The sequence below is a fragment of the Procambarus clarkii genome, chromosome 30 (assembly GCF_040958095.1).
Source record: "Procambarus clarkii isolate CNS0578487 chromosome 30, FALCON_Pclarkii_2.0, whole genome shotgun sequence".
Classification (NCBI taxonomy): Eukaryota; Metazoa; Arthropoda; class Malacostraca; order Decapoda; family Cambaridae; genus Procambarus; species Procambarus clarkii.
Genome location: NC_091179.1, coordinates 23,289,099 through 23,433,277, shown reverse-complemented (window position 1 = coordinate 23,433,277; position 144,179 = coordinate 23,289,099). Strand labels below are relative to the sequence as shown.

General features: G+C 45.3%; 5 protein-coding genes across 6 annotated transcripts in view; 3 read left to right on the top strand and 2 right to left on the bottom strand.

Moving 5' to 3' along the window:
* Positions 1 to 9, top strand: part of LOC138369951 (secreted effector protein PipB2-like) — a 726-nt gene extending 717 nt beyond the window's left edge. Inside the window, exon 1 of the mRNA XM_069333705.1 lies at positions 1 to 9. This exon is cut by the window's left edge and continues 717 nt beyond it. Coding sequence (XP_069189806.1) covers positions 1 to 9 — 9 coding nt within the window.
* Positions 1 to 38,755, top strand: part of LOC123748570 (uncharacterized) — a 94,916-nt gene extending 56,161 nt beyond the window's left edge. For both annotated transcript variants that reach the window (XM_069334035.1, XM_069334036.1), the window contains exons 2-3: positions 12,380 to 12,828; positions 37,802 to 38,755. In XM_069334035.1, the coding sequence (XP_069190136.1) occupies positions 12,556 to 12,828; positions 37,802 to 38,434 (906 nt within the window). In that variant the 5' untranslated portion in view covers positions 12,380 to 12,555 and the 3' untranslated portion in view covers positions 38,435 to 38,755. The remainder of the gene's footprint in view (positions 1 to 12,379; positions 12,829 to 37,801) is intronic.
* A 3,709-nt stretch (positions 38,756 to 42,464) lies between these two features.
* On the bottom strand, positions 42,465 to 53,921 carry LOC138369950 (uncharacterized). Its single transcript, XM_069333704.1, has 5 exons — positions 53,477 to 53,921; positions 53,252 to 53,365; positions 53,087 to 53,143; positions 52,710 to 52,903; positions 42,465 to 42,470 (listed from the first exon to the last, which is right to left on the bottom strand). The coding sequence occupies exons 1-5, from the start codon at positions 53,679 to 53,681 to the stop codon at positions 42,465 to 42,467; spliced, it is 576 nt and encodes a 191-aa protein (XP_069189805.1). The 5' UTR covers positions 53,682 to 53,921.
* Positions 53,922 to 65,909: 11,988 nt separating this feature from the next.
* Positions 65,910 to 119,584, top strand: LOC123765554 (uveal autoantigen with coiled-coil domains and ankyrin repeats). The gene is made up of 10 exons (XM_045754231.2): positions 65,910 to 67,244; positions 69,626 to 69,768; positions 74,814 to 74,994; positions 78,719 to 78,916; positions 80,329 to 83,169; positions 88,219 to 88,475; positions 88,678 to 90,691; positions 94,556 to 95,821; positions 98,757 to 98,914; positions 118,559 to 119,584. The coding sequence occupies exons 2-10, from the start codon at positions 69,629 to 69,631 to the stop codon at positions 118,701 to 118,703; spliced, it is 7,200 nt and encodes a 2,399-aa protein (XP_045610187.2). The 5' UTR covers positions 65,910 to 67,244; positions 69,626 to 69,628; the 3' UTR covers positions 118,704 to 119,584.
* Positions 119,585 to 138,279: 18,695 nt separating this feature from the next.
* LOC138370088 (peroxisomal membrane protein PEX13-like) overlaps positions 138,280 to 144,179 on the bottom strand; it is a 27,494-nt gene continuing 21,594 nt past the window's right edge. Inside the window, exon 7 of the mRNA XM_069334034.1 lies at positions 138,280 to 138,829. Coding sequence (XP_069190135.1) covers positions 138,474 to 138,829 — 356 coding nt within the window. The 3' untranslated portion in view covers positions 138,280 to 138,473. The remainder of the gene's footprint in view (positions 138,830 to 144,179) is intronic.

Here is a 144,179-nt window from a genome sequence, read left to right as displayed (position 1 = left end):
GTTGTTTGAGAGTGTGTCAGGACCCCGGGAGTGGGTTGACTCTCACTGTTGCTAGTGCTGCTGGTGGTGGTGTTGGTGGTGGCGGTGGCCCCTGGTGGTGCTGGTGGTGGCTCCTGGTGGTGCTGGTGGTGGCTCCTGGTGGTGGTGGTGCTACTGGTTGTAGGTGGGGGGTGATGGGGGTGAGTGTAGGGGGGTGATGGGGGTGTGTGTATGGGGGTGGGGAGAGCGGTACTGGACATGATACATGGTAGACACAGTCCAGCGTCCAGCATCATGAGTGTTGAAGATCCTGGTCATATCTGCTTAGTGTCTCACATGTCTTCTCCTCGAGTCATGTCTAAAATAAACAGCAATAACATGTAATACATTAATGGTCTTCCTTGCACACTCTTCACACTTATAGTATTCATATATGCCAAGTGTTCTTATAGGTAAATAATACTCACAAGAAAATATTAATTTATGCTTTTATTTAAAATGTATATCTTATATTAGTGAGGATTGAGTGTTCGTTCGGCCGTGACAGCTCTCGTTAGCCTTGTTAATGGTGCGTTAATGGGTAGTTGAGGTGGGCACGGCGTCCGTGACTCGGTGTTAGTGCCGTGTCTTGCGTGCCAGTGCCAGGTAGGGTGACAGGGAGGGGACAGGGAGGGGGAACTATCAGGGGAGGGATGTGCCAAGCCATTACGACTATATAGCACTTGGAAGGGGTCAGGATAAGGATTAGGGATGAGACGCCACCATAGATAATAATAGTCTAGTTTCTACGGTCTAGAACGTCTAGGGGGGGGGGGAGTTGAACATGTTTCGTGACGGGGGGAAGAGGGTGAACGTAGCATGTGAGAGATCAACAAAACTATCATCGTGACATGTTTTCTAGTTTAAACATCTATGAAGAGACGTGGCGCTGGCTGCCAGGGGCGCACGAGCTGACTGACCTTCCAGCTGACCCCTAAGAGGAAGTCAGTGGTGTGTGTGAGTGACGTAAACACTGCCAACTCCTCACACATCACGTCCGTCCACTTTTTGCTGCCAGCCTCCACCGTCACACGGGAGAGACCAGCACGCCATCCACTAGCTGCTCTCCGTGCCTGCTTCAGCCCGGGGGCTCGCGTCCCTTGCGTCAAGAACTAACTCTGGCTGTGTCAGTCGAGCGGGAGGCGGTGAACGCCTTCATCTTGGCGAGAAAGAAGCAGCTGAGGAGATGGCCAGGAGCACCGGTGGAAGGAGGCAGAGGTGTCATCCTTGCTGTGTGTTCCACAGGTGCGCACCGCGCCTCTCTCCCGTCCTCGGGGCCTATCCTTGTGTCCTTTCTCCCTCACGATTCTTCTTTCTCTAGTCTATTATTTCCATGTTAAACCGGAGATGTGGCAATGTGACTGCAGGAAACACGGAATTTGTTGACATCAATGCGCTAAATTTAGACATTGTATCATCCAGGAAGACCATATATGGAGCATACCTGGAGAGGGTTTCGAGAGTTGTTCTATTCCCCGAGCCCTGCCTGAGGCCAGGCTCGACTTATGATAGCTTGGTCCGGCACTTCTTGTAAGAACCTGTCCAAGTGCCTCTTGAAGACATCCACCTTTGTTCCGGCAAAATTTCTAATGCTTGCTGGGAGTGTGTTGACCAGCTGTGGACCTCTGATGTTCAGGCAGTGTTCTCTGATTGTGCCTATGGCACCTCTACTCAGTGAGTAGGTGTGAATAGTTCTATTCTGCATTTCCTTCCATATCTTTCGCTCCAGTATGTTAATATTCTACTGTGCTAATTTGGGACCTGGCCCTCCAGTACTTCCATGTATATATTATTTGATTCCTTTCTCGTCTCCTTTCCTGAAAGTACATTTTGAGAGCTTTGAGACGGTCCCAATCATTTAGATGTTTTATCGTGTCTATGCGTGCCATGTTGTCTGTATTCCCTCTAATTCAGAGATCTCTCCCACTCTGAAACGGAAAGTGAGTACCGAGCAATACTCAAGACAGGACAGCACCAGTGATTTAAACAATATTACCATTGCTGTGGGGTCTCTGGATTTGAACGTTTTCATAATCCATTCTATCATTTTCCTGGCCGCCGCCGCCGCTATATTTGCTCGGTTATGTTCACTAAATGTCAGGTCGTCAGACATCATAATTCCCAGATCCTTTACATTTTGCTTTCCTTCTATAAGTAGATCTGACTGCGTCCTGTACTCTGTGTCCTGTACTCTGTGTCCTGTACCCTGTGTCCTGTACCCTGTGTCCTGTACCCTGTGTCCTGTACCCTGTGTCCTGTACCCTGTGTCCTGTACCCTGTGTCCTGTACCCTGTGTCCTGTGTTTCGTTTAAGTTCCTCGTTTCCACCATACCTCAGTACCTGGAACTTATCACCGTTAAACATCATGTTGTTTTCAGTTTGTACCAGCTCTAGCTATAAATCCAACATTATGTTTGTAAACCAACTATATATGTACTTTTCCTGAATAAAAAATTATTATTATTACAGTATTTATTATAGTTGTCCAATCGAATATTTTATTTATATCTGCCTGTAGTTGTTCAGTGTCTTCTACAGTGGCAATTTTCATGCTGATTTTTGTTATCATCTGCCAAGGATGACACGAAGGGGTGTCTAGTGTTTAGTTAATATCAGGGATAAGAAGGAGAAATAGCAGAGGTACAAGGACTGCTGTGCCCTGGGGTTATCTTCTTGAGGTTATCTTGAGATGATTTCGGGGCCTAGCGTCCCCGCGGCCCGGTCCTCGACCTGGCCTTTTTGTTACACACCCCCAGGAAGCAGTCCGTAGCAGCTGTCTAACTCCCAGGTTACTATTTACTGCTAGGTGAATAGGTACATCAGGGTGAAAAAAGCTTTGGCCCTTTGTTTCCTCCTCCACCGGGGATCGAACCCGGACCCTCAGGACTACGAATCCCGAGCGCTGTCCACTCAGCTGTCAGGGCCCCCCTCAGATGTCAGTACCCCCCTGTACCCCCTCCCCCCCCCCCCCCCCCCACTCTTGGGGAACAGAGCTTTTCACTGCACTTGGGCTTGATCTTACTCGATTTACCGTCACTCTCTGCATGCTGTTTGACAGAAAGTTGAAAATCCAACACCCCACTTTACCCATTATTCCTATTGACCTCATTTTGTGTGCTATCACTCCATGGTCACATTTGTCGAACGCCTTTGCAAAGTCTGTGTATACAACATCTGCATTTTGCTTTTCCTCTAAGGCTTCTGTGATTTCGTCATAGTGGTTGAGTAACTGTGACAGACAGGATCTTCCCGCTCTAAATCCATGTTGTCCTGGGTTGTGTAGCTCATTATTTTCCATAAAACTGGAAATTTGATTCCTAATCACTCTTTAAAAAACTGTTATTATGTGTGATGTTAGTGCAACCGATCTATAATTTTTTGCCAAGGCTTTACTACCCACCTTGTGCAGAGGAGCTATATCTGTACATTTAAGTGCTGCTGGTATCTTCCCTGTATCCAGGCTCTTTCTCCATAGTACGCTGAGCGCTCGTGCTACTGGTACTTTACATTTCTTTATGAATATTGAATTCCATGAGACAGGACCAGGGGATGAGTGCATGGGCATGTTGTCAATTTCTGTTTCAAAGTCTTCTGAGTTTTTGTTAATATCTGCAGCATGGATGTCATTCATAAAGAAGCTGTCTGGATCCTTAACTTTAATGTTGTTAATGAGGGTGCTAAACATAGCCTCATACTGGCCTTTTAGAATTTAACTAATGTCTTTGTTGTCCTCTGTGTCCTCTCTGTGTCTCACGTCTATCATCATGTCGACGATAGAGCACATTCTAGTTACATATACGTTGATACATGCTTTTAAAACAACAGATTCCTTGAATTTCTTAATAATCTATATAAATAAAAATGGAAATGTTCGTTTGTTCAAAATCGCTAATCTCCGAATTTGAAATTTTCACACAATGTTCCATTCACATCCGAGCGGGTTTTATATACCTACTATATAGATGTCACGTCTGTGACGGAAAAAACACATGCTTCTTTTGAAAAACTGTGTTTTTCATGTGAGAGAAATATTCGAAACCTCTTTACCGATTGCTTTGAAATTTTGACACGACGTTGCATTCAAATAGGCGCGTGTTTTTATATACCTACTATATAGATACCACACCTGTGACAGGTAAAAACATGTTTTTTTTTAAACGGTGCTATCTGTTGCACGTAATATCAATACACACGCTATACTAAATATGTTACGAATTCCATTTCAATGTTTCCGATTGCATTGATAAATTGAATTTTCATAGATTTATTTATATTTATTTTCATTTTGATTTTATTATTTTGTGTGACATTGTGTTGGAATTGAGCTGTGTTGTTTACCATACCGTTCATTTCCTGAGTATAGTTTATTTGTTTAATTTTTCATAGTTTTTCGTTTCGTTTTTTAATTGTTTTTCTTATATCTCAGTGATGGGTGTCGGAAAATCCGACACCATTTAATAATCATACAGATAATAGCTGTATTACCAACAAGTTACCCATAGAAAACGTAACTTGTAGTGGAATTACCATCTAAAGAAAACGGGATATCATCACCACATACCATTATAATTCACCAGCTATTCTGCTGGGAATTATTCTTAAATACATTAGTCTTTGGACTTTACCATCATAAAAACATCTTATATAAATTAACTTAATTATCAATATTAAAGTAGAGTAAATGTGACCCTTCTATCACTTTCTGAAATCTGGACAAAGTAGGCCAGGCGTCAGGGAGGAAGGAGGCAGCCATTGTTGTGTCACCTCCGAGACGTGTGGAGCAAATTTAGCTCCTATCATATCTGGACAATGTCGGCCAGTAACGTCAATAGTATGGAGTGTTAAACAGCCATTGTTTATACGAGACCAGAGGCTCACACGGGAGCAAATTCGGCTCCTGTTAATTTTACTTGGACGTAGTGTTATGGAAACCAAAGGTACCATCTCCAACACGATGTCTACAATTCAAGTTAAGTGTTCTTTCCGAAACCCGTTTATCATTCATTTATGGCCATTAATGTCAGGATATAGGGTGACCCGGTTAGATCACGTGGAAGCCTCAAACTAAAGGTATTTAAGCCAGGTCTTCATGTTCCATGTACAGTTTTCTCTGAAATACTTGTCATATATAGGATTCTGGCTTCACAGCTAGCGCACTTTTGACAGGTCAAGACGAGGATGCAAGATTTTGTGCACCAGTTACTGGGTGATGGAAACTACCTCAAAGAGGATAATTTGGTGTCTACACCCTAGTTATACCTGGTGGACTAACCTGCTGTACTATAAGATAAGGAACCTCTTCAATGTATGTAGTTAATTTTGTAGTTTGATTGGCTGCATATATATATAAACTATTAAACCCCCCCTAATGTGTAGAGGATCGATTTGTGAGATTAAGAGATTATTGCAGAAATACAGTCCACTTATCATTATACAAATTGCTATCGAAGTATATAAATTAACGTAAATATAAATTCTATATAAATTCATATAAATTAAATAAATATAAATCTCACAGGTCGGTTCCCACATTATTTGGTCATCTTCGAACCGGATGACGGATTATTTGATCCTTTGAACCCACATTTGGTCATCTTAGTACCGGATGAACCAGTTAACCAGTGGATTCATTAAATAAACTAGTGCAGTGTGATTTAAACAAAGCCAGTCAAAGACAGCGGCGAAGCCTCGTGGGAGCTCAGGAGCCTCCCTCAGCCCAGATCAGCTTCGTCAGCGGTTTCATGCACACCCACAGATTTGGTGGAGTGTTATTCTGTGAAATGACAGCGCTAATATTGAAGCCAGCCAAATTAGTGACTGTGTCTTCGCGATATTGTTCACGGATTTCGTGGTGTTACATTTCGCGAGAGATTATCTACGAATTTTGTGGACTTTATTTCGCGAGGTCACTAATAATATTTAATACTTCTTGATAATATTAGAAGTTTCATAGAGGCTAATTAAGAGGCTATTATCAATAATTGTGTATATTATTTCTCCAAAATAGAGAATTATTTAATATATATTGCACTAGTGATCACAGTATAATATTTACTAATTGCCAACCCACAACAGGGTAGGATAAAACCATTGACTAGTTGAACTATTATCGTTCATCCTAGTCCCATTATTACCATAGTCAGTTGTACTATATTGAATAACCTAACACCATTAATGAATGGTCCAGACCCTATTTTGGGTGTAATTTTTATCAACTCGAGTTGAGTTGTATATATAATAATTTACTTATGATCATTACACCTTTGAGTGATTAATTAGTGTCTCTACCATCCTAGGGTGATATAGAAGAGCTAACCTAAAGGTACTTCCAGTGACACTGGTTTATCACTCAAATCATTAGTGTGGATGATTGTGTATATATATAATGTGTATTAATTTTAAGTGCTAACCTCTAGTAGAGGTAGGATTATTGCCTAGTGAGTGCAGAATTTACCCTAGGCTACCATCAGTGCTTGTTCAGTATTATGAGCAGCCCAAGTACAAGCCCCACAAGGCTTCTCCAACGAGCCAGTATGAATAATGCAGGGAGAATGAAAAGAACCCTTGCAGGTCTTAAAAGCCACTTAACAAGACAGATCAAGAAATGTGAAGATTTGTCACAACAATCTCAAGTTGATTATGCTGACCTGGAAAGCTATTATCAAGCAGCTGCAGGTAAATTTGAGCAAATCAAATGCCAAATGGCTGTCCTTGTGGGGACAGACTATTGTCATCGATTCATCGGTAGCCCTACTAAATATCAGGGTATAACCATGTTAAACTCTGCAGGAGGTAAATTACTCTCAGGCCCAGTATCAAGCCTGAGGAGACCTATGCCTGCAGATAAACAATACCAATAGAAATCTAAATTTGTCAGCTGATTATATTTCTCCAGTAGCATTATACTAAGGAGATTACAGCTGACTATAGTAACAGAGGTTGATGTTAGTATCATCATTTGAAGCTGAAGATGATTTCATGAGGCCTCAGTGGCAAATCAGTGAACAGTAGCCTAAAACAGCTACAAGTCACTGCGACCAATGTCACTGAACCCACTGCAGTCTCAGAACCATACTTTACTTTAATGATGAGCTATTCAATCTTCTGAATCAATTAACTAAATTAAACCCCAATAAATCTGATGACTGATTTGATACATTTATTATTTAATCAAGATGTATTCCATGGGCCTCAGTGTTTATATATCAGTGACCAGTTACCTGAAGAAACTTCAAGTTATATCTAATGTCACTGATCTCACTGCAGTCCCTGAATCATACTTGACTGTAGTACTTGATCACATCCAGTCTTCTGGGTTAAATAATATGTAATTAGGCTTGAATATTAGCCTTTCAAGAGTTGACAGGGAAATGAAATCGCATTAGACTTCTAACCCCTACAACTCTAGTACGGGACATCCGTCCTGTACGAACAGACACACAAATGTGTGATTACTAACTACTAACATCAAATTAATCTAATAATTCGAAGGAGGAGTATCGGTGTTCGTCTGTTCTAAATAGGACTTCGACCCGTGAGCAGCCCCCTGGGGAATTATGTCGGAAAATCCGACACCATTTAATAATCATACAGATAATAGCTGTATTACCAACAAGTTACCCATAGAAAACGTAACTTGTAGTGGAATTACCATCTAAAGAAAACGGGATATCATCACCACATACCATTATAATTCACCAGCTATTCTGCTGGGAATTATTCTTAAATACATTAGTCTTTGGACTTTACCATCATAAAAACATCTTATATAAATTAACTTAATTATCAATATTAAAGTAGAGTAAATGTGACCCTTCTATCACTTTCTGAAATCTGGACAAAGTAGGCCAGGCGTCAGGGAGGAAGGAGGCAGCCATTGTTGTGTCACCTCCGAGACGTGTGGAGCAAATTTAGCTCCTATCATATCTGGACAATGTCGGCCAGTAACGTCAATAGTATGGAGTGTTAAACAGCCATTGTTTATACGAGACCAGAGGCTCACACGGGAGCAAATTCGGCTCCTGTTAATTTTACTTGGACGTAGTGTTATGGAAACCAAAGGTACCATCTCCAACACGATGTCTACAATTCAAGTTAAGTGTTCTTTCCGAAACCCGTTTATCATTCATTTATGGCCATTAATGTCAGGATATAGGGTGATCCGGTTAGATCACGTGGAAGCCTCAAACTAAAGGTATTTAAGCCAGGTCTTCATGTTCCATGTACAGTTTTCTCTGAAATACTTGTCATATATAGGATTCTGGCTTCACAGCTAGCGCACTTTTGACAGGTCAAGACGAGGATGCAAGATTTTGTGCACCAGTTACTGGGTGATGGAAACTACCTCAAAGAGGATAATTTGGTGTCTACACCCTAGTTATACCTGGTGGACTAACCTGCTGTACTATAAGATAAGGAACCTCTTCAATGTATGTAGTTAATTTTGTAGTTTGATTGGCTGCATATATATATAAACTATTAAACCCCCCCTAATGTGTAGAGGATCGATTTGTGAGATTAAGAGATTATTGCAGAAATACAGTCCACTTATCATTATACAAATTGCTATCGAAGTATATAAATTAACGTAAATATAAATTCTATATAAATTCATATAAATTAAATAAATATAAATCTCACAGGTCGGTTCCCACAATGGGAAGACCAGATCATTTGATGTTCCCAATTTTCTGATGGGAACATCAGATCACTTGGGAATGCATCGGACGAGGGAGTTGGGAATGGTGGGGAGGACGAGGGGACGGTGTAGTGGGGAATGGTTGGGAGGACCAGAGGATGGGGGAGGGGGGAAATAGTGGGGGAGGACTGGAAGACCGGAAGAGGATTGCTGTAGCCTAGCCACACACACAGGCGTTGCTGAGCCACAGCAACGCGTGGCCGGGTACAACTAATTCAATAATAAAAATATATTTGCAGTAAAAAAAAAAATTATATAATACCAACGTACACAATGCATCTGTATTATACATTGTCACAGGAAGCTGCAGGTCAAAGACGTCACTATTAAAGAAGGATAGTAGGAAAACTATCTGGTCAGGCAAAACGTTGATTGGGTGAGGAATGTAGTTGCTGGGTGCACCTGTGGTTAAACTACCCCGAGCATTTCCTCTCTCCCAAATTGTCCGGTTTTGAGCATTTTCTCCTTTAACTGTCATACGATGTTTGTGTTAGCTTTTTTCCGTAAGGTTATCACCGTGTAAACATTGGTTATCATATTGCTGCCCCTTGGTTATCATATAGTTGTTGCTGCTCCTTGGTTATCATATAGCTGTTGCTGCGCCTTGGTTATCATATAGTTGTTGCTGCTCCTTGGTTATCATATAGCTGTTGCTGCCCCTTGGTTATCATATAGCTGTTGCTGCCCCTTGGTTATCATATAGTTGTTGCTGCTCCTTGGTTATCATATAGCTGTTGCTGCGCCTTGGTTATCATATAGTTGTTGCTGCTCCTTGGTTATCATATAGTTGTTGCTGCCCCTTGGTTATCATATAGCTGTTGCTGCCCCTTGGTTATCATATAGTTGTTGCTGCTCCTTGGTTATCATATAGTTGTTGCTGCGCCTTGATTATCATATAGTTGTTGCTGCTCCTTGGTTATCATATAGCTGTTGCTGCCCCTTGGTTATCATATAGCTGTTGCTGCCCCTTGGTAATCATATAGTTGTTGCTGCTCCTTGGTTATCATATAGCTGTTGCTGCGCCTTGGTTATCATATAGTTGTTGCTGCTCCTTGGTTATCATATAGTTGTTGCTGCCCCTTGGTTATCATATAGCTGTTGCTGCCCCTTGGTTATCATATAGTTGTTGCTGCTCCTTGGTAATCATATAGTTGTTGCTGCTCCTTGGTTATCATATAGCTGTTGCTGCTCCTTGGTTATCATATAGCTGTTGCTGCGCCTTGGTTATCATATAGCTGTTGCTGCCCCTTGGTTATCATATAGCTGTTGCTGCGCCTTGGTTATCATATAGCTGTAAACTCTTGCAGAAGTTGTGCTTACCTGTGTGTGTGTGTGTGTGTGTGTGTGTGTGTGTGTGTGTGTGTGTGTGTGTGTGTGTGTGTGTGTGTGTGTGTGTGTGTGTGTGCGTACTCACCTAGTTGTATTCACCTAGTTGTGCTTGCGGGGATTGAGCTCTGGCTCTTTGGGCCCGCCTCTCAACTGTCAATCAACTGATTTTTTTCCCCACATTTATCGTCTACAAACATCTACATATAAGACTCAAGTCGACAGGACAGGTCATGGTAGACAGGTACATGGTAGACAGGTCATGGTAGACAGGTACAGGTCATGGTAAACAGATCATGGTAGACAGGTACATGGTAGACAGGTCATGGTAGACAGGTACAGGTCATGGTAGACAGGTACAGGTCATGGTAGACAGGTCATGGTAGACAGGTCATGGTAAACAGATCATGGTAGACAGGTACAGGTCATGGTAGACAGGTACAGGTTATGGTAGACAGATCATGGTAGACAGGTCATGGTAAACAGATCATGGTAGACAGGTCATGGTAAACAGATCATGGTAGACAGGTACAGGTCATGGTAGACAGGTCATGTTAAACAGATCATGGTAGACAGGTACAGGTCATGGTAGACAGGTCATGGTAAACAGATCATGGTAGACAGGTACAGGTCATGGTAGACAGGTACAGGTCATGGTAGACAGATCATGGTATACAGGTCATGGTAGACAGGTCATGGTAAACAGATCATGGTAGACAGGTACATGGTAGACAGGTCATGGTAGACAGGTACAGGTCATGGTAGACAGGTACAGGTCATGGTAGACAGATCATGGTAGACAAGTCATGGTAGACAGGTCATGGTAAACAGATCATGGTAGACAGGTCATGGTAAACAGATCATGGTAGACAGGTCATGGTAAACAGATCATGGTAGACAGGTACAGGTCATGGTAGACAGGTCATGGTAGACAGGTCATGGTAGACAGGTACAGGTCATGGTAGACAGGTACAGGTCATGGTAGACAGATCATGGTATACAGGTCATGGTAGACAGGTCATGGTAAACAGATCATGATAGACAGGTACATGGTAGACAGGTCATGGTAGACAGGTACAGGTCATGGTTGACAGGTACAGGTCATGGTAGACAGATCATGGTATACAGGTCATGGTAGACAGGTCATGGTAAACAGATCATGGTAGACAGGTACATGGTAGACAGGTACAGGTCATGGTAGACAGATCATGGTAGATAGGTCATGGTAGACAGGTCATGGTAAACAGATCATGGTAGACAGGTACAGGTCATGGTAGACAGGTCATGGTAAACAGATCATGGTAGACAGGTACAGGTCATGGTAGACAGGTCATGGTAGACAGGTACAGGTCATGGTAGACAGGTACAGGTCATGGTAGACAGATCATGGTATACAGGTCATGGTAGACAGGTCATGGTAAACAGATCATGATAGACAGGTACATGGTAGACAGGTCATGGTAGACAGGTACAGGTCATGGTAGACAGGTCATGGTAAACAGATCATGGTTGACAGGTACATGGTAGACAGGTACAGGTCATGGTAGACAGGTACAGGTCATGGTAGACAGATCATGGTAGACAGGTCATGGTAGACAGGTCATGGTAAACAGATCATGGTAGACAGGTACAGGTCATGGTAAACAGATCATGGTAGACAGGTACAGGTCATGGTAGACAGGTCATGGTAGACAGGTACAGGTCATGGTAGACAGGTCATGGTAGACAGATCATGGTAGACAGATCATGGTAGACAGGTCATGGTAGACAGGTCATGGTAGACAGGTACAGGTCATGGTAGACAGATCATGGTAGACAGGTCATGGTAGACAGATCATGGTAGACAGGTCATGGTAGACAGGTACAGGTCATGGTAGACAGGTCATGGTAGACAGGTCATGGTAGACAGGTACGGGTCATGGTAGACAGGTACAGGTCATGGTAGACAGATCATGGTAGACAGGTCATGGTAGACAGGTACAGGTCATGGTAGACAGGTCATGGTAGACAGGTACAGGTCATGGTAGACAGGTCATGGTAGACAGGTACGGGTCATGGTAGACAGATCATGGTAGACAGGTCATGGTAGACAGAAACTTGCAGCATTCATGATACAAAAGTGAACATTCTTCAGGCGCCTCATCCCGAGTTCAACTCAACTGATCTCATGCATCATTACAAGTTACATTTAGTGTTACAATTCTCAATTCCTACAGCGCATTAAGTAGTGAAAGTGACACTTAAAAAATAAATTGGAGTCAAGTGAATACAATAAGTAGGATAAATGCCGCCATGTCAATGTCTTCCTACTAACTGCGCATGCGCTTCTCCCGCCAGGTGTGAGCTACGCTACCCGCCTGTGGCCAGTCGGTCTCGAAGCTTCACAGCGGAAGGACGTCATCACATGTTCTCTCGCTTCGCATGAATGGGAAGCGACCTGTAGACGCCAGGATCCCATAAAACCCCTCTCAGCACAGGGAGAATACTCCAGTGAGCCACTAAAGTGTTGGAGCATGGCAGGGGAGGCGGACACGAGGCTCCAGGAGAGCACAATGGAGGTGCCAGAGGGGATGCACCCCGCCTGCAAGTCTCGCCTGATGCGGTGGCGTGTGGTGGGGGCGGTGCTGGCCTTCCTGGTGGTGCTGGGCTGGGTCTTCATCATCGTGGTGCTCATCCTGAAGGAGAAGTGGCAGCTGGTGCTGGTGGCCTGGCTCCTCCTCTACTCGGCCGCCCACTTCTGCTACTGGTACTGCAAGCGCCATAGCCTCCTCACCCTCCATAGACAGGTAAACACGCCGTTCTCACTCCTCGCTCACCCACTCTCTTACAGGCCTCAGCGATGAGTCTCAGCACAGTTGTAATGTAAGGAAGTTTGTGTAGTAAAGCTGAGACGACGAGGGGAATATCATTCTGGGATTGTGTAGTAAAGCAGAGCCAAGTAGGTACTCCCTTGAAGCCCCGTTCTCTCATAATAGCGGGCTCTCAGCCTCCCCCTAGGGAATACTCCCCAGCAGCAGCAGACAGGTCCTGCTGTAATAGCGACACGTACACACAGCAGCAGCAGACAGGTCCTGCTGTAATAGCGACACGTACACACAGCAGCAGCAGACAGGTCCTGCTGTAATAGCGACACGTACACACAGCAGCAGCAGACAGGTCCTGCTGTAATAGCGACACGTACACACAGCAGCAGCAGACAGGTCCTGCTGTAATAGCGACACGTACACACAGCAGCAGCAGACAGGTCCTGTGCTAATAAGTTCAAGGACCAATTAATAGGAGTGAATCATCTGCTGTGGAGGCGAGTGGGACGTGCAGACTGTCAGGCAGGACTTGCTGGTGGCGGGGTCAGCGCCGCCCCGTGACTTCTGGCGCCGCCCCGTGACCTCTGGCGCCGCCCCGTGACCTCCGACGCCGACCCGTGACCTCCGACGCCGCCCCGTGACCTCTGGCGCCGCCCCGTGACCTCTGGCGCCGCCCCGTGACAACCCTCCAGGCGTCGCAGCGAGGATGATCTCACACATTTACGCTCTGGAAACTTTGAGCGTAATAATTACCCGACCAGATCATTCTCTCTATGCTTAGAGCATTTTGTTGCTAAATATACGCCCTTGGGTACATACGCCCTTGGTTATGTGTCCCCTACGGCAAATCTGTTAGGAAGGACGCGTTTCGTAGTTGTTGGGAATGAAATGCGTTGATCAGGTGGCTCTTAAGTCTGGCTGAAGACTTTCTTGTGGTCTATATGACAAGGACAGTCTTGGGGGACCAGATGAGAGACAAGGACAGTCTTTGGGGACCAGATGAGAGACAAGGACAGTCTTGGGGGACCAGATGAGAGACAAGGACAGTCTTGGGGGACCAGATGAGAGACAATGACAGTCTTGGGGGACCAGATGAGAGACAAGGACAGTCTTGGGGGACCAGATGAGAGACAAGGACAGTCTTTGGGGACCAGATGAGAGACAAGGACAGTCTTGGGGGACCAGATGAGAGACAAGGACAGTCTTGGGGGACCAGATGAGAGACAAGGACAGTCTTGGGGGACCAGATGAGAGACAAGGACAGTCTTGGGGGACCAGGCGAGAGACAAGGACAGTCTCGAGGGTCCGGATGAGAAACAAAGACACTCCCGGGGGCCCAGATGAGAAACAAAGACACTCGGGGGCCCAGATGAGAAACAAAGACACTCGGGGGCCCAGATGAGAAACAAAGACACTCGGGGGCCCAGATGAGAAACAAAAACACTCTCGGGGGCCCAGATGAGAAACAAAAACAGTCTCGGGGGCCCAGATGAGAAACAAAGACACTCTCGGGGGCCCAGATGAGAAACAAAGACACTCTCGGGGGCCCAGATGAGAAACAAAGACACTCTCGGAGGCCCAGATGAGAAACAAAGACAGTCTCGTGGGCCCAGATGAGAAACAAAGACAGTCTTGAGGGCCCAGATGAGAAACAAGGACACTCTGGGGCCCAGATGAGAAACAAAGACAGTCTCGGGGGCCCAGATGAGAAACAAAGACATTCTCGGGGGCCCAGATGAGAAACAAAGACACTCTCGGAGACCCAGATGAGAGACAAAGACAGTCTCTGGGGCCCAGATGAGAGACAAAGACATTCTCGGGGGCCCAGATGAGAAACAAAGACAGTCTCGGGGGCCCAGATGAGAGACAAAGACAGTCTCTGGGGCCCAGATGAGAAACAAAGACACTCCCGGGGGCCCAGATGAGAGACAAAGACAGTCTCTGGGGCCCAGATGAGAGACAAAGACAGTCTCTGGGGCCCAGATGAGAAAAAAAGACACTCCCGGGGGCCCAGATGAGAGACAAAGACAGTCTCTGGGGCCCAGATGAGAGACAAAGACAGTCTCGGGGGCCCAGATGAGAGACAAAGACAGTCTCGGGGGCCCAGATGAGAGACAAAGACAGTCTCTGGGGCCCAGATGAGAAACAAAGACACTCGGGGGCCCAGATGAGAAACAAAGACAGTCTCGGGGGCCCAGATGAGAAACAAAGACAGTCTCGAGGGCCCAGATGAGAAACAAAGACAGTCTCTGGGGCCCAGATGAGAGACCTTCAGTGTACAAGAAGTGCTCCAGTTAAAGGGTTTTTGCTCCTCGACAAATTATATGAGGACTGAACCACTTGTTGCTTCAACCGGTTATCCCAGACCTCTCCTGCTGGCTACACCCGGCCTCCACGCTGTTATCCTGGTGACCCGGCCTCCACGCTGTTATCCTCATGACCCGGCCTCCACGCTGTTATCCTGGTGACCCGGCCTCCACGCTGTTATCCTGGTGACCCGCCACTATCACTGTTATCCTCACGACCCGCCACTATCACTGTTATCCTCACGACCCGCCACCATCACTGTTATCCTCATGACCCGCCACCATCACTGTTATCCTCATGACCCGCCACTATGACTCGTTTTCCTGGTTAGTGTCGTGTGTGGGAGGGGGGGAGTGACCAGGGGGGGACTTCCTGCCACTTGCCAGGAACGTTTAGGTCCTCTACCCCCCCCCCCCCCGAACCCCCCCCTCACGTCCCCCTCGACCAATTCCGGTCCCTATCTCCCCTCCGTCGCGTCCATCCCTTTCCCCCCCCCCCTCTCTAACTACCAAGACCTGGAGACGACTGAGCAGTTCCTTGCACTAAGTAGTTCCATAAACAACTGGAAGTGACACACGTAGCTAATTAGTCTTCAGTATAACTGCATTAACAGCTACTTAACGGTAATTGCTAAGAAGAGCTTCGTAAGGTGACGAATGTTAATTAGGTAAAATACCCATTAACAACCGGGCGGAAGGGAAACAAAGTTGGTGAGGATAAATAGCTTTGAGGCGCCCTGACGTAAAGGCGTACACTAATGAGCTAAGGGGCTGGTTTAATGCAGTAATGGTCGAATGGGACGATTGGTCGGAAAATGTGTGTTATTCCTTGAAAGACAGTGACTATATTATGTCTGAGGCGTCGTAATTGGTGCCTATATGGAGGCAGAGCTGATGTCTACTACAATATCTAAGACAGTATCCACCTCCCTACACCTGGCCCAGTACATGGCCTCCAGTACTGCCAGCCTATAGGCAGTATAGTCCCTTTGGGTAGGGGCGTCCCCCGGGGTATGTGACCTCCCACTGGGTAGCTGCCTCGCTTGGGATAGACATAGAGGCAATAATGCCTCGACCCCTTGGGGAAGACACGGAAGAGAGGCCGCCTGGCTCCTACTCCTCACGTACAGGAGAACCAGTATACGGTCTGGCATGCGTAAGAACTCTTCCATTAATCGGCCAACAGGTTCGGTACAGGCCGGGTAAAAACTGGTGCGTGTTCCTCTGCGACCCGTGGCCGGCCTGCCGCCGCCAGGCTGGCCACAGTGTTGAGAGGTAAAAAATATAAGAAAATCTGAACTGTGTTCTTAGTACTGCGTATCTTGGCAAGTTAAGTGGCTCTTGGAGATGTTTCTGGGAGTGAGGCGGCCTTTGGACTCTTAGCTACTGTTGATGTACTTATCTAAGAGTGCTTGCGGGGGTTGAGCTTCGGCTCTTTGGTCCCGCCTCTCAATTGCCAATCTAGTGGTTGGTATGGGTGTTGATGGGGGGGGGGGGAGGGTAAGACAATCAAGATTCGTATACATAGGTACTTGCATGGATACATGTATGATATTCACGTCCATAATACATATGAATATGTACATAACAAAAATTAATGATAATTTAATCTCTCTCTCTCTCTCTCTCACACACACGCACACACACACACACACACACACACACACACACACCTAGGTGAGTACAGCATTACATACATTATCTCCTCCATGAACTTTGATGGAAACTTTGTTAATAGAGCCCAAGTTGGACACAGTAGGTGGGATGGTGATAATCACAGTAGGTCGCGTCACTGTACTTCAAGGTTAACTTACCACTTACATGATAATTAGCCTTCGCTTCGAGTTCTATGAAGAATCACTGCAAGAACATTTAAGCAGTCAGCTAGGCCTATAAGCCAATCTTGCCACTCAAGTTGCACTATAGGCATAATTTATTGAAGTGGCTCCGGAGAACATCATCTTCTTGAGGTTATCTTGAGATGATTCCGGGGCTTTTTAGTGTCCCCGCGGCCCGGTCCTCGACCAGGCCTCCACCCCCAGGAAGCAGCCCGTGACAGCTGACTAACACCCAGGTACCTATTTTACTGCTAGGTAACAGGGGCATAGGGTGAAAGAAACTCTGCCCATTGTTTCTCGCCGGCGCCTGGGATCGAACCCAGGACCACAGGATCACAAGCCCAGCGTGCTGTCCGCTCGGCCGACCGGTTCCCTGACAATAGAGTTTTCATAAGTTGTTCCTATCCCTGGAAACACAAACCGAAACTGTCTCTATTTTCCGCTTGTTACAACTTGTAATAAAGTTGTTACATCTTGGCTTACCGTGTTTATGACGTATTAAAACGTTGTTACAACTTGCTATATTGGTTGTTATAACTGGTTAGGAGGTGTTAAAACTTGTTCGAACGTTGTATCAACGTCGTTGTTTCGGTGTGTGTCTGGCGGGATATCATGATTTTTGTTATATGTCAGCAGTGTTTTATATAACTGTGAGAGCTCTACGTGTTTATTATTGTGGTGTGTGTGTGGGGGACGAGCTGTTGTGGTGGGGAGTGTGGGAGGGGGGGCTGCTTCAGTAGGGGAGGGGTGGGGTGGAGTGGGGGTGGGGGGCTGCTTCAGTAGGGGAGGGGTGGGGTGGAGTGGGGGTGGGGGGCTGCTTCAGTAGGGGAGGGGTGGGGTGGAGTGGGGGTGGGGGGCTGCTTCAGTAGGGGAGGGGTGGGGTGGACTGGGGGTGGGGGGCTGCTTCAGTAGGGGAGGGGTGGGGTGGACTGGGGGTGGGGGGCTGCTTCAGTAGGGGAGGGGTGGGGTGGAGTGGGGGTGGGGGGCTGCTTCAGTAGGGGAGGGGTGGGGTGGAGTGGGGGTGGGGGGCTGCTTCAGTAGGGGAGGGGTGGGGTGGACTGGGGGTGGGGGGCTGCTTCAGTAGGGGAGGGGTGGGGTGGACTGGGGGTGGGGGGCTGCTTCAGTAGGGGAGGGGTGGGGGTGGAGTGGGGGTGGGGGGGGCTGCTTCAGTAGGGGAGGGGTGGGGTGGAGTGGGGGTGGGGGGCTGCTTCAGTAGGGGAGGGGTGGGGTGGAGTGGGGGTGGGGGGCTGCTTCAGTAGGGGAGGGGTGGGGTGGAGTGGGGGTGGGGGGCTGCTTCAGTAGGGGAGGGGTGGGGTGGAGTGGGGGTGGGGGGCTGCTTCAGTAGGGGAGGGGTGGGGTGGACTGGGGGTGGGGGGCTGCTTCAGTAGGGGAGGGGTGGGGTGGACTGGGGGTGGGGGGCTGCTTCAGTAGGGGAGGGGTGGGGTGGAGTGGGGGTGGGGGGCTGCTTCAGTAGGGGAGGGGTGGGGTGGACTGGGGGTGGGGGGCTGCTTCAGTAGGGGAGGGGTGGGGTGGACTGGGGGTGGGGGGCTGCTTCAGTAGGGGAGGGGTGGGGTGGAGTGGGGGTGGGGGGCTGCTTCAGTAGGGGAGGGGTGGGGTGGACTGGGGGTGGGGGGCTGCTTCAGTAGGGGAGGGGTGGGGTGGACTGGGGGTGGGGGGCTGCTTCAGTAGGGGAGGGGTGGGGTGGAGTGGGGGTGGGGGGCTGCTTCAGTAGGGGAGGGGTGGGGTGGAGTGGGGGTGGGGGGCTGCTTCAGTAGGGGAGGGGTGGGGTGGAGTGGGGGTGGGGGGCTGCTTCAGTAGGGGAGGGGTGGGGTGGAGTGGGGGTGGGGGGCTGCTTCAGTAGGGGTGGGGTGGGGTGGAGTGGGGGTGGGGGGCTGCTTCAGTAGGGGAGGGGTGGGGTGGAGTGGGGGTGGGGGGCTGCTTCAGTAGGGGAGGGGTGGGGTGGAGTGGGGGTGGGGGGCTGCTTCAGTAGGGGAGGGGTGGGGTGGAGTGGGGGTGGGGGGCTGCTTCAGTAGGGGAGGGGTGGGGTGGAGTGGGGGTGGGGGGCTGCTTCAGTAGGGGAGGGGTGGGGTGGAGTGGGGGTGGGGGGCTGCTTCAGTAGGGGAGGGGTGGGGTGGAGTGGGGGTGGGGGGCTGCTTCAGTAGGGGTGGGGTGGGGTGGAGTGGGGGTGGGGGGCTGCTTCAGTAGGGGAGGGGTGGGGTGGAGTGGGGGTGGGGGGCTGCTTCAGTAGGGGAGGGGTGGGGTGGAGTGGGGGTGGGGGGCTGCTTCAGTAGGGGAGGGGTGGGGTGGAGTGGGGGTGGGGGTGGAGGACTTAATTCTTCACAGAAAGCTCACACATAAGAAAGAATATTGATTATTGCGACACTGAAAGTTATAACCTGATGATTGGGAGGCCGCCATCTTGGTGGGCAGCCAGGTGGTGGCAGCCAGGTGGTGGCAGCACCAGGTGGTGGCAGCACCAGGTGGTGGCAGCACCGGGTGGTGGCAGCACCAGGTGGGGGCAGCACCAGGTGGTGGCAGCACCAGGTGGTGGCAGCACCAGGTGGTGGCAGCACCAGGTGGTGGCAGCACCAGGTGGTGGCAGCACCGGGTGGTGGCAGCACCGGGTGGTGGCAGCACCGGGTGGTGGCAGCACCAGGTGGTGGCAGCACCAGGTGGTGGCAGCACCAGGTGGTGGCAGCACCAGGTGGGGGCAGCACCAGGTGGGGGCAGCACCGGGTGGTGGCAGCACCGGGTGGTGGCAGCACCGGGTGGTGGCAGCACCAGGTGGTGGCAGCACCAGGTGGTGGCAGCACCGGGTGGTGGCAGCACCAGGTGGTGGCAGCACCAGGTGGGGGCAGCACCAGGTGGTGGCAGCACCGGGTGGTGGCAGCACCAGGTGGTGGCAGCACCAGGTGGGGGCAGCACCGGGTGGTGGCAGCACCGGGTGGTGGCAGCACCGGGTGGTGGCAGCACCGGGTGGTGGCAGCACCGGGTGGTGGCAGCACCAGGTGGTGGCAGCACCAGGTGGTGGCAGCACCGGGTGGTGGCAGCACCAGGTGGGGGCAGCACCAGGTGGGGGCAGCACCAGGTGGTGGCAGCACCGGGTGGTGGCAGCACCAGGTGGTGGCAGCACCAGGTGGGGGCAGCACCGGGTGGTGGCAGCACCGGGTGGTGGCAGCACCGGGTGGTGGCAGCACCAGGTGGTGGCAGCACCAGGTGGTGGCAGCACCAGGTGGTGGCAGCACCAGGTGGTGGCAGCACCAGGTGGTGGCAGCACCGGGTGGTGGCAGCACCGGGTGGTGACAGCACCAGGTGGTGGCAGCACCGGGTGGTGGCAGCACCGGGTGGTGGCAGCACCGGGTGGTGGCAGCACCGGGTGGTGGCAGCACCGGGTGGTGGCAGCACCGGGTGGTGGCAGCACCGGGTGGTGGCAGCACCGGGTGGTGGCAGCACCGGGTGGTGGCAGCACCGGGTGGTTGCAGCACCAGGTGGTGGCAGCACCGGGTGGTGGCAGCACCGGGTGGTGGCAGCACCAGGTGGTGGCAGCACCAGGTGGTGGCAGCACCAGGTGGTGGCAGCACCGGGTGGTGGCAGCACCGGGTGGTGGCAGCACCGGGTGGGGGCAGCACCACCAACACCCACACCATTACCTAAACCACAGCAACAATAATACATATTACAAATTCCTTTATCCATCAGACCCCCAGTTGTCTTCCGCCTCTCACTATCACTCACCTGTTGCTCTACATTACCTCACCTGTACCTCACCTGCAGCACCTGTGCCTCATCTGGGCACCTCTACCATACCTGTGCCTCACCTGGGCACCTCTACCATACCTGTGCCTCACCTGGGCACCTTTACCATACCTGTGCCTCACCTGGGCACCTCTACCATACCTGTGCCTCACCTGGGCACCTCTACCATACCTGTGCCTCACCTGGGCACCTTTACCATACCTGTGCCTCACCTGGGCACCTCTACCATACCTGTGCCTCACCTGGGCACCTCTACCATACCTGTGCCTCACCTGGGCACCTCTACCATACCTGTGCCTCACCTGGGCACCTCTACCATACCTGTGCCTCACCTGGGCACCTTTACCATACCTGTGCCTCTCCTGGGCACCTCTACCATACCTGTGCCTCACCTGGGCACCTCTACCATACCTGTGCCTCTCCTGGGCACCTCTACCATACCTGTGCCTCACCTGGGCACCTCTACCATACCTGTGCCTCACCTGGGCACCTCTACCATACCTGTGCCTCACCTGGGCACCTCTACCATACCTGTGCCTCACCTGGGCACCTCAGCCGTCCAAGATGACCCAAGCGGTTAAGACCACTCCAAGTATCCTACCTGCCCTAGTTATCGGCCGTGACCTGGGTAGTATCCACACTCCCACCATCCCTGACACCTTTACCTCTCAGTTTCACTTTCGTCTTCCACGTGTCTCACCGTCTCTCCAGGAACACGGCCCGGGAGAGGAAAATGTTCAGGTCCGCGTTCAATCCCCGACCGTCAATAAGTGGTTGGGGTACTATTCCTTCCCCTTCGTCCTATCCCAAATCCTTATCCTGGCCCCTTCCACTTGCTATATAGTCGTAATGGCTTGGTGCTTTCCTCTTAAAATTCTATTCCCTTCGTCTCTTCAAGACATGTTAAACTCTAAACTTTATTTTAATCTATGAAACAGGTCAACATTTAGGCTTACGTAACACTTAAGTAACACTTAAGTAACACTTGATGTTTAAGAACATCAACAGTATCTGTGGGACAACTGATATATCTTTATATATAAATATCTCTATATATCTTTATATATAAATATCTCTATATATCTTTATATATAAATTACATTGTTAATCTTGTAAATATGTTAATTACGTTCAATTATCTTTAGTAATGAGTCACTCCACGCAGCCTCTTGTGCTCTTAATTATCTTAATTAATCTATCCCCAATCTGATATTTCATAATATTATATGTATTATATATTACTATATCTGTAAACTTAACTTGTGTACCAGTAAGCTTAACTTGTGTACCAGTAAGCTTAACTTGTGTACCAGTAAGCTTAACTTGTGTACCAGTAAGCTTAACTTGTGTACCAGTAAGCTTAACTTGTGTACCAGTAAGCTTAACTTGTGTACCAGTAAACTTAACTTGTGTACCAGTAAGCTTAACTTGTGTACCAGTAAGCTTGTGTACCAGTAAGCTTAACTTGTGTACCAGTAAGCTTGTGTACCAGTAAGCTTAACTTGTGTACCAGTAAGCTTGTGTACCAGTAAGCTTAACTTGTGTACCAGTAAGCTTGTGTACCAGTAAGCTTAACTTGTGTACCAGTAAGCTTAACTTGTGTACCAGTAAGCTTAACTTGTGTACCAGTAAGCTTAACTTGTGTACCAGTAAGCTTAACTTGTGTACCAGTAAGCTTAACTTGTGTACCAGTAAGCTTAACTTGTGTACCAGTAAGCTTAACTTGTGTACCAGTAAGCTTAACTTGTGTACCAGTAAGCTTAACTTGTGTACCAGTAAGCTTAACTTGTGTACCGGTAAGCTTAACTTGTGTACCAGTAAGCTTAACTTGTGTACCAGTAAGCTTAACTTGTGTACCAGTAAGCTTAACTTGTGTACCAGTAAGCTTAACTTGTGTACCAGTAAGCTTAACTTGTGTACCAGTAAGCTTAACTTGTGTACCAGTAAGCTTAACTTGTGTACCAGTAAGCTTAACTTGTGTACCAGTAAGTTTAACTTGTGTACCAGTAAGCTTAACTTGTGTACCAGTAAGCTTAACTTGTGTACCAGTAAGCTTAACTTGTGTACCAGTAAGCTTGTGTACCAGTAAGCTTAACTTGTGTACCAGTAAGCTTAACTTGTGTACCAGTAAACTTAACTTGTGAACTAGTACCTTACCTTGAGGTTACCTTGAGGTGTTTTCGGGGCTTAGCGTCCCCGCGGCCCGGTCTCTGACCAGGCCTCCTCGTTGCTGGACTGGTCAACCAGGCTGTGGGACGCGGCTGCTCGCAGCCTGACGTTTGAGTAACAGCCTGGTTGATCAGGTATACTTTGGAGGTGCTTATCCAGTTCTCCCTTGAACACTGTGAGGGGGTCGGCCAGTTATGCCCCTTATGTGTGGTGGAAGCGTGTTGAACAGTCTTCGACCTCTGATGTTGATAGAGTTCTCTCTCAGAGTTCCTGTTGCACCTCTGTTTTTCAACGGGGGTATTCTGCACATCCTGCCATGTCTTCTGGTCTCATGTGATGTTATTTCTGTGTGCAGGTTTGGGACCAGCCCCTCAATTATTTTCCACGTGTAAATTATTATGTATCTCTCCCGCCTGCACTCAAGAGAATACAGATTTAGGCTCTTTAGTCGGTCCCAATAGTTTAGATGTTTTACTGAGTGGATTCTAGCAGTAAAGGATCTCTGCACGCTCTCCAGGTCAGCAATTTCTCCAGCTTTGAAAGGTGCTGTCATTGTGCAGCAGTACTCCACTCTAGAGAGCACAAGCGTTTTGAAAAGTATCATCATCGGTATAGCATCTCTAGTGTGAAAAGTTCTTGTTATCCAACCTGTCATTTTTCTTGCAGTTGTGACGGCTACTTTATTGCGTTCTTTAAAGGTAAGATCTTTCGACATGAGTACACCCAGGTCCTTTACATTGCTTTTTCGTTCTATGTTATGATTTGCCTGAGTTTTGTACGTGGTTTCCGTTTTTATATTTTCATTTTTTCCGTAGCGCATGAGCTGGAACTTATCTTCGTTAAATACCGTATTATTTTCTGTAACCTATAGAAAGACCTGATTTTTTATCTGATTGGAGGTTTGCCGTGTCCTCTATGTTATCTACTCTCATAAAAATCCTAGTGTCATCTGCAAAGGATGATACAGTGCTATAGGTTGTGTTCTTGTCTATGTCCGATATGAGGATGAGAAAAAGTATTGGAGCAAGCACAGTACCCTGGGGGACTGTACTGGAACAAGCACAGTACCCTGGGGGACTGTACTGGAACAAGCACAGTACCCTGGGGGACTGTACTGGAGCAAGCACAGTACCCTGGGGGACTGTACTGGAACAAGCACAGTACCCTGGGGGACTGTACTGGAACAAGCACAGTACCCTGGGGGACTGTACTGGAACAAGCACAGTACCCTGGGGGACTGTACTGGAGCAAACACAGTACCCTGGGGGACTGTACTGGAACAAGCACAGTACCCTGGGGGACTGTACTGGAACAAGCACAGTACCCTGGGGGACTGTACTGGAACAAGCACAGTACCCTGGGGGACTGTACTGGAACAAGCACAGTACCCTGGGGGACTGTACTGGAGCAAGCACAGTACCCTGGGGGACTGTACTGGAACAAGCACAGTACCCTGGGGGACTGTACTGGAACAAGCACAGTACCCTGGGGGACTGTACTGGAACAAGCACAGTACCCTGGGGGACTGTACTGGAACAAGCACAGTACCCTGGGGGACTGTACTGGAGCAAGCACAGTACCCTGGGGGACTGTACTGGAGCAAGCACAGTACCCTGGGGGACTGAGCTCTTCACGGTTGATGGGCTGGATTTTATTTTGTTGACTATTACACATTGGGTTCTGTTAGTCAGGAAATTGTAGATCCATCTGCCTATTTTTCCGGTAATTCCTTTTGAACGCATTTTATGTGCAATAACACCATGGTCACATTTATCAAAAGCTTTTGCGAAATCTGTGTAAATTACATCAGCGTTTTGTTTGTCTTCCATAGCATCTAATGCCATGTCATAGTACTCACCTAATTGTGCTTGCGGGGGTTGAGCTTTGGCTCTTTGGTCCCGCCTCTCAACTGTCAATCAACTGGTGTACAGATTCCTGAGCCTACTGGGCTCTATCATATCTACATTTGAAACTGTGTATGGAGTCAGCCTCCACCACATCACTTCCTAGTGCATTCCATTTATTAACTACTCTGACACTGAAAAAATTCTTTCTAACGTCTCTGTGGCTCATCTGGGTACTACGTTTCCACCTGTGTCCCCTTGTTCGTGTCCCACCCGTGCTGAAGAGTTTGTCTTTGTCCACCCTGTCAATTCCCCTGAGAATTTTGTAGGTGGTTATCATGTCTCCCCTTACTCTTCTGTTTTCCAGGGATGTGAGGTTCAGCTCCTTTAGCCTTTCCTCGTAGCTCAATCCTCTCAGTTCCGGGACGAGCCTAGTGGCATACCGCTGAATCTTCTCTAACTTTGTCTTGTGTTTAACTAGGTATGGACTCCAGGCTGGAGCTGCATACTCCAGGATTGGTCTTACATAAGTGGTATACAGGGTTCTGAAAGATTCCTTACACAAGTTTCTGAAGGCAGTTCTTATGTTGGCCAGTCTAGCATATGCCGCTGATGATATTCTTTTGATGTGGGCCTCTGGGGACAGGTTCGGTGTGATATCAACCCCCAGATCCTTCTCTTTATTTGACTCTTGCAGGATTTCCCCTCCCAGATGATACCTTGTGTTCAGCCTCCTGCTCCCTTCGCCTAATTTCATCACCTTACACTTTCCCGAGTTGAACTTTAGCAGCCATTTTCTAGACCATTCCTCCAGTTTATCCAGGTCATCCTGTAGTCTCTGTCTATCTTCATCCGTCTTGATTCTTCTCATAATTTTTGCATCATCAGCAAACATAGAGAGGAATGAGTCTATACCCTCTGGAAGATCGTTCACATATATTAGAAACAGGATGGGTCCAAGTACTGAGCCCTGTGGGACTCCGCTGGTGACATCTCGCCACTCTGATGTCTCCCCCCTCACCGTTACTCGCTGTTTCCTGTTGCTTAAGTACTCCCTTATCCACTGGAGCACCTTCCCTTTTACTCCTGCCTGTTGCTCCAACTTTTTTAACAGCCTTTTATGGGGTACTGTGTCAAAGGCTTTTTGGCAATCCAGGAAAATGCAGTCGGCCCACCCTTCTCTTTCCTGCCTAATTTTCGTTGCCTGGTCATACAATTCTATTAAACCTGTGAGGCACGATTTACCATCTCTGAACCCATGTTGGTGGTGCGTTACAAAGTTATTTCCCTCCAGATGCTCTACAAGCCTTTTCCTCACGATCTTCTCCATCACCTTGCATGGTATACAAGTTAAGGAAACTGGCCTGTAATTCAGTGCCTCTTGCCTGTCACCCTTTTTGTATATTGGGACCACGTTAGCTGTCTTCCAACTTTCTGGTAAGTCTCCTGTTTCCAGTGACCTGTTATACACCATAGAGAGTGGCACACTTAGTGCTTCTGCACCTTCCTTTAGTATCCATGGTGAGATTCTATCAGGCCCAACAGCCTTTGTCACATCCAGCTCCAGCAGACACCTTTTGACCTCATCACTGGTGAGGTCAAATTCCTCCAAGGTTGCTTGGTTTGCCGCCTCCTCATTTAGTGCAGGGGCTTCTCCTTGTTCTATTGTGAAGACCTCCTGGAATCTCTTGTTGAGTTCTTCACACACCTCCTTGTCATTCTCTGTGTATCTGTTCTCCCCTTTCCGCAGCTTCATCACTTGTTCCTTCACTGCTGTTTTCCTCCTGATGTGGCTGTGGAGCAGCTTTGGTTGGGTCTTGGCTTTACTCGCGATGTCATTTTCAAACTGTCTCTCTGCTGCCCTCCTCACTCTGATGTACTCATTTCTGGCCCTCTGGTATCTCTCCCTGCTCTCTGGTGTTCTGTTATTTCTGTAGTTTCTCCATGTTCTTTTACTCAGTTGCTTTGCTACCTTACATTCCTGATTGAACCATGGGTTTTTCTGTTGTTTTTCGTTTTTCTCCTTTTGGACGGGGATAAACCTGTCTGCAGCTTCCTGGCACTTTTGGGTGACAAAATCCATCATGACCTGCACATTCTTGTCTCTAAGTTCTGCTTCCCATGGTATTCCCCTGAGGAAGTTCCTCATCTCGTCATATTTTCCTCTTCGGTAATTCAGTCTTTTCCCCTCCACTCCCATCCTTGGATAGGTTATCCCTACCTCCACCAAGTACTCAAAGGTCAGTACACTGTGGTCACTCATTCCTACGGGGGCTTCAACTTTGACTTCCCTTATTTCTGACTCATTCAGGGTGAATATCAAGTCGAGTCTAGCTGGTTCATCATTGCCTCTCACTCTTGTGGGTTCCTTGACATGCTGGCTCAGAAAGATCCTTATTGCCACTTCCAAGAGTTTAGCTCGCCACGTATCTGCACCACCATGTGGGTCCCCATTCTCCCAGTCTATCTTTCCATGGTTGAAATCACCCATGATTAAGAGTCTTGAGCCATTCCTGCAGGCAACTGAAGCTGCTCTCTCTATTATATTAATGGTTGCCATGTTGTTCCTATCAAGCTCCTGTCTAGGTCTTCTGTCATTTAGGGGAGGGTTGTAAATGACTGTCACTATTATCTTAGGTCCACCCATTGTTATAGTTCCTGTTATGTAATCTCTGAATCCGTCACAGCCCGGAATTTCCATCTCATCAAAACTCCAGTCCTTCCTTATCAGCAGGGCCACTCCTCCACCTCCTCTCCCTTCCCTCTCTTTCCTTACTATATAGTAGTCCTTTGGAAACACAGCATCTGTTATGACTCCTGACAATTTTGTTTCTGTTAGTCCTATTACATCAGGGTTTTCTTCTTGCACCCTTTCTGCCAGCTCACTTGCTTTATTGGTAATCCCATCAATGTTTGAGTACATTACCTTGAAGCTCACTTTCTTATATCCAATTTCACCCACACTCCCGACAAGTGTAGGAGGTTGTTGTATGGTCATTGCTACTTGGTGGTCCAGCAACCGCGACAGGCAAGAGCGCCCTGTTCTGAAACCATGTTGTCCGGGGTTATGGAGATGCTGTGATTCCATGTATTTTGTGATCTTACTTCTTAGCACTCTCTCAAAGATTTTTATGATGTGTGATGTTAGTGCTATACCAAAGCGTACACAACGAGACAGAGTAGTTAAGATAGTTCATTAACTATCCTCCTCTATTGGCCACGAATAGAACTACTGGAAAAAATGATATAGAAACCCTCTACAGTTTTTATGATTTATCAAAAATAGCGAGTTTTGTTAGTTATGAGAGACGGAGAGATATCATAAGTGTAGCTACAGAGAGTCAAATTATATCAGTGTGTGAGAGGCAGATAATTTTAGCTGCCTTAGAATGAAAGATAGATAGTTTTATCTTCCGGAGTGTGACGGTAAATAGCTTTAGCTTGCGTAAGAAACAGATGAAGTGAGCGATGGGCGTCATAATATTTACTCTGGTGTTCCCGGTAATGTTGTCAAGACGGTGACACGCGGTAGTGGTGTGGAGGCCAGAGGGCGTCTGAGGTGAACATTAGAGGCTAACTGGCACGGTGTAATAGTACCAGGAGAGAGAGTGTCGAGTGTCTGCTGCCTCTAGGTGCTGCCTCTAGGTACTGCCTCTAGGTACTGCCTCTAGGTACTGCCTCTAGGTACTGCCTCTAGGTACTGCCTCTAGGTACTGCCTCTAGGTGCTGCCTCTAGGTGCTGCCTCTAGGTGCTGCCTCTAGGTACTGCCTCTAGGTGCTGCCTCTAGGTACTGCCTCTAGGTGCTGCCTCTAGGTGCTGCCTCTAGGTGCTGCCTCTAGGTACTGCCTCTAGGTGCTGCCTCTAGGTGCTGCCTCTAGGTACTGCCTCTAGGTGCTGCCTCTAGGTGCTGCCTCTAGGTGCTGCCTCTAGGTACTGCCTCTAGGTACTGCCTCTAGGTGCTGCCTCTAGGTGCTGCCTCTAGGTACTGCCTCTAGGTACTGCCTCTAGGTGCTGCCTCTAGGTGCTGCCTCTAGGTGCTGCCTCTAGGTACTGCCTCTAGGTGCTGCCTCTAGGTGCTGCCTCTAGGTACTGCCTCTAGGTGCTGCCTCTAGGTACTGCCTCTAGGTACTGCCTCTAGGTGCTGCCTCTAGGTGCTGCCTCTAGGTACTGCCTCTAGGTGCTGCCTCTAGGTGCTGCCTCTAGGTGCTGCCTCTAGGTGCTGCCTCTAGGTACTGCCTCTAGGTACTGCCTCTAGGTACTGCCTCTAGGTACTGCCTCTAGGTGCTGCCTCTAGGTACTGCCTCTAGGTGCTGCCTCTAGGTGCTGCCTCTAGGTGCTGCCTCTAGGTGCTGCCTCTAGGTACTGCCTCTAGGTACTGCCTCTAGGTGCTGCCTCTAGGTACTGCCTCTAGGTGCTGCCTCTAGGTGCTGCCTCTAGGTGCTGCCTCTAGGTACTGCCTCTAGGTACTGCCTCTAGGTACTGCCTCTAGGTGCTGCCTCTAGGTGCTGCCTCTAGGTGCTGCCTCTAGGTACTGCCTCTAGGTACTGCCTCTGGTGTGTGTTACAAAGGAGAGGTGTGAGACTGATACAAAGTGGGGGAGAGTAACTGCGGGTTGCAGGCGATGAGTCACAATAACGTGGCTAAAGTATGTTGACCAGACCACACACTAGAAGGTGAAGGGACGACGACGTTTTGGTCCGTCCTGGACCATTCTCAAGTCGATTGTGAATGGTCTTGAGAATGACAATCGACTTGAGAATGGTCCAGGACGGACCGAAACGTCGTCGTCCCTTCACCTTCTAGTGTGTGGTCTGGTCAACTGCGGGTTGTTGTGCTTCGCTTGTTACCTAGGCCCCTCTCTCTCTCTCTCTCTCTCTCTCTCTCTCTCTCTCTCTCTCTCTCTCTCTCTCTCTCTCTCTCTCTCTCTCTCTCTCTCTCTCTCTCTCTCTCTCTCTCTCTCTCTCTCTCTCTCTCTCTCTCTCTCTCTCTCTCTCTCTCTCTCTCTCTCTCTCTCTCTCTCTCTCTCTCTCTCTCTCTCTCTCTCTCTCTCTCTCTCTCTCTCTCTCTCTCTCTCTCTCTCTCTCTCTCTCTCTCTCTCTCTCTCTCTCTCTCTCTCTCTCTCTCTCTCTCTCTCTCTCTCTCTCTCTCTCTCTCTCTCTCTCTCTCTCTCTCTCTCTCTCTCTCTCTCTCTCTCTCTCTCTCTCTCTCTCTCTCTCTCTCTCTCTCTCTCTCTCTCTCTCTCTCTCTCTCTCTCTCTCTCTCTCTCTCTCTCTCTCTCTCTCTCTCTCTCTCTCTCTCTCTCTCTCTCTCTCTCTCTCTCTCTCTCTCTCTCTCTCTCTCTCTCTCTCTCTCTCTCTCTCTCTCTCTCTCTCTCTCTCTCTCTCTCTCTCTCTCTCTCTCTCTCTCTCTCTCTCTCTCTCTCTCTCTCTCTCTCTCTCTCTCTCTCTCTCTCTCTCTCTCTCTCTCTCTCTCTCTCTCTCTCTCTCTCTCTCTCTCTCTCTCTCTCTCTCTCTCTCTCTCTCTCTCTCTCTCTCTCTCTCTCTCTCTCTCTCTCTCTCTCTCTCTCTCTCTCTCTCTCTCTCTCTCTCTCTCTCTCTCTCTCTCTCTCTCTCTCTCTCTCTCTCTCTCTCTCTCTCTCTCTCTCTCTCTCTCTCTCTCTCTCTCTCTCTCTCTCTCTCTCTCTCTCTCTCTCTCTCTCTCTCTCTCTCTCTCTCTCTCTCTCTCTTTCTCACACACACACTCCCCATCTCTCTCCCAGTTTGGCCACCTGGCGGCCACACTGGCCTCTGTGGCCCAACTCTCTCACTGACCTCCCAACACTTGACTCTATGCCAGAAACCTCTCTAACCAATCACACACGCCACTGAAGGAACACTGTGTACGACACAAACGAAAACTATTTAGTGGCATAGATGTGTCTGTAGATTCTCCACCACCTCGGTCCTCCACACAGGGCTTGTCTAGAACACAGACCCAGGTTGGGAAGGATGCAGATATATTAGTTTTCCTTTTATGTGTACAAGGCAGAAGCATGACAGGAGAGCGAGGAATGCATAAGACTCGTTTTCACCGTGGTGGAGCTGGGTTAATTATTTACCTGGCGGGGGCTAGGGGTTACTAGAGCACGGTCTATCACTCTTCGGCCTTCCGTATGTCAACACGTGTTAGTTGTCCTGGCGCTCGCTAGAGGGCCGTTGGGTCGCCCTGGTGTTTACAACCTCCTCACCACAGACTTGGACACGTTACAGGAGCTAGTTAGTGACATTAACGAGCCAGCTTACACACGAGTAACGAGCCATCTGACTTACACACGAGTAACGAGCCATCTGACTTACACACGAGTAACGAGCCAGCTGACTTACACACGAGTAACGAGCCAGCTGACTTACACACGAGTAACGAGCCATCTGACTTACACACGAGTAACGAGCCATCTGACTTACACACGAGTAACGAGCCAGCTTACACACGAGTAACAAGCCATCTGACTTACACACGAGTAACGAGCCATCTGACTTACACACGAGTAACGAGCCAGCTGACTTACACACGAGTAACGAGCCAGCTGACTTACACACGAGTAACGAGCCAGCTTACACACGAGTAACGAGCCATCTGACTTACACACGAGTAACGAGCCATCTGACTTACACACGAGTAACGAGCCATCAGACTTACACACGAGTAACGAGCCAGCTGACTTACACACGAGTAACGAGCCAGCTGACTTACACACGAGTAACGAGCCAGCTGACTTACACACGAGTAACGAGCCAGCTTACACACGAGTATCGCGCCAGCTGACTTACACACGAGTAACGAGCCAGCTTACACACGAGTAACGAGCCAGCTGACTTACACACGAGTAACGAGCCAGCTGACTTACACACGAGTAACGAGCCAGCTTACACACGAGTAACGAGCCAGCTTACACACGAGTAACGAGCCAGCTGACTTACACACGAGTAACGAGCCAGCTTACACACGAGTAACGAGCCAGCTGACTTACACACGAGTAACGAGCCAGCTTACACACGAGTAACGAGCCAGCTGACTTAAAGTGTGTGGTGGGAGAGCTTACTGACGCAATGACCATTACCAGAGGACAGGAAGCCTGTATTTGGGCTTACCGAGGCCCAGCTAGGCCAACTACTGACCTTCCCAGCACATCCCACAACAGTTGCCAAACTCCCGGGTATACCAATGTTTACTGCCGGGTGAGCAGCGGCATTAGGTGAAAGGAGACGTGACCAACCGTCAATATCCCGCCAAAACTGGTTAGTATATATTTCCTACAAGAATAGCCTGCGTGGGAGTGTGTGTGGGATTGTGTAGGAGTCGCAATACGCATCATTGCATGTTGCCTGACTGCACTAACAAGCTGTTTGGTCTGTTTTTCTCCCCCAGCGATGGAGGACCTCCAACCAGCCCCTGTCCCCCTGTCCCCTGCCCCGGGGCAAGGGGCAAGGGGGGGGGGGCTGAGGAGGGCCCCCCTGGTTCGTACAACCCCCCCCCCCCCCCTCCTTCAAGCTGAATAAACTATTTTAATAAACAGTTGCACATCGATTGCAATCCTCGCTTGGCACTGTCATTTTGGCGGCAAAAACAATGAGACCAAAACGAAAACAACAATTTAACATATTCTAGGCCTAATTTAACATATTCTAGGCCTAATTTAACATATTCTAGGCTTGATTTAGCGTATCCTAGGCCTGATTTAGCGTATCCTAGGCCTGATTTAGCGTAGCCTAGGCCTGATTTAGCGTATCCTAGGCCTGATTTAGCGTATCCTGGGCCTGATTTAGCGCATTCTAGGCCTAAATTAGCGTATCCTAGGGTAAATTAGCGTATCCTAGGCCGGATTTAGCTTATTCTAGGCCTAAATTAGCGTATCCTAGGCCTGAATTAGCGTATCCTAGGCCTGATTTAGCGTATCCTAGGCCTGAATTAGCGTATCCTAGGCCTGATTTAGCGTATCCTAGGCCTGATTTAGCGTATCCTAGGCCTGATTTAGCGTATCCTAGGCCTGATTTAGCGTATCCTAGGCCTGATTTAGCGTATCCTAGGCCTGATTTAGCGTATCCTAGGCCTGATTTAGCGTATCCTAGGCCTGATTTAGCGTATGATAGGCCTGAATTAGCGTATCCTTGGCCGGATTTAGCGTATGATGGGCCTGATTTACCGTATGATAGGCCTAAAGTAGTCAATATAAGGACATTAACAGGCGCCAAGAACATGTTGATTGTTTTTTTGTCAATTTCATGTGTGTTGTTGTTGTTCATGTTTGTGTTTACTGTTGAAGCTGTCAACAGTACATAACCCTTGACCGTTATCTGTGTGTGGCTACATGCTGGACGCTGTACACATAAACCTTATATAAAATAAAACAGTATTACATCATATATACAAATGAACACGAGACTAGGCTAGTGAACACACACACACACACAACTAGGTGAATACACACACGCACGCGCGCGCGCGCGCACACACACACACACACACACACACACACACACACACACACACACACACACACACACACACACACACACACACACACGCGCGCGCGCACGCGGCTCACCAACGTCAACACAAGAGGCCTCAACACAGGACATGCTCTCCTCACCCTTAGGGCTATAAACCCTAAGGGTGAAAACCGCCTACCCGCCGGCACCTTGACATTACACGAGTTCAGAATACAGTTGAACAATTGTTTTTTAATTAAAAATGCATGGGCTGGACCTCTGACAAGCCGCCGGCTTCCTACCCTCGCCAGGTAAATTCAGGAACTTTAAGTTAATGTTTTGAAATTTAAGTCTTTAACAGGAGACACGTTACAGAGGAAGCTGCAACTGAGAGGAGGAATGATAGACATTTACATACCACAGTCTATCACAGATGTAGATGATAACTACACCGAGAACAATGCAGAAGATGCACAGTGACCTTAATGCAGGTGTTAACACATCAACATCTACAAGACGTTGACACGTCAACATCTGCAAGACGTTGACACGTCAACATCTACAAGACGTTGACACATCAACATCTGCAAGACGTTGACACGTCAACATCTGCAAGACGTTCACACGTCAACATCTACAAGACGTTGACACGTCAACATCTACAAGACATTGACACATCAACATCTGCAAGACGTTGACACGTCAACATCTACAAGACGTTGACACGTCAACATCTACAAGACGTTGACACATCAACATCTGCAAGACGTTGACACATCAACATCTGCAAGACGTTGACACGTCAACATCTACAAGACGTTGACACATCAACATCTGCAAGACGTTGACACATCAACATCTGCAAGACGTTCACACGTCAACATCTGCAAGACGTTCACACGTCAACATCTGCAAGACGTTGACACGTCAACATCTACAAGACATTGACACATCAACATCTGCAAGACGTTCACACGTCAACATCTGCAAGACGTTGACACGTCAACATCTACAAGACATTGACACATCAACATCTGCAAGACGTTCACACGTCAACATCTGCAAGACGTTCACACGTCAACATCTGCAAGACGTTGACACGTCAACATCTACAAGACATTGACACATCAACATCTGCAAGACGTTCACACGTCAACATCTGCAAGACGTTGACACGTCAACATCTACAAGACATTGACACATCAACATCTGCAAGACGTTCACACGTCAACATCTACAAGACGTTGACACGTCAACATCTGCAAGACGTTGACACGTCAACATCTACAAGACGTTGACACGTCAACATCTACAAGACATTGACACATCAACATCTGCAAGACGTTCACACGTCAACATCTGCAAGACGTTGACACGTCAACATCTACAAGACATTGACACATCAACATCTGCAAGACGTTCACACGTCAACATCTGCAAGACGTTCACACGTCAACATCTGCAAGACGTTGACACGTCAACATCTACAAGACATTGACACATCAACATCTGCAAAACGTTCACACGTCAACATCTACAAGACGTTGACACGTCAACATCTGCAAGACGTTCACACGTCAACATCTACAAGACGTTGACACGTCAACATCTGCAAGACGTTCACACGTCAACATCTACAAGACGTTGACACGTCAACATCTGCAAGATGCTGCAAGATGTGAACCAACCACGAGGGCATTATCAGGGAAAGCGCCAAGCCATTACGACTATATAGCACTGGAAAGAGAGTCAGGATAAGGATTTGGGATGGGACGGGGGAAAAGGAATAATGCCCAATCACGTATGGACGGTCGGGGATTGAACGCCGACCTGCATGAAGGGATGAAGGGAGCAGTAAAAGAACAGAAGTACACTTTACACCAGGCTTGAACACCCCACGTGCATGGGAAATAGGCTTACTGGTTCCAGAAGATGAGAGGACATGTCAACATTGTACAGGAAGGCCCGACACACCACTGGAACATTACCTTAACACAGCGCACAGTTACAAACCCGAAACACTGTGAGACTTAACAACACAGAAGTGGATCATATCCGGGGTGGATCTAACTGAAGCCATCATACGAGTCATAAATACTCATCCACCGCCTGGGACACAGCGCCTAGAGTAGGGCGGCCAGAGGCTTAGGGCCCACACAGGTACATTCCCGCCAAAAGTACAGTTGTGTTATCAGCAGTGATTGTAACAACCACGCTAGCAGCGCGACAAGCACAATACGCGGGATTAGTAGCCTGTAGGAGCAAGATTGGTAGAATATTAAGATTAATCCCCTATAGTAGCAAAATTAGCCAGATTAATAGCAGTAGCAAGAGTAGTAGTAGCAGTACTAGGTTTAGTAGCCTATTAGCAGCATCAGTAACAAGACTTACGATGCTAGCAGCGGTAGTGAACGAGAGACAAGAGTAGTGGAAGCAGTGATAGACGCAACAGCTGTAGTGGAAGCAGTAAAGATAGCAGCAGCAGCAGCAGCAGCAGCAGGGAGATTATAGCACTCCTTACATATATAATGTATTTTTTGTTACTTACGTTTATGATAATTATAATAAAATATTGACCGGGGTATATAGGTATAATAGTAATAATAGTTATATTTATCATAACTCCACTCCCAGGGGCCGCGAGGCTTCAACTAGGGTAAAATAATGTTATAATATAGCAAAAGAAGATATCCAATAACAAAACTTTTATAATACAATAAATAGCATTGTGGAATGCAAGCACAGCCATATTCCACATTAATAATAATAATAATAATAATAATAATAATAATAATAATAATATCTTGAGTTAATAAATAGCAGGACGGATCAATATGTTTAGCAAGATGTGTGGAAGTATGAGGAGGAGGCGGAGAGGTACTGGAGAAAAGCATTTTTTTTTTCTACCACAGACGTGGCCAGACATTTACAATGCTAACCAGCATATATACATTTTCTTCTGTCCTCCATGGACAGGGTTAGAGAAGTGTTAAACATATAGTTCAAGGGTTTATTGAACACTCAACCACAGAAGGTGATTCGGTGCTTTTAAAATGCTAAGCTAACTTACATACGTAAATACATAGATACACAGATTTACGTATGCCCTACATAAAGTGTTCGATGTGTCTTTTACATAGTGTCATTAATGTACATTCACAAAGGTGAAATGTAATTCTGATCAGCTTCCATATATACTTTATACCCATACATATACATACACACACACACATATACATATATACACACACACACATGCATTCACATACATTTGTCTCATTTACTCTGACAGGGTGAGATAGCTGATAAAGAAACTAGTGTGCAATTAAGCACTTAATCACTGAAGGTGATGAAGGTGCTTTTACAAGCTCAGGTTATATAGTTACATCATATATATACATTGTATGATTGATATATTACATGGTCAATCTTGGATACAAGTCCAATATATCATCAAGTGTTCCAGTACTCATATAGTAATTACAGAGTTCAGCATACCTTAGTCCAGGAGGGCGAAAGTCAGTCAGTATGGGACATTCTACAATATTATGTTCAAGAGAGTGCATGTTTTCTCTTTCACAAAGTTGACACATTGTGTACTCGACATTTGGGTTTTGAGAAAGCTGCCAGATACGTCTATATCCCAGGCGTATTCTGGCCACTATAACATCACATTGCCGGGTTCTTGTTCTATTAGTCCCATATGTGAATGTTTCCTCACGATATCTATCATAATATTTAATGCTACAACTTTCAGGTCTTTGTGAATTTGTTAGGTCGGTGAGATCTTCAGTAGATATTTCTTTAAGTATTCTCTTTGTCACTGCTAATGAAACACCCATATCAATTTCTACCACTGGTTTTCTGCAGGCTGTCTTAGCAAGCATATCAACAGTGTCATGCCTTGAGATGCCAACATGTGATGGTATCCATAGGAATTTAATCTCAAATCTGTTTTCTTTGGCAGCTAAAACATTCAATCGAATATCACTGACTATTTTCTGGGTGTCACTACTATGTGCGTTCAATGCCAGAAGTGCACTCTGCGAGTCACAGTATATAAGTCCACTGCCTTTGTCTTTTAAAAATTCAGTGGCAAGGTATATGCCTGCAAGTTCGGTTTGAGTTGTACTTGATCATAGATCATTGCTTCTAGATTATACCTTGACATAATCCTCAAAGTATGCTACAATGTACCTGTGGATAACCCTTAAATTTACTTTAATGTACTTACTAATCCTGACAAATTTCTAATACAATTTTTTTTATACTCTTACAATGCATTTATTTTCTTCCTTACAATGTACCTGTAAACATTGTTGTAATTTTGCTAGAAATGACCTTCTTAAAATTCTGTTAGATTAAGGACCTGCTCAAAACGCTGTGTGTACTAGTGGCTTTACAAGAGTGTAAAGCTTCAATACTCTGTACTCTCATAATGCCAATGTACCTTCCTGTATATAAATAAATAAATAAGTAAAGCAGGAATGTTATCAGTAGTGACTCTGAGAGTAATAATAAATTATGCAAATGGTGTACACAAGTGTCTGAACAATGTTGTCTTGTGTTGCAGATCCGCCTGCGAGTGCTGGCCCACATCCGGCCCGCCGAGGCCGGAGAGAAGCTCGACGATTGTCCGCCTACTTACGACGAAGTGATGAAGACGGAGGCTCCTCCCCCGGCCTACTTCACCGTCGTCACGGAGACCGTCAAGCTCGCCACACTGACGTCGGCGATGTCCTCGGTCACTCCCCCGGTCTACGTGACCTCCGTCAGCAGCCAGCTGCAGCAGGCCGTGGGCGCAGCGGCACGGGAGTACCTACAGTGTCCCCCGGCGTACCAGAGCCCCAGGCACTTCCGGAGAATCACGCCAAGAATACTGCCCACCGTGCACGAGGCCCGGCTGCCCACTGACACTGCCGTCACTGCCACTGCCGCAGCCACGGCCGCCGTCACCGCTGCGGCAGCTCTTGCCGCAGTCTCTCACATAGGGGGTGTTGCGGATTCGGAAACGCTAGAGGACCCCATCAGAGGCCCCATCGTCAGGCACCTCCGGTCGACGACGATAGCCACAATGGAAGTCTCGTCATCTGAAGAGGTCTCCTCTGGGCCCTCGACCTCCTCTCCGTCAGTAACAAGAAACGTCAAAGATCAAATTTGTGAAATTGATCATCAAACGCCATCTTCTGTCCAAAATTGTCCCTAATTGTTTGTATAACAAATTATTAATGTTTAATATAATGTTGCGGGTGTTGACCAATGTACAAATTTGATGTAGATTGCGACTATGTACAAACATGTGCCCTATTCATTACTACGTAGTCACCAGCTCAATGGCAATCTTGTTACCATGTATTATTAAGTATATTTTTATAAGAGAGAATATATGTGCCTGTGACTTCTTACTCAGTGTGAAAAGTTAAGCCAATATTCCAGTGTGATATTCGTATTGATAAGTATGTTATATGTTTTACATACTAAGCACATATTTGTTACCATAATATATATATATATGAAAAATTAAAAACATTGTCTTATTAACCGCAAAAATAACTCGATTATTTTAGAATAAATGGAAGGACCTTTGACAAGCCGCGGGCTTACTGTGCTCATCGAAGATACTAGGGAGATATTGACCGTCATGTAAATTCAGGGATAATTACCCAATGTAACATGTCCCAACCCTGGTGTATGACAGCATGTCCCAACCCTGGTGAATGACAGCATGTCCCAACCCTGGTGAATGACAGCATGTCCCAACCCTGGTGAATGACAGCATGAGCCAACACTGGTGTATGACAGCATGTCCCAACCCTGGTGTATGACAGCATGTCCCAACCCTGGTGTATGACAGCATGTCCCAACACTGGTGAATGACAGCATGTCCCAACCCTGGTGTATGACAGCATGTCCCAACCCTGGTGTATGACAGCATGTCCCAACCCTGGTGTATGACAACATGTCCCAACCCTGGTGTATGACAGCATGTCCCAACCCTGGTGTATGACAGCATGTCCCAACCCTGGTGTATGACAGCATGTCCCAACACTGGTGAATGACAGCATGTCCCAACCCTGGTGTATGACAGCATGTCCCAACCCTGGTGTATGACAGCATGTCCCAACCCTGGTGTATGACAGCATGTCCCAACACTGGTGAATGACAGCATGTCCCAACCCTGGTGTATGACAGCATGTCCCAACCCTGGTGTATGACAGCATGTCCCAACACTGGTGAATGACAGCATGTCCCAACCCTGGTGTATGACAGCATGTCCCAACCCTGGTGTATGACAACATGTCCCAACCCTGGTGTATGACAACATGTCCCAACCCTGGTGTATGACAACATGTCCCAACACTGGTGAATAACAGCATGTCCCAACACTGGTGAATGACAGCATGTCCCAACACTGGTGAATGACAGCATGTCCCAACACTGGTGAATGACCACATGTCCCAACACTGGTGAAAGACCACATGACCCAACACTGGTGAATGACAGCATGTCCCAACCCTGGTGAAAGACCACATGACCCAACACTGGTGAATGACAGCATGTCCCAACACTGGTGAATGACAGCATGTCCCAACACTGGTGAATGACAGCATGTCCCAACACTGGTGAATGACAGCATGTCCCAACACTGGTGAATGACAGCATGTCCCAACACTGGTGAATGACAGCATGTCCCAACACTGGTGAATGACCACATGTCCCAACACTGGTGAATGACAGCATGACCCAACACTGGTGAATGACAGCATGTCCCAACACTGGTGAATGACAGCATGTCCCAACTGGTGAATGACAGCATGTCCCAACACTGGTGAATGACCACATGTCCCAACACTGGTGAATGACAGCATGTCCCAACACTGGTGAAAGACCACATGACCCAACACTGGTGAATGACAGCATGTCCCAACACTGGTGAATGACCACATGACCCAACACTGGTGAATGACAGCATGTCCCAGCACTGGTGAATGACCACATGACCCAACACTAGTGAATGACAGCATGTCCCAACACTGGTGAATGACAGCATGTCCCAACACTGGTGAATGACAGCATGTCCCAACACTGGTGAATGACCACATGACCCAACACTGGTGAATGACAGCATGTCCCAACACTGGTGAATGACAGCATGTCCCAACACTGGTGAATGACCACATGACCCAACACTGGTGAATGACAGCATGTCCCAACACTGGTGAATGACCACATGACCCAACACTGGTGAATGACAGCATGTCCCAACACTGGTGAATGACAGCATGTCCCAACACTGGTGAATGACAGCATGTCCCAACACTGGTGAATGACCACATGACCCAACACTGGTGAATGACAGCATGTCCCAACACTGGTGAATGACAGCATGTCCCAACACTGGTGAATGACCACATGACCCAACACTGGTGAATGACAGCATGTCCCAACACTGGTGAATGACCACATGACCCAACACTGGTGAATGACAGCATGTCCCAACACTGGTGAATGACAGCATGTCCCAACACTGGTGAATGACAGCATGTCCCAACACTGGTGAATGACAGCATGTCCCAACACTGGTGAATGACAGCATGACCCAACACTGGTGAATGACAGCATGTCCCAACACTGGTGAATGACAGCATGTCCCAACACTGGTGAATGACAGCATGTCCCAACACTGGTGAAAGACCACATGACCCAACACTGGTGAATGACAGCATGTCCCAACACTGGTGAATGACAGCATGTCCCAACACTGGTGAATGACAGCATGACCCAACACTGGTGAATGACAGCATGTCCCAACACTGGTGAATGACCACATGACCCAACACTGGTGAATGACAGCATGTCCCAAGACTGGTGAAAGACCACATGACCCAACATTGGTGAATGACAGCATGTCCCAACACTGGTGAATGACAGCATGTTCCAACACTGGTGAATGACCACATGTCCCAACACTGGTGAATGACCACATGTCCCAACACTGGTGTATGACAGCATGTCCCAACACTGGTGAATGACAGCATGTCCCAACCCTGGTGAATGACAGCATGTCCCAACACTGGTGAATGACCACATGACCCAACACTGGTGAATGACAGCATGTCCCAACACTGGTGAATGACCACATGACCCAACACTGGTGAATGACAGCATGTCCCAACACTGGTGAATGACAGCATGTCCCAACACTGGTGAATGACAGCATGTCCCAACACTGGTGAATGACCACATGACCCAACACTGGTGTATGACAGCATGTCCCAAGTAGTAGGGATGACATGCCACAGAACATTTTTTTTTTCTGGGAAAAAAAGTGCCTGTGCGCCCCAAGGGTTTCAGGTAAATTTAGAAAATCGTGTATAGCACTTGGGGGTTTTCAGGTAAATTTTGTCAGTCGCAGATTTTAGAAGTAAGGATTTCTTATGAGAAAAATAATTTCCGAGACTTAGAAGTTTGTTAAAGCCTTATGGGAGAAATTCAAATAACGTGTGTAGCACTTTAGGGCTTCCAGGAGAACTCTACGGACATATTTTACATGTTTTCAACTTACAAAATCGTCTATGTAAGCCTTAGTTATTCATATAAATTTAGAAAAATCACCTGTGTAAGTCAGGGTTTTCAAGTCTCGTACATCACACCCCCTCCCTCCCCCCCTTGACTCGCAATCTGTCGCCTCACCTGTATTTACTTTAGACGTCAGCCAGCCAGCCAGCCAGTCGGCTCTTAATCTTATCTTATCTTATCGTAATATCTGGACCGTCCCTCCTCTCTCTCTCTCTCTCTCTCCCTCCTCTCTCTCTCTCCTCTTCATATTATTCCCTCTTCCTTTTTTCTGACATACTAATATTTTATTCCCTTTTCATTAACAGTCAGTTTTATACAAATCAACCGAAAGCATCTCAATGTAACCTTTAATACTGAAAACTGCCTCAGAGACTATCTAAGCTGGCCCCAGCTACCTGCCCCAGGCTATCTGCCCGAGGCAATCATCACCTGATTACCTGCCCAGACATCTACCAGTCATTGTCGGCGTTCGCCACCGTAATAATTTATATATATATACATTAAGCGTTAATAAAACTTATTTATTTATTTATTTATAATTTATTTAGTCATCTAATTCATAGTTTACACAATTTATAATAAACAACTCATTTAGCCCGAAGTTCTAAGAAGCTCGCTCCTCAATCCGCTTGTATAATATCCGTCCTATTCACTCTTCATCTCTGTAATAAAGAATAACAGTTTCAGATAGCGTTTACACATGTACAATATTTATCATACACATAAAACCTCAAAACAAATGTACTCACCATTTTCCATTAGATAATTTGTTATAGCCTCATTCAGCCAGTCGTCTCCAAGCACATTTTCCAACAAATATCGCTCTTATCATAACACAGCGTTTCATAGCAGCTCGGCATATTTTTAAATAAAGCATAAGATAGCCTCATTACGTTCCTATCATTCTGCATATATTCTCCATAAGTAAAACTAGTTTCAAATAGCTTTATTGCAGTTTTTAGATCCTTGTTTGAAAGATGGTAACAGAAAAACATCGCATATAGCCCGCATACGTAAGTATTTAAACTCTGAAGTCTCTCTGTAAACGTGTATACATCACAGTCTTTATAATAATTTAAAAACTCCGAAATGTATGGCGAATACACATTTATTCCATATGAATCGAGTATAACTATTTTCCGTTTAGATTTATATACAGCAATCCAGTGACCCATTACTTCCTTAGAGTCTCTTCCTAAGGTATTTATTATAAACATAATCGGCCTGTCCCGTATTTGCTTCATTATTCTATATATATCCGTCGCTAAATAGCATCCAATATATTTAGCTTTACTACCTTTCATATCGTTCAATGCCGTATTAATTTGTTTGCAGTTCATGCTCTTGTATCACACACAACTCGCCTATCGGAATAAATTCTCAATACTCCCGTTGTAATTCCGAATAAAATAATAACTTTATTTGATTTCGCTGGAACAGCAAATTCTAATGTAATTCTCAGGTTGCCCGAAGCCTCTATAGGAAGGGTATCTCTCAATTCCTCAGGCGTTAGTCTAAATGCCAGTAATGTTCTTCCTTTTATAAAAGAATTATATGTCAAGGTATTACAAGCATTAAAGCCTACTGTATTTTGAGTCTCGTAGTATAGTTTCGAACATTTATTCGGGAACTTGCAAGTTATATTAAATAAGTTTGTCCCATCACGTGTAATATATACATTAGATAAATCGCAGTGATCGAAATAAAGTGGATTAAGTGTATACGCTCCTGATATTGCTTCCATATCCATCATCATAATAAATAATTTATCTGGGATAATGCTCCCCCATGGCTGGTCAATACTTAATCTCTGCTGCCCATTACCGAGAATGAACGTCTTATGGAGTGTCTTATCAAACGTATATGTAACTGGTGTATTTTGTTCAGCCAGAGCTCTATTAATAGCCTCCAATCCAGATGCAAATGGAGTTATCCGATCAATCCACATTCTAGCTAGTTTTATGTTAAACTTATATCCAGATTCAATACTGTTTATAACCCACTGATCACTGTTAAGTTCTAATCTCAAACGAATATCAATTCCATCCAAAAGATATTCGCTCAAAGTTGTAATGTCCAATAGCAGTTTAAAGCAGCAATTTACTCCCTCAGTTTTTAACTTTACAAATCTAGATTTAAGGTCTTCTGAGGCATTCTTAAAATAATCTACATCATATTTTTCAGGGAAAACATCATTATAGAAATACGTCAGTTCTTTAAATCTTTCAGCTTTACATTCAGAAAGTGTCGTCATTAGCTTTACATATGATAAATATGAAAATAGTGAATTAGTTTCCACCACTTGCTCATTTAAATAAACAGTTACAGCTTTAAACATTGTCTGGGACAAGCCATTGACTATTGATGCATTTTTAATATCCGCTAAAGCCGTAATTCCGTCAGGTCCCGTTAATTCAACCATCAGTTCTAGCGTCAAGCTCGAAAGATCAATAAATTGGCCCTTAACTCCCGGGATACGGAATTCAATATAAGAGTCTTTAAATTTATTGTTAATACTTGAATTCACAGGTAAAATATCCTGTGTCTGTCTTGAAAATATCGTACTTTCAACCATTCTATGAGGACTAACTTTAGGAAAGCCATCGCTTATAGCAGCTGTATAATTTTCTAAAGGAACTTGCAATGCTGCACTAGGAGCATTTACACTCATCATGTCTGCGTCTAGCATACAACTAGTACTGTTTTTATGAAAACACGTCTTTATATCTATCCATTTTCTTTATATAGGCAGGTCTTTTCGTTTTTCTTTTCGTTATTCGGCCACCTGCTAACAATTTAGGACCTATACTTTTCAATGTTTCCATACCGCGTTTTCTAAATGAATCTTTCAAAGTACCTTGACCAGCATTTATATCCTGCAAAACATTCTGTCCCATTGTCAATGCAGCTGGCATGATAGTTTTTAATAGGAAAGGAGTTGCTCTACGAGCTAGACCAGTTAAGAAACTTAATATTCCACCTCCTCTTAAATGTCTTCTATCAAAAACAGTAATATCGCCCAGTGCTCCACCTCTCTTCCCTCGAGGAGCGATAAATCGCCCTACCTCGTCAACAGACAGCGGTACAAACCCGACCCTCATGTTTAAACAGGCCAAGAGAGAATGATAAACTCCATCTACTCATGCCATTATATATCAACGGGTCTAATATGTAATACTGCAATCGTACATCCATCCTTTTCAAAATATACAGGCTCCCCATCTTGGTCTGTTAATCTAATACTGATGCCATCAATATTAGTCGTATTTAAAGGTTTATATAATTTCCTGTGTGTTACATTACTTTGAAACGAAACAACATCCAAGATATTTACAATCTGATTACCAAACATGGTGGGCTGCACCTTATCACAATATACACACAAGAAATCTATACGGCCTCCTGGCCTAGGATGATAATAGCAAGTATCTTGTACAAATAACCTGTTATTAGGTGGCTTATTCATAATAAAAATATCATAGGCTTTACCTACTTCAGCTCCAATAACTTTACATATATTTCGACCGAAAGATAAAGAAATTCTAACAACTAATTTTCCATCCTTTGTAATAAATAATTTTAACAACTTCTCACGAAATGCTGCATTAAACTTAATTCGATTAATACTCGAATCATATTTCATATAAACGTCCCCGTTATCTGGGAAATTATAATTAAGTACGGGTCCTATAAAACTCAGTGAACCTTTTGAAAATATAGTAGAAATTTCTCTATTTAAAATAGTCGTTAGCTCTATGCAATTATCACTGGCTAAAATATCAGACTTTAAAGTGAAAGATGTATTCACCGTACTCAAATCAGATAAACTTTTATTAGACACTAGAAGTTGAACTGAAATAAAACTTTCCGGGTCATTCCTCCTAACAGCGAAATAAGATGGAGGCAGGAATATATTCTTCAGGCACACTTCATAAGCTTTATTCGGGTCTAAAGGCAGCTGATTATGTAATCTATTTTCAAAAGCATTGGGAGCATTGTTTTTAAATACATCAGTATCAGAGTTACTCGCTGCATATATAACGTAACTATCCATCCTGTAGACTAATAGTAAATGATAAAAATAAACAGAAACTCACCTTAATATGATATCCAGGTAGACTCTCCTTCATCTACAGCCTTGATCTTCCTCTTCAAACTTGGAGGAGAAAACACTTGATTTTTCGCATCTACATTTCTAAATAAATTCTTAGGTGTAGATGTCAAAGAGTAGAACAACTTTGCAATTGGCAGTTTATCTTCTGGGAATAACAATTTCGGAGTGCACATCCTGCCTATAACGTCATCAACAATATTGAGCCCAGTAACTGGCGATGTAATGTTCCCTTCCTCATCCCACTTTACAAGTCCAGTTGTATTAAAATAATTTAACAAGGAGACAGCAAAATCATAATCCTTAAGCTTTAATCTTAAGTCTATCAAGTGTTGTATAACAGGATTTGTTCTCACTGTCATCGTAGGCTTCTCAACACTTACTGCCGTAGGCTTCTGTTGATCAATAGCTTTTCGTGGTACAAGATAGAATTCTTTCATTATTCCTTATTAAATAGCCTTGAAATGAAATTTATAGCTATGGGAAGTAAAATGCCCAATAAATTACCTCCTCTTTTACTTGTTAATATGTCTTTCTTGAGTGAAATAGCTTTATTCTTACAGGCTAATGTATGGAGTAGAGCTCTATATTTAGAAAGTCTCTTTAAAATAGGCTTCCCAACTTCAATTTTATTTTTTAAGAAATTATTAAATATTTCTGATAAGCAAAGTATATGTTCCTTTTTAAGAGTCTTAATTAACTTTTTCCTAGAATTATAACCTAATCTAGCTAATAGTTCAATAAATCCACGATACTTGCTAACTAAGGGCTGCTTCTTCATAGTTTCTTCACGTCATCTGAATTCACCCACTGATCAAATGAACTGTCGTAACCGACGTATCTAACTTTATATAAAGTAGTATTACCAACTTTACGTTTACTTATAATTCTCTCAATTTCAAATGTATCTGACAAGTAGGTGGGAGTCAACTCCTCTCTATAAAATCCGCCTTCTATAACTCTATTATTTAAGTCCTTTAGATAATATAAAGGCACGGGTTGTTTAGTATCAATTTGAGCAATTGTAAATATTTCCTTCGTGTTCTGTTGATGAAAACCTCTTTTGAACTTTGAAATACGATTAGATAAGGCAAGCCGTACTGTATCTCCTACAGACAGATGATTACTGATGCGTGGCTTAGTCTGCTGCTCTCCTTTATACATGAGCTTAAATTGCCTAGTCACATCTTGAGACGAAGATAAAGCATGTACATCAATAGGTATTTTCCCCTTTAATCCTCTATGTGGTGTTCTATTATACGTTTTAACCATATCAGGTAAAACATTTATATAGGTTAAGGTGTTATAAGCCGTTAAATATTTATATATCTTAGTTTTCAATGTTCTTATAAATCTCTCTGCAATGCTGGCTTTAGTTTCCTGAGAAAATACACTGTACAGATCAATGTTTTTACTGTCTAACAATCGTTTCATATATTTATTATAGAATTCACCGCCCTTATCAGTGTTAAGCTTCCTTACACCTTTTGATGAAGGTAAATCCAGAACAGCTTTCATGGCTTCACTTACACTCTGACCTGATTTAGTGGATAGTGGAACTACATGTGCAAACCTTGAAAATATATCAACACAAACTAATAAATATTTAATATCATTGTTGTGCTTAGCTAACAATGTCATATCAGCCAAGTCACTGGTAAAGAAAGCTTTTGGTCTAGGTGCTAAGATACGTCTTCGTTTAAATTTACGTTTTTTTAATAGATGTAAGGTATAAGCATTAGACGTTTTTAAATAGTCTTTCACATCTTTTATAGTTATTTCAGGGATTGTTTTCTTTGCAGCCTTATACAATTTTAAAACGCCACCAAACCCACCTATGGACTTGGGGTCATTGTATATCTTATTAAGAGCTTGTGTAATGTTCACCATTGATACACTATTTCATATGGGGGTTCATTTACAATATTTCCCCTAAATATTATGGATTCAGGTGTTTTAACGCCCAAGTCAACAAGTAAATACCCATACTGTCGAGAAATCACTTTCTTATATATATCTAAAAATTTCTTGGCATCTTGTTTTCCGAATATTTGTCTGCCTAATGTTTCTATCTGGGACAAGTCTCTTGATTTAAGCAGAATAAAATGAGAAGCATTTAAACTTATAGATCTAGAAAATTTCCCACTGAAAAATATATTTTGGGTTATAAAAATAACAGAGATGTTCTCATGCCGTCCTTTAGTAAATATATCACTTACTATTTTAGAGTTTGTAGATTCAACATACAAGTCATCATAAACAACTAATATATGAGATGTATCCTCTGGATCACGATCGTCTAAAGGGTTTACAATTTCAGAGTAAAAAGATATCTTATGATTAAAGAGTGGATTAGTTCTCAACTCTTTATACCCGCTTCCACAGATAATTATTTTTGCAAAGTTCTGCTGATATTTCTCTATCATTTTAGCACATAAATAGCTCTTCCCACCATTTGAAAATCCAGCAATAATAATTCTTGACGGTTCACTAAATATATTCAACTGGGATTCAGTAATAACTTTTTTCTGCCCTTCCATGTTGCTAGGATTCAATAGACTAACTACAAATATATAATGAAAGGAGTATTTAAACAAAATCTACATTCGAGTTTTATTTAAACATAACCAATAAAATCATAGTCATAACATATCCAATACAGTAATAAAATCTTAGAATATACATTATCATAGCCAATAAAATCATAGTCATAACATATCCAATACAGTAACAAATCATAGAATATATATTATCATAGGCATTAAATCATAGTCATTTCATATCAAATACAGTAATAAAATCATAGAATATACAATATCACAGCCAATAAAATCATAGTCATTTCATATCCAATACAGTAATAAAATCATAGAATATACAATATCATAGGCATTAAATCATAGTCATAACATATCCAATACAGTAATAAATCTTAGTCATTTTCATATCCAATACAGTAACAAATCTTAGTCATTTTCATATCAAATACAGTAACAAATCTTAGTCATTTTCATATCAAATACAGTAACAAATCATAGCCAATACAATATCATAGACATTTGAATATAGTTATAGATAATACATAGACAATACAGTAACAGACTTAGTTGTTGTTAGGGAATAATTGCTGAGCGACTCTATCCCGCTTTTCCCAAAGATTAAAAATTGGGAACAATTGACGTCTTGGTTGGGGATTATCTACAATTACTGGATCCCCTACCTGCGCCTCTTCCTCTACCTGTACCTCTTCCTGTACCTCTTCCTCTACCTGTACCTGTACCTCACGCTCTGGAATGTCTGGGTGACCGTAAGCTAATGACTCTGTGGGACTAATGAGGTACCTCTTGTCATCAAAAGCTGACAGGCCGCGCTTAGTTGTTTTACACGTGCATATCTGTCCATTAACATTACGAATAGATCGGGATACAAAATTAAAAGTTGTATTTGTCTCTAATGTGTTCTGAAAAGATGCATGTGTTATTTTCTTTTGTTGGTGATAAGGAATCCCTTTACATTTACATAAATGTTCATTATCAAGGGTTAGGAGAGAGTAAGTTTTAGGCTTGAGTGCAATTAATTCAGTTATGATTTTCTGCTTTACTTCTGACTTGAGGAGTCCTAGTTCACCTTTGCGAGTAGCAGAATACATGGGATGATCTTTGTCGAAATTACTGAAATCCATATAATCTACTAGAGGAGCTTTTGTCATTTCTTGGAAAGCATCTTTACAGGTCAGAGTAAATATAAATGAGTCTGTATCCGTATAAATTAGTCTAGCTCTCTCCCCATAATGGGCTTTAACTACATTATACCAGAACTCGTATAAACGCCTCTTGGCTATCTGCAAGATCTGATATCCCATGTAAGAAGGAGTGGTAACTTTAAGGATGTCTTTCATTACTGTACAGAGAACCCTATCTTGACCTAAAGAGACAGCTCGTTTATACAAAGGGTTTCTTGCATGAGTTAAGAATGAATGTTTTGTCGTTACTAGATGGTGAGTATTAGCATATCTAGATATATTTGTCATTGATTTCCCGTACAGACTGTTACTTATGAGTTTAAAAGCTTTTCCTTTAACTTTACAGGTGGTATTGGCTCGTTCTCGAATGTTGGTTGAAATAAAATCTTTTAAATAGGGAGCCTGATTAAATTCATAGATTGTTTTTACTCGTTCAACTTCTAGTCCAAGTTTTAATAGCAATTGCAGGAAATCAAGGCTTACTAAGTAGTCGTTTTGGGGCAAGTGGGATGCAATTAACTTTGTATTTTTAGGTGGGAGCTTACGTTTTTCATCATTAAGGGTTTTCTTACTGTACTCTGACAAAAACTCCTCAGTTATATTAGTATGAGACAGTACAAGGGGCAGATCATCAGTATACCTGGCTACCTCGGGAGATACATGTTTTGTATCGCATAAAATCCAATAGCCTTTGTCTTGATTACAGGGGATATGTTGTAACCCTTGCCCTAATAAGGTATCCCGCTCAAGGTTAGTTAATTGTCTAATCCCTCCCTGGGGAAGTACCTCAGCCATGCATGCTGCATATAAGCTGTTAAAGTCGAGGTACAAAATGTGAGTATCGTCATCAGAGCTAGGGTTAGATGTAGTGTGCTCGTTAACAGCCTGTGTAAATTGTCTAATGGAAGATGTGAACCCTCCTCTAAGATTCCTTCTCAACAAATCATATATATTCTGATCATACACATAGTCAAGTACAACTTTCGATTTAAATAGGAAAGCGTCCCAAGCGTAACTAGGAAGTGATACATAGAAAACAATATCTAGTTCATAAATTTCTTTCAGTGATGTTCGCCAAAGTGTAAATATATCAACTAGCATTCCCACGTCAACTTTTAAATATAACATGAGGTAATCCTTGATGTTTGTACAGTTCCCTAAATTAAATACTTTAAGAGCATTGTTATAATCTTCTTCAGAGAGTGGAGAGTCATGTAAAACATTGTAAAACTTATCTCGCGAAGGGAGCTGAGGTTCATCTAACACGTCCATGGAAGAAATATAATCATAACATAGGCTTTGTTTACCTTTAATTAACAGAGCTTTAGCTTCATCGGATACGCCATTTAGTATGTGTTCAGTGTACTTGGTAGCTTTCTTACCGGCAACGTGCTCGCTTGCTAAGGTTCCTAATGACCCATTAAGGAGAGCTAGGCTATCTAGGAATTTAAGTTTACCTATGATGACTTGCATAAATTTTAATCCTTCCTTGGTTAGAATTTCTACATCGCGGTGAGGATTTTTGGACAGTTCTTTAAGTATAATTCCCAGATCATATGCAGCATTATGGGAAAATGTGGTTAAGTATCTACGAGAATTTTTACATTGTAAATTGCAACGAGCACAATAAGCACCTAAGTAATTATTTTCCTGAATAGCATGATTATGATGTCTATGTTTATCTTTCTTATCCTTGAAAGTTTGATGACACAATTGACACGTATTTTGGTTTTGAAACATTCTTTCCTGTTCTCTAGACAAGTTCTTAGGGAAGTTGGGGAGTTGAGCATGAATAGCTTTCCATGAGGCTTCTAGCTTGGTAATAAAATGATTGACCGCGTCTGGGCCTACGTATGAATACGTTTCTACGACATTGAATTCCCTGTCTAAAATCATGTAAGCATAAGCAATTGCTTTATGCTTACATTCCACCATGCCTCTAGGATTTTGACGGTCTAATAGACATTCAAAATCGTAATAGGCGGTGTGAGTTGGGCTATAGGTCCTACCGTAATTTTTAAAACTGATTTTATCACTAGGATTATAGAACGAAAATACTTGGGATACAGTGCATGACTCTTCGTGAGCCTGAATTTCATCTAAGGGAGCATGCAAAAGGCAAATTTTACAGAATTTATGAGTGTCAGGAATCCTTCCGTAGTTATGGTTAATATTCTTTACAAATTTATCAAAATCCTTGATCAAACAGAGATGCTTGCCTTCTAATAACAACAAAGGGACTTTATCGGCGTACTTTTCCTGGCTTTTCCTAGCTAAACTAAGATAGTATCTGTTACTTTCATGAGTTACTGTATAAATATAAATAGAAATTTTGTTAAGCTTCTCTATTTTCTTAAGATTATCAAATGATACGGGGAATCTGATTTCATCTGCCCATACTACGAATCTTCTACACCATCGAAGGCTTTTGTAATGTTGTCTAACGTTATTCATAGTCCTGCCCAATGCTAAGTTTTTATACGCGGCAATGCACTGTAACAAACACTCATCTCCTTCACTTTCAGGATTAAATACTGATTCTTTACCCTTTAATTTTGCAGGATATGGTACGTAAGATCCAAGGTGCATAGGGTGGCGAATATACGAAAAATTAATGGCAAAGCCTGACATGGAATGAATTCCTACACTTGAGGATTGGACATTTTTTAGACATTCGTCAATTTTAGCAGACATTTCGTCAACCCATGAATTTACAAGAACTTCCACCTCTTCCTGCGTAACAGTCTGAGTTTCGCCTCTAATTGAAAATACTTCGTCTAATATTTCATATTGATTGTCGGCATGATTAAGTTTTTGCAAAATTAGGCTTACATCCGGGTAAATGTGAAATGAGGGAGGGAATTCTTCCTGTATTTGTCTGAACTGATTGTCTATATATTCTATAAAAAATTCCCTATACCTATTTATATAAATGCTGGGGTCGGCGTCTAAATGACCGGGAATGGAGAAAGAATGCCTCGAGAATGCTCCTTCGAAATGGTTAATGACTTCTAACACTCGTGGAACAACGTTATCTAAGTTAAGTACCTCTGGGGAATCTGGAGCGTTGACTTCTTCATCTGATATGTCATGAACAGGGGGTTGATTGTCTTCTTCTTCTTCATCTGAAGATGCCTGCTGGTTGCCGTCTGGTGCATCTTCTTCTAGCTCCTGGGACAGCTGGGGTTGACTGCGTACAGGTGTGCTCCACTCAGAGGGTTGGGTTGAATCCGGGGGAGATTCTGTAATATAATATTAGCAATGAATAAACATTAAGAGGAAAACACATTTGAAAACAATAAGAGGATTTGAAAACCTTAATAGGAAAATATCGTGTAAATAAGAGGAATTATTATTAAGAGGAAAAACAAAAAGTTTAAATAAGAGGAAAAACTGAATTACAGATAAATAATAATATTACTTACGAGCTGGGATGTTGATTCCACCAAGTATGAGATTCTCTTGATCACGAATAGGAACTCCTGTAATGGAAATATTTTTCTGTATGAGTACTTATTACTTGTTTATACACTTGATAAATATACAATTATTAACTTTAAAAAATTATGAAAATTATTGTGAAAACGTACGGTTATTTATGATGCGACGGCGTTTGGGTGGAGGTTCAATGACGTTTCTGGCTTCGGTGGGAGGTTCCCGGTTAACGGAGAAACGACAGTATGGGCAGGAAGTAGAACCATGAACTGAAATGAAAATAATATATATAAATTGACTGTCTGTATGTATGTATGTGTGTTTCGGATATATATTTTCTTTGAAAGTTTATTGAAAGTGCGAGAAAAAGAGGTACTTACGATTTGCACAATAGAGTTGCCCACAGCTGGTACAGGTTACGTCAAAATGTCCAGGCGGTGTAGGCCCATTGCATCCTATACAGTATAGTCTGCATTCTTGAAGAGCGTTGATGGACATTTCACCGAGGCATGTTAAACATCGTGTTTGACACACATGAACGATTTCGTTGTTGATAGGAGACAGGCACAGAGGACACACTGACATGATGATATGACTAGGCTAGGGGAACCTTGTGAACAGGATGAAGATTGATTGTAGACTGAAAGTGTAGGCCTCTGAGACTTTGGCGATCTGAGGGGGCCCCTGAATGAGCGTAATAACGATAGTGTGCCCCTGAGTGAGCGTTTGGCTGTTTTATTAATAGCGAGAATGATTGGCGAATACTGGGGATAAACTCTTTTATTATAAATTGTGTAAACTATGAATTAGATGACTAAATAAATTGTAAATAAATAAATAAGTTTTATTAACGCTTAATGTATATATATATATAAATTATTACGGTGGCGAACGCCGACAATGACTGGTAGATGTCTGGGGCAGGTAATCAGGTGATGATGGCCTCGGGCAGATAGCCTGGGGCAGGTAGCTGGGGCCAGCTTAGATAGTCTCTGAGGCAGTTTTCAGTATTAAAGGTTACATTGAGATGCTTTCGGTTGATTTGTATAAAACTGACTGTTAATGAAAAGGGAATAAAATATTAGTATGTCAGAAAATAGGAAGAGGGAATAATATGAAGAGGAGAGAGAGAGAGGAGGGAGAGAGAGAGAGAGAGAGAGAGAGAGAGAGGAGGGACGGTCCAGATATTACGGATAAGATAAGATAAGATTAAGAGCCGACTGGCTGGCTGGCTGGCTGACGTCTAAAGTAAATACAGGTGAGGCGACAGATTGCGAGTCAAGGGGGGGAGGGAGGGGGTGTGATGTACGAGACTTGAAAACCCTGACTTACACAGGTGATTTTTCTAAATTTATATGAATAACTAAGGCTTACATAGACGATTTTGTAAGTTGAAAACATGTAAAATATGTCCGTAGAGTTCTCCTGGAAGCCCTAAAGTGCTACACACGTTATTTGAATTTCTCCCATAAGGCTTTAACAAACTTCTAAGTCTCGGAAATTATTTTTCTCATAAGAAATCCTTACTTCTAAAATCTGCGACTGACAAAATTTACCTGAAAACCCCCAAGTGCTATACACGATTTTCTAAATTTACCTGAAACCCTTGGGGCGCACAGGCACTTTTTTTCCCAGAAAAAAAAATGTTCTGTGGCATGTCATCCCTACTACTGTCCCAACCCTGGTGAATGACAGCATGTCCCAACCCTGGTGAATGACAGCATGTCCCAACACTGGTGAATGACCACATGACCCAACACTGGTGAATGACAGCATGTCCCAACACTGGTGAATGACAGCATGTCCCAACACTGGTGAATTACCACATGACCCAACACTGGTGAATTACAGCATGTCCCAACCCTGGTGAATGACAGCATGTCCCAACACTGGTGAATGACCACATGACCCAACACTGGTGAATGACAGCATGTCCCAACACTGGTGAACGACAGCATGTCCCAACACTGGTGAATGACAGCATGACCCAACACTGGTGAATGACCACATGACCCAACACTGGTGAATGACCACATGACCCAACACTGGTGAATGACCGCATGACCCAACACTGGTGAATGACAACATGACCCAACACTGGTGAATGACCACATGACCCAACACTGGTGAATGACCACATGACCCAACACTGGTGAATGACAGCATGACCCAACACTGGTGAATGACAACATGTCCCAACACTGGTGAATGACAGCATGTCCCAACACTAGTGAATGACCACATGACCCAACACTGGTGAATGACCACATGACCCAACACTGGTGAATGACCACATGACCCAACACTGGTGAATGACCACATGACCCAACACTGGTGAATGACAAAATGTCCCAACACTGGTGAATGACCACATGACCCAACACTGGTGAATGACAGCATGTCCCAACCCTGGTGAATGACAGCATGTCCCAACACTGGTGAATGACCACATGACCCAACACTGGTGAATGACAGCATGTCCCAACACTGGTGAACGACAGCATGTCCCAACACTGGTGAATGACAGCATGTCCCAACACTGGTGAATGACCACATGACCCAACACTGGTGAATGACAGCATGACCCAACACTGGTGAATGACCACATGACCCAACACTGGTGAATGACAGCATGTCCCAACACTGGTGAATGACAGCATGTCCCAACACTGGTGAATGACAGCATGTCCCAACACTGGTGAATGACAGCATGTCCCAACACTGGTGAATGACAGCATGTCCCAACACTGGTGAATGACAGCATGACCCAACACTGGTGAATGACCACATGACCCAACACTGGTGAATGACCACATGACCCAACACTGGTGAATGACCACATGACCCAACACTGGTGAATGACAACATGACCCAACACTGGTGAATGACCACATGACCCAACACTGGTGAATGACCACATGACCCAACACTGGTGAATGACAGCATGTCCCAACACTGGTGAATGACAACATGTCCCAACACTGGTGAATGACAGCATGTCCCAACACTGGTGAATGACCACATGACCCAACACTGGTGAATGACAACATGTCCCAACACTGGTGAATGACAGCATGTCCCAACACTAGTGAATGACCACATGACCCAACACTGGTGAATGACCACATGGCCCAACACTGGTGAATGACCACATGACCCAACACTGGTGAATGACCACATGACCCAACACTGGTGAATGACAAAATGTCCCAACACTGGTGAATGACAACATGTCCCAACACTGGTGAATGACAACATGTCCCAACACTGGTGAATGACAGCATGTCCCAACACTGGTGAATGACAGCATGTCCCAACCCCGGTGAATGACAACATGTCCCAACACTGGTGAATGACCACATGACCCAACACTGGTGAATGACCACATGACCCAACACTGGTGAATGACAACATGTCCCAACACTGGTGAATGACAGCATGTCCCAACACTGGTGAATGACAGCATGTTCCAACACTGGTGAATGACAGCATGTCCCAACACTGGTGTATGACAGCATGTCCCAACACTGGTGAATTACAGCATGTCCCAACACTGGTGAATGACAGCATGTCCCAACCCCGGTGAATGACAACACATCCCAGCCAGTTGTAGGTCTGCTGACCTGACAGCTCTCACATTGCAAGTTTCCCAGAATTGTTACCGTGACGACGTTTTGTGTGACAGTGTTGCTGTGCGTGATGACTGTGTAGTGTACACTACTACAGTGGGAGAGGAAAATAAAGTGGAAGAGGAAAATAAAGTGGAAGAGGAAAATGAAGTGGAAGAGGAAAATAAAGAAGGCAAAATTACCGGACAATGTCTATGTTCTGGATAGAGCAAGGAGGTGAGATCGCCAGAGCATGCAATGCTGTATGCTATATGTCAACAATGGAGGCATAGACAGCATGGCACTGCAGTGTCTTGTTAAGCATAATATGGGTTATTATTGCAATAACGTTATTCAAGTTATTGCACGTCATCTTCTGTTTGCCAGGGACAGTTAGCTACGCCTTCTCTGGGATGCCAAGGTCTGGTATATGTAGACGGCACCTTTAGGGTGGTCGGGAGACCGTTCACGCAGCTACATATCCACGCGTTCCTCCGCTCAGGGGATCATGTGAAACAAGTACCATTAATGTTTGCCTGTTTGCGGTAAGTAAGTAATTATCAAAAGAAGGCACCAAACCGGGAAGGCTATGTAGCACCATCAAATGTGCGGGATAATCAGAGGGCGCTAAATATCACCAAGGATGCCAATACGAGAACAGAAACGCATAAGGCGAACAATATCAAAAGTATCCGAGTCACCAAGAATACTATTGAGGGACAGGTGACCGCGAGAGGCGGTCGGAAAGCAAGACACACGCTCGTCCTGGAAGTCAGGACATTCAAGAAGGACATGCACGACTGTAAGAGGGACAATGCAATTAAGACAATAAGGAGAAGGACAGCGCTCCATCAAGTGACCATGAGTTAAGCGAGTATGGCCAATACGCAACCTCGCCAGAGCCGTTTCCCATCGCCGGTTACAGTGGAAGGAGGACGGCCACGAGGAAACACAACATTTAAGAGTACGTAGTTTATTATCAGTAACAGACGACCAAGAAGCCTTGCAACGGGTAAGGACGGAGGAATGGATAACCGGGTAAAAGTCGGAATAAGGAATACCTTTACGAGAGATGGGACAAGAGTGGACAGCTTCCTTGGCGGCAGCATCCACACGCTCATTTAAAGAGACACCAATATGGCTGGGAACCCAACAAAACTCAACCGACTTAAATTTACTGTGAACAAGAAACAGCCAATGCTGGATCTTGACAACTACTGGATGAACCGGATTAAAGGACCCGAGAGCCATGAGGGCACTACGAGAGTCAACAACAACTACAAAGGAAGACTGACAACGAGAAAGCAGGAGACGAAGAGCATAGAGAATAGCATAAAGCTCCGCTGTAAAGATGCTAGTCTCCGGAGGCAAGCGACACATATAAGTGCGATCAGGAAAAACAACAGAGTAGCCAACACCGTCCGCTGACTTAGACCCATCGGTGAAGATGGAAACGGAGCGGGAGTGAGAAGAAAAGTGCTCAAGGAAAAGGCATTTTAGAACCGTAGGAGGGGTAAAAGCCTTAGTGATGCGGGTCAAGGATGTACAAAACCGCGGAAGGGGGGACTATCCACGGGGGCAAAGAGGGAACAACACGAGGAGAAACATTAGAAATACGAACGGAAAGAGAATCCTGTAGGCGAGATAACCGGACAGAAAGATTGAGGTGGTGAAGAGGAACAGGAACCGCAGGAGGGGTAAAAGTTAAAGCACGACAGAGGCGAGAGGAAGGATGTTGTAAGGACCGCGCAAGATAGCGAAGACAGTAGCGATCACGGCGGTCCTGGAGAGACAGAAAGCCAGTGTCAACATACAAGCTAAGGACGGGAGTCGAACGAAAAGCACCAGAGTTGAGGCGCAACCCAGTATGGTGCAAAGCATCAAGACGGCGAAGAGTAGAAGGAGAAGCAGACGAGTAAGCAGAGCAACCATAATCGAGCTTAGACAGGACGAGAGAGGAATGTAAAGCAAGGAGAGTGCGCCTATCCGCTCCCCAAGAAGTATGGGACAATACCCGAAGGAGGGTAAGGGCCTTAGAGCACTCAACACAAGTCTTAGTAGAAGAGAACATGAAGCCATGATCGGTGGCCCAAGACGACACGGCATCAATTGCAAGTTGAAGCCGGCGCTGAAGGAGAGGCGAATCATCACCCTGACAACAAAGGGTAAGATCATCGACATAGAGAGCGGAGAAGACACCTGAAGGAAGAGAGGAAAGAAGACCATTGAGGGCAACCAGAAAAAGAGTAGGCTCAGAACACTACCCTGGGGCACACCTTCGTATTGCTGAAAAGAGGGAGAGAGAGCGGTACCAAGGCGCACCCGAAAGGAACGACGAGAGAGGAAGCTGCGGAGAAAGAGAGGGAGATGACCACGAAAGCCAAAAGAATGAAGCTGGGATAGAATATGATATCGCCAAGTGGTGTCGTAAGCCTTTTCCAGGTCAAAAAGGACGGCAACAACGGAGGTCTTCGCAGCAAAAGCAGTACGAATATAGACCTCCAAGTTCACCAGGACATCTGTCGTGCTGCGGCACTTGCGGAAACCAAATTGAGAAGGGGAGAGGTGGCGATAGTGTTCCAGGAACCACATCAGACGAACGTTAACCATACGTTCAAAGAGTTTGCAGACACAACTTGTGAGGGCAATAGGGCGAATGTCCTTAGGGGAAGTACCCAGAGACCCCGGTTTGCGAACAGGGAGGACAACGACATCGAGCCAGTCCTCAGGGACTGACGACGACTCCCAGATCCGATTATACAGACTCAGTAAATACTGAGACGTGCACGGAGGGAGATGGCGAAGCATCTCATAATGAATACCATCGGAGCCCGCCACCGTAGAACCGCAGAGGGCCAACGAAGTTCTGTTGTAGAATGCTATTAGGACAATATCCAACTCTGGCCCCAGAAATCACTCGGTACCTACTCAAATCTCTGAATATGTTAGATATTAAGTCACTGCACATTCTCCCATGTGTATTATACATATATAAAACGCTGAACTGTAATGCCAATCCTGACCTCAAATGCTTCATTGAAGATTGTAACAGAACCCATGAGCACCACACCAGAAATAAATACAGTTTTGATATTCCAAGAGTGCGACTTAACCAAACTAGAAATGCTCTACAAATCAAGGGACCCAGAATGTGGAATGACCTTCCCAACCATGTTAAAGACTGTACCTCTCTCAACCAGTTTAAGGTAAAAACGAAGCACTACCTAATAAATTCCCTGTAACCTACCTTACCCCTATATTGTCAACCCATGTCTGTATTCTTAAACAACGTTGTCTGTCGACCTAATTATATTTGTGCTGCTTTTTCAGCCATGTTTCCCCCCTTTTTATTTATATTTTTAATTGTTCTCAACACATTTTATACTTTAAACTCAATTAGTATTAAGTTTTAGTCTTTAATGTTTTTCCTGCCCGAAACGCTTTGCGTAATAGTGGCTGTAGGCATTGTATGTACTAGCTCTATCTATAAATCTATCAAATTTTGTAAAATCTCTTTTATGTATGTACCTTACCTGAATAAACATTTATTTATTTATTTTATTTATTAAGTTCAGAGAGAGAGAGAAGGTATCGTTATAGGGAAGTCGAAGACGAGTTCAGAAATCTAAAGGACGAGACTCAAGGACAGGTTTACGAAGAAGGAAAGATTGGGGAAGATGAAGACCAGAGCTAACAGAAGAAAAGTGGGAACCCACTGTTTGCGGTAGTGTACCCATACAACTTCCAAGGTCACAGAAATTATCGTTTTCTGTTTCCGTTCCTACAAACCATTCTCTTTGAAAATTTAAAGCATAAACTGTTGTATTATGTTATTTTGTGCGCGCATCATTATTATATTTATTTATCTTTCATACACAAGAGTTCTTACATTCTTGTACAGCTACTAGCACGTATGGAGTTTCGGGCAATTATTTGTAATATGTAATAATTTATGAAGTGCTTATTATAATTTTCTGAGAAGCGCCAAGATTTCTCATGAGATTTTACGTTCGACAGGATTGAACTCTTTATTTATTTATTTATTTATTTATTTATTTATTTATGTATATAGAAGAAGGTACATTGAGCTTATGAGAGTACATAGCACTGAGGTTTTTACATTCTTGTAAAGCCACTAACTCGCATAGCGTTTCTGGCAGGTCCTTAATGTAACAGAGTCCCATCTTGAGAACACGACTCAAGATGACGTCGTGACGACACGACTCTGGCCCTCCTCCAATTTTGTCAGCTGCTCCTTGAGCCCACAGCTGCTCCTTGAGCCCACAGCTGCTTCTTGAGCCCACAGCTGCTCCTTGAGCCCACAGCTGCTCCTTGAGCCCACAGCTGCTCCTTGAGTCCACAGCTGCTCCTTGAGCCCACAGCTGCTCCTTGAGCCCACAGCTGCTCCTTGAGCCCACAGCTGCTCCTTGAGCCCACAGCTACCCACAGCTGTTCCTTGAGCCCACAGCTGTTCCTTGAGCCCACAGCTGCTCCTTGAGCCCACAGCTGTTCCTTGAGCCCACAGCTGCTCCTTGAGCCCACAGCTGCTCCTTAAGCCCACAGCTACCCACAGCTGCTCCTTGAGGCCACAGCTACCCACAGCTGCTCTTTGAGCCCACAGCTGCTCCTTGAGCCCATAGCTGCCCACAGCTGCTCCTTGAGCCCACAGCTACCCACAGCTGCTCCTTGAACCCACAGCTGCTCCTTGAGCCCACAGCTGTTCCTTGAGCCCACAGCTGCTCTTTGACCCACAGCTGCTCCTTGAGCCCACAGCTACTCACAGCTGTTCCTTGAGTCCACAGCTGTTCCTTGAGCCCACAGCTACCTACAGCTGTTCCTTGAGCCCACAGCTGCTCCTTGAGCCCACAGCTGCTCCTTGAGCCCACAGCTGCTCCTTGAGCCCACAGCTACCCACAGCTGCTCCTTGAGCCCACAGCTGCTCCTTGAGCCCACAGCTTCCCACAGCTGCTCCATGAGCCCACAGCTACTCCTTGAGCCCACAGCTGCTCTTTGAGCCCACAGCTGCTCCATGAGCCCACAGCTACTCCTTGAGCCCACAGCTGCTCCATGAGCCCACAGCTGCTCCATGAGACCACAGCTGCTCCATGAGCCCACAGCTGCTCCATGAGCCCACAGCTGCTCCATGAGACCACAGCTGCTCCATGAGCCCACAGCTACTCCTTGAGCCCACAGCTGCTCTTTGAGCCCACAGCTGCTCCATGCCCACAGCTACTCCTTGAGCCCACAGCTGCTCCGTGAGCCCACAGCTGCTCCATGAGACCACAGCTGCTCCATGAGCCCACAGCTACCCACAAATGATGTAGCACCCCCAGAAGGCAGCCAAGTACACAGTGACCCAAATGTGATTGAAACAAACGACGAGACCAACCCATAATATCCTATTTTGACCTCACTAGTATTGTTCTCTGAAGGAAGTGTGTTCCTGACGTTCATTGCTGTCACCTCGACGAGTCTTCCCCATTTTCCCCAATTCAATAATACTCAGGATATAAATTCATTAGCTAACCTCTTCCTCTCCAAAACTCTAAGCCTCTACAACCTTCATTGCCCCCTTCTTACCAAGCAAGTAACTGACAAAAGATTAAACAATCCATGGCTCACAAGTGGCATTCTTAACTCAATCAACAAGAAACATGAATATGAAAAGAAACTTAGGATTGGCCTAGTTTCAAAGGAAGTAGCTAAAAGGTACTCATCAATGCTTACCAGTATCATAAGAAAGGCAAAACTTGCATATTATGTGAATAGATTCAATGAAGCAAAAGGCAACATGAAAAGCACTTGGAAAACAATCTCTAGTATCCTTGGAACTAAACAACACTCACATAACCAAATAAAACTCTACAAGGATGGGTATACACCGTCAACTGATTTAGAAATGGCAAATGAATTTAATAGCTTCTTTTCATCGGTTGGTGCTAATCTTGCCAGTAAAATCCCACAGACTCAGACACATATCAACACATATCTCTCAGGCAGCTATCCAAACTCTCTTCTCCTTTCACCAATCAGCCCGGCAGATGTTGTGTCCATCATACACTCTCTAAAAACCAAGGCAGGGAACACCAGTGAAATTCCGTCCATTGTGTACAAGAGCGCCTCCCATGCCCTTGTCCCACCCATAGCCCTACTGTTCAACAAATCTATAGAGTGTCATACCTTCCCTGATATCCTTAAAAAAGCAAGAGTAACGCCAGTTCATAAAGGAGGCAATCCGGCGGACATAAACAATTATAGACCAATATCAAATCTACCCATTCTATCAAAAATATTTGAAAAAATTATCTACAAACAGCTCTATTCCTACCTCGTAAAATTCGACATACTCAGCCCCTGCCAGTTTGGCTTCCGGTCCCAAAAGAGCACCAGTGATGCAATTATTAGTCTCCTTGACGTAATCTACTCAGCTCTTGACAAAAATGAGTTTCCGATTGGACTCTTCATTGATTTAAGAAAAGCCTTTGATACTGTTAATCACAACTACCTTTTACTTAAACTCCAGCATTATGGAATCCGAGGCCTTGCCCTTGACTACATCCGATCCTATCTTAGTGACAGACACCAATGTGTAACCATCAATGATACAACCTCTTCCACTCTACCAATAACCGTTGGAGTGCCACAGGGCAGCATCTTAGGACCTCTTCTATTTCTTATATATATCAATGATCTGCCTAATGTCTCTAATATTCTTAAACCTATATTATTTGCTGATGATACTACCCTCATCTATTCAGACCCCAACCCACATACACTAAATAATGTTGTGAATAATGAATTAAAAAAGTCCACTTATGGATGTCAACTAACAAACTAACACTAAACATAGGAAAGACCTACTACATCTTATTTGGAAGAAAATCATCGAATGCAATTCAGCTACAGATAGACAACATTAACATCAGTAATAAAAATAATAAAGTAAAGTAATAAAAAATGATGGCAAGTTTCTTGGCCTATTCCTAGATAAGAGACTCAACTTCAGCACCCACATTCAACACATAACTAAGAAAGTCTCTAAAACAGTTGGTATACTCTCTAAAATAAGATATTATGTTGCTAACTCTGCTCTCCTCTCACTGTATTATGCACTAATCTACCCCTATCTTAATTATGGTATCTGTGCATGGGGGTCTACCACTGCAAACCACCTTGAGCCCATCATCACCCAGCAAAAATCTGCTATCAGAATAATAACAAACTCTGCTTTCAGACAACACTCAGCTCCCTTGTTTAAATTCCTAAACTTGCTAAATATTAACTCCCTCCACACATTCTCTTCTGTCAACTACATTTACAAAACCCTGTTCTTAAAAGCAAACCATACTCTGAAACTCAGATGTAATGGGACCCATTATCACCACACCAGAAATAAATATCTCTTTGATATCCCCAGGGTCGAATTTAATCTGTGTAAACACTCTATGCAAATTAAGGGACCTAGTCTATGGAACTCACTCCCTAGTGAATTGAAAAGCTGTCAAACTTTTGCCTCATTTAAAAACAAACCAAAAAGTACTTAATTTCATCTTCGTAGTTTCCTACACTGAGCTTTAAATTTGCTCTGTATCTAGTGTTACCCAATCTCCCAATCTTTATGTACTGAATCCAAACAACTTTATCATTGTGTTCATTGCTGTCTTCATTTATGTGCTAGCCATAAGCTGTATTGTGCCTGCTAAGTTTTGTTAAACTACCATTCAAGCTGTCATTGCAATCATTCTGAGCTACCTATGTGCTTTAATATACCTACAATTTTTCTCTCATCTTTTATTTTTTTTCTTGGTTTGTAACTGTTATCATTTTTATAAATTTTGCAAGTATTTACCTACTTATAAGTTTCTTAGATTAAGGACCTGCCCAATTCAATTTCTTTATTATTCACCCCACACCCATCCCGTGGGCGGTGGTGTAAAGGATTACAGAGGCACATAATCGGTTCAGGAACTGAACCCTCTAGTTCGTTTAGCTAAGCAAATAACAATCTTTCGACGCTAGTTACAAAATTATTAATGTTATATATACATGTACACATACTCATCCATACATGTACATATACATATATACATACACATACATATTTAATCTCCCACTCAAATACACTCATCAATAATCTTTTGTGTCACAAATGATCAACAAGAGGCTCACAACAGTCACTATACAAGGCACTTTACATCTATAGTGAGTCACACAGTTACTAGTCTTGCTGCACACCCACCCAACTGGGCGGCAGCTTTACAGTCATATGCATGCATTACCTACAGTAAGCAAATTTTGGATACTTCGCTAAGATTTCGGGCAGCACATCATTATAAATGAAGTACTTACACATTTCTTGGACACTATTGATGGTGTTATCTCTAAATTCCGCAATTTTTTCACATTCCATTATATAATGACGCAAAGTATGCGAATAGTTCTGCTGACAGAGTTTACATTTAGTCAAATCTACATCAACAGATGTTACAAATTCCCAGAGGTACTTGTAGCCGAGCCTAAGCCTAGCAGTGGTAACATCTAGAAGTCTGCTAACATTATTGGATGACCCATAGACGTGCGGTTCTTCATGCATAATAGAATGATGATAGATGGAGTAACTGGTGTGAATTTCACTTTGCCTCAAGTCTCCGAAATTTAGTTGATGTTCCTGGGATATTGCTGACCTCAGGCTGCTCAAAGGCAGTCCAAGTTGGTAATCAATTCCCTCTTTACGAGCAAAAGTCTTGGCTAGCTCATCAGTTCTCTCATGCATTCGGAGACCAATATGATAAGGAATCTACAGGAGACAAACTCTGACTCCATCATTGATTATTTCAGTATATCTGTGTCTAGCTTCAGAGATAAGCACGTCACAGTTATGCCTTGGGGAGCTAAGGGCAGTCAAGGATGACAAGGAGTCACTTACAATTAGCGTGTCAACTTTGGATTCATATACGCGCTCTAGTGCAAGGATTATGGCAACCAATTCTGCTTGAAGAGTGGAGGCCCAGTTACTTAGACGCGCTTCACCCGAAACGCTGCGCGTACTAGTGGCTTTACAAGAATGTAATTACTATGCTATGCATCCTCACAATCCCAATGTACCTTCTTGTATATAAATAAATAAATAAATAAATAAATAAATAAATAAATAATAATAATGAGGCCCGTTTTCTATGGGCAGAGAGCAGGGAGAACTTGTGATAACCGCTTAACGTTGGGTTGTTGTCAACACCTGCCCCACGATCGTCGTCGCCCCTAAATCAACACAATAGTGTCTCTTGTAGCACTATGACGGCAGCTTGGTGTTCACGGACCTACTGTATGATGTCATTAAGTCTACTGCGAACTCCATTGCAGTTCCAGTGTAGTATCTCTGGATGACTTTTTGCGTTTTAGTGTGGGGCCGAGTTCTTGGTAGGGAGCGGTCTGGTGCTTTGTTCCCCTGAGGGACTCCTGCGGCTCCCTGATCATCTGCCCCTGAGGGACTCCTGGGGCTCCCTGATCATCTGCCCCTGAGGGACTCCTGGGGCTCCCTGATCATCTGCCCCTGAGGGACTCCTGGGGCTCCCTGATCATCTGCCCCTGAGGGACTCCTGGGGCTCCCTGATCATCTGCCCCTGAGGGACTCCTGGGGCTCCCTGATCATCTGCCCCTGAGGGACTCCTGGGGCTCCCTGATCATCTGCCCCTGAGGGACTCCTGGGGCTCCCTGATCATCTGCCCCTGAGGGACTCCTGGGGCTCCCTGATCATCTGCCCCTGAGGGACTCCTGGGGCTCCCTGACCATCTGCCCCTGAGGGACTCCTGGGGCTCCCTGACCATCTGCCCCTGAGGGACTCCTGGGGCTCCCTGATCATCTGCCCCTGAGGGACTCCTGGGGCTCCCTGATCATCTGCCCCTGAGGGACTCCTGGGGCTCCCTGATCATCTGCCCCTGAGGGACTCCTGGGGCTCCCTGATCATCTGCCCCTGAGGGACTCCTGGGGCTCCCTGATCATCTGCCCCTGAGGGACTCCTGGGGCTCCCTGATCATCTGCCCCTGAGGGACTCCTGGGGCTCCCTGATCATCTGCCCCTGAGGGACTCCTGGGGCTCCCTGATCATCTGCCCCTGAGGGACTCCTGGGGCTCCCTGATCATCTGCCCCTTCGTCTGCTTATTGGCGGCCAGGCTCATTAGTTTCCGCCCACAGGCAACAATAATTTCCTGATTTACCTAAGAGACACTAGTGGCCTCGATGAGAACAGGAAGCTGGCGGCTTGTCGAAGATCCCCCTTGCCTTGCCTTGATGATCTTTTCCAGCTAGATTTTGAGACAACACAGTTTTGACATTTACGGCTTTGGCAGGTAGGAGGTTCCATGGATTTATAACCCTGTGGGTGAAAAAACATCTCTATCATTAAGCCTTCCATCATTAGGCTTCGCGATTAATGCTTCAAGGGTACACCGGGGCACATCCGATCCCTGGATAGTCGTCACCCCAAACTCAACGACAACAACATACCCATCCTACAGGGGGTAGTGGACCCCATACACATTGTGTGAGTATTTTTTTAACTGTTAATAGTATTATCTTGTGGTTTTAATGTGGGTTAAGGTCGTTTTGGACATGAGACAATTCAACGAAGCTGGTTGTCTGTTTGTTAATACACATGAGACCAGGAGGCATGGCAGGATGTGCAGAATACCCCCATTGAAAGCAGAGGTGCAACAGGTACTCTGAGAGAGAACTCTATCAATATCAGAGGACATGAGTCCTCTGAACCTCTAGAATAGAACCAGTGAAGAACAGAGGTGCCATAGGCACAATCAGAGAACACTGTATAAACATCAGAGGTCCGCGGTTGTTCAACGTCCTCCCAGCAAGCAAGAACTCCCAGAACCCCATCAACCAGGTAACCAGGTATCAACTAATACAACAACTGTACCCCCCTATTAGACTATTTTACAGGAACTTCTTTTTGACAGCTCATAAAACTGAGGAAAGGGCCCTGAAAAATTATTATTGATAGGAACGTTATCCCTATAGACAAAAATCAGAAAATACATTTGACGATTTACTATAAATCCAAAAAAACGGCCAACCTACTCGTGAAAAACTCTCCAGACACAAAGCAGAATGCCTTGAAGGAAACCAACATCATCTATGCCTTTAAATGCCCACTTGGGGACTGTAAGCCCCAAAGAACTCACTATATAGGCAAGACAACAACTTGGGAACTTGGGCCCCGGTAGGCCCAAGTTCTATAGGTCTCAAGCCGAACAAGTGGATAGAACTCCCCTAAAAGAAACAAGCAAATGATCACGATGTCACACGTTGTCTGCGTAGCTCCCCCCCCTCCCCAGAAGGGGGAAGGAGTAGCCCCAGATCCTTCATGCTGGCTATTCACCCACAGTTCTTAGGCTGGATGTCAAAGCACACGAAAAACCACCGACCGGAGGGAGGGAGGGAAGGATGCCAGGGAGCCTCTGGGTCTCGCCCAGAAAATGGTATTTCATTACATTCAATGCTGGTTTTCTGGGGGGAGCCCCTTCGGCTCCCCAGAGCTAACTACCCACAGAGGAAAGAATAGGGACTTACCCGGGAGGCGGTTGCTGCTCACTCCTCAACTCGAAGTCGAGACAACTGGCTGCAACCGCCGACCCAAAGCGACACAGGCCCGATGAAGCCCAGGGACATTCACTAGGTAAGGAGCAGCCAGGACCCTGTTCAACCGCCAAAAACCCCATGCCCGAATGTCAGCCCAGTACATGTTGCCAAAGACGGCAGCAAGAGCGGCGAACTTGCGAACGTCATGGGCTGCGGACAATTCTGCGGACGACCTGGGAGACCCACACCCGCAAACAGGGAAGAAGGGAAACTGGATCAACCCACAGCGCGTCCCCGGACATCGAAGCCATGGCGCACAAATAATGGCGAAGAGCCGCAACCGGACACAAAACATGATGCACCCTCAGCTGAACGAACCAAGCATCGACCACTCAGAGACCCCTCCGGAAACCAGCACACTCATTCTTCGCCAGAAAAGGAGGAGACGGCTGCAAACAAACAAAACCATGACGAAGACCGAAGGAGCAGAAACCCCTGCGCCGGAGAAGAGCATGAAGCTCACCAACCCGACCCCCAGAGGCAAATGCCAACAGAAAAAGTGCATTGGAGAAACAATCCTGAACCAAAGGGGCCACAACAAATCGAGGAGAAGAAAGATAAGAGAGCACTCTGTCCAATGACCAGGATGGCTCAGGCGGCGCATGAGCAGGCCGGAGGTTAAACAAAGCCCGAGATGGCTTGCGAAACGGTGCAGAAGTAACCGTTCATTACATTCAACGCTGTTTTTTTTAACTGCAGTAATGTCTTGGATTTCCCAAAATGTTTTGCATAGCAGTAACTTTGTATTTGTGTAACCCCTGTACTTACAATTGTCCCATCATCTTATATCCGCTGTACAATTGTATTTTCCCTCTCGTTACAAAGCATTTTCAGTGGTGTTTCTTTGGATATAATATATACTGTACAGTAAATCATTTGATACTTAATGCACACATTTCAGAATTAAGGAAATTACAACATTTTGGTCCATCATGGACCATTATCAAGTTAATTTGAAACATTGTCATTTCCTTTATTTTCAGATGTGTGGATTGTGTGTGTAATTTTCAGCCACGTTATTTTGACTTACTGTCTGGCTACATTATCATCTTGTGAGGCCTGGTTATTGTAGTCAAAATTTTACATACCCAAATATTTTGTTAAATTTATTGCACTATTCAAAATTCAAAATTCTAATTTTTATTCAGGTAAAAGTACATACATAGACAAAGAGTTACAAACATAATGTTGGATTTATAAATAGAGCTAGTACATTTAAATTCTTTTTTTGTGAAGCAGTTTTTAATTTTCTCTTGATATTTACATGCAAAGAATATGAAGAAGCTGAAACGCGTATTTGGCTCTGTGACAAATCTTGCGAGTGGGCGCAATGATGACCAGTCAACACCAGGCAATCCAGGATCCAGTGTTGCCAACACTTTCAGAAGCACATCTACCTCACCCCATAGATCTGGGTAAGATGCAATACTGTAACATTCCTTAGCAACAAAAATAGTCTATCACTATCTGAAAGGGATCAGAGGTCCACTATACAGTATTTACAGTATTAAGGATGAAAACCAACTTTTACGTTTTTGTGTAAAGATTTGAAATACGCCATCTTTTGCACTCTCCTGAGTGCATTATCAAGGTCTGAGTATATGGGTAGGATGAGACTGATAATGCACTCAACACAGTGCGAACTTGGGGGCCTTGGCCTCCGTTGGACCCCGCCTGGATTTTCCATACTTCTGTGCGGGGCTTACTGTTGCAAGAAGTGGGGCTTCCTCCCCCCCCCCACACTGCATATGATTTGGACTTGGGTTCTTGGGTTCTGCTCCTCCCCGGGTTCGGTTCCGTGTCCCTGCTGATTCTTTGGTTCCATCTTTCCGGAGGATTTTGACTTCCCGCATCTCGCCGCCTGAGGTGCGGTCAGCCATTGCAGCTTACCTCCTGCGTGACCCAGAGTATGCCTCCATAATGGATCCTTCTTCGTTCAGGTTTGGATGTTCATGTCCTTACTGGGTGCATTATGAGGTTCGGGGGTCATCCTGGCTTGCAGACTGCCCCTTGTTTTCATTGGATGCTTGGGGCACGTTCTGTCAGACCCGCACATTTGAGTGGTGCGAGGCGTTGACGGTGGTCTAGGTTTACCTGGGGGCAATTTTGCGCATCTTAATGAGTGCCTTTTCGCTCCTGCCCTTTTGCTGGGTATTGGTGCGGTTCAGCTTCATGTGCAGGTTCCTTCCCTGTCAGCTGTGCTTGTGGCTGAGGACTTGCGTACTCGTGGCTTTTTGCCTTCGGTTCTGCATTTCTTTTCCCTCCTGGAGCTGTCTTCAGATTGGCTTGCAGAGGATGTGGAGGCGCTTGGGGCCGTTCCTGAGTCTGACGCCTTGGTCTCGGCTGCTCGTGCGTCATCTGCTCTTTTGAAGCTGTTTGCACCGATCCTGCGAGAGGCGTTGCTGCAGTTTTTCGCTGCGCGTTTTGCATGTCGACAGGCTGTTCTAGCTTCCTCCTTGGAATCTGCTTGGGCTCTGGTTCTTAGGTTGTCTTCCCCTTTTTGTCCTCTGCTTTTTGAGGCCTCTGCAGTTGATCGTTATATTCAGGAGGCTTCTTCCACTTGCCATGCTATGTCTGAGTTGTTGGTTCTCCGGGGGAACCGGGGGATTCCTTCCTGGCAGGGTCGTGCCAGAGCTCACGGTTCCTTTCGTCGGGGTCGACCACAGGTGTCAGGTTCGGTGCCGGTGCCGCCTGCGGTCCCGACTGTACCTGCTCTGCGCGCAGGTCGGGTTCTCGTAGGGGGCAGCGGCCCTTTCGCGATTTGCCCCATTGACGGGGCAGTGAGGAGGAGGCTTGCTCTATTCGCTCACTCCTGGTCTCACTATTTGTGGGCTTTTCAGTTCGTTTCTCTTGGCCTGCGGTGGCGTTGGGTGGCTCCTCCTCCTTTGGGGGGTTTGGGGCTGACAGGGCAAGCTTCCTCTCCTGCGCTCTGTCGGGTCATCTTGGAATGGGTGCGCTTGGGCGTGGTCGAAACGACGACGTCTCTCAGGTGGGTTTCTCGCCTGTTTCTAGTTCCGAAGTGGAACTGTGCGGACCTGCCACATTCTAGACTGATCTGAATGTGGCAGGTCCGCACTAGATCTGACATTCTAGACTTGCCCCGTCTGAACTCTTCGGTTTCTTGCCTCTCGTTTTGGATGACTACTCTGTCCCAGGTCCGGCTTCTGTTGGAGCTGGGCGCTTGGATAGTGTCCTGGACGTCAAGGACGCGTATTGGCACATCCCTATTCATCCGGGGTTCCGGGACTGGCTCGGTTTTGTTGTGGGGAGTTACCTCTTTCGTTGTCTCCCGTTCGGGTTGATTTTGGCACCTCAAGTATTCACACTCCTTCCCCTGGTAGTGGTGGCCCGTCTGTGTCTGTTAGGTGTTCGGGTGTTGGCTTACCTCGACGACTGGCTGGTTTGGGCTCTCAGTCGGTCCGCATGTCTGCTCGCCAGGGATTTGGTGCTTTCCCAGCTTTTGGTGCTTGTTTCTGGGGTTTCTTGTTTCCCATGTCACCCGGCGGTTGCTCGAGGGTCTGTGCGGGAGCCTGAACTTTGCGATGTTGTTCTACCTGCCGGGTCGGGTTTGGCTTTGTCAGCTGTTCTGGTTCCTTCGGGAATGCCCCTTCCGACTCTCTCGCGATCGCTGGGTTCGACCCCCGGGGGCCTTGTTTCAGCTGCTGTGTCGCCAGTTTCCTCTTCGGGTTTTTCGGGGTTCTGTGCCTTGGCGCCCACCCGAGCCTTCGCTCAACGTGTTCATAGATGCATTGTTTCTCGGCTGGGGCTTTGTGACCAGTGCTCACCAGGCCGGCCAGGGGCGGTGGGGTCCGTTTTTCCGTCGGGCCCACAGCACGGTGCGGGAGTTCGCGGCAGTGTGGTTTGCGCTTTGGAGGGTTCAGGTCACTCGCAGATCGCTGATCCGACTCCATTCGGACTGCTTCCCGATGGTTCATTGCCTAAACCGAGGGGGATCGATACGGTCCTTGACTCTTTGGGGTTGATCGCTTCGGGTGACTCGTCTGCTGAGTTCTCGGGGTTTGGCTTTCCTGGCGGTTCACGTCCGGAGGGTGTCCAACGTCCAGGCAGATGGCCTGTCCTAGTTCGTTTCCATGTCCACTGAATGGACGGTCAACGCCGATTCATTCAGTTGGCTCTGCTAGTCGTTCGGGCGGTGGACCTCTTCGCTTCGGCGTGGTCGAGGCGTCTTACGGTATATGTGGCGCCCTTCCCCAACTGCGAGGCTGTCGGAATCGATGCCTTTCGGTAGGATTAGTCGAGGTGGGGGTTCCTGTACCTCTTTCCCCCGGTTTAGCTGTTGCTCTGGGTCCTGGCTTGCTTGGAGAATTACCAGGGGCGAGTAGTCCTCTTGGCCCCATGGTGACCGGCCCAGCCGTGTTTTCAGGCGCTGCTTGCCTGGTGTCTGAACCCGGAGGTTTTTCTGCGGCTCCGTCTCTTTCCAGAGATCGGGCCAGTCTGGTACGAGATTGGTTCGCTCATCTCTTCGAGTCTTCGCGTTTGGTGTTTTTGACTCGAGTTTATCACCATCTCTTTGGTGCTCAGGTGGCCTCTCTGATGGTTTCCCACCTGTGGGCTTCTTCTTGGCAGCAGTATGAAGTTTCCTGGCGGTCCTTCCTTTTCTTTTTGACTCTTCTTCATTACTCTTTGCTTTTGGTTCAGGTGGTGGTGTCCTTTTTCTCTTGGTTGCTCCAGGACCATCATCTTATGCCTAATACTGTCACTTCATATAGTGCGGCGCTGGCGGAGCCGTTGCAGCTTGCTTTCTGTATCGGTGTTACTTCTGCACCGTTTCACGCACTGTCTTGTGCGTTGTTTCACCTCCAGCCTGCTCATGCGCCACCTGAGCCGTCCTGGTCTTTGGACAGGGTGCTCTCCTATATCTCTTCTCACTTTGTTGTGGCCCCTTCGGTTCCGGATTGTTTTGCTTAGGCTCTTTTTCTGTTGGCATTGGCCTCTGGGGGTCGGTTGGTGGAACTTCATGCTCTTCTCCAGCGCAGAGGTTTTTGCTCTTTTGGTCGTGGTCGTGAACATAGGTATGTTCGTCTGCCGCGGCTTCTCCCTCTTTTCTGGCGAAGAATGAGACTGCTGCTTTCCAGAGGGGTCCTTGGGTTGTTGATGCTTGGATGGTCAGGCCAGGGGTTCACCATGTGTTGTGTCCAGTTGTAGCCCTCCACCGTTATCTGCGCGCCACGGATTCGATGTCCGGGGACGCGCTTTGGGGTGATCCGGTTTCCCTTCTTCCCTATTCGCGGGTTCGGGTCTCTCAGGTCATCCGCAGGGTAATTAAGTCTAGCCAGTCTGCGGTCTATTCCCGTGCCCATGACATTTGTAAGTTTGCTGCTCTTGCTGCCGTCTTTGGCAATATGTCTTGGGCTGACATTCAGGCACAGGGTTTTTGGCGGTCGAACAGGATCCTAGCTGCACACTACCTCGTGAACGTTCCTGGCCCCAGTCGGGCTTGTGTCGCTTTGGGTCGGCGGTTGCAGCCCGTTGTCTCGACTTCGAGTTGAGGAGTAGAGCAACGACCGCCTCCCGGGTAAATCCCCTTCTTTTTGTTTTGACTTTGTTGAAGTAACTCCGGAGAGCCGTAGGGGCTCCCCCAAGAAAACCAGAGTTGAATGTAATGAAACGCCATTTTCTGGGTGAGACGCCATTTTCTGGGTGAGTCCCGGAGGCTCCCCGGCAACCCTCCCTCCCTCCGGTTAGCAGTTTTCGCATTTTTTTATATCCAGCCTCAGAACTGGGGTGTGGATCACTGGTGCGAGGGTCTGGGGCTTCTTCTCCCTCCCGAGGTGGGAGGAGATGCGCAGACATGTGGCGCAGCTCGTGTGACGTCATGCTTGTTTGCTCGTTTTTCTTTTGGGGAGTTCTGTCCACTCGTTTGACGATTTTCGTTGTTAACCAGAATAGGGGGTTTGTTTTGAGGCACTTACCTTTCTGGGTGCCTGTCCCGGTTGATGGCAGATATAGAATGCTCCAAATCACATGTGCATTTCTGTGGGCCATTGCTCCTCGTGCCTCTGTGAGGGGGGGCCAGATTCTGGCTCATGGTCCCCGGTATGCCTAGAACTCCACCCACATCGACTGATGCAAAATAGTTAGGGTATCTGTATCAGCCATGGATAGCTCCGGGGAGCCTCCGGAACTCACCCAGAAAATGGAGTTAATTACATTCAACGCTGTTTTTTTGGACTTATTAAACCTTCAAAGCATCATAAACAGTAAGATAAGGAGTTATAGGTGGTAAGAATTAAGAGAGGAGGTTAATATAACAGAAATGTATGCAACATGAAAACTATAGAAATAAGCAACATTGATTCTATAATGAGTATTTCTTAGGAAGGATTTTGAGACTAAAGCACAGGTTACTGTATTGTATAATACAATAAAGTATTTGTAATCTAAAATATGTTTCACTTTACAATGTTAATTCTTCTCTTTTCTATTTCCCCTTTTCCAGTAGTCCTCAGAAAGGTTCGTACTACAGTTATGAGACTCAGTCGTTGGACTCTTTCAATAGTGGAGTTTCAACAGCCATCACACAAGTAGACCCACATAGCAAACAAGATAAAAACTTTACCAAGCTTCACAAATGGGCCTACTTGGGTGATACCAACAAACTTAAGAAGTTTGTTAAAAAGGTTAGAATTTATTGCCCCATTTATCATACTGATTGATTTTTGTACATACATATTTAAGCAGGTTTCACCACAAGTTTCATATTTAAGCAAATTTCATCATAATTTAGCAGATTTTATTACATTTTCTGGGATTTTCATTAATAATTCCCAGCACTAAATGATGGTGTAATGAATCTGAGGGGCTTAAGGAGATGCAACAGGTCTTGTGAGGCTCACCTTACCTACTTGGAATGAGGAACAGAATCTGGCTCTCTACAAGATAGGGGCAAGTTTTGAAATCAGATAATTTCGAGGCTCTAAAACCCCAATATCCTGGGACACACTTAGTAAGCTTAGGGAATATACCTGGCCAACTAGGACCCCACCCAGGGTACTCAGCAGGGAATTCATATCACACCTCTGGTACATTGGTACACACTCCTTGGAATCTGAGCTTGGGCTTGGGCAGGACCGTAGAGCGACGGTCTCGCTTCATGCAGACTGGTGTTCAATCCCCGACCGTCCAAGTAGTTGGGCACCATTCCTTCACCCTGTCCCATCCCAAATCCTTATTCTGACCCAGTGTTATATAGTCGTAATGGCTTGGCACTCTCAACTGATAATTCCCTCCCTCCCTTCCCTCCTTGGAATCTAGAGCATACCCTCAGGAAACTGGGGCACACTCACAGGAAACTGGGGCACACTCGCAGGAAACTGGGGCACACTCGCAGGAAACTGGGGCACGCTCGCAGGAAACTGGGGCACGCTCGCAGGAAACTGGGGCACGCTCGCAGGAAACTGGGGCACGCTCGCAGGAAACTGGGGCACGCTCGCAGGAAACTGGGGCACGCTCGCAGGAAACTGGGGCACGCTCGCAGGAAACAGGGGCACGCTCGCAGGAAACCGGGGCACGCTCGCAGGAAACCGGGGCACGCTCGCAGGAAACCGGGGCACGCTCGCAGGAAACCGGGGCACGCTCGCAGGAAACCGGGGCACGCTCGCAGGAAACCGGGGCACGCTCGCAGGAAACCGGGGCACGCTCGCAGGAAACCGGGGCACGCTCGCAGGAAACCGGGGCACGCTCGCAGGAAACCGGGGCACGCTCGCAGGAAACCGGGGCACGCTCGCAGGAAACCGGGGCACGCTCGCAGGAAACCGGGGCACGCTCGCAGGAAACCGGGGCACGCTCGCAGGAAACCGGGGCACGCTCGCAGGAAACCGGGGCACGCTCGCAGGAAACCGGGGCACGCTCGCAGGAAACCGGGGCACGCTCGCAGGAAACGGGGGCACACTTGCAGGAAACTGAAGGAAACGGGGGCACACTTGCAGGAAACTGAAGGAAACTGGGACACACTTGCAGGAAGCCGGGGCACACCCTGAATTCCACACGGAAGACATGGAGGAAAAGTTCAACTACTGAGATGGTGCACAAAAAGTGGCATTTCATTATATTCAACACACTATTTCTGAACTGGCCTCCCTTCAGTAGCCCTAAGGAGCTTTCTCAGAACTGCACTTCAGAGAGGAGAATGTCTTTCCTGAAAGAGAATGTATAATGTCCTGAATGAGAAAGCATGTATCTTGTCAAAACAAGACAGGTTGAGGGGCACAGGGCTAACAACACTGCAAACCAGGCATGATGGGGTGATCTCATCGAAATGTTCAAAATACTGAACAATTTGTAGGATGTTGATCCAGGCGACTTCTTCTTAAGGTCAGATGTAACGCAGACAAGGAGTAATTATTTCCAGCTCAATAAGCATAGTGTATGACTGAAAACAGGAGATGCTTTTATCACCCACAGGGTTATAAACCCATGGAACTGTCTACCCTCCAAAGCCGTAAATGCCAAAACTCTGCTGAACTTTAAAATCCAGCTTGAAAAAATTGTCAGGACAAATGAGGGAGCCAGTCGGCTGAGCGGACAGCACACTGGACTTGTGATCCTGTGGTCCCGGGTTCGATCCCAGGCGCCGGCGAGAAACAATGGGCAAAGTTTCTTTCACCCTATGCCCCTGTTACCTAGCAGTAAAATAGGTACCTGGGTGTTAGTCAGCTGTCATGGGCTGCTTCCTGGGGGTGGAGGCCTGGTCGAGGACCGGGCCGCGGGGACACTAAAGCCCCGAAATCATCTCAAGATAACCTCAAGATAACCTTTGACAAGATGCCAGCCTCCTGTCTTCATTGAGGCCACTAGTGTGTTGGTGGCCCTCGGGTAAATTCAGGTAAATAAATAAAAGAACACCAGCATGATGGCAATGGGCTTCACAGTTGGGAAAATAATAGTCTAGGAAATATTGGGACAAAAAAATGCATGAAAGAGATCCTTATACACATCATGCATATGGTGATAAACATCCAGCTAGCTAAACTGTGACCTACTGGATGACCTGAGAGTACCAGGTCTTAAAACAAGGAATCATGGATCTAGAATTGAGGTACAATATAAATGCAGTTATTGGCAGTAACATAACTTCGCTGTCATTAGGCAAACGAACATATGGAGCTCCAGGCAGGCCAAACCAAGCATTGATCAACAGTGGCCCCTTCCAAAAGGTGAGCATCTCATTCCTGCAATATATGAAGCAGAAAGCAAGATATGATGAGAATGTGTCCCTAGACCAAGAACATGTAAACCCCGTTTCTGGAAAAAAAACATGTAGCCCACCATGGTGACTCCCAAAAGTGAATCTCAACAAGAAAGCCGCATTGTCAGAACATTCCTCAGGAAAGGTTGAAATTCAAAAGCAAGTTTAGGAACAAGCTCCAACCAATGACCAAGAGGGCTTTTGGGCCATGTGAGCCAAACTGAGGCAAAAGACCCGAATCAATAAAAAAAGTGAGGAGAGGTCAAAACTGCCCGAAAAGCAAAAAAGATAGGTTATGCCAAAGCTGATTGATGAGTTGTGACTGTAATGGAAATAAAAGTGGCTATTCCAAAAGAACCAAGGGAGAAAGCTAAAGTCCACCACCGCATAGACAGAAGACAGTTGACAGAAAGAAAAAGAGCCTAAAGGCATGCCTAACAACACAAGACTGTCCACACCATGTCTTCCATACAGGTGGTGGTACAAAAGGCCATAAAACTTACTACACAAAGGTTGACAGAGAGCCTTGAACCATCCAGCAAGGTTTAACAGCCGATCCTCTGGGAGAGACAAAACCTCGCTTAGGAAGCTAAGTGGGGGAAGAGAGGAGGGCTTGGAACATGGGAGCCAGAAGGAGAAAGCATCTTGCAGCAGAGGTCTCCAACCTAAACAACATTAGGAAGAGAATCTGGACCAGAGGGAAAAAATAAGAAGAAAACTTACCAGCTCAAATTCAGATGAAACTCATCCAGCACCAAAACCTTGCGTACAATCAGGTACCCAGATGACCTGAGCTACCACCTGGTGACAACCAGGAGAATTACAAGGGTAGGCTGAATTTATGTCAAAAGTCAATCTTACAGACAGTATATTTTATCTGGTCATGGGGGATTAGGTGTTCTCACCCACTTGTTTATTATTTCAGCCTTGTGTAAAGTTACCTTATAAATGTATATGCAAATTTGTCTTGGCTCAACTAAAATAGGAACACTTTATTAAAGGGAAATGCAGTTCATAAGACAAGTGCTCTTTGTGGGTTTCCTGCAGTGCTCATGCTTGTCATCCTCTCAGACATTATGATTGGTATTTATGCACTGTAACCAATCAGTATTGTAGGACTGTATTGGCTTATCAGAGTTATTATTCTGTTTTCTCAGGTGTCTGTTGATGCCCAAGACAGTGAGGGTAAGACAGCTTTACATCATGCAGCAGCTCAAGGGCATGGTGATGCTGTGCTTTTTTTATTAGGGAGCAAGAGTAATGTGGAAATGAAGGATAATATTGGCATGACACCCTTCCTTAGAGCAGTAGAGAGAGCCCAGTTGCAGATTGTTCAACTGTTTCTTCAAAGACGAGTAAGTTGGAGGAAGATATTTGGCTTTTCCTTCTTTCTAAAACTATTAGGATAGTACTGACTTGGATCATCAGAGATTCGAACTCCGGCCTCAAAAGTACGAGACTAGTCCTACTGACCAGATCATGGATGGTGACAATAAGGAAAGATTTCAGAAGTGCCTAACTGGTACCAACTATGATTTTACACATTCTCTGCAGCCCCACAAAGGTATCTGGAGATAATTCACCCCTTCATTCATATCATAAAAGATGAAATCCACAGTAGCGAGATAATAACATTTCATTCACTTAGATCATCAGACGAACTTAGGTCTAAAGATCGAGACTTGTCCTAACAACAAGGTCATGGATGCTCACAATAAGGAAGGCTCTAATAAGTAAAATAGCTATGGGGAGTTAGTGAAGAGCCGCCAGAAAAATGGCATTTATTTCAATCAGTACTTCAGTATATAGTTTATAAATGTTGATTGTTGGCTTCATGTTGATTATTTTTTATTGGGTATTAGATGGGGTCGTTGGCAGTGTCCAGGTCTTCCTTCTCCTTCCCCCTTCTCCCTTCCCCCTTCTCTTCTCACTCCCTTCCCCCTTCTCACTTCCCCCTTCTCCTCTCACTCCCTTCCCCTTCACTTCCCCCTTCTCTTCTCACTCCCTTCCCCCTTCTCCTCTCACTCCCTTCCCCCTTCTCCTCTCACTCCCTTCCCCCTTCTCCTCTCACTCCCTTCCCCCTTCTCCTCTCACTTCCTTCCCCCTTCTCCTCTCACTTCCTTCCCCCTTCTCCTCTCACTCCCTTCCCCCTTCTCACTTCCCCCTTCTCTTCTCACTCCCTTCCCCCTTCTCCTCTCACTCCCTTCCCCCTTCTCCTCTCACTTCCATCTTCTTTCACTTCCCCCTTCTCTTCTCACTCCCTTCCCCCTTCTCCTCTCACTCCCTTCTCCTCTCACTCCCTTCTCCTCTCACTCCCTTCCCCTCTCTCTGTGTCCCTTCTCTCACTCACTCCCCATTCTCCTCTCCCTCCCTCCCCCCTTCTCTCCCTCTCTCTCCCTCTCTCCATCCCCATCCCTCTCTCTCTCTCTCTCTGCCTCCATCTCCCCCCTCTTCCCCCTCCCTACTCTCTCTCAACATGCAATACTGAACTGCTAAAAACTATTGAAAAAATTCCATGGAAAATAAAACCAAGGTTAGTTTCGTAGGTGTGTGGGAGTCACAATAGCAGACTACCCTGCTTAAATGGAAACAATTAGACAGACCCCAACTTGCCTATGACAGTATCCAACTACCCATTTGTCATCCTGCAAAGTTCGCAAGGCTAGATCCAAACATGTGGCCTCCAACTTTGGACAGACAGACAGACATTCTATTTTATAGATATAGATTGATGATGTTTGTCACTTATTGGTATCTTTCATTTCAGGTTGACATAAAGGCGACTGACTACCAAAGGAACAACTGCTCTCATTTGGCTGCCAGAACAGGGGCAACTGATCTTTTAACATTATTGCTGGATTGTGACAGTGATTATGATGCTCCAAACTCACTTGGCCGTACCCCATTGCATATAGCATGCTCTGAAAACCAGGAAGAAGCCGTTGAGGCTCTTCTTAGACATGGTGCTAGTGTCAACGTTTCCGATAAGGAAGGTGTGACTCCTCTTATGGTTGCTGCAAAACTGGGTAGTGTTTCACTTGTTGAATCACTCATCGATCACGGTGCAGATCTTTCACGCGTTGATGCTAGTAAATGGTCGGCAGCTGATTATGCTCGTTTTACAAATCACAATCAATTATATAACCACCTAAAGACGCTGATGAAGGATGACGGAAGTTCAAGTGTGATTCCACAAGGCCTGCTAAATGTTAGCGATGATGGGAGTGCTCAAGATGATGATGGGGCTGTGGGGCTAACTTCAGCAAATAAACATAGCCATTGTGATGGAACAGATAATTCTTGGAGTGACAGTAGTGACATTAATTCTATTAAGGAAAAGCCAAAACTTAACCTCACCAAATTTTTGCCATCATCAGATGAGTCTGCTGGTAATCTCTTTGCCACCATCACCACACCTGAGGGCAGCAGGAGTAATGGGCTGGGTCCTCCAAAACCCCCACGTCTTCATACAAGCTCTTCGAGTATTGCCTCAGAAAATGTGGATGCTAAAGCAGAAGATATTTGTAGTGATAAAGAAGACAGTTTAAAAGCAGATGACTCTTGGAAATCCTCATCGGATGAAGAAGACAAAGAACCCAAACTAAAACCATTTGAGCTATTCAACAGAGGCTTACAATTCCATGAAGAAGTAAATAAGGAAGAGAAAATCCCAAATGATGATATTGGTGCAGTATCTCACTCTAGAACAAGTAGAGAAGATATGCTTGCTGAACTAGGATTAAATGACTTAACATATCAGTCATCAGAAGATGTATCTTTTAGTGATGAAGAAAAGCCAGTTCTACCACTTGAGGGAACACCCAAGAAAAACATTATAAGCAGGAGAAGTTCTATGCTTCCAGAAGATGGACTCAATGTCAAAGTTTCGCCAAGTAAAACAGTTTCCCATTCATCTGCCTTTCAGACATCATTTGGAGATCATGCACCTCTGAACACAAAAAGAGAATCTCCTGCTAAACAAATGCCAGAACAGTGTGAAGAAGTTATTAAGACAGACCTGTCACTCAATTACTCACCACAGACATCTGCTAGGAAAAGCAGAAAACATTCTGCTTTAAAAGAGTCTTTAAGAAAGTCTCCATTAAAGAAGTCGCCAAGAAATGCCAGTACTAAGTCTCGACTCGAGAGGTCTTTTAATTTTGACAGCGACAGTGATGATGAATTAATATCATCACAGCGACCACGAAGAAGAAAAAATAGCACACCCACAAAAGGAAAATTAGAATCAAAATCATCAAACAACTTTGCTGTAGAACAAATTAAATTTGAAAATGCAGCAGAGAAGAGAAAGTTAAAATCTTTAGGAGATGAGTCTTCGGTGGACAGTAATAGTGACGATGCTCCATTATCGTCTCTCGGGAAAAAGGAAGAAAGTGTAAAAAGTCAACAGTCGGAAACGAGAGAAAATTTAAATACCCGTATACATAGTAAATCTTCAGAAATTGACAGCAATAACGTTGGAGGAAGTACTCTCTCTCTTCTTGCCACCAATGCTGGTAGCTCGTGTACTAATACTTTATCAACAGTTGTAGGAACTTTAGGTCGTGTGGGAACAATGCAAGAAACAGAGGAAGTGTGGGAAGCTAATGCTAGTATTAGCCAACATAAATATTCCAGCTCTAATAGCAGCCTCCAAAATTCGAGTAATGAAAATCTAAAAGAAATAAATGGCCATTCAGGAAGAGATACTGATACTTTACTAGAATGCATCAATAAAAAAAGAGTTCATACAGCACAAGGGAATGGAAATGGCATTGATTTTAAAATTGATGTAAATGAACTAGGAAGTATAGATGAAACTACCAGTACAAGAAATGTTGTTGAGTCAGAAGACACTGGCCACAACATCAGTAATGACATATTAGAAGCAAACCCAGTTAATGTTGTGTCCCCTAGATCATCATCCATATCTGTGAGTGGAGTTCATTCTTCAGAATTATCAGCTACTAGAGAAAATGGTGATATACAGACAGTCAAAGAAAAATTACTTGATGCATCTATAGAAACATTTTCTCATGCAGAAACAAAAAATTCAGTTTCTACAAAAGAAAACCTGTTAACAAATCCAATGAGTATTACAAAAATAGCTGAAAACATTAAATTAACATCTAACCAGAAAGTAGAAAAAAACAAACCAGTAGAGAAGAGTAATGAACGTAGTGTCTCCAGACCACCCTCTAATTTGTCTGCTTTAAGTAAACCACACTGTAGAACAGGGTCAGGAAGTGGTTTATGCAGCATAGCTTTTAGTGATGAAGATTCGATTGCTCATGACCCACTATCTACTCCTCGTGGGCTTGATGAGCTAGATGATGGAATTTCAGCGGCTTCAACGGAAACAGAAGAAAGTACCCACATTAATTCAGGTCTTAAAGACTCTCTTCTTAATCCCTTATCGTCTCTGCCAGATGCATCTGATGTTGCGCAGCTTCAAGATCTTGTGCGGGAACTTCGGCTAAAGTTGGAAAAGGAATTTGGACGCAGAGCTGCTCTAGAAACTCGAGTGTCAAATTTACAACAGCAAGAGAAGCAGTCAAAGCATTATAGTGACCAACAGGAGCTTGATTTACAGCGGCAGCAGCAAGAGGTAAACTTGGATACTCTTCTACAAACTTTAGATTTTTTCTTGCAACTGAAGTTATAGATGATGTGCAGTCAAATCAGATTTATTGATTTTATAAGTCATTGTATTTTTTACTTTTTTCTTTAACTTTCAGTGCATTTGAGATTGGTCATATATCAATAGTATTACTGTCGTTACATGGGCATCTTCACAACCCAAATTATCATTTCATCATCTCATTTGTTTCTATAAATACAGTAAAATTTTATAAACTTATTCCATTCACTTTTGTTGGATTTGTTGTATTATAAATAATAAATAGTGGTTTGTTCCAGCAAAGGGGAAAATTATCTACTAGATTTGTTAAGAAATTAATGCAGGGCTTGTGTTTAAAATGTGTGGCAAAAAAAAAAGTGTTGAATGTAATGAAATACCTCTTTCTGTATGAGTCCTGGTGGCTCCCAGAAGCTATTTTGCTGGGATGGCTCCTAACTACTAGTTCTCATAAGCCATGGAGTTCTGTTTGCCTACTGGGAACCAAAGCCAGAACCTGGCACTTGCCCTCACAGAGGAGCAGAGAGCAGGTGACACTCTGCCACTTACAGGGAAAGCATCCATAAAGTCAGCGAACCAATTCAGACACTGCCGACTTCAAAAGAACTGAAGCATCGAAATTGCCAAATGAACTTCCCAATGAGTGTTAAGAAACGATTGTAAATCTCAAAACTAGTGCAAGCTCGTTTCCACTAACCCTCTGCCAGTAAGGGAAGGGAGGGATGAAAAGTCTGGAGCTCCAATTTTCCCCCAGCCTTCCAAGCCAGTTCTGTAGCATGTGAAGACTACAAACACCTACAGATGAATCTAGAAGGGAGGGATGTAATTAGGGAACAATAGGGGTTCATTTAGGAGGCATTTCATTACATTCAACACTGGTTTTCTGGAGGAGCCCATTTTGGGTCCCTGAAACTAACTACCCATGGAGAAGAAACACAAGGATCTAACCAGGAAGGAGGAGGTGAGACTGCAGGCAATCAAGACAAAGAAGTGACAACCGGAGGAGAAAAAACGACCCAAGGCAATACAGGTATGACGAGACCTAGAGACTTCAAATGCTGTACAAGGTAACCAAGATCCTGTTAGACTGCCAAAACACCCTCGCTCTAATATCAGCCCATGACCTGTTAGCAAAGACCTTTGTGAGAGCAACATACGAACATCATGGGCACGAGGGTAGTCAACAGGCTGACTGGACTTAATAACACTGTAGACAACTTGAAGAATATGAGCCTTGAAACAGGGAACCAAGAAAGAAGGTTCCGCACACAAAGCATCCATCGAGACGGAATCAGTGGCATGAAGGTAGTGACGAGGAGCTGCCACAGGTATACCCCTGGCAGAACTAATTGAGCATCAATAACCAAAGACCCCACTGGAAGCCCACTTAACTCATTATCAGCCAGAAAACAAGATAGCTACAAATGAATATAACACCCACTAGAAACATAAAATAGATAACCCCGCCTCTGGAGAAGAGTATGAAGATTCCTGCCCTTCCAATCGGAGTTGAGTGCCAACAGAAAAACTGATTTTTAAAAAAGAATCACAGACTGCAGGGGGAACCATGAACCAAGGTGAAGAAAAAAAGGCAAGGATACGGTCAAGAGAAATCAAGAGGGCATGAAACAAGGTATGAGACAGCTTCCAGTTGCATGCCGAATGTATGCAGTAGCAGCTCCACCAGCACTGAACAATAGAGGCAGCAGTATTGGGCATAGGATACTCGTGAAGAAACAACCAAGAGAGAAATGAAAGCACATTACTAACAGACAGAAGAATGATGCACAAAGGGACAGGAAGTGATAAAAAGAGTGCCAAGCTACTCTATACTGCCGCAAGGAGACAAACGCAGGTGGGACATCATAAATTCGGCCACCTGCTTGCTATACAGTTAGCGATACACTCTTCAGAAAGTCCAAACGCAATGAGCCAAGAAGTCTTAGCCAGTATGGTATGTTACTGGACTGATCTTCTAAAAAAAATGCTTGGGCTCAGACACAGTGCAAACAATACTTGATACTAATGCCTACTACCAAGGAGCAGAAGGACCCCCTTTTCCTGGTAGAACTTCAACCTGGCCTGGATCCAAAGCAACAGATATACTGGGGAAATAGGTAAAGAAATCCCCACTATAACCAGTCCAGCCAAAGGCATCCACTGCATGGGCTTCGCAGTTGGGGCCATGTAGAAAGGAAGACACTGATTCCAAGCCAATGCAGAGAGATCTGTGCCAGGGAATGCAGGTATCATGCAGAGCCACTGAAAGGAGGTGGTGTCAATGGTCCACTCTGTGGAGATGGACAGGAAACGAGACAGACAGTTCTGGAGACCATTGGACACTACAGACGTGAACAGTGTGGACAACCAAACCCCAAGAATCCAGTAGATGGACTACCCACAGCATCCATCTCCAAATGGCAGTGGACTGAAGGAAACCCTCACAGTTTAGGCAATGAACCACTGGGAAACAGTCTGAATGAAGCTGGAGCCTGGAGGAATCCAAATTCTCTTCATAGCATGCCACATGGCCGCAAACACGTGCACCACATTGTGCCCAGTGGAACAGACCTGACCAACAGCCCTAAGCAGCTTGGCGAGTGCTGTATCATGAAACCCTCGGCCCAGAGCCAACACTTCTATAAACACGTCGAGTGGCGGTGGAGGATGCACTAAAGAACCGAAGCTCGAAAAGCCAGAAGAGGAAGCTGGCTAAACACCAGCTAATGAAGGGCGATCAGAGCCCAAACACGATGGTCGCAGAGGTTGTAGAAGGGACAAAACTGGAGTAACAGGACAGCCGCAAAGCCACTGTGGTGTATGCGAGGCTGGCTAACATCAGAACTGCCTTCAGGAACCTGTGTAAGGAATCATTCAGAACCTCGTACAGTATACCACATATGTAAGTCCATTCCTGGAGTATGCGGCCCCAGCATGGAGCCCGTACCTTGTCAAGCACTTGACGAAGTTTGAAAAAGTTCAAAGATATGCCACAAGGCTAGTCCCAGAACTAAGAGGCATGAGTTACAAAGAAAGGCTGCGAGAAATGCACCTCACGACACTAGAAGACAAAAGAGTAAGGGGAGACATGATCACTACCTACAAAATTCTCAGAGGAATTGACAGGGTAGATAAAGATAAACTGTTTAACGTGGGTGGAATGCAAACAAGGGGACACAGGTGGAAACTGAGTACCCAAATGAGCCACAGGGACGTTAGAAAGATGGTCGCATGCTTGCTTTTTTTGAAAAGATGCTTTTTCAGTGTCAGAGTAGTTAGCAGATGGAATGCATTAGGCAGTGATGCAGTGGAGGCTGACTCCATACACAGTTTCAAATGTAGATATGATAGAGCCCAGTAGGCTCAGGAATCTGTACATCAGTTGATTGACAGTTGAGAGGTGGGACCATAGAGCCAGAGCTCAACCCCCGCAAGCACAATTAGGCGAGTACAATTAGGTGAGTACACCCTGCCCAGTGGGGAAAACCACACAGCCAAAGTTCAAAGTTCATAGACCTCGGTGGGATCAGGCAGCGCAACTGCCTCTGCGCCTGAAGTAGGAGGAGCCCCTAGAGAAGGCTGAGCCACACCTCTGAGATAAATCCTGCCCTGACTGCAAAACAGAAGCTGGGTGCACCACATCTGAAGGGAAAGTAAAAGGTGGTGTGAATAGAACCAAAGTGAAATTCACCAATACCCCAAATTCTGGGTTGCTAAAAATAAGATGGGCAAACCCTGGGGGGTGCAAGTGGGCACAATGCCACGAGCACTGAAAGTGGGTAAACCAGACCCACTAGGTGGCAGCTGCTTGATAAGCTTACATTTTGCTTGGAGGGTCTGAGAGAAGAGCCACATGAGGGAAACAAATCGCACAGGATTCAGGGTTGCAGGTGTCATCGATCCAATAGGCAGCATGGAAGAGGTAGAAAGAATGACTGTAGCCCCGTGGCATAGACAATGAATAGCCCTGAAACTCGCACAAGGTGACAGCAAGGTTCAGAGGGAATATCCATAATATAGTGAATCCACAATTTTATGGATATTGTGGCCTAAATTGGGAACTCTCCGAGTCACCAGAGAAGAGAATTGTTAATGCAGGGGCAGTGTTAGGGAGTGCACAGGGAAGGCTAGCCCTGAGCACATGCAGCTCCAAGCACACTGTGAGCCAAGTCCACACTACACAAGCCAAACAGAAACTTGCTCCTGATTCTAAGTCAAGCCTGGCCCCAGGTCAGGCTTTAGGAACAGAAGAATTCCTAGAACCCCATCCAGATACAATCCTGGTACATAAAATAGAGAAAAATACCAAGCAAATGGCTCTGGCAGGACAAAATCTAAAAGTGGACGGCACTTAGCATAGAAATAGCGAGGACTTGTGTGACTGGTTGACAATCCAGGAGCCCTATAGTGGACAACTGGAGGTGTCCACATTGGTGACAGAACGAACTTGGAAGGCCGGGGGAGACCTGGAGCTCCACCCCACCTTATTGACAGGGATTTAGTGCTAACGAGCTCATGCTAGGTTTGAGAGATTCAATAACTTATATACTGTACCGTAAATTGCTTGGGAAGTTCGTTTGGCAGATTCAAGACTTTGGTTCTTTCGAATCCAGTGGTGGGCTGTATTTATTCGCTGATTTTCTGGATGCTTTTCCGATGGGATGGCGGAGTGTCACCTGCTCTCTGCACCTCTGTAAAGTGTGGGGGGAGGGGGGGGGAGGCAAGGTTCTGGCTCTGATCCCTAATAAGCCAAATAGAACTGTTCAGCTGATGTGACCTAGTAGTTGCGAGCCATCTCTGCAAGATAGCTTCAGAGAACCACAAGGGGCTCCCCATAGAAGTTCTTCAACCATACTTCTTACTTTAGTAAAGTCCTGCACTTTGTTTAATTTGTAATTATGAACAATGTGTATTTGCAGTACTTACGGCTTATTTGTATCCCAGATTTTCATAATTCATTTACCTTAATTACTTCCTGCTCCAACAAGGGTAGCATTTATAGTAAAATGTTTTATACAGGTTTCCACTCTGGCTGGACGTATCAGGCAGCTAGAATATCAGAGCCGATGTGAACAAGATTCTTCTCGGCTTAAGGAACAGTCCCTTGAAGACTTTCAGAGTCGTTGTACCCAGCTTGAAGAACAATGTAGCACTCTTCGTGTACATGCTCAACACCAAGAGCAATTGGTAGACTCGCTAATGGTACAACTTCAAACTAAAGAACGTATTAACCAGAGTCTTCAAGGAAAACTGGAAGAGCTGACATCTCAGACAAAGTAGATATCTTACAGTACTGAATGATATTTATAGCATCTTTATTGCTAAACCTAGTTTTTATTAAGCATAATGTCTTTGTCACTTGATTGGGGAATCATTTATTTATAATAGGTTTTTCCATAGGAGATATTTGCTTTACTTTCCAATACGTGTTTACTCTTAATTCACAATAAACGTTATTAACTTTCTAAAACATTTCAGGTATGTGTCGATGAAAAGTTGTCAGACAGAGGCTATCTATATGAATACTGGAGAGACTGTTGCAACTTGTGCCCAGACTGACATTGTATTTTTTGATAGAAAAGAATCTGCCACTCAAACAAATTCCACATCAACTTCAGTAGATGTTGGGATTACAACAGATAAAAATATGCAAAATTCAGCAGCCGAGTTAAAAGAGCTTAACTTGTCACAGACGTGTAACTCTGCATCAGTGAGTATAATCAAAACAGTTACAGACTCAATACTGCCCGAAGAAAGTAACAGTGATCACAGAACGACCCCATGTATGATGGATGAAGCAGTTCAAACTGAAGGCACATACAGCACAAATGTAATAAGTGCACAAGTCCAATGTACTCCAGAAAGATTGATAAAGTCATGCCAGACACAAATATGCACACAAACTCAGTCTGTTCAAACTGCAATGGAAGGCCTGTGTGGCAGTGGTGAGAAAGCTGTCAATGATTCATCAAGTCAGACAGTAACAATGATAAGGCAAGCTGCAATTCAAACAGATACAGTGACTTCTGATTGTGATTCAGAATCTTCCCAAAAAACTGTGGGAGAAAGTAGCCAAGTTCAGTTGATAGCATCTGCGGTAGAACCCATATTGCAAACCTTTTCTCATAATCTTGAGTCTCTTATTATCGAAAAAAATGAAACGAGCCAGACCTCAGTATTAAAGATGATAAAACAAATTATCATTGGTCAAATTGATAAACTTGAATGTATCATTAATACATCCTTACAGCAGACATCGTCATTTCAAAATAGAGAGACCCAATGCCAGCTTAGCGAGGGAATTTTGCATTTACAAGAGTTGCTGCAGAATCAGCTAGATACTGTGACTAAAATGTCTGATGATGTTGCAGGAATAAAATGTAGTTATTTAAAGGATTCTATCACAGAGGTAAATTCAGACATTCAGTCAAGATTTCAGAATCTTAGAGAAGAACTTGATGGCCTTCATCAGAGTCAGGTATCCAGCGAGCAAGTGATGATCAATATTTCATCATCGTTAGGAGAATTAAAGCAAAACAATGACAAATTTTTTAACTGTATATCTGAATACTTTCAAGAAAGCAGAGACTCCAGGTCACATGGATATAATGATATGAAACAACATTTTGAGACTCATATTGGTGAAGTTAAAAAAACACTGGAATTGTCCAAGTGTTCAGATGACAGTGGAGTATCTGATAGTCTAACCAGAGGCATTATAGACAAGCTAGAAACACTTCAGAAATCCTTTACGTTGTCAGTAGAAAAAAGCTGCACAGTTCAAGATATTTATGAAGTACAAGATGGAATAAAAAAAATGTCAGATGATATTCAGAATAAAGTATCTGAACTTGAACAAGGTCTGCAAACAGCAAATAAAGACACCAGACTAGATCAAACTCAAATAAATGAACTTATGAACACTATTAAAGAGAGTAATAAACAGCTTATGGTACTTCTGAAGACCAGAACCTCGGAAGCAAACTCTAACATCAGTGAGGCATTAGAGGAAAACTTCCATATAATTCAAGATCACTTACACAGACTTCAGCAAACTGTGTTAAAGAGAATAAATGAGGTTTGTGACCATGTAAATATAGCTGAGGATGAGAAGGTAGTGTGGTTATCCAAGCAGGTAATGGAGATGGCTAGTCAAGTGTCAGGAATGAAGTCTGGCATTTTAAGAGTGCAATCATCAATGGAAGCAACACAGAGTTTGCCTTCATCTTCAGGCATCATTGATGAGGCCCTAATTTCCTCACTCAAAGCCAGCAATGAACAGGCTGTATCAACATTGAAATTCCAAAATCAGAGTATAATTCAGCAGCTTGAAGTTTTACAGAAAGAAATTCATAGCACAATTGTACAAGGACAGATATCTAAGGACAACAAAGAAGTGTGTGCTTTAAAAGAAGCTTTAAATGAAAAAGAAAATGAATTGGCCAAGTTGACAAGCTGCAAAGAGAATCTACAAGAAAAATTACAACAACAGGTAAGCTGTAGTGTTCAGTTAGTGCCTAGCTGAATTACATTTAATTTAGTTGCAGTTGCAAGATGCTTTGTTGAGCAAGGTTTCCTTAGTCACTGAGCCAAGACTTGAGTCCATGCCAAGCACTACATTCCCACCGGACTCTGTAAATGTGTTGCCAACAGTGACAAGTGAGTTTTCAGATTGTGTTGCAATCTAGTTAGGAAGGAGAAACTGGGTACTACCCTCACTTGTTTGCCAGAGACGCGCCAAGTTAAGTTACCCGAGTGTTCCTGGAGAGTTTGCTTCGGTACAGTGTGCATTCTTAAGTGTTTGTTCCATAGTATGTGGCCAGTCATTTGTATATGTGTCTAGTGCTATCCACTTCTGCTTTATTTCAGAGTAATGTTACCTGGTCCTGGTTGTCAACGTCAAACAGCCTTTCGAGTTATCATTTCTGTGATGGTCTGGTTTAGTTATCAGTGTGGCCTGGTTGCTTTTGAGTTGGGTCTTTGTCCTGGCCTAGGCCATGCTTTGATTTCACTCCACTTGTTGTTACTTCGTGCTGTCTTTTAAAACACCTCCATTCCCACCTGTGCCATGCTCTGACAACTGCTCATCTGGAGGGCCCTGTCCTCTCTTACTGTCTTGCCCTTATTTCAAGGATGCAAGATTCTCTCTGTACACACCTTTAATATCTCACCTTTTGTTGTTCCTACTTTTGCTTCCCATGGAGGGTCCTATTTATGACATTTGGCAAAGCCCAGAGCTGCATAGTGAAGGCTTATACCCCTCCTATTGTTACAAAAAGCCTTTTCCTTTAACATTTTTCTTGCAAATCACACTTGCTTTATTCACAAATGGGTCAAAGTTTACTGACAGTGTTTGTTACTCTTGTTTTTCCCTCTATGTGCCACCTGCCCCCTGAAACTAGCATCTTCATAGCAAGATTTTATGCAATTTTATATACTCTTCACCAGCTACGTTTTATGCATCAAAGTTACTTTTGCATTGTTGTTAACTTGCATTGCTTTATATATCTAGATTCATTTAACCCTTTTTGTCCCTGTGGTGATCGAAATCCAGTATTGGCCATTTCTCACCAGCAACAGATTTAAGAGTCGAATTCTTCTGGGTACCCAGCCATATTGGTGGTACCTTTAATGGTATCACTGCTGCTAAGTCATTTATGCCTCTCATTTTTCGTAAAGGTATTTCTATCCAGTCATTCATTCCACAGTCTGCAACCATTGTAGAGTTGATGGTCTGGCATTATGAGTAGTAGGCATTAATCGGTCTCAGGAGACTATGGAGTTGCGCTCTGGTTGTCGGTCTGGAGTAGCCTCTCCAGGACGCAAAGCCAGGATAGGTTGATATGGAGGAGAAGCTGTTACCCATGTGGCAGGACCCCCCTCTCCACGGCGCCGAAAGTCTCCAATGGAAAGGCCCAATACGATACGATACAACCAATACGATTGGTTCTAGCGCCATCGCAGGAACTGAGAGCTCCAGAGTTGCCCTCGAAGTTGGTGAAGGAAGGCACTGGGACTCCAAATCTGGGGACTGTCGTGGACGTGACCGGAGAACCACCCCAGCCAGGGTATGAACAACCCCAGCCTCCTGAAGCAGAGCCTGGGTCGCACGACCCCCGGGAGGTGGACGTCCTGGTCCTGCACCTACTGGTACCAGACAGAGATCGCCACAGCCCCTTTCACCCGAGGCCGGCCTCCTTCAAGACCAAGTAGAAGGAAGAGTGATAATTATTAAATACAACAATTTTTATGATAATAATAATAAGTCACAAGTCACATATTCTTAAAGGTGGCATGTTCCCATGGCCTTCCTCTCTTATCACGTAATAGGTAGTTGGAAACGGCTCTTGACTGGTCTGCATATGAGCCACATGCACTTAACTCATGGGTATATAATGAAATGATGGCCTGCTCCTTATTGTCAAAACTTTATTATCCCAATTAATCGTGCACCTCTTTGTTGAATGTGCTGATTTTCAGGATGATTGCATGACTTTAAAATTTGTCCCTCTGGGTCACTTGTCCCAAGATAGAACCCGATAGCTTTGATGTCTCCTGCATTACGTCCTTTTGTTCTCGTATTGTCATGCCGAGTGTTATTTAGCACCTTTTGAATATCCCAGAACACAGATGGTGCTCATAGTTTTCCTGGCTTGGTGCTTTCCTTTGATTACTTATTCCTCTTGAGTCACCTTGACCTTGGGTAACACATGGGACATGTTTTCCACTGCAAAACCTGTTGATGGGGAGTTTAGTAGTTAGCTGTGTGCTTATGTTGTGACCATGCCTGGCCTCTGCTCCTTGTGTGTTGCACTTTTGCAGAGGATACATTTGCCTGCATGATTGTTCTTTTCCATGGCTGCATATGGAAAATGTTCCATATGCAGCGATGGTTCCTTATACCCTCACCAAATGTTCCAGTTGGAGGCTCAGTGTTTAACACTTTCGCCCGGGCATGACGCAATGTTGCGTCGTCCACTAAAATAATCGCCAAAAATCAGGTTTTTATCCGATTTTGGGGGGACTGTTTGGTAACTGTCAACAAGCCGAATGCAATCTGTGACTACAATACAAACATGAAAGGTGTTGATCACTTTGACCAAATGATCAAATATTATCACTTCATAAGGAAAACTCACAAATGGACGAAGAAAATGACCTTCTTTTTTGTGCAAATGGCTATCTACAATGCTTATGTGATGTACAACTACTACACAAAAAATACTAAACTATAATACTAAATATACTAAAATACTAAATACTAAACATTTGTGGGCAGGAATTGGGAGTGTAGCTGGAAGGCGTCTGGGCGCTCACTCACGGTTAACGCGTGGCCCGTCTTCAACTCGTCGGTGGGTGGAGCGTGACCAGGTTTTTTATTTTATACGTTAATATTCCTCTAGAGAATTCTATTGCGAACCCATTGATACCAAAATGAAAGACCTAGAACGAAAATTGAGGTGACCAGAGTAAAAAGAGTGAACACATTTTATCGCGTTTGCTCGCTCCTGGGTAACTCGTTCGCACTTTCTGTTTGCTGCGGGTAATTAGCCGGGCTTTTGGAGTTTATATGCATTTAGTGCTGTAGAGAATTCTATTGCGAACACAATGATACCAAATTTAATCTCGTAGGACGAGAATTGAGGTGAAAAAGTTGAAGAGAGTATACACTTTTCAGAATTAACGCGCGCTCCCGTGAAACGCTGGGACCCAAATCTCATAGTTGAGGGGTGGCGCGCTGGGTACGCCAAAGTGTTAATTTAGCTGCCCCTGTGACAGCAGCAGTGTGCCTCTGCCCCTCTGGCAGCTGTCTAATATCCCAGGTATTGGACATGGGATCTTTGGTTGGGAGCTGATGATGTGCGAATGTTTTTCATTGTTCTTGGTTTCTGATGGTCACTCTTGCTGTCTACTTCACTCCATCAGTTAGATTCAGGATTATATCTTATCATTGAGTCGGGGTTGTTTTCCAGAGTTGAACTTGTGAGCTGGCCATCCCTGCCTGTCAAGAGGTGGCCTGTCATGCTTCTGTATTGTGGTATCGTGCTTCCACAGGACCTGGTTATTTCTGGTGGTGCAGTGTTTGGACATTTATGCCAAATTTATACTGGCTTCTTCACAGACCACACTAACGCTGACTGGAGTTGGACAATTTCTTGCTTTCACAGGGGACATTGCCGAGGCAATAACTGACATCTTCAGAAATAAGCTTTGCATCTACACCTACTTATTTTTTAATGCTTTATTTAAAATCTTAAGTTTTAGGATCCAGAATTAAACAAAAAATTCTTAAATACAGTACTGAATAGTATATATAATCCTGAATATATCTTAATTTTTCTTGTATCCTTTACAGACTATAAAAATGGAATATCTAAAATGCAAAGAGGAGGAGCAACAGTTGAAGATTGAGTCTGTGTATGAAAAGTTGCACTACTTTGAAGGCGTCCTTAAGGAAAAGGACGAAGAAATTCACCAGGCAGCCATTAAGAATGTAAGTCATAGTGAGGATACTGCCAAGGTCCGCCAAGAAAACTTCCGCCTTACTTCAGAAAATGGGAAGCTGTCTTCAATGCTACAGGCAGAGCAGCGACAACATCAGTGGTATGAAAGTGAGTTACAAAGTCTTCGAGATGCTAAAGAGGTAGCAGAGGCTAAAGCTCGAGAAATGATGACACATTTACAGCAAACATCGTTAGAGCGTACACCTCCAAGTGGTAGAGATGATGATGATGATAATGTAAGGTACAGTAAGCAAGAGATTAAGAAGCTTGAGTTGGAAAAGCAGGAGGCAGAAACCTGCTACAATGAACAACAAAATCGATCACAGAGACTTGAGTTACAGTTGAAGGAAGTTGAAGTGGCACTAAGACTAGAGAAAAGTAACAAAGAAGAATTGGAAAAACTTTATAAAAAGTCAAAAGATTCTTTAAACTTTCTTGAACATGATCTTAGTAATGCCAGACAAAATCAGGAGACCATTCAAGAACTGGAGGATCATATAAGAGAATCAGAAATAGAAATAAAATCAAGAGACATGGCTGTGGAAGCACTGAAAAAGAAATTAGAGGCTGCAAATAAAGAAAAACTTGATTTAAAACAAGCTGTTATGCTGCTTAAAAGTGAGAAACTAACATATGAACTAATCAAACAAGAAAAAGAATTAGCTGAACAGATGCAGAAAAAAACTGAAGAACAGTTACATCAGATACAAAGAAAAATTCCACTGGAATATGTATCAAAGGCGAGTCTCCAACTATTCCAGAAGGAAATTGAGAATAAATATAACTTAGAATTAAGTACTAAGCTTGCAGAACTTAATCAAGTAATTGAAGAGCAAAATAAACAACAGGAATCTCAAGCCAAATCTAGAGGAGCTCGAGAACAGACTCTTGAGAACGAGCTCGGCAAGAAATCTGAAGAAATCATCCGTCTCCGTGCACAGTTGAGTATACATGATGAAAGAGAAGACACGTGGAGAGTGAGGCATGACAGACTCATGGCTCTATATCAGCACCAAGCTCAGACAAACCATAACCATGTGCACAGACTAACTCGAACTCAGAAGCCTCATGAAGAGTCCCTGTCGATCAGTTTACAGGAAATAGATAATCATCTCAAGGTAAGTCAGTTGGGTATCCACTGAACATTGTTATTTTGTACAATTAGCAATAAAGTTTTTGCTGTTTCCCAGGGTGATGGCCACCAAATGAGAAATAAAGCATTAGCCAATAGAAACAAAACGTGAGATTACTGTAAAAGATTGGTTATAGATAACCTTAAAGAGTGGTTATCATATTTACAGCCGAAAGCCAAACAAACTTCACCCCCCCCACTGTCGTGTCGCTCTTCCACGCAGCCCCTTCCTTCCCCCCCGATCCCCCCCCTCTCCCTGGGAGAGGGAGTGAACCCACCACATCCACGGTGGGTCCAGGTTTGGAGCTGCGCAGAAGAGCGATGCAATAGCGTTTTGTGAGGTTTGCTTTTCTGGGGGGAGCCCCTTCGGCTCCCCGGAGCTTACTAGGCTGATATGCTAATGTCAAACTTTGGCATCAGTCATGTGTGTGGAATTCTGTGGGCCTACCAGGGACCACAAGCCAGAACCTAACCCCCCTCAGAGAGGCATGGGGAGCAATGGCCTTTAGAAACCCCCGTGTGGTTGGAAGCATTCTATGTCTGCCATCGACCGGGTCAGGCACCCAGAAAGGTAAGCATCCCAAAACAAACCCCTATTCTGGTGAAAATATTGCTACCAAAAGCCGAATAAGTGGATAGAACTCCCCTTAAAGAAACGAGCAAACGAGCATGACGTCACACGTCACGTCGCCGCGCCGCTGTCTGCGCAGCTCTCCCCTCCCCGGAAGGGGGGGAGCTATCCCCTCTGCCGATGGATAGCCGGCTATCCACCCGTCAGTTCTCAGGCTGATACTAGAGGCGGAGGTCGTGTGCTTGGCTCCAGAGTTTCCAGCACTGTGCTTGAGTGTGGTGGCTGACTTCTAGGGGTGTGAGAGCCAGGAGTTATTCTACATAACTCGGGCTGCATGCGCCTAGGGTTCTCGTCCCTAGGTGCCCTGTAAGTACTCAAGGTTGGTCGCGGCACCTACCCCAGTATGTGGCACCCTTCCCCGATTGTGAGGCCGTCGGGGTCGATGCCTTTCTGCAGGACTGGTCGAGGTGGGGGTTCCTGTACCTTTTTCCCCCGGTCCAGCTGTTGCTCCAGGTCCTGACTCGCTTGGAGACCTACCAGGAGAGTGCAGCGTCTTGGCCCCGTGGTGGCTGGCCCAGCCGTGGTTTCAGGTGCTGCTTGCCTGTTGTCCGAACACTGAGGTTTTCCCACGGCTCCGCCTCTTCCAACAGATCGGCCCGGTACATCACATGGCTGATTCGATCTTCTCGAGTTTTTGCGTATGGTCTTTTTGACTCTGGTTTATCATCATCTCTATGGTGATCAGGTGGCTTCTTTGTTGGTGTCCCACCTGCGGGCTTCGTCTCGGCAGCAGTATGAAGTCTCCTGGCAGTCCTTCCGCTTCTTTTTCATCTTTGGGCTTCACTTTCTGTTCGAGTCGTGTTGTCCTTTCTCTCTTGGTTGTTCCAGGACCATCACCTTAGGCCTAACACTGTCGCCTCGTATCGTGTAGCGCTGGCGGAGCCGCTTGCTTTCGGTATTGATGTTACTTCTGCGCCATTTCGCAAGCTGTCTCCTGCATTGTTTCACCTCCGGCCTGCTCGTGTGCCGCCTAAGCCGTCCTGGTCTTTGGACAGAGTGCTCTCTTTTCTTTCTTCTCCTCGGTTTGTTGTGGCCCCTTCGGTTCAGGACTGTTTCTCCAAGGCTATTTTTTATCGTTTGGCATTGGCCTCTGGGGGTTGGGTTGGGGAGCTGCATGCTCTCCTCTGGCGCAGGGATTTCTGCTCCTTCGGTCTTTGTGATGGTTTTGTTCGTTTGCAGCTGTCTCCTCCTTTTCTGACGAAGAATGAGACAGCTGCTTTCCAGAGGGGTACCTGGGTTGTTGATGCTTGGTTGGTCAGGCCAGGGGTGCATCATGTTTTGTGTTCGGTTGCACACCACGGCTTCTGTGTCCGGGGACACGCTTTTGGTTGATCCAGTTTTCTTTCTTCCCTGTTTGCGGGTGCGGGTCTCCCAGGTCGTTTGCAGAGTGATTAAGACTAGCCAACCTGCAGAGTATCCACGTGCCCATGACGTTCGTAAGTTCGCTGCTCTTGCTGCCATCTTTAGCAACATGTCCTGGGCTGAAAGTCGGGCACGGGGCTTTTGGAGATCGAACAGGGTCCTGGCTGCTCATTATCTAGTGAACGTCCCTGGGCCTCCTTGGCCCTGTGTCGCTTTGGGTCGGCAGTAGCAGCCAGTTGTCTCGACTTCAAGTTGAAGAGTGAGCAGCGACTGCCTCCCGGGTAAGTCCCTTTGTTTTTCCTCTGTGGTGAGTTAGCTCCGGGTAGCCGACTGGGCTCCCCCCAGAAAACCAGCATTGAATGTAATGAAACGCCATTTTCTGGGTGAGACCCGGAGGCTCCCCGGCATCCCTCCCTCCCTCTGGTCGGCGTTTTTTTGCGTGTTTTGACATCCAGCCTCAGAACTTACGGGTGGATAGCCGGAGTGGGGTGTCTGGGGCTCCCCTTTCCCCCTCCCGGGGAGGGGGGAGCTGCACAGACAGCGGCGCGGTGACGTGTGACATCATGCTCGTTTGCTCTTTTCTTTTTAGGGGAGTTCTATCCACTTGTTCGGTTTTTGGTAGCAATATTTTCACCAGAATAGGGTTTTATTTTGGGATGCTTACATTTTTAGGTGCCAGACCCGGTCGATGGCAGACATAGAATGCTTCCAACCACACAGGAGTTTCTATAGGCAATTGCTCACCATGCCTCTCTGAGAATCGTGGTCCCCAGTAGGCCCATAGAACTCCATACACATGACTGATGCCAAAGTCTGACATTAGCATATCAGCTTAGTAAGCTCCGGGGAGCCTCCGGGTCACACCCAGAAAATTGTGTTTCATTATATTCAACGCTGGTTTTTTCATAATACTTGTTTTCTTTTCCAGAAACCCTTTGCCGCATCAACATTTCTAGGGCAACTAACTCCTCCATCCTCTCTGCTGCTACCAAAGGCTCCTAGTAATATTGATAGTTATCACTATACTCATTCAGATTTTTTGGAACGTACCTTACACAAGTACCTGGACAGTGCTGATAAGCCTAGGTATGTTATTCACTTACAATAAGATTTAATATTCATATATTTAGGATAAGGTAAACTCCAGGTTCTATCACTTGGCCCTGAATTCCGTATCATAATAACTAATGTATGATACTTGGGTGACGTGTTCTATTCTCAGAAACTTTTCTTGTGCTATTACTGTTGTTGATATTTCATTTGTGCATTTCTACAGTGTTGTTACCTCACGTTATCTTTACCACATCAGCTCAATTAGTGCTTCAGCAATGATTATTTTCATCTTTAATTTATTACTACTACTTTCACAACTACTTGGTGCTGTCCTTGGGATATACTCATTTATGATGGGCATGCATATTAACCCCTTAACTGCGTTGCCTCCAAATGTGACACCCCCGCAGTGCGCAGGAAATAAATTCTCTGGAAAAAATTCTTTTTTCTTTTTAAAGTGTCAAAAACCCTTCCCTCAGTATGGGTATGTAAAAAAAAAGTCGAAATTGTACTTACTTTGGCTGCTATGGGGTCCGGAAGTTGGGGCGTGACGTCATCATTCCCCGTGCGCCCGTGCCGTAAGCTCTGGGGGGCGGTGGGGCGCTCGGGGCGGGGCGCGCAAGTTGCCGCGAATATATTTTCGTTAATTTTTTGCGCACCTTTCCAAATACATTTTCATTGTTTTTACGTGCCAATCCAATGTATAATGAACACGTACACTATAATATCGCAGTACAACATCCGTACTGTCCGTAGACACTGTGTTACGTGCATGAAACTTGTGTACACATATGCAGCACATATTTACTATGTACCATGCTAATTTGTGTATATATACAATCTATTTACACACTATACACTGTCACACACTATATACATTCACCATCAACACATTCAGAACACCGCGTAGCAGCTGCTTCGTATGGGGCAATAGCAGCTGCCCCGTATGGGCCAATAGCAGCTGCCCCGTATGGGCCAATAGCAGCTGCCCCGTATGGGCCAATAACAGCTGCCTCGTATGGGCCAATAGCAGCTGCCTCGTATGGACCAATATCAGCTGCCTCGTATTGGCCAATATCAGCTGCCCCGTATGGGCCAATACAAGCTGCCCCGTATGGGCCAACAGCAGCTGCCCCGTATGGGCCAATAGCAGCTGCCCCGTATGGGCCAATAGCAGCTGCCCCGTATGGGCCAATAGCAGCTGCCTCGTATGGGCCAATATCAGTTACCTCGTATGGGCCAATAGGAGCTGCCTCGTATGGGCCAATAGGAGCTGCCTCGTATGGGCCAATAGGAGCTGCCTCGTATGGGCCAATAGGAGCTGCCTCGTATGGGCCAATAGGAGCTGCCTCGTATGGGCCAATATCAGCTGCCTCGTATGGGCCAATATCAGCTGCCTCGTATGGACCAATATCAGCTGCCTCGTATGGGCCAATATCAGCTGCCTCGTATGGGCCAATATCAGCTGTCTCGTATGGGCCAATAGCAGGTGCCTCATATGGGCCAATAGCAGCTGCCCCGTATGGGCCAATAGCAGCTGCCCCGTATGGGCCAATAGCAGCTGCCCCGTATGGGCCAATAGCAGCTGCCTCGTATGGGCCAATAGCAGCTTTCCCGTATGGGCCAATAGCAGCTGCCTCGTATGGGCCAATATCAGCTGCCTCGTATGGACCAATATCAGCTGCCTCGTATGGGCCAATATCAGCTGCCTCGTATGGGCCAATATCAGCTGTCTCGTATGGGCCAATAGCAGGTGCCTCATATGGGCCAATAGCAGCTGCCCCGTATGGGCCAATAGCAGCTGCCCCGTATGGGCCAATAGCAGCTGCCCCGTATGGGCCAATAGCAGCTGCCCCGTATGGGCCAATAGCAGCTGCCTCGTATGGGCCAATAGCAGCTTTCCCGTATGGGCCAATAGCAGCTGCCTCGTATGGGCCAATAGGAGCATTTGGCCATGAACACATTCAGAACACCTCGAGTGAGAGCAGCCAGTCTCCCTCACTCCAACATCTTACTCGCCAACATTGCTCATCCCACCATATTGTTATAGTTCTTATTACACATGTTCTATATACCTATCTACATGTTTTATTTACCAGAACTATGCAAGTAAGCCGGTATTGTGTCCAAACAGTACAGTGGCCACAATACACTGCATGAAAAATCACACAGCAGACGACGCTACGATTACGTCACCTCCCTCACCAAAATAGCTCCTCTCAACATTCTCCTGTTGCTGTTCTTACACTATATACACACACTATATATACCCATGTACATATGTGTTGCCCATAGCGAAATACTAAGCTAGTATAGTGAGCAAAACAAGAGTGGCAGCCACACACACGATGAGGTTACCTCAATTCTCGCCCTCCCTCCCTCATCAAAATTCCTCCTTCCACAATACTACGCACAACGCTAATTATAACCACAATCCTGCTATTATCACAATCCTGGTCACTAATTCCTGTAAATGAATAATTGACCACACATATATTTTGAAAAGGAACCTAAGAAATCATTTGAAGATTCCTAGATGAACGAAATAATGCTGTGGTGCTGTGGCTAGCGCTGTGAACATCGTGAACAGCATTGAATCACTGACATTTGAACATTGTACCCAGTCATTATCACACTCAGGCTCTAATATAACACTATCATAGCTAAATAATACAAGTTATATATATATTTTGACATTATTAGGCGATGCTGTGGTCACATGCTGAACAGCAGTGCTGTGCGCTCATGCTGCGAGCGCCAGCCTTGGTTGCTCACACACTACTGAGGCTCCCACACCCGGGAATGTGGACCACGATTTTTTTTTAAGATGGCGTCTGTTTACAAAAGCCCTGAGGAAGCTGATGTGAACCCCATGTAGCCGCGGGAGTTTTGAATGGAACGTGAAAAATACAAATTCCCGGAGGCGCGTTGCGCAAACCAGACGTGAGCCTGCAGGCGCGTTGCGCAGTTTAAGGGTTAAGAGCACATACAGAAGTTGTGTCACTAAGGTACAGGGACACAATAATTGTTTACACAGGTAAACTGTCAAAGCAACTAAGTACAAGGGCATGGAGAAAGTATAGAAATAACAGGACACCAGAGAGCAGAGAAAGATACCAGAGTGCCAGGAAATGAGTACCCCAGGGCGAGAAGAGAGGCAGAAAGACGGTACAAAAATGACACATCAAGTACAGGTAAAGCAAAAACTCAACCAAAATTGTTGCACAGCCACATAAGAAGGAAAACAACCATGAAGGAGCAGGTAATGACACTGTGGATAGGGGCAGACAGGTTCACTTCAAATAACAAGGAAGTGTGTGAGGAACTCGATAAGAAATTTCAGGTCTTTTTCACATTAGAGCAAGAAGTAGTTCCAGAGATAAAAGAGGGAATATCTAACCAGGCACCACTGGAGGAGTTTGTGATTATCAGTGGGGATGCAAGTAAGCATTTGCTTTAGTTGTATGTAGCAAAGGCCTGGATAGACTCTCACTATGAATACTAAAATGAGCAGAAGTACTATGCCTACCACTCTCAGTGGTGCATATGAAATCACTGGAAACAGAACTGCACAAAATTTGGAAGACGGCTAATGTAGGCCTGATATACGAGGAGGGTGATAGACAGGAGGCACTGAGCTACAGGCCAGTGTTCCTAACTTGCATACCATGCAAAGTGATGAAAAAGATTGTGCAAACAAAAAATAGAACATCTGGAGTGAAAAAACTTTGTAACCCACTATATTAGAGGTGTTACACTAGGTTAACTAGGCGAGTACAGATCATGCTTGACTATGCTGCCCATTGTACTTTTCTGAGGATATGTATATCTTTTTGGCATCAGTCAATGCATGGAGTTCTTGCCTACCGGGGACCACGAGCCAGAACCTGGCCCCCTCTAGAGAGGCACAAGGAGCAATGGCCTATCGAGACCCCCCCTGTGGTTGGGAGCAGTCTATGTTTGCCATCGACTGGGACAGGCACCCAGAAAGGTAAGCACGCGAAAACAAACCCCCTATTCTGGTAAAACTAATGTGACAGAAGGCCGAACAAGTGGACAGAATTCCCCAAACGAAAATTAGCAAACTAGCATGACGTCATCATGTCGTCGCACTGCTGTCTGCGCAACCCCCCTCCCCAGGAGGGGAAAGGGGAAGCCCAAGACCCACCCACTGGCGACCCAACCTTTAGTTCTTGGCTGATGGGAGTCTGGTGCAGTTGTGCCTCTGGCTCCAGTTTTTGTTTCAGTCCTGTGCCTTGTGGTGTGGGCTGTCTCTTTCAGGTGGTGCATGAGCCAGGAGTCGTATTCCATGGTACTTGGGCTGCATGTGCCTAGGGTTCTGTTCCCTAGGTGCCCTGTAAGTACTGCCCTTGGGGCTTGGGGTCTCTTTCCACAAGTCACCTCGGATCTACCTCTGCTGTGCCGTTTACTGCTCGGTATTTGGCCGCCCTTGGAGTCTGCTGGGGTTTTCTTACCCTTGTTTGTCTCTGGGTAGGGAGTAGCTATCGTCACTGGCAGGGTCACGGGGTACTGCACAGCTAGTTTTCACCAATAACAGCGGCCGGCTTTGTGCCACCTGGGTACGTTGTCCTCTTGTGGGGTTTTTCTTATATTTTTGTTTTCTGCCTGGTGGGGGTCTGCCTTTTTGGTCCCCAATTGCTGTTCTGGGGGAGTATATATATATATATATCTATATTTGTGTTTGGTGGTCCTTCCCGCTTGGCCCCCATGAGTAGACACGTCCCAGGGGGTTCACCTTTAGAAGTTTGTTTGGTAGACCTGGACGCCGGTTTGCAGTACCCAGCCAGGGCTTCCCTTAGTGTGTAACCATGGCTAAGGGTCCTGGGAAACCCCACGGGGGCTACATAATCCGATGGATGTGACCTCTGAGTCCCCCCCTCGCGTCCTGTGAGTTTGAAGGTTGCTTTGTCCCCTTGTCTCAGGGTGACACTCACCGATTTTGTCTCCGCCATGCTGCCTGTTGGGTCGATGATTGTTTTGACCCAGAGTCGTGCGACGTGTGTTGTCTGTACATACTCAAGTTCACCCAAGCCACTGTTAACCCTTGTATGGCGCCTGGCTATTTAACCCTTCAATTGCGCATCGCATCATATGATGCTTTGACCGACTTGCAGTAAATTGCGCATCGCATTATGTGATGCTTTGGAGTACTACGCAAGATTTAAACGGCCCGCGGATACACGGGGTTCACCACACCTTCATCTTGTAAACAGATGCCATTTTTTTTTTAAATTGTGGGCCAAACTCCCGGGTGTTATTGGCCTCACTATTGAGTGAGCAACCAAGCCTGACGCACGCAGCATGAGCTAACAGCACTGCTGTTCAGCTTGTGACCACAGCATCGCCTAAAAATGCCAAAATATACTTGTTCAAGCTATTATGTAGGGATGATATTATTACAGAAGACCCCTGACTGTGATAAAACTGACCAGGGTTCTGATAATAGCAGGATTGTGGTGATATTTAGCGCTGTGCGCCATGGAGGGAGGAGTAATGCTGTGGGAGGGGGTCTGGTGGCGATGTCTTCTGACTGTGTGGCCACCTTTTATTGACTGCACTCAGCATACCAGCTTAGTGGTTCGCTATGGTGAACACAAATGTAGATACTTATATATAACGTGTGTATAGAGGGTATAAACAGCAAGAGAAGGCTTGGAGCCGCCATTTTGGTGCGGGCGGTGGCGTCGTCTGCACGAAGCCACCGTGCAGACGACGGTGTTGTTTACTGGTTACCACGATGGTCTTTGGGCACCATACCAGTTATTTGTACAAGTATGGTGAATAAAACAGGTAGATATTTATATATAATGTGTGTATATAGCATAATAACACCACACAGTATTGTTGGAGGAGAAATATTAGTGCGTCTGGCCTTGAGGGCGGCAGCCATCAGCTGACTGTATGAGGTCCTACGTCTTTGTGCCTTTACTCACCATACAAGCTTAGATGTACAGTTATGGTGAACAAAACATGTAAATACTTATATATAACGTCTGTATATAAGATATATAGTGTAATAACACCACACAGTATGGTTGGAGGAGAAATATTAGTGCGTCTGGCCTTGAGGGTGGCAGCCATCAGCTGACTGTGTGAGGTCCTACGACTTTGTGCCTTTACTCACCATACAAGCTTAGATGTACAGTTATGGTGAACAAAACATGTAGATATTTATATATAACGTCTGTATATAGTGAATTATAGCAAAAACATTATTGTGGGAGGAGAATGTGGGTGAGTCAGATGACTGGAGGGAGGGCGGGAGTGGCTGGCTGGTACACGGCGGTCACTCCTCGTTACTTTTTGACTCATAATAGCTACTTAGTGGTTCGTTATAGTGAACAAAACATGCAGATACTAGTACAGTGGTACCTCGCATAACGAATTTAATCCGTTCCATGTTCGTCATGTGAAACGGACGTCATACAAAACGAGTGTCCCCCATGTAACCAGTGTGATGCACTGTGTTTATTGTGAAATTCCCCCAGTGTGCATGACATCAAATGTTCCCCAAAATATAATTTTTCTTTGTAAAATGATAAATTACCGTCCCTGAACATGTCTATGTAAAAATAATTACCAAATTCCACTTACTTTGGCTGTGAGGGCGTGGACAAGGTGCGCTGTGAGGGCATGGACAAGGTGCGCTGTGACGTCATCAGGGGCTGGTCGCCCGTGTGTGAAGCTCCCAGACACGGTCGCGCAGGCCATTCAAGCACCGCGTGTTGCCACAAATATATTTTCAATGCATTTCCAATGCGGTTTTATTTGTTTCTTTTATCGTATATGATGCATATTTGTGACCTTTACAATATGTATACAGTAGAATGTTCATAATTTTCCATGAAACTGTGATACATGTGTCAGTAATGTGTCCACAATAAATGTTTATTGTCACAATATTATGTGGTAAAAATTCACTAATATTACAATATGTACAGTTTCACATACTATTTACACAGTAACACACTGTATTACACACTCAGTACTTTGGAGGTGCATAATAGTCAACGAAGTAGTCCATGGTACACAGCGCAACTTTGCTCTCCTTGCACCAGCTACAGATAGATTTTTGTTTCTTGTTTCATCGTTCTGTGTGCTTGCAAATAACGCACTCGCGTGCACCCTTGGCTTTAGTACTTGTAGGTGGTATGTAGCCAAGCTTGTAAAGCATAAAGTAGTATTGAAACGATTATAGGAAAAGCTCAATTTGTAAGGTAGTCTTGAAAAGATCGCTTTGTAAGGTCCCACACAGGAAGAGATTCAGCTAGCCTCAGAGTGTCCATCAGTCAGGAAGAGATTCAGCTAGCCTCAAAGAGTGTCTATCAGTCAGGAAAAGATTCAGGTATTCTTGAAAATATCAATGAACACCACCACCATAGAAGCCGCTAACACTGTTCATCTATGCTACTTGTATCAGATGCATCATCACTGAACGCAGAAAACGATTCATCTATGTATCATCTATATACATTAGAGATGGCAAGGGTGGGGCTCAGAGCTACACCTGGATACGCTCGCTGTATCATCCTCATAGGTGCTGTATCACTGGCATCCGACCGTTGTGTTAAGCCCTTATTGCGCCTAGCTTCACCAATGTTATGACCCTTATGTTCTTCAAACAATAGGGTCTTAATTGCACCGACTGAGCACAGTCTTTCAACACCGTGTGGGACAGGTGTTTGAGAGCCAGAGGCGCGTGTGCCACAAATGGTTGCTCACGCAGTACTAACCCAGCCAGCAGCCCTTGTCTTTCATATTCGTTATAGCAAAAGGTTCGTTCAGTGTTTGTTGGGTAGGCTGCTCCATTATGACAATCTTTCTTTGTTTCAAATGTGTTCCATTTGTTTTGTATTTGTCACTTACGTCTCAATAATGGAGCAGCCTACCCGACAAACACTGAACGAACCTTTATGACATTTGTCCAATTTTCAAATTCTTTCAACAGTTCATTTATTTTTTTTTTTTTTTTTTAAGAAACATGGAGCAGCCGACCTGTAGACCACCGAACGAACCTTTTTGACATTTGTACTGGTTTTCAAAATTCTTCATTTTTTTTATTATTTACGTTTTTTGTATGTAAGAAACATGGAGCAGCCTACCTGCCGACCGCTGAACGAACCTTTTGCTATAAGACAAATGAAAAATAAATATTGAACACATTTGAAGAAAGGAAAATGTCATAATGGTTTATTCAGTGTATGTAAGGTAGGCTTCTCCATTATTGAGACGTAAATGACAAATAAAAAGCAAATGGAACACATTTGAAACAAAGAAAGATTGTTATAATGGAGCAGCCTACCTGCCGAACACTGAACGAACTTTTTTGACATTTGTTGTATATCAGACATTTTATTTCTTTTTTCCTACAAAAACGTCAATGCTTTGCAACATCTCAGCAGTCACCCTTTTATATCCCAGCATCATTAGCATCTTTAAACAAGAACAACATAATTTATGTGCATCGTTGGAGGCGTCTAAGAATGTGCAAGAAGCAGCGCGACCCCACCATGTGGTGTTGACGTTACTCAAACCAGCGTTCGTCATACGGGACGATTTGACAGCGATCGGGCCGTTCGTTACCCAAAATATTCGTCTTTTGGGGCAATCGTTATGCAAGGTACCACTGTACTTATATATAACCTGTGCTTATAGTGTAATAACCGACAAAGTATTTGTTCACTGATTGATGAACATAATTGAATCAACAATATGCACACCATATTTTTGAGTACAGCGATGATTCACTCATTTTATTATATAAATATATCACACTACACACTATTGAATAATATTACAGCAAAAAAAACTACGAAAAATCAATCAGAAACATTGAAATAATTTGTTTGTTTCCCCCCCCCCCAGAAAAGCAGTGTTGAATGTAATGAAATGCTTTTTTCTGGGTGAGTCCCGGAGGCTCCCCGGCATCCCTCCCTCCCTCCGGTCGGCGGTGTTTTTCACGTTTTTTGACATCCAGCCTAAGAACTAAAGGTTGGGTCGCTGGCGGGTGGGTCTGGGGCTCCCCCTTCCTCCTCCCGGGGAGGGGGGTGGCGCAGCGACATGATGACGTCATGCTAGTTTGCTAATTTTCATTTGGGGAGTTTTGTCCACTTGTTTAGCCTTCGGTCACAATAGTTTTACTAGAATAGGGGTTTGTTTTGGGGCGGCCTACCTTTCTGGGGTGCCTGTCCCGGTCGATGGCAGACATAGAATGCTCCCAACCACAGGGGGGGTTCTATAGGCCATTACTCCTTGTGCCTCTCTAGAGGGGGACCAGGTTCTGGCTCATGGTCCCTGTAGGCAAGAACTCCATGCATTGACTGATGCCAGAAAGATATACATATCCATTCAGCCTGGATAGCTCCAGGGAGCCTCCGGGACTCACCCAGAAAAAGGCTTTTTTTTTTTCACTGGCTACTCATGCTTGTCTTTATCTTACATGTAAACAGGGTTAGGTTAGAGTATGGTGACAGCATGTCTCTCCTCAACCAGGCCTCTTCGTACTGTGAATTGAAGTGGATGTCCAGAGCCTATTATTGGCTACAAACAATTTTTTGCTTACCCATGGTGATACAATATAGGGATTAGCAAAATCTGCATGATGCAGTTTTGCAAGATGTTGTACTGAGTTAACTAGGGGTGCTCCTGAGGGCACTCTCTATTAAAGTGCTCATCCAGCCAATCTTTAGGGAGCTGCCCCAGGCTTCTGAGACTCGTCCCTGCCTACCAGGAGCCAGGACCAGAATCTCAATCTCTGAGGTGAGGAGAGATCACCCTAAAATTGAAAAAGCATAAGTATAACAAAACAAGCATCTGCTTGAAGAAAATTAGGTACCCATGGGTAATGAGGCAAATGATGGTTGCTGCAATGTAAACACTAATCTTTATGTGCCTGGCTGCCATTAGTGGAAGTCTAGGTTACCTGGGGTCCAAACCAACCTGTCCCACTACTCAACCTGGTCACACTCTCAGTGGGCATAGTATTTCTAGATAAGCTCGTCCTCTGCTTTATGCTTTAGCAAGGTAGTGTTGGGTATCAATGGAACCTTAGTTCAGCTATGGACCACTACAATGTTATTGTTTCTCTTTTACCCAATTATGTTTTATTTCAAGCACATTGCATGTGGTATAGCTTTATATTTTGCTCCAAATATGAGCCAGGGTTCCATTACTTGCCAATATGTTTGCATTTGCTATCTTACCCTATGTGCTCCGAGAAGCTCAAAATTCTCCTTAACCCTTAAACTGTGCAACACTTCATATGACGTGTTGAGTAACTGATGCAAAAGTGTGCACCACTTCATATGACATTTAGTAGTACTGCGCAAGATTTAAACAGCCCGCAGGCTAGAGGGCCCCCCATATGCTGCCCATGGGCTATAGTAAACAGCCATTTTGAAAAAAAATCCAGCTTGGCCACCAACGTGTGGGAGGCTTCAGTTACCTAACAGTCACCATGGCGAGTGCACAGCCAAACGCCTCCCGGGCACGGGAGGCGTTTGTAATCTTGATCTGATCTTGAGTATTGAGCGTTTGATCTTGAGTCTATGCAGTCATAGACTCAAGATCAAATAAATAGTGAATTATTTACTGATGGTGAAGAAAGTGATATTGATGACTGATATCGATAAAGACTATGCACAGAAGTCCAATGATTATATCACAGTGAAATGGCAATACAGCCTGCTCCCATGGCGGGGCCTATACCTTCAGCAGTGCCTCATCGTCGAATGTCTACATCAATTAGCTCACGACCACACAGTTCTTGTACAGTGGCACCTCGATTAACGAGCTGCTGTATTTACGAGCATTTCCAGTAACGAGCGAACCACGCGCAGCAAATTTGTCTCTATGGACGAGCTTCACCTCTATTAACGAGCAAAACCACATGGTGCTTCCTAGCGTCTCGCGGGTTCTCGCAAATTCTCAGACGCCAGTCTCATTTTGAGGTTATCTTGAGATGATTTCGGGGCTTTTAGTGTCCCCGCAGCCCGGTCCTCGACCAGGCCTCCATCCCCAGGAAGCAGCCCGTGACAGCTGACTAACACCCAGGTGGGTGTTAGTCAGTGGGTGTTATTTTTCTGCTAGGTAACAGGGACATAGGGTGAAAGAAACTCTGCTCATTGTTTCTCGCCGGCGCCTGGGATCGAACCCAGGACCACAGGATCACAAGTCCCGCGTGCTGTCCGCTCAGCTGACCGGCACCCTCGTTATAGCATACAGCGGTCTTGTTGTTGTATCGTGCACGACAAGCATCCCTCTGCATTTATTTGCGCTTTTCTTTGTTTTTTTTGTGGTTTTGTGACTACAATTTGTAACGCATGATGTTGCCAAAGAAGCTGCTTGCTAAAGATAATGTTGTCAAGAGGAAGAAAGACACAATTACTGTGGATTTGAAGAAGGAAATTATAGCAAAGCATGAGTGTGGTGTCTGTGTGACTTATCTCACAAGGGAGTATGGCAGGTACTCATCAACAATTTGCACCATTAGTAAGGGAATGAGGAGGTAAGGGAGGATGCTGCCTCTTCCAGTGAGATCAGGGAAGTGTTGGGAATGTTTGAAAAGGTGACCGCATTCTTGGAAAAGCTGCCCTGATAAAGCAGTGACAACCCAGTGTATGAACATGTTTAATGACAATTTGCTGTCTCGTTTTAGGAACATCCTAAAACAGACAAAAGCGATTGTCAATAGATACGTTCTTTGCAAAATAGAGAAAAGAAGAGCCAGTGATAGTGAACCACAATCCGGTCCCAGTGGGGTGAAATTACCAAGAAGAGAGAGCCCACCTGACTCAGAGGTGGATTCTCCTTCCACACCATAACCCCTCTCCTCCTTCCCACCTCCCCATCGTCTCCCTCAAGCCAGCAACGACTCTTCATAAGGTAAAGGAAACATGAAAACAGTACAACAAAATATTTATAATTACATGTACAGTATTATATTTACATAAAAAAATGTCATACAAGTATGGATGTTTTTGGGAGTGGAACGGATTAAATTTATTTCCTTTATTTTAAATGGGGAAATTTGTTTCTTAAGACGAGTTTTCCACATAACGAGCTCGGTGCCAGAACGGATTAAACTCGTTAATAGAGATGCCACTGTACTTACTTAGAGCATAAGGATATTTTGGGTGACGAGTCAGAGGAAGGTGACTCTCTGGTTTTAGTGAAGTTGAATCAGAGCATAGTATTCCCACGCCTGTCACTAGTGCCAGTGGTGTTACCAAGCGATGTGTTGTCGCGTCAGCAGCAGTGGCTCGTCTAGCCAAGCACCGCCAAATGGCACCACATGGAGATAATGAGGAACAAAGCCCCTCATGTTCATGTGATTTTACCTCGTCTTCAGTTCACGGCCGTGCTTTGCACAGACGGGCTTCAGCTCCTGGTCCATTGTGTGCAACGATTCCTCGCCGTGGTGCCGCTGTTTCATCTCACAGGACAGCAGGTGTACTTGTGTGGAGTGATGGTGACAATTTTGTTCCACTAATTCCTAACTTTGACAATAAAGATGTTGGGATTACAGACCTTTTTCCTGATATTGGTGAGGACATGTGTGAAATGTACTTTTTTTAATACATATTTTGATGAGCCGCTCATGGAACATATAGTATTCTTCACCAAACGAACATTCAAGTGGCTCATCTCATTGAACATGAGTTAACAGATTTTTTGCGACTACAGCGTTGGAAAAACACTACTGTAAGTGAAATGTTTGTATTTTCAGGGGGAGCCCCTACGGCTTCCCGGAGCTATCCGGGCTGATAGGGATAGTCCTAACTTTTGACATCAGTCGATGTGGGTGGCATTCTAGGCCTACCAGGTGTAACAAATAACACCTATAACAGCGGCCGGCTCTGTTCCTTCTGGGTATGCTGTCCTCTTGCAAGGTTTTCTTTTCTTTTTGCCTGACAGGTGCATCTGCCTTGGTGTTCCTCCCCCTTTATATTAGGGTTGTTTGTGTTTGGTGGTACCCCCTGCTTCGCCCTCGTGAGCGGACACATCCCGAGGGTTCAGCTTTAGCAGTGTTAATTGGTAGCTTGGGCGCTGGTTAGCAGTACCCTGCCTGGAATAACCCTTAGCAGACCCAGTCTTAGGGCACCTGGGAAACCCCACAGGGACACTCGGGGTCCAATGGATGTGACCCCTGAGTCTCCTCTCGCTTTTTGTGAGTTTGAGGGTTGATCTGTCCCCCTGTCTCAGGACTACGCTCATTGTTTTTGCCTGTCATGCTGCCTGTTGGGTTGGTGATACATTCGATTCTGAATCCTGTGAGCTTTGTTGCTTGTATGTGACTCAGTTCACCCAATCTGATGATGATAATATTCGGGTGCAGGCAGCTCGTGCGTTGCAAGATAGGTTTAGGTTGCTGCAGCACGCTAGGTTGGTTGCTTCCCCGGATGCCCCGAAGCTCCAAATCCAGGGATCCCATCACAATGGTTGTACTCTTCAAGTCACTTGTGTTGTCCCGTCTCGAGTACTGCTCAGTACTCACTCCCCCCTTCAGAGCAGGAGAGATTGCTGAAATAGAGGGAATACAGAGAACATATACGGCACGCATAGACGCGATAAAACACCTAAATTATTGGGATCGTCTCAAAGCTCTCCAAATGTACTCTCTAGAAAGGAGACGAGAGAGATACCAAATAATATACACATGGAAAATACTGGAGGGTCAGGTCCCAAATCTACACAGTAAAATAACAACGTACTGGAGTGAACGATATGGAAGAAAATGCAAGATTGAACCTGTGAAGAGCAGAGGTGCCATAGGCACAATCAGAGAGCACTGTATAAACATCAGGGGTCTGCGGTTGTTCAACGTCCTCCCAGCAAGCATAAGAAATATTGGCGGAACAACCGTGGACATCTTCAAGAGAAAACTGGACGGTTTTCTAAGAGAAGTTCCGGATCAGCCGGGCTGTGGTGGGTACGTGGCCCTGCGGGCCGCTCCAAGCAACAGCCTGGTGGACCAAACTCTCACAAGTCGAGCCTGGCCTCGGGCCGGGCTTGGGGAGTAGAAGAACTCCCAGAACCCCATCAACCAGGTATCAACCAGGTATCAACCAGGCTGCCCCGTTTTGTTTATAAGGACCCGGACTTGGGGGTGTTGGTCGCTTCGGCTTTGGTTCCATCCATGCCACCTCATTTTTTCCCTGCTGTGGTTCATTCGGTCCCCCTCCCCCCTTGCTTCCGGCTCCTAAGCGTCTGAGGGCTTCGAGGTTCAGTACTCCCGGAGGGGTTGTGCCAAGAAGCGGCTCTGCCCGTCGAGGTGGGCCACAGGTGCCTGTTCTGGTGCAGCCTTCTGTCCTGGCTGTGCCTGGTCTGTGCGGTGCTCGCTCTGTGCGCAGGTCGGGTTCTTGTAAGGGGCATCGGCTCTTTCGCGGTTCGCCCCATTGACGGGGCGATGGGGGGAAGAAGGCTTGCTCTGTTCGTTCACGTCTGGTCCAACAATTCATGGGCCTTTTGGGTCGTTTCTCGCGGCCTTCGGTGGCGTTGGGTGGCTCCTTCTAGGGGGTTCGGGGCTGGCAGGGCAGACCTCTTCTCCTGCGCTATGTCGGTTCGTCTTGGAATGGGTGCGCTTGGGCGTGGTCAAAACAAACTACGTCCCTTAGGTGTGTTTTCCGCCTGTTTCCAGTTTCGAAACGGGAATGTGCGGTCCTGTGGTTCATTCTGACCCGCCTGAACCCCCTGGGTTTTCTGGGAGGAAGCTCCGTCGGCTCCCCGGGGCTATCCAGACTGATATGCTAATGTCAGACTTTGGCATCAGTCATGTGTATGGAGTTCTGTGGGCCTACTGGGGACCACGAGCCAGAACCTGTTGGAAGCATTCTATCTCTGCCATCGACCAGGTTAGGCACCCAGAAAGGTAAGCCTCCCAAAACAAACCCCCTATTCTGGTGAAAATTGCTAGAAAAAGCCGAACAAGTGGATAGAACTCCCCAAACAGAAACGAACAAATGAACATGTCACACGTCACCGCGCCGCTGTCTGTGCAGCTTCCCCCTCCTCAGGATGGGGAAGGGGGATCCCCAGACCCCCGCGCTGGCCATCCACATCTCAGTTCTGAGGCTGATGCTATAGGCAGCGGTTGTGTGCTCTGGCTCTAGTGATTGTTTCAGCACTGTGCCTTGTGTGTGGTGACTGTCTTCTAGGTGGTGCGCGAACCAGGAGATATTCTTCAGTACTCGGGCTGCATGTGCCTAGGGCTCCCTTCCCTACGTGCCCAGTAAGTACTGCCCTTGGGGTCTGGGGCCACCTTCCACAAGTTCCTTCTTGAGGTTATCTTGAGATGATTTCGAAGCTTAGCATCCCACCAGCCCGGTCCTAGACCAGGCCTCCTTTTTATTACAACTTCCCCCCCCCCCCCATCAGGAAGCAGCCCGTAGCAGCTATCTAACTCCCAGGTACCTATTTACTGCTAGGTAACAGGGGCATCAAGGTGAAAGAAACATTTTGCCATTTGTCTCCGCCTCCACCGGGGATCGAACCAGGAACCTCAGGACTACGAATCCAAAGCGCTGTCCACCCAGCTGTCAGGCGCTTTGGGTTCCTTGGGTTCTGCCTCTGCTAGGCCGTTTACTCCTCGGTTTTTGGCTGCCCTTTGTGTGCTGGGGTGTTTTGTCTCCCTTGTTTACCTTAGGGTAAGGGGCATTTTGCACTGGTACAGGGCGCAGGGTACTTCACAGCTTGTTTTCACCATTCATAGCGGCCGGCTCTGTTCCACCTGGGTACGCTGTCTGCTTGCGGGGTTTTCATTTTGTTTTCCTGCCTGGTGGGGAAGCCCTGTCTTGGTTGCCCCCTGAGTATGGTTCCTGGGTCCTACTTTTTCTTCAGGTGGTACCCCCTGTAGGTCCCCGTGAATGTACACGTCCCGGGGTTCAGCTCTTAATTAACAAGTCATTTGGTAGATTTGGGCGTCGGTTAGCAGTACCCTGCCTGGGCTTCCCTCAGTGAGAGTTGCATCTCAGGACCCTGGGAATCCCCAAGGGGGCGCATGGGTCTGATGGATGTGACCCGAGTCCCCCCTCGCTTTGTGCGAGTTCGAGGGTTGCTCTGTCCCCCTTGTCTCAGGGTGACTTTCATTGTTTTTGCCTCCGTCACGCTGGCTGTTGGGTCGGTGACACCTTCGACCCGAAGTCCTGCGAGTTCTGTTGCTTGCTGGTGACTCAATTTATCCAGTCTAGTGATGACGTTCTTCGGGTACAGGTAGCGCAAGCGTTCCATGTTAGGTTTAGGTTGTTGCAATGCGCTAGGTTTGTTGCTACGCCGGATGCCCCAAGGCTGCTCCGTTTTGCTTATAGGGACCCAGACTTGGGGGTGATGGTCGCTTCGGCCTTGGTTTCATCCGCGCCACCTCATCCTTCCCCTCCTGTGGTTGGGCCGGGGCCAGCCCAGCTCTTCTGGCTCCGAAACGTCTGAGGGTTTCCGAGTCGGGGGCAGGGTTTAGATGGGCTTGAGACTCTGGCAGTTTCAGAGGATGCCTCTTCCGGTGTGGCAACGGAGGCATTCGAGTCTGCTCTCCCTGCCAAAGCCTCTGGGTCTGACCAGTGGACCCCCTTCCTTACGGCTGCGCCGGCCTTTACTTTTGAGGTTGGGGCTTTGGGAGAAGACTCAGACCAAGATCCGGATGCGAAGGATCCCGGAGAGGGGCCGGAGAGGGGGCTGACTTGGGGGCCTTGGGCCCCGTTGGACCCCGCCTGGGTTTTTCAGCACTCTGAGCGGAGCTTACTGTTACAAGGAGAGGGGTTTTCCCCTTTGCGTACGATTTGGGTCTTTGTTTCCCTACTGGATTCGGTGTGAGGTTCCGGAGTTGTCCTGGCTGGCGGACTGTCCTGTTTTTGGTTTGGAGGCGTGGCATTTCTTCTGTCGTTTCCGCACACTTGAATGGCATGAGGCATTGACGGTGATCCAGGTTTTCCTGGTGGGTGAGTTTGAGCACCTAAATGAGTGCTTGTTTGCCCCTACCCTTCCTCGGGATGTAGGCATTGTGCAGCTCCATATGGAGGTCCCTTTCCTTTCGGCTACGCAGGTTGCTGAAGACTTGCGCGCTCGTGGAGTCTTGGCTTCGGCTTTGCGCTTCTTTTCCTCCTTGAGCTGTCTTCAGACTGGCTTGGAGAGGACGTGGAGGCGCTTGGGGCCATTCCTGGGTCCAGTGCCTTGGGCTCGGTGGCTCGCTCGTCGTCTGCCTTGTTGAAACTGCTTGCGCCGATCCTGCGGGCTGCGGTGTCGCCGTTTTATGCCTCCCTGGGGTCTGGCTGGGCCCTGGCTCTTTGGTTGTCCTCACGCTTCTGCCCCTTGCTGTTTGCAGATTCTGCTGTGGCGCATTATCTGCAAGCGGCTCAGTTAGTTGTCCCATGTCTGATTTGTTGGTTCTCCGGGGGCCAAGGGGGATTTTCCCGGAGGGGTTGTGCCAGGGCTCAGGGTTTTGCTCATCGAGGTAAGCCACTGGTGTCAGTTTCAGGGCCGATGCCTCCTACAGAACCACCTTCATCCGGTCGGTGCAGTGTTCGCTCTGTATGGGGCTCGAGTTCTCGTAAGGGGTGCTGGCCCTTTCATGGTTCGTCCCATTGACTGGGGGATGGGGGAGGAGGCTTGCTCTGTTTGCTCACGCCTGGTCTCACGATTTGTGGGTGTGTCGGGTCGTCTCCGATTGTCTGCAGTGGAGTTGGGTGGCTCCAACTTCATGGGGCTGGGGGCTCGGGGCTGACAGGGCAGGCCTCTTCCCCTGCGCTCTGTCAGGTCATCTTGGAGTGGGTTCGCTTCAGCGTGGTCAAAACGACGACGTCCCTCAGGTGGGTCTCCCGCCTGTTTCCAGTCCCGTTTCCCTGAGGTTCATTCTGGATTTGTCCCATTTGAACCCCTGGGTTCATTGCCCCTCCTTTCGGATGACTGTCCCAGGTCCGGCTTCTGTTGAAGCCGGGCACTTGGATGGTGTCACTGGACCTCCGGCACGCATATTGGCACGTCCCGATTCATCCGGGGTTAAGGGACTGGCTCGGTTTTGTTGTCAGGTGTCAGAGTTGCCGCTTTCGTCGTCTCCCGTTCGGGTTGCATCTGGCACCTCACGTTTTCACATGCATTTTCATACACGACAGGTTGTGGTGGCCCGTCTGTGTCTTTTAGGTGTTCGGGTGTTGGCCTACCTCGACTACTGTCTGGTCTGGGCTCCCAGCCGGTCCACATGTTTGCTAGCCAGGAGTTTGGTTCTTTCCCAGCTCGCTGGGTTCGGGTTCTTGGTGAACTGGAGGAAGTCCCATCTGGTCCCCTCCCAGCTTCAGACTTGGCTGGGACTCTCAAACCGCTTCCTTGTCTCTCCCTCCGGAGGGCTCCTGGGTCACCCAACGGTTGCTCGAAGGTCTGTGCGGGAGCCTGAACTTTGCAATGTTGATCTATCCGCTGGGTCAGGTTTGGCTGTGTCACCTGTTCTGGTTCCTTTGGGGACGTCCCTTCCACTTCTCTCGCGATTGCTGGGTTCGACCCCCGAGGGCCTTGCGTCAGTTGCTGCGTCGCCGGCTTCCCCCTTCGGATTTTTCTGGGTTCAGTGCCATGGCACCTACCCAAGCCCTCGCTCGATGTGTTCACAGACGCGTCATCTCTTGGCTGGGGCTTTGTGACCAGTGCTCACCAGGCCAGCTAGGAGCGTTGGGGTCCGTCCTTCCTTTGGGCCCACAGCACGGTGCGGGAGTTCGCAGCGGTTTGGTTTGCGCTTCGCAGGGTTTGGATCGCCCGCGGATCAACGATCCAGCTCCATTCGGACTGCGTGAACCGAGGGGTTTCGATGCGGTTCCTGGCTCTGTGGCACTGGTCGCTTTGGGTGACTCATCTGCCGAGTTTTCAGGGTTTGGCTCTCCTGGCAGTTCAAGTTCGGGGGGGGGGGGTGTTAAACGTCTTGGTGGACGGCCAGTCTAGGCTTGTTCCCCTGTCCACGGAATGAACGGTTGACGCCGACTCCTTCAATTAGCTCTGCCAGAAGTTTGGGTGCTTGGAGGTGGACCTCTTCGCGTCGGCGTAGTTGCAACGCCTACCGGTGTATGTGGCGCCCTTCCCCGATTGCGTGGCCGTCGGTATCGATGCCTTTTGGCAGGACTGGTCAAGGTTGGGGTTCCTGTACCTTTTTTTTCCCGGTTTAGCTGTTGCTCCAGATCCTGACCTGGAGTGATCGACTTGAGACCGTTGAAAGATGCACATCATTGTGTCTAGCAAAGACCCCCCCCCCACACACAAAATTTTTAGTTAATTTCAGAGATGATGCTTCTTGCTCCAAGCAACCTTATTGCCCAAGCACTATGGATGGCTCCTGTATGAGAAGATTCAATCCAGGTTACAGGCAGATGTTGTTTTCATAGGGGGTTAGGCCCAGTTATTCATTAACTGACTTTTCTGAATTAATCTACTATGAATCCAGTAATCTATTGTGTTAGTATTATTAATGATCCCATAGCCCTGGATCTGTCTCTTGGATTGATGAAATCCTTTACTGTTACAGATTTGGGCATTTCCTCTTGTAAAATGTCACCAGCAACAGGCAATGATGGGAATCAAGATACGATGATAACCACTGTCTAAGGGTTAAATAAAATTGTATAAAATATGATGTACTTGTGCCTTGAGACCATATAATGTAATATATTGATACTATTTTTTGTATTTTAGGTATGTTCCTTGTGATGATAAACCACAAGCCAGGATATCACCCATGCAGCCACTGGCACACAGTTTGAAACATGAGAGACTACCGAGCCTTGACCAGTCTTGTGAAGATTATGTAGAGTTACTTAAAAAAAAATATGGTTTTTGATATCTCCATAATAATGATATATTTCTACAATCTCAAGTATTTAGAACTGTGTTCATAATACATTTTCTCATTATTTTAGTTTGAATTACTAGTTGTATGCTGTATTATTTATTACTAGTAAGTTGTATGATGTATTATTTATTACTAGTACTTTGTTATACACGTGGAGACGAGCAATCTCATGACTAGTTAAAATTTAATCACACTTTTTTTTTTTTTACCATGTGTGTAGGTACTTTTAATCTTTCCTACTGGCAGGTGTTTGATTATATATGTGAGAATGGCAATTAGGAGTTATATAATTATATATATATATACATACACAGTATTCATAACAATGCTTTACTGCTTCACTATACTGTACAATAGAACATACTGTAGTATATTGATTAAATATTTGATACAATAATACCACACTTCAACATTTGTATGACTTATAGCTTTACATATCTAATAAGTTGTATTTTTATTTATTATTGGGTAATATTTAGCCAAAGACATTTTAAATCTTTGTAATAAGTGGACTTTATCGGCAGAAACCAAATTCTCAAATTTCTAGAGAAAAGTCATTTGACTTGAGCTTAAAACTAGTGGAAGAATGAACACATACATAATGTTTATCAAGTTATCAAACATGCAGGACATTGATTGAACACCAGTACTGGTAACTATTTTATATTAGACCATAACAGTTTCATGTAACAAAACTTCACATGAAATTAAATGAACTTAGGTTAATAAGAAAAATTAATAATGAACTTAATGAACTTTAAATTTTAAAATACAACTTGTAAGCTGCAAATTTTAATGATTAGATTTGACATGCCAAAGAACATTCTGAAAATATGTATAAATAATAATTTATATTTTATAATATTCTATATAGTGTTTTGTATACCTAAAACTGAAACATGACTAGTACTGTGCACACACAGCATGTGTGGATATAGGACCTAATGTACAATTTTTAGTAAAGAAAAGAGGGAGGGGAGGTGAGTGAACTCCATTTTCTGGGTGAAACCCCAGTTACTCCCCCCCCCCCCCCCCCAGAAAAACAGCATTGAAGGTAATGAATTGCCTGTGTTAGTGCCCCGGTGGTTCTCTAAAGGTATCTCACCGAGTCACATCTCTCATAGGCGTCCTGTTAGGTCTACCAGGGACTGGAGCCACAGCCTGGTTCACTTATACATGCACAAAAGGCAGGAGAGTGTTAGTCACCCACACTGAGAAAGCATCCAGAAAGTAGGCAAAGCCATAGAGACAACTGCACAGTTCATAGAAAATGAAGCTCCAGAACAGCCAAATGATTTAAATGACTGAGTTTGAAGTGAACCAAAATGGTTCACACAAACTTCTCTAATTCCCCATCTATCATAAGGAAGCAAAATACAGTAACAGTTTAAGAGCACCCATTGCCTTCCCCCCCCCCCCCCCAAAAAAAAAGAAAAGAAAAGGGAACAAGCCATGATGATAGCCAATCTATATTTCATGCCCAAGACAGTAAGGCACTGTCCCAAGGAGAAGGATCAAAGGAAGAAATTAGTTGAGAGGGCAACACATCTTCGGCAGGATTCAACTTCCTCCGCTGTTGAAGTTGCCCCCCAAAGTGGCCAGAACCCCTCAAATGCTCCAGAGTCAAAATTATGGAAAAAGGGGAGAGGACCAGATGTTGGATGAACCACACAGGGAGATGAGGGGGGAATTTAAAAGTGGTAGCATACACCAACACCTCCAAATATGGGTCCCCTAAATACCACAAAGGTCACCTCCAATCAAACACCATGCCATTAACCCCAAATGAGTGGGAAACGAGCCTACAAAGCTGTAGCTGCCTTATATGCCTTCTACTTTGAGGCAGGCTCATAATATACTGTACAGACCCAACTTCCAAGACTCGGTCAAAGGTGTCATTGACTCGACAGGCAACAAAGCAGACAAAATAACTGCGCATGTAGCAAGGCCAACTAGCATACTTTAAATTCAAACATAGCAAAAGTAGACTCAATGATTCAATCTATGATAAGCTACATTGGAGGGGAGTTACCAGGGTCTGAAGGTGACAAACCAAGCTGGACACCCAAGTATTTGGGAAATTCACCGAAAGAGCAGACACCTAATTGAGCCTAGGAAAATACTCTGCTACGAGAGGTGTCTGCAGCATGTCATATCAACAAGCATGCGTATCCTAACACACCCTACAATTCGCAACCAACAGAATGCCCACAACCAGAGGGCCTGGCAGAGAAGTCAATGATCCGTGCATCACCCAAGGTGATAGACCCCTCGTAAGTGGCCTGGCCTCTCAGGAACAAACTCCTGAACACACCAGAAAAATAAGTCAGTACAGTCAGTGCAGGAAGGGGGGGGGCCAGCACTTAATGAGCATCTAGGGAAGGGTCACCCTAGAGACATAGCTTGTAGTAAAGAATAGACAATTCCAGACATGAAGTGTAGCAGATACACATGTTAAAAAAATTCTATCAAAAAAAGGAATAACAACCACTCGAATGGCCTCCCAAGAAGGAAGTCCAAAAGATGTCCACCACTTACCCGAGAAATAGGAGTGGGACTCACTATGATTTGGTGACTCAGGAAGGTCTATTTGGGTAGACAAATCAGTGACAGGATTGAGAGCTCTAGAACACAACCTGTTGGCTGTCTTGCACACTAGAGGATTCAAGTGAAGCTTCAAGTAAGGCATTTTGGTTCTTAATGAATCAGTCGCAAAGTTTTTGGCGTTTCATTTTATGTGAATCTTGCAATCGTCCATATTGCTTCACTTACTCACAACTAGGTGAGTACTTACTTTCCAATTGCTTTCTCTGTGTGGGTGATTGTAACACTCCCCTGCTCTCCGCACCTGAGGGGGCTCGGGTCCCCAGTATGCCAAACAGGACTTCTGTGACTGTAGTGGGAAGTCATCTCGACAAGATAGCTTCAGGAAGTCACTGGGGGCTCCTCACCCTTGCCCAAAAATAAATGAGTATACACATATTGTATGCTAGAAACATTTAAGTAATTAAATTATCAATACAGTATAAGTAAACAATCACATAAGCCAATACAGTAAACCCCAGTTAAATGTGTAATTACTTTCAGTTATTGATGAGCAAAACAACCAGCATTGAATGTAATGAAATGCTTTTTTTTGGTGGGAACCACTTGATGGCTCTATAGTTAGCTGCACTGCTGTAGCTCCACATTTCACATCAGTCCTACGAGTCCTTTAATAGCTTACTGGAAACCAAAAGCCAAAGCCTGGCCTCTTCACAGAGCTGCAGGGAGCAAGGGATTTATGATCACATTACCAAAGAAACAAACCCCATCACACAGTGAAACAGAGAACAGCAAAGTTCACAAAGTAAACAAAGCAGCAAACAATCTACCTAGTAGTTAGGCCATACTGCTTCCCCACTGATAACAGCTGATCACCACCAAGTGGGAGCACCACGGGAGCTTCTGGCTCCCCCATGTCAACAATCCTCAGTTTTAGGCCAAATAAAATATGAACCATGACACCTGGTAAGGAGAGGGTTCAGGGAGTCACAAACCCCCACCTCAGAAAGAAGAGTTTCATTACGTTCAATGTTTATTTTTCTGAAAGGACTGAACAATGGATTGTGGCCAATGGCCACAAAGAAAACTAAAAAATGTGACTCACCAGGGAGGGGGGGGGGGGTGTGGAGGGAAGAGCAACGATCAAATCCCTGAAGGGGAGAGACCAGGGCAATATGAGCATGACAAGAGACCAGGGACACTTACCAGGTAAAAGAGTTGCCAGGACCCTGTTAGACCCCCCAAAAACCCCTGAACCCAGATATCAGCCCAAGATATGTAAGAAAAGGCATCAATCAGAGAGCCACAAACTTCCAAACATTATGGGCCAGAGGGTTGACCATAGGTTGGCTAGAAATAATACCACAGACAGCCTGAGACAAACAAGCCTTGGAACAAGGGACAGGTTAACAATAAATCTGAAGCAACCAGCGTCACTCCTAAGTAGCAACAAATAGCTGCAACCAGACGAATGATGCACTTTTGGCCAAACAAACAACAAATCAATAACCAAGGGGGACCACCTCCAGAAGCAAACAATCTCATTCTTTGCCAGAAAAGAAGACAGCTGCAAACAAATTGCCCCCTCCAGGGCTAAAAGAAATACCCACTTACAGTGGAGAGCATGAAGCTCCCAAAACTTTACAACCTGAAGCAAGAACCAGCAAAAACAAAGCCTGGAAAAAAGGAATCACAGACCACCGGGACAACCTTGAGGTTACCTTGAGGTGATTTCGGGGCTCATCGACCAGGCCTACTCGTTGCTGGACTGATCAACCAGGCTGTTGACCACGGCTGCTCGCAGCCTGATGTATGAGTCACAGCCTGGTTGATCAGGTATCCTTTGGAGGTGTTTGTCAAGTTCTCTCTTGAACACTGTGAGGGGATTGCCAGTTATGCCCCTTATGTGTAGCGGAAGCGTGTTGAACAGTCTCGGGCCTCTGATGTTGATAGAGTTCTCTCTCAGAGTACACTACCTGTTGCACCTCTGCTTTTCAACGGGGGTATTCTGCACATCCTGCCATGTCTTCTGGTCTCATGTGATGTTATTTCTGTGTGCAGGTTTGGGACCAGCCCCTCTAATATTTTCCACGTGTAAATTATTATGTATCTCTCCCGCCTGCGCTCAAGGGAGTACAGATTTAGGCTCTTTAGTCGGTCCCAATAGTTTAGATGTTTTACCGAGTGGATTCTAGCAGTAAAGGATCTCTGCACGCTCTCCAGGTCAGCAATTTCTCCAGCTTTGAAAGGGACTGTCATTGTGCAGCAGTATTCCACTCTAGAGAGCACTAGTGTCTTGAAAAGTATCATCAGTATAGCATCTCTAGTGCGAAAGGTTCTTGTTATCCAACCTGTCATTTTTCTTGCAGTTGTGACGGCTACTTTATTGTGTTCTTTAAATGTAAGGTCTTTCGACATCAGTACACCCAAATCCTTTACATTGTCTTTACGTTCAATGTTATGATTTGACCGAGTTTTGTACGTGGTTTCCGTTTTTATATTTTCATTTTCTCCATAGCGCACAAGCTGAAACTTATCTTCGTTAAATACCATATTATTTTCTGTAGCCCATAGCAAGACCTGATCTACATCTGACTAGAGGTTTGCCATGTCCTCTATGTTGTCTACTCTCATAAAAATCCTAGTGTCATCTGCAAAGGATGATACAGTACTATAGGTTGTGTCCTTGTCTATGTCCAATATGAGGATGAGAAAAAGTACTAGAGCAAGCACAGTACCCTGGGGGACTGAGCTCTTTACGGTTGATGGTCCTGATTTTATTTTGTTGACTATTACACATTGGGTTCTGTTGGTCAGGAAATTGTAGATCCATCTGCCTATTTTTCCGTCTGCCATCTGCCTTTGACAAATGTGACCATGGTCACATTTGTTAAAGTCTTTTGTGAAATCTGTGTAAATTACATCAGCATTTTGTTTGTCTTCCAGGCATCTAGTGCTATGTCATAGTGGTCCAGCAACTGTGATAAGCCTTGTTCTGAAACCATGGTGTCTGGGGTTATGGAGATGCTGTGATTCCATGTATTTTGTGATCTTACTTCTTAGCACTCTCTCAACGATTTTTATGATGTGCGATGTTAGTGCTATCGGTCTAATTTTTTACCTATGCCTTATTTCCTCCTTTATGGAGTGGTGCTATCTCTGCTGTTTTTAATATGTCAGGGATAATGCCAGTATCTAGGCTTTGTCTCCAAAGAATGTGAAGGGCCTGCGATAGCAGTTTTTTACAGTTCTTGATGAATATAGTTCCAAGAATTGGGGCCTGGTGCAGAGTGCATAGGCATACTGTCTATGGCTTCTTCAAAATCGAGTGGGGATAGGGTGACATCTGATATATGATTGATGTTGGTAATCATATCCATGAAAAATTCATTTGGGTTATCGATCTTCAGTGTGTTTATTGGCTCGCTGAAAACAGAGTCGTACCGATTCCTCAGTATTTCCCTCATTTCTTTGTTGTCATCAGTGAAAGTTCCATCTCCCTTTTGCAGGGGCCCAATATTAGATGTGGTTTTTTTATCTTGATTTTGCGTAGGAGAAAAAATATTTTGGATTTCTCTCTATTTCACTGATGGCCTTTTGCTCTCTTTGCTTCTCCTGGGTTTTGTATGATTCTTGTAGCTTGAATTCAATTGTTTCTATTTCTTTACCTAACCTTCTTCGCCGTTCTGAGATAAGGTGCGACTCTCAAGTTGTTCCGCGATTCGTTTTTGCCTATAAAGGGAACGACGTTCCCGTTCCAATCTGTATCTCTTCCTCTTTTTTTTCTTAGGGGTATGTGATTTGAACATATTTCTAGTGCTACTGAACTTATTTTTTTCCAGGCACTGGTTCAGGTTTGCATTTTCTAGCTGTTCTTCCCAGCTTATTTCTGTGAAGTCTTGGTTTATTTGCTCCCAGTTTATTTGTTTATGTTTAATATGTTTATTATCTGTTAGCAACTAACAACCGAGGAAAGAAAAACTCCAACACCCTATCCAAAGACCAACCTAGACCAAGAAGAAAATGAGTAGGTTGGAGGTGACAAAAAAATGAAACGAAGCTGAGGATGTATCTCTGCCAAACTCCAACAAAAGTGGCTCCACCAAAGCTGAACAATAGGAGGCGACAGTATTGGCATAAGATGCCAATCAACAAAAAACCAGGACAACGACATGACCACTGAAACCAAGATAGATGATGAAATGTGTCAAGAAAGCCCCAGGCTGCCGCCTTCACAAAAGAATCGGGTAGAAGACCAAGAATTCAGCCCTAAAGATGGTGATATACCAGAGACAAACTTCTGACACAAATATCAAAGAAGAACCTTGAACCATTGAGGAGTGTTTCCAGACCGATCTGCTGAACTCGGCAGAATCATGGAAAGACACCTACAGTAGGTTTGAATACTGAGCCAGAAGGGCTAGAAACCAAGGCTAAGCAAGCTACCAAGGAGTCAGATGGATTGCCCTACCAATGTAAGTCTCCAGTCTGGACAAAACTTGGAGCAGAGGAAAGATATAGATGAAATCCCACCTCGGCCAGTTCAGCCGTAGGGCATCCACTGCAGGAGCCTTGCAATCAGGGAACGAAGCCATGTAGGATAGAAGCCGCCAGTACCTAGTCAACACGAAGGGGTCCACCTTGAGGTACTTTAAAATCTCGCAGAGCCAACGTTAAAACATATTATCGAGGGTCCACTTCATGGAAATAAAACAGAACCAAGAGATATTTCCTTGAGTATGTTGGACAGATGCTGCATGCTAACTGTGTGGAGAACCAAACCCTGAGAATCCAGAAGACAAGCTATTCACAGAGTCCATCTACAAAGAGGAAAGGACTGCCAAACCCCTACGATTCAGACAATGAACCACCAGTATGCAGTCTGAAGGGAGCTAGTTAGGAAGGAGATGAACCTTCAATAGGGCCTGCCATACCACCACAAATTCATGAACCATATTATGCATCCATGATACCAAAAAGGAAGGGCACCTTCATGGAGGAAGGCACTATGATACCAAACCTTGAAAAACCTGAAGAGGAAACCGAAAGCCAGTGAAGAGTACAGAGCTCACACTTAACGATTCTGGTGGTGGTGGTGGAACCGAAGGAACCATAACACTGTCCTGAGCCACACCATACCCAAGGAAAACACCATGCAGGCAAAGTTCAAACTCCTGCACAACCACTCAACCAACCTTCAGTAATTCAGGAGCTCTCCAACACTAAAGACGATTCTGCAGGCAGAGTAGAGCTGCAAACATCAGAGGGGGATGGGGGTTGGAAAGAGATGCTGCCCAGGAATCCTAGCCCAGGCCCAACCAAGTTTGAACCCAGGATGAAATCAATTGGGACTTCCTCTAGAACATCAGGAATCCAAACCATGCAGACCCATGGGCTGGCTAAGAGTTCAAGCCAGCCATTCGTCGAGGTAGGTCAAAATAAGGGCATTAAAAGGTGCTGCTGGGTAAAAATCACCTGGACTAACTTGGGAAGAACCTAAGCCAGCTGCCACCTTCCCACAACCCACGACAGGACCAGAAGAAACAGGCAAATCTCCAATGGTGCAAACAAGGCACAGCCCTCCTCACACTACTTAGGCATACAGGTATGGCAAAAGCCAGGACAAGACCCTAACAAAGGGAATTACTTGTCTGTACGCCAGGGTGAAGTAAATAAGTAATTATCAAAGAAGGCACCAAGCTGGGAAGGGAGCCAGGGTGAAACTGGAACTGCATAATGTAACCTAAAGACTGAAGCCGACCCACACTCAAAAGAGGCCGAGTCAAACAAGGAAGCAAGGGAAGGAACTGAAAAAATAACCGAGCCAAACAACAGAAAGTGGGATGACTGAAACCTTCTGAAATATGCATCTGAGAACCCTAATGGACCACAGAAGTGCACTCTGAGAGGCTGCATTTATTAACTGTCAAATATTGATGGATGATGAGGAAGGTCCCATCTGAGCTTAAAATTCCTCTGCAGGAATCAGAAACCAGGAAAGGCAGAAGGGCTCCTCTTTAGCCTCAGAAGCCCTAAAGATACCAAGACACAGCCGAGTTCCATGCTTGATCAGACAGGAAGGTACCTCCTCACACTAAAAGGATCAGAGCCAAATATATCCCCCCCCCCCCCCCTCCCCCCAGATAAAATAAGCTATGGATGCCCAGCTGACAGCAATGGCTCAACTGTTTTCAATCCCTAACTCAAACTCTCAGACAACCCGGGGCCCCCGGAAAAAGGCGGTACGAAAGGTCCGTCAGAAGGAAGACGAGTGGTGAACATAAAACCAATAGAATACACAGCTACTCGAGCCTGGCCCCAAGCCGGTTTAAGGGAGAAGAACAACTTCCAAAATCCTCTCCAGATATACTGCAAATTCCTAAAAACCAGAAAGAGCCAACTCTGGGGCATCCACTTCAACATGCAATCAACAGAAATGGGCAAGTGAACTAAAGATGGCTACTGCCTGCTAAGTCTCATCACTACAAAAATAAAATAAAATAAATAGATGGAGGCTCCAGTTAATAACAGAGACCTAGCAATCCCAAATGTCACAGATCTCAGGGCAGAGGGAGACAGTACAAATGACCCATTAGTTTGTAGCAAAATAGATGAACATCCCTCAAACTCTAAAGTAGTAAGTATGGGCTCAGTCAATAAATGACAATTTGCACCAAAGATCCACAGGGCTTGCCAGGGGCCTGAAGGTAAATACCAAGCATGACAAAGGCACTAGATACACTTGTTGCATGAAATGAACAAAAGAACAACACAAATGGATGAACAAAAGGCAACACAAAGGAAAGAAAACGGTTGTGAAGGGCATGAACATTGTGCCCTATGTGCAAGCACATGAACCCTGGTGCACCCCTTAATCAATAACCCTAAAGCACCCCCAACCTGAGAGCCTTGTAGAGGAATCAAAGACCCTTGCACTACTCAGGGTGAAGCACCTTCTCCAAGAGGGCGGCCCCTAGGGAACAAACACCCGAACCCAGCAGGGAAACTGAAGCAAACACTAAACATTAAAGTGATACACATGCAAATGCCCCCCCCCCCCACCTCAAACAGGACAAAGAATGGCCAACACTTCTCTAGAACATCTAGGAATCAAAGAGCTGGCAAAAAACTAGTGATTGTTGACATGAGTAGTTGACAGCTCCCATGGTGCTGCCACATGTCAGAGCCCAGCTGTAACTAAGGAAGTTATGACATAGCTACTGGTAGTATTGTTTGTCGAGTTGTTTGTTTCATTTATTGTTTACTTGGTAAACCTTGCAGTTATGTTTTGCTTCATGTCCTTTCAGCCAGTTTTCTTCAGTAAGGGTGATTTTATATCCCCCTGCTCCTCCTAGGGCCGATGACACATTTGTATAGCTACAGGAAGCCACCGAGACCTCTCCATAAGACTTCTTATTCTGACAAACATTTTATAAGGATATCATTACTTTAATTCACACATCCTCAACACATATCCACAATGAAAATACAAATTTCATGCCAAAGTCCATAAGCAATCCTAGAATTATTTGTCATTTTAAAAATAATCATCTGTTACTATGCTTTAAATCATGAAAACAACCTTACTGTATTGTGCCATCATTACTTATTCCATTTCCTATTGCAGTACTCTTACAGAGTGCACTATAAATGATCCTTTTTATTTTTTTTTTATTTAAACGTTTTGTTTATAAATACTGTAATTACTACAAGAGCCATTTATTTCACATTAGTTTCAGATGAAAAATTTTAATTTTGCTTTTAAGGCTTTAAAACAAATCAAAAAGTATTCATATTACAGTACAGTATTTCCATTAGAAAATAGTATTGCAAGTACAATAATTATCAAAAGAAAGTGCTTTAGTCAATAAGACCATATAGTAGTCTTCTGTCATAATATTCTAATGTTCATTATCAAGTTGATAATACCAGAGCAAACAAATACAAGACACATGATGTCAAGGATATCAGTCACAGCATTTAATCGAGAGAGAAATTAACATTAAAAAAAAAATTTGATCCTGAAGATCAGTACATTCTACAAAGATGCATCAAATCACAAGTGAGTTCCATCAAGTGACCATGAGATACTCTTGGATGTGTCTATGATAGTTTCTTCTGTTTTTAGTTCATTCACTATAGTGTGTGTGTTGCACGGCAAAGGTTAGCCTCACCCAAATTGGTAAAGGGGGGGAATGGTCAAGGGTATGAGATGAACATAGGTTCATTGAGGTCACCAGAGTTCAGACGAGAAAAGTGTGCCAGTGACACAGTCAGACCCAAGACAATTTTTGTCACTGCCTGCCAGCTACACGGCTAAATATTTTCAAAAACTTTCAAACAAAAACAAAAACACTCATAGTACATTATTCATTGATCTGTGAAAAATTAACATATTTCCTAATGTCAATAATTTGCCCGTACATGCATAAAACAAACTATGCTCCTACAGCATCAAAGTTTCCTCAAACAACGGCTATCAGAGTAAGAGGTACCTTTTTTCCAGTATTACACACCACTGAGCTGCTCTCCAGTGCAACCACCCACACATTAGACAAACATATTTTCTAAGAGATAGAGACAAACACACACACAGGGACAGAGACAGATGGATGGATAGACAGATAGATGGATGGACAGACAGATAGATGGATAGAAAACTAGATGGACATATGGATAGGTAGATGGATGGACGAACAGATGGACAGATAAGAGACCCGGGCAATACCGGGTATCCCCCCCCCTAGTATGCAAGAATAAATTTGGGTGGATGTAAATATAAGTTGCCTCATATTGGCCAATAGGTCTTCTGTAGTTCCTTTATTATGATGTTCAAAAGAAGACTGGTTGACCTGGTATACTTCATTACAACTATAAAGTGTTAAAACCATATGAACATAATCGGTGTACATACTGTGTAATTATAATGAAATGCTACACCATGATGATCACCACACTGGCACAGTGACTTGTGAGCATCATTTACATAGTAAGCAATCATGAAATGATAGAATTTTTTCACGGACCAAGGTAAACTCTACTATATCCATATAGAGCTGTTACTGTACAGTATATCCATATTAGTATCACTGGTATAAAACCCAGATAATAATGTTTTAAATCAACATATGATAATTGTTTGTACAAGCACACTTCAACTGGGCCAAACTGAGCATTCTCCAGCATCTCCCAAGCCCACCACACACAAGTTCCCCCACTGGATCGGTGCAAAATGTCAATCTGCTATCTATGCAAGATCTTAACTAGGGGTAAATAGGATCTTGCCATCTTGTTATCTTATTAAATTTAGTGGGATAACCTGGAAAACTTTTTACTTTGGGATTACAGTGTTCATTTCAATAGCATTAATACTTTTTGGCTTTTAAGTCAATACAATGAGGTTTTCAATATACTGAATGGACTCGTAACAGAAAAAAAGTTAAGGACAATCTTAAGAAAGCCATAATAAAGAATGAGAAACTAATGGTGCACTATAGCAGGAAAGTCGAGAAATCTTCCTATACAGTACCATTGCTTGGATAGTTCACAACTACCATTCGTAATTAATTAACGTGTGTGTTAGTTAAAAACCTGAAGAGGCTTTATTAGGGATATTTAAATGTAATTAAATATATTTGGTGACAAAGTTTGAGTTATGTTAAGCATAAGAAGCATTCTTTATGGACCACCACCACCTGCATCATCTCAGTCAAGCTCACGATCAAAGTATGGCAGTATGGTCATGTGAAGCAAATGCAGAATACAATTTTGAGAGCGGTAGGAAGCTAATAAGGCATAAAAGTGGGCAGATATGGCAGGTTTGAGAGATGTGGTACATACCAAGTGGAAATGAACAGCACAGAAGAAGACATTTGTAAAAAGGAAAAAAAAAAAAAAAAAAAAAAAAAAGTGTTAAAGATTTTTGAAGAATTCACGTGGAAAATGTAACATCCTCCAAACTATGTCCTAATATAATTTATGCATCAATACTCTAAAAACTAAATCACTACACACTTATCTGTTCAATTTTAAACTTCCATCATATTAATATATGCTTTCACTATTTCAAATGTACTGTAAAGTACTGTACTTTTATTGCGCGCACATACCAAAGGATCACATCAAAGGTACAGTGAAAGCCAATGCTATGCTAGCAAATTTCAGAATGTTTAACTAACTGCGCAACGCGCCTGCAGGCCCACGTCTGGGGTGTGCTACTCGCCTTTGGGTATTTGTATTGTGCACATTCCATTCAAAACTCCCACAGCTACATGGGGTTCACATCAGCTTCCTCAGGGCTCTTGTAAACAGACACTATCTTTAAAAAAAAAATCATAGTCCACATTCCTGGGTGTGAGAGCCTCAGTGCTGAGTGAGCAACAAAGCCCGGCACACGCAGCATGAGCTCACAGCACTGCTGTTCAGCTTGTGACCACAGCATCGCCTAATGTCAAAATATATATATAACTTGTATTATTTAGCCACGATAGTATTACAGAAGTGCCCGAGTGTGATAATGACTGTGTACAATGTTCTAATATTAGCGATTCAATGCTGTTCACGATGTTCACAGCGCTAGCCACAGCATTATTTTGTCCAAATAGGAATCTTCAAACGACTTCTTAGGTTCCTTTACAAAATAAACTTGTGGTCAATTATGTATTTACAGGATTTAGTGACCAGTATTGTGATAACAGCAGGATTCTGGTGATAAGCACTGTGCGTAGTATTGTGGGAGGAGTAATTGTTGTGAGGGAGCGAGGGAGAGAATCGAGGTAGCCTCACTGTGAGGCAGCCACTCTGTTTTGCTCATCATACTAGCTTAGTGATTCACTATGGTAACACATTTGTACATAGATATATACAATATGTGTATATAGTGTAGTAACAGCAACAGGAGTATGATGGGAGGAGCTATATTGGTGAGGGAGGTGACGTAATCATAGCGTCGTCTGCTGGCTGCTGTGTTATTTCTCATGCAGTATGGTGACCACTGTAAAGTTTGGACACAATAGTGGCTTACTTGCATAGTTCTGGTGAATAAAACATGTAGATAGGTATACATATGTAAATAGTGTTATACAAACAATAACAGTATGGTGGGAGGAGCAATGTTGGCGAGTAAGATGTTGGAGGAGTGAGGGAGAGACTGGATGTTGGAGGAGTGAGGGAGAGACTGGATGTCGGAGGAGTGAGGGAGAGACTGGATGTTGGAGGAGTGAGGGAGAGACTGGATGTTGGAGGAGTGAGGGAGAGACTGGATGTTGGAGGAGTGAGGGAGAGACGATGTTGGAGGAGTGAGGGAGAGACGATGTTGGAGGAGTGAGGGAGAGACTGGATGTTGGAGGAGTGAGGGAGAGACTGGATGTTGGAGGAGTGAGGGAGAGACTGGATGTTGGAGTGAGGGAGAGACTGGATGTTATAGGAGTGAGGGTGAGGCAGCTGACACTCGTGGAGTTCCGAGCGTGTTCATGGTGAATGTATATAGTGTGTGATAGTGTATAGTGTGTAAATAGACTGTATATATACATAAATTAGCATAATACTGTACAAAGGAAATATGTGCCGGATATGTGTACACGTGTGTCGTGCATGTAACACACTGTCTTCGAACAGTACAGAGGTTCTTCTGCCATAATATAGTGTACATGTTCATTATACATAGGATTGGCATGTAAAAGCATATAAAATGTATTTGGAACTGTGCGCAGAAAATGAACAAAAAATATATTCGCGGCAACTCGCGCATCCTGCCCCAAGCGCCCTACCGGCCCCAAGGGCATATGCCACGGGCGACCAGGGAATGATGTTGTCACGCACAAACTTACAGACTCCACAGCAGCTAAAGTACTTACAATTTCGACCTTCTCTTACTATACCCTTACTCAGGGAAGGGTTTTTGACACTTTAAAAACAGAAAAGAATTTTTTCCAGGGATTTTATTTCCTGCGCACTGGGGAGAGGGGGGGGAGGGGTCATATTTGGAGAAATTGCAGTTAAGGGGCTAAAGATATTGATTAAAAAATATTAAAGAAGCTGTCCATGATATTCGTCAAAGTGGAATATGCAATACAGTAGTTGTGTGGTGTCCATAACTCGAGAGGAATATCAATAAACTAGAAAAAGTGCAAAGATATGCAACTAACTTACTGTATTTTTAAAACTAAAAAAATACAAGAGCTGCAAGGAAAGGCTAGAGGTATTAAATATGCAAAGCTGGAAAATAGAAGGCAATATGATCACCACACAGAAAAGAGGGATAAGAATTGACAAGGAATTTTTTTAAAATTGCAACTTCAAAAACAAAGAGGCCATAGATTGAAGCTAAGGAAATTAAAGTACTGAAAAAATTTACCAAAGTTCTCTTTGTGAACCGTTTTAGATGACTGGAACAATTTAAATTGCAATGTGGTGGATGTCAAAACAATCAGTAGTTTCAAAGTGTCACATGATGAATATTATAGGGAAGACAATCACGACCATACCTCGTATCCTGTAACTAATTTTGGGTAATCGCACACATGTGCACACGCACTGTATAATATGTACATACCCTGCACTCAACCCGTCCTCTTAAAAATAACTTTGCTTTTGGTCACGAGGGAAAAGCGAAGTTATTTTTAAGCACTATGACGAAAAATGGACATAACTTGAAATGAACTTGGCTCACGAAAGTGACGTACTGTCCCGTTTTCTGTTTGAGTCCTCCGGCTTACTCATTAAGGTTAGAAGAGGAAGTAAGTAAGTAATTATCAAAAGAAGGCACCAAACCGGGAAGGCTATGTAGCACCATCAAATACGCAAAATAATCAGAGGGCGCTAAATATCACCAAGGATGCCAATACGAGAACAAAAACGCATAAGGCGAACGATATCAAAAGTATCCGAGTCACCAAGAATGCTATCGAGGGACAGGTGACCGCGAGGGGCGGTCGGAAAGCAAGACACACGCTCGTCCTGGAAGTCAGGACATTCAAGAAGGACATGCACGACCGTTAGAGGGACAATGCAACTAGGACAATAAGGAGCAGGGCGGCGCTCCATCAAGTGACCATGGGTTAAGCGAGTATGGCCAATACGCAACCTCGCCAGAGCTGTTTCCCACCGCCGGTTACGGTGGAAGGAGGACGGCCACGAGGAAACACAACATTTAAGAGTACGTAGCTTGTTACCAGTAACAGACAACCAAGAAGCCTGCCAACGGGTAAGGACCAAGGAATGGATAACCGGGTAAAAGTCGGAATACGGAATGCCTTTACGAGAGATGGGACAAGAGCGGACAGCTTCCTTGGCGGCAGCATCCGCACACTCATTTAAAGACACACCAATATGGCTGGGAACCCAACAAAACTCAACCGACTTAAATTTACTGTGAACAAGAAACAGCCAATGCTGGATCTCGACAACTACTGGATGAACCGGATTAAAGGACCCGAGAGCCATGAGGGCACTACGAGAGTCAACAACAACCACAAAGGAAGACTGACAACGAGAAAGCAGGAGACGAAGAGCATAGAGAATAGCATAAAGTTCCGCTGTAAAGATGCTAGTCTCCGGAGGCAAGCGACACATATAAGTGCGATCAGGAAAAACAACAGAGTAGCCAACACCGTCCGCTGACTTAGACCCATCGGTGAAGACAGAAACGGAGCGGGAGTGAGAAGAAAAGTGCTCGAGGAAAAGGCGTTTTAGAACCGTAGGAGGGGTAAAAGCTTTAGTGATACGGGTCAAGGATGTACAAAACCGCGGAAGAGGGACCCTCCACGGGGGCAAAGAAGGAACAACACGAGGAGAAACCTCAGAAATACGAACGGAAAGAGAATCCTGTAGGCGAGATAACCGGACAGAAAGAGGGAGGTGGTGAAGAGGAACAGGAACTGCAGGAGGGGTAAAAGTTAAAGCACGACAGAGGCGAGAGGAAGGATGTTGCAAGGACCGCACAAGATAGCGAAGACAGTAGCGATCACGGCGGTCCTGGAGAGACAGGAAGCCAGTGTCAACATACAAGCTAAGGATGGGAGTCGAACGAAAGGCACCAGAACTGAGGCGCAACCCAGTATGGTGCAAAGCATCAAGACGGCGAAGAGTAGGAGAAGCAGACGAGTAAGCAGGGCAACCATAATCGAGCTTAGACAGGACAAGAGAGGAATGTAAAGCAAGGAGAGTGCGCCTATCTGCTCCCCAAGAAGTATGGGACAAGACCCGAAGGAGGGCAAGGGCCTTAGAGCACTCAACACGGAGGTAAGAGATATGGGGAGACCAAGACAAACGAGTGTCAAGGAATAACCCCAAAAGCTTCGCGGAATCTTTGTATTCAAGGGAATGACCATAAAGTGACAAAGAGGGACGAAGAACAACCCGTTTCCGCGTAAAAGTCATGGCACAAGTCTTAGAAGTAGAGAACTTGAAGCCATGATCTGTGGCCCAAGACGACACGGTATCAATTGCAAGTTGAAGCCGGCGTTGAAGGAGAGGCGAATCATCACCCTGACAACAAAGGGTAAGATCATCGACAGAGAGCAGAGAAGACACCAGAAGGAAGAGAGGAAAGAAGACCATTGAGGGCAACCAGAAAAAGAGTAGTGCTCAGAACACTACCCTGGGGCACACCTTCGTATTGCTGAAAAGAGAGAGAGAGCGGTACCAAGGCGCACCCGAAAGGAACGATGAGAGAGGAAGCTGCGGAGAAAGAGAGGGAGACGACCACGAAGGCCAAAAGAATGAAGTTGAGATAGGATATGATAACGCCAAGTGGTGTCGTAAGCCTTTTCCAGGTCAAAAAGGACGGCAACAACGGAGGTCTTCGCAGCAAAAGCAGTACGAATATAGACCAAGTTCACCAGGACATCTGTCGTGCTGCGGCACTTGCGGAAACCAAATTGAGAAGGGGAGAGGAGGTGATGGTGTTCCAGGAACCACATCAGACGAACGTTAACCATACGTTCAAAGAGTTTGCAGACACAACTTGTGAGAGCAATAGGGCGAAAGTCCTTAGGGGAAGTACCCAGAGACCCCGGTTTGCGAACAGGGAGGACAACGGCATCGAGCCAGTCCTCAGGGACTGACGACGACTCCCAGATCCGATTATACAGACTCAGTAAATACCGAGACGTGCTCGGAGGGAGATGGCGAAGCATCTCATAATGAATACCATCGGAGCCCGCCGCCGTAGAACCGCAGAGGGCCAGGGCAGAACGAAGTTCAGAGAGAAGGGATCATTATAGGGAAGCTGAAGATGAGTGCAGAAATCTAAAGGACGAGACTCAAGGAAGGAAAGGAAGAAGGAAAGATTGGGGAAGATGAAGACCAGAGCTAACAGAAGAAAAGTGGCAACCCAGTTCGGAAGCGACCTGCAACGGGTCCGCCACAAGAGTATCATGGAGGTGAAGGACCGGTGAAACATCGGGAACGAACTTACCCGCTATCTTGCGGATACGCTTCCAGATCTGGGCCAGAGGGGTTTCGGACGTAATTGTTGAGACATAAGATGCCCAACATTCACGTTTAGCCGTACGGATGGCCCTACGGGCCACCGCACTCGCTTTCCGAAAGAAAAGAAAAGAATCGGTCGTCTGCCTACGGCGGTGTCTCTTCCAGGCTGCACGCTTACAGCGGACAGCCCGAGCACAGTCCGCATTCCACCAGGGAATGCACTTCCGTGGACCCCGAGAGGAAGAGTGAGGAATAGAGCGGAGGGCAGCGTTGAAGACAGTGTCATGAAAAAGGAGGAGAGCGCGAGAGAGAGGCAGAAGGGAGAGGTCAGAGAGAGCAGCACTGAGGGTAAATAGGGTCCAGTCTGCCTTAGCAAACTGCCACCTAGGGAAAGAGAGGGAAGGGCGAAAAGAGAAAAAGGAAACAAGGATGGGGAAATGATCACTTCCATGGAGGTCATCAAGAACCTGCCACGTGAAATCTAAGTAAAGAGAAGAAGAGCAGAGAGAAAGATCATGACAAGAAAGGGTGCGAGTCCGAGAGTCCAAATGAGTGGGCTCACCAGAATTCAGAAGAGACAGGGAAGAAGATAGGAGAAACGGCTCAAGGAGGCGACCCCGGGTATTCGTCAGAACGTCACCCCAAAGAGAATGACGACAATTGAAGTCACCCAGCAGGAGCACAGGCTCCGGCAAGGAGTCTAGGAGGTGTTTCAAATCAGGAAGAGAGAGCGGGACACTTGGGGGGAGATAAATGGAACAAACAGTGTACCATTTCCCCACAAAGATACGAGCAGCAGAACAATGGAGAGGCAAAGGAAAAAGTAAAGAAACAAAGGGAACATCTGCACGAATCAAGAGAGCAGAAGAATTAGAAGCCCCAGCAATGGCTGTTAGAAGAGGAAACTTTCAATTAACATTTTTCATGACATTTTTAAACTTTAGAACTTCCTGCTATCTTAACCTACCAGAAGACCCTTAACTTACTGTTTTGGAAAAAAATCCAAAATTTATTATATTTTTTTTATTTTATTTTTTAATTTAAATTACGTTCATTTTCAGCCATACGAGTAAACGGCCAAATTCAGAATTTGTAAGATTACAGGTTGGTGCACTAGCAACTTCAACAAGGTGGTTCATCAAATTAAATTTTAATGAAATTAAAATACGCTTGATAGCACCACTTCACGTATCTCTCATCCTTTCCCAGAGCATTCCTATCCAACCACTTAGGCTGGATAGTGGAGCAACGGTCTCGCTTCATGCAGGTCAGCGTTCAATCCCAACCGTCCAAGTGATGGGGACCATTCCTCCCCCTGTCCCATCCCAAATTATTATCCTGACCCCTTCCAAGGGTTAAATAGTCGTAATGGCTTAGGGCCTCTGATAATTTCCTCCCAAAGCAATTGACATTTTACATTAATACCAGTTTATTTATTTGCATGCAATAAAGCAATAAGCTATACTGAAAGATTTTTTTTTAAAGTAGTGTATTAAAAAAATGAATCATGTTTCAAGTAAAATAAGATAACATTTCTGGGAAAGTAAATGATATACAAGGTTATGAAGGGAAGTAAATAAACAATGCATTTTTGTTACAATTTAGTATTTTGCATATATTAATATCTTTAAAATACTATAAAGCCCATAAAGTAATAGATTAGAAACAGACAAATGAATACATAAAATGCTTATATATGGACAGTGACAAATGAAACTGCACTCATTTTGAACATAGTGAGAGTTTTATAGTGTTAGGATTTCAAGAATTCCACAATTACATTTATATACTACTCTCCTGTGTTTCGACATTATCCCTAATTGCATCCAGCCGAGCTTCAATTGCATCGTCTTGAGTTAATGTACACTGCTGGTCAGGAGTATCAATCTTTCTTTCCTCAAACAAGACAGGAGACAGCTCAGACTTGGGAGACTTCATAGAGGTTAGACTTGACTCCTGAGGTAACTGACCACTCTGAATATGTTGAGGTTGTTGACCAAAAGTATGAGGCAAAGTTCCAGGCATGGTGGGGGCTTGTGACACACCAGGTGATACAGGTGGCATATATTTAGGTGCTGGCATATTAGGGATTCCAGATGCTACAACTCTGCTTCTTGACATTAATTCTGCTGGATCACCTAAAAAATTTAATCTCATGATAATGTACAAGACATTTTCATGTACAACTGTTAAATATAATGAAAGCCTTCAAAAGAATATTTATGTAATGGGATGTGAGATAACACGATAGAGATAGGAAACTTAATAATAAAGGTGCCGAGGGCAATAAGAATAAAATCTAATGTGCAAGTATTTTCTGAAAGTAGAGCAACTTTCTCTAATTCAATTTTTTTTTAACTTTGGAATCAGACTAGATGGGTGGCTGTACAAGTGCACTTAAATTACAAAGAATAAACTACGGTACAGTACTGTCTATGCTCGATAATCAGAATCATATGGGGCTCACCCCCATTTGAGTTGCCCAAATTTCTTAACAGGAATGTAAAAATATTAACAGCCATTTTCACAAAAGTTCAATCACTCCGAGTTTATCTTTAATGGATAGCGTAACTTGCTTCTTAACACTGCCACATCGATAGCTGCTGCTGCCGCCAGACATGCTCTTAGAAACTGATAATTTTTGGCTATTAAAATGAAAAATTTTGGAAAGAAAATCTTTCAGTAAAAGTAGCATGAGGTAGAATCACGTGAGGAAAGAATACTTGGCTGGGCAGCTAGACTGGGTTAGGGTCAGTCATCCCAGGCACAATACATAGATCGGTAGAAGACAAAAACCAAGTTCCATATTGTAGCAGGAAAATCCACCACACAGTACAGCCTGTACATACAGCTTTTTGGGTGGTCGCAGGAAGGCAGGCTGGCAATTGCGGGCGGGTGGTTGGGGGGTGGCCAAGAGCAGGTAGGACCCAGAATAAGAGTACTGTACTGTAAAAGGCAGAGAGAGCAGGCAGGAAGCTGACATCAAGTGGGAGACCAAGAGTGGATGGGAAAGTTGCCAAGAGCAGGCAGGCAGCCGAAAATTTCTGGCAATGCAGTGCTCAAAGATGTATCGATAGCTTTTGGCAAAGTTTGCCACACCAACCTAAAATACAAGATATCACAACTAGGATGTCCACAAACTGGTTGGCTGGGCTATCACTCACACCCAGTCTCTCCCCACAGTCCACATTCCTTCCCATCCACATACCCCATACCTGCCCTTTCTCCTCCCATTCCCACACTTGTCCAACCCTGCTGTCCCTTTGCCTACTATTCCCAGACACCTCTTATTCTCCACCCCTTTCAGGATGGCATATATAGAATATGATCCTTGCTCCCTGCTAACTGGTGGCCCAGAGAGGTGGAATAATGATAATTCTAAATGTTTGATTGTTGGCTTGCCTGTTTGTCTAGGCCCAGTTTACTACTTGTAGATACCAAAAGATACCAAATTAGAAGATATAGGAGGCACATGATGATTATACATAGACTGCCTGACATCAAACTCATACCACCTGACTGGCTGTGGTCTGCCTGCTACAATAACATTTTTTCCTTAATGGAAAAACACAAGAATCGTGCAAGACACACAAATGGCCAGGGATGACTAGCATCAAGAAGAAAAACAAAGGAACCTGCTTGTCACCAACAAGTGTGTTTAAATGAGAATTTATCTTGCTCTACTATAACTATAGGAGTGAGAGGTTAAGTGCTTACAACAGAACTCTTATTGGTAACAACTTTCTATTTATCAGTCAAGACAACTAGTTTATTCAAGTTACTTGTTCCACATAACTTTCTAACCCAAATCCCCATTTGGGTTTATATGTAAAAACAAATTCATTCAGGTAATTCGGACATTCAGGTTGTCGGAATCCAAATTACCAAGCTCTTGCAGTCAGTACTGTTATGGTAATCTCCTGCTTGGCAGTAGATCCTGGCTGTTCCTTTACCGCCTATTCAACGTATCTGCATGCTCCAACATCAAGATTCAACATAAACGACAACAACACGTGCCTAAGCGTATTGTCTAGACAGGTCGCCTCCACCCTACAGTACCAGAGACACCTGTTGTCTCGCCGGTTGACCAGACACCACCAGCTAACTACATCTCTCGATCGTTTAACTACCAGCTTTTTGTGTAAAACGCCAGAATTTGTGCCAACTATGACATCATGCCCCATATATAAGGGCTTGTCAACGTCCAGCCCAACAGATTATCCCTTAGAGTGCTCATAGCTTTAGCATCTACTCTCGCCTCCGGGTGACAGACTCGCACAGCATTTTGTTTGAAGTATTACCTGCACCTTTGTTATTAACATAAACTTCACCTGCATATATTTCTCTTGATCGTGTGTAAGTAAGGAGTTTTGTTTTCATTGTTACTTATATTTTTTTGTAAAATTAAAGTCATTTTTTGTTATATTAAATTTGACGTTTTTATTCACTTTGGTTTTCACCCGCATCTCACACAGAAGATCCAATTTTTTTTTTTTTTACTTTGTTTTCTCTTTTTTTTTATTATTAATGTACGATTGGCACAACACTTGCCAGAATAGCTACTGCTCTATTCCAGATTCTCGTCACAGTACTGTACCTCTAGAATTGACCCTGGACCTTGATGACACATACTGGTACATCCCCATCCATCCCAGGTTCACAGACTCAAGTTCTTGGGTATGGCAACTGTTACCACTGATTTTTCTCTATGGCTTGAACCCGACTTCCTGTACAGTACTTTTACTAGAATGATGCGGGTTGTGGTGTCTTGCCTTCAGTTGTTGGGTTCCATATCTTTGCCTCTTGACAACTCCCTGGTTTGGGCTTCTGGTCAGTCTTCAAGCTAGGGCACAGTGCCACAAAACTTGGTTCTAATTTGACCAGATTCAAATGGCAGAGGTCCCATGTTGGCTCTGTCATGACTTTTAATCTGGCTGGGCCTCTTTTTGGGATTTTCGGCCGACAGTCAATGTTGCCCCTATTGTCATCGTGCGCTATCTGGTTCAAACTGTTTGCCCTTTGGCAACTTCTCCCTCACGATTTTCCTCTCTAGGTTTTTTTGAGGTTTGGTCCCATGGTGCCATCACGACCTTTCACGATCAACTTGTTCACAGCTGCCTCTGACAAGGGTTTGTGACCAGTGCTCGCCAAGTGATTTGGGGCCACTGGTTAACATTTCTCGACAGTTTGAGGCACTCCACCTTCTTGGTCTCTGGATCATGTCCTTGTGTTCCTTTTCATTTCTCTCTCCTTCAATCCAGAATTTGTTTCTCAAGGCGATATTTTTGCTGGCTCTCGCATCTGGTTGTAGAGTTGGGGAACTTAGCACTTTCTATCGGAAGCAAGGACTTCATTCTTTTGGCCCTGAGGTGTGTTTTCCTCATTAGTAGCTGCTATCTCCTTTTGAAGCCAAGAATGAGACAAGGGGTTCTGGAGAGGGCCTTTGGTAATTGCTTGTTTAAGGCTTTGCTGTCCCAGTTTGTTTACAGCACAGTTTAGTTTAGTCAACCTGCAGTCTACCCATGGACCCCATGATATTTCCAAGTTTGCAACTACTACTGCTTTCTTAGTAAATATGTCATGGGCAGAGATTTGGAGTCATGGCTTTTGGCAGTGTCCAAAATGCATTTTACTTGGTGCATATTGAACACTTGTAAGGCATTGGGTCGAGTGTTTTGGCACCCATTCCATTTTTGGGTGCTCCTTTCCTCTATTTTCCTTCTGTGATGGGATACCTCAGGAAGCCACAGGGAAGCCTTCCTAGAAATCCAGCATTGAATGTAATGAAATGGCTCTTTTGGTGGGTCCCCTCAGTGACTCCCCATTCCTGCCCTTCCCTTTTCAGGGTATTTGGGGATCGTCTTTTGGTGGCACACGTCTGAGGTGGCTAACTGGCTGAAGCTCAGGGCTTCCGTATGTTAGTGGTGGAGTGCAACTAGTGGTGGGAGCTCTAACAGATGTGTACATAGTTGTCACAGTTGCCAATGTTTCTCCATACAGCTGCTTGTTTTGGGGTGCACTACCTTCCCATTTGTATTTTTGCTCTTGGTGGAGGTTATTTAGTATTCCCAGACTCCTTTTTGCCTCTAATGAGTGGACCAGATTCTGTTCCTGGCTTCCAGCAGGCACCGAGAACTCTAAAGAGCCTGGTGGGTTATGTTAGGCTTGGAGCTAACGAGATGGCTACCTCTAGCTCAGGGAATCACCAAGGGGATCCACCAGAATGAGGCAGTTCCTTATATTCAACACTGAATTTTTTGTCATTTGTCCATAACTGCATATATGTACCAAGAAAATGGTTAATGTGATATTTACCAAGTAAGTAAGTAATTATCAAAAGAAGGCACCAAACCGGGAAGGCTATGTAGCATCATCAAATGTGCAGAATAATCAGAGGGCGCTAAATATCACCAAGGATGTCAATACGAGAACAAAAACGCACAAGGCGAACGATATTAAAAGTATCCGAGTCACCAAGAATACTATTGAGGGACAAGTGACCGCGAGGGGCGGTCGGAAAGCACGACACATGCTCGTCCTCGAAGTCAGGACATTCAAGAAGGACATGCACGACTGTAAGAGGGACAATGCAACTAGGACAATAAGGAGCAGGGTGGCGCTCCATCAAGTGACCATGGGTTAAGCGAGTATGGCCAATACGCAACCTCGCCAGAGCATTTCCCCATCGCTGGTTCCAGTGGTAGGACGGCGGCCACGAGGAAAACATTTAAGAGTACATAGTTTGTTACCAGTAACAGACGACCAAGAAGCCTGCCAACGGGTAAGGACGGAGGAACAACAAAACTCAACCGACTTAAATTTACTGTGAACAAGAAACAGCCAATGCTGGATCTCAACAACTACTGGATGAACCAGATTAAAGGACCCGAGAGCCATGAGGGCACTACGAGAGTCAACAACAACTACAAAGGAAGACTGACAACGAGAAAGCAGGAGACGAAGAGCATAGAGAATAGCATAAAGCTCCGCTGTAAAGATGCTAGTCTCCGGAGGTAAGCGACACATAAGTGCGATCAGGAAAAACAACAGAGTAGCCAACACCGTCCGCAGACTTACACCCATCAGTGAAGACGGAAACGGAGCGGGAGTGAGAAGAAATGTGCTCAAGGAAAAGACGTTTTAGAACCGTAGGAGGGGTAAAAGCTTTAGTGATACGGGTCAAGGATGTACAAAACCGCGGAAGAGGGACTCTCCACGGGGGCAAAGAAGGAACAACACGAGTAGAAACATTAGAAATACGAATGGAAAGAGAATCCTGTAGGCGAGATAACCGGACAGAAAGAGGGAGGTGGTGAAGAGGAATAGGAACCGCAGGAGGGGTAAAAGTTAAAGCACGACAGAGGCGAGAGGAAAAATGTAAGGACCGCACAAGATAGCGAAGACAGTAGCGATCACGGCGGTCCTGGAGAGACAGGAAGCCAGTGTCAACATACAAGCTGAGGACGGGAGTCGAACGAAAGGCACCAG

What these genes read in the sequence shown, in the direction of transcription:
- LOC123765554 (XM_045754231.2), top strand. Translation starts at nt 69,629, where the DNA reads ATGAAGAAGCTGAAACGCGTATTTGGCTCTGTGACAAATCTTGCGAGT. An exon ending in TACAGCGGCAGCAGCAAGAG is followed by an intron (nt 83,170 to 88,218) that starts GTAAACTTGGAT and finishes TGTTTTATACAG; the next exon opens with GTTTCCACTCTGGCTGGACG. An exon ending in GAGCTGACATCTCAGACAAA is followed by an intron (nt 88,476 to 88,677) that starts GTAGATATCTTA and finishes AAAACATTTCAG; the next exon opens with GTATGTGTCGATGAAAAGTT.
- LOC138369950 (XM_069333704.1), bottom strand. Translation starts at nt 53,681, where the DNA reads ATGTCAGTGTGTCCTCTGTGCCTGTCTCCTATCAACAACGAAATCGTT. An exon ending in GCAACTCTATTGTGCAAATC is followed by an intron (nt 53,366 to 53,476) that starts GTAAGTACCTCT and finishes TTTTCATTTCAG; the next exon opens with TTCATGGTTCTACTTCCTGC. An exon ending in TGGAATCAACATCCCAGCTC is followed by an intron (nt 52,904 to 53,086) that starts GTAAGTAATATT and finishes ATTATATTACAG; the next exon opens with AATCTCCCCCGGATTCAACC.